A 144,179-nucleotide genomic window follows, 5' to 3' on the forward strand; every position below is an offset into this window, starting at 1 on the left:
TTCATGAAAGCCTTTACACAGTTGTATCTGCAGCCTTCAGGTGAGCTGAGCGAATTTCATGTGGGCAGTGAGGAATAAATCAAGCTCTTACATAATTTTTTCAGTCTGTATTGTTCCTGTCCCGAGCTCTACAATTTTGCAGATCATTTTGAGCCTTTCAAAATTTGAATGTTATTTTTAGCCCCCTAAGAAGTAGCTTCCACATAAATAGTTGTTGCTAATGTATTATAAACTAGGATTAGCTTAATTAGGGACTTCACAGGAAAGTAATGACTATTTAAGCCCTGAAAACAAGCTAATTATTTTGTATCACATCGTTGCTAACACTGTCCTCAGTTCTTCTTAAGGTGACTGTTCAAAAAGATGTATGGCAGACATGCTAATTAACAGATTTCTTGCCATCATGTTACAGTTTTTGTAATATATTAAAATTCCTCCTTTATGTAACACTTCAGATATATTTATATATATATATCTGTACATTGCTGTTCAGGTTATTTGACAGCCCCATTCAGTGCTTTTTTAAGGTTGCATCACCATCAAAGTTGCTGCCAGAGCTGCACAAGATCCAACAGTGATTTCTCCCACTCTGCTGTGCTGGAAAAGCCAATATTTTCAGTATTTATGCCACGAATTTTCATTTGTATTACTTGATCACAAGCCATTTGAAAATGTTAAATAAATCCAAATTAATAAGGAGAATTTGAGGATCTAAACTTCAGCACCTGAAGCCCCTCTGGATCATCCCTTCCAATTGTCCTTTTCCTGCCACTCCACCTGTTGGGGCTCATGTTAAATACCAGGAGTTAGGGATAGGAAGCCCATAAAATCCCCACATTTTACAGAATACAATGAAATTTAATTTATGGCACCTTTCTGTAACTAGTGTTTGGAATAATATGGAATATCCAGCATTTAATTCTTATTGCTATTTCCTCTTTTTTTGCAGAGGATAGTTGTCTTTTCTTTAAAATCATCTTTTCCTTTCCAATTCCTCTGTTCTCACCTTTCATATTCAATATTTTTTCGCTGTGGCAGCCTCTGCACATCCCATTCCTTCAACTTCCCATGCATTCCCACACATCATATCCATATCCCGAGATCCCACTGCTGGGTTTGCAATTAATGACTCAATTTATCCTGCCACACCACCTCCCACAAAGGGACAACAAAAGGTTCCTGCTCAGAGCCCTGATTTCCATAGAAGAGCACTGCAAATGAAGCCGATGAATTCTCAGCTCTGCTTTTAACTGGCACTGGCTCTGCCTCTTCCTGAATTTCCCATGGTGTTAGTCAGTGCAAATCCTGCCTTGGAAAGAGAGCAAAAATGGATAAATGCAGAGATAAACACAAAGGGGCATGGTTTCAGTAAATACAGTAAATACAAATATCTGTTTCAGCCTGAGGAGTGCAATCCCACAGATCCTGCTGCAGAGGAAATGATCACACTGCGATCAAGCATCCAGGCAGGGAGTGCTGCTAGGGATTAAAATCCAAATTATTGACCTTCATCAGGCAGTGGCTGCTGTTAGGGATTGTCAGATCCAAATTATTGATGCCTTTCACAGGATCCCTGGGAAGGAAGGCCCTTCACTGGGGACAGAACATTCCAGCAGTGCCCCTGCTCCGGCTTTTTCTCCCTCTGAAACTTCCCATGGTGTCATCTGATCTAATCATGGCTTGGCAAAGCTGGCTCCAGAAGAAATCTGCCATGGAAAATGAGAGTTCCTACAATTCCTGCTGGAAATGCCCGTCAATGACAGCCCCAGCCAGCACCGAGCAGCTCCAGCTCTGTGGAAAGGCTCTGACGGGAGAGAAATTCCATTTTTATTTTCATTTCTTATGAGGAGCATCCTCAGGATTGTCCTAAGCACTTGAAGGAATACGAAAAGTAGCAGGGGGTCACGAAGAAATCTTTATTTTCCTTCTCAGGGCCACCGCCGGGCAACAGTGACACTTTCTGTGGCGCAGTGGGCACAGGGACAGCCCTTCTTTGTACCCTGGGGACAATTCTTGGGGTAAATTTACCCCCGAGCTCAATTCTTGTGGTAAATTTACCCTGAGGGCAAGTCATGAGGTAAACTTACCCCTGAGCTCAATTCTTGGGGTAAACTTACCCCTGAGCTCAATTCTTGTGGTAAATTTACCCTGAGCTCAAATCTTGAGGTAAATTTACCCCTGAGGGCAATTCTTGAGGTAAATTTCCCTTAAGCTCAATTCTTGAGGTAATTTTACCCTGAGAGTAATTCTTGAGGTAAACTTACCCTTGAGCTCAATTCTTGGGGTAAATTTACCCCTGAGCTCAGTTCTTGAGGCAAATTTACCCCTGAGCTCAATTCTTGAGAAAAATTTACCTTGAGCTCAATTCCTGCAGGTGAGAGCCCCTGGGCAGCCCCTGGTGAAGCTCTGACATTCAGGACACTCCTATTTCCCACTGACATTCCCACCAGCTGAGTGTCACTGTCATTTATTGTTGTCAAAACTGGACGATTATTCATTTTATGCTCAATATTTTGATCCTAAATCAGGATCAATGTCTTATAAATATCACCCCCAGCTCTGCACCCTGGCAGAGCACCTTGGCCATGGACCCTCCTCAGGTCTTTCCATTTGATGAAACAATTAATTTTTTTTGGAGGTCTCTAATTGACATTGTGATCCCAAGAGCATAGTGGGAGTTAAATATTTCCTTTTTATAATTGCACATTTCACATGCTGGAAGCAATTTCTGGATCGTATCCCCAGGACCATATTCTGCACCAGAACTGAAACTTTGTGATGGAAATAAATTACATTTTTGGTATGTCTGAATTAGAGATGATCCAAAAAAAAAAAAAAAAATCAGTAAAATGTGGTTTTTGGAGAAAAAAAAACAAATGTGGTGCTGTGATCTCTTTTGTGAAACAACTTTTCATGTCACCATAAAAGTTTGTTCTCTCCCTGAAAGTCCTGCATGGCAAAACCATGGCTACAGAATGTGGCCTTTCAAAGAAATGTTACATGAGATGAAAAATATCACATCAGCTTTCAGAAGAGAAATCTGAAAAGAACTTGGAAAAATAAAAGCATTTCCAAGTCAAATATTTGAGATGAAGTGTTACCCATGGGAGCTTTCTTCATAAATACATAAAAGCAGCTTTTGGGGAATGCCCATAATTGCTGCATTACATATTCCTGCACTTGGCAAACTGATGCTTGAGTTTGAAAATAAATCAATTTGGGCTTTTGCAAGCGAGAGCGAGAGGCAGAAAATATGTTTGTGTTGGGCTGCAGTCGTTTTTGGAGTACATCAGCAACTTTAATAAGTTCACTGAGAAGGGGTTTTGTCCCCAGGCACACCCAAGCCCAAAAAGGGGTTTTGTCCCCCAAGTGCACCCCAAAAACAGGACAAAGGGACACGAGGAAGACAATTCCATGGGGTGGGGATGGATGTGCTGCTGAGCTCTGCCTTGCCCAGGGTATTCATAGATCTGTGGGGATGCTCTCAGGCTGAGCAGGGTGGAATTTGGGTTATATTTACAGATCTGTGGGGATGCTCTCAAGCAGAGAGGTGGAACTGGGGTTATATTCACAGATCTTTGGGGATGCTCTCAAGCAGAGAGGTGGAACTGGGGTTATATTCACAGATCTTTGGGGATGCTCTCAAGCTGAGCCAGGGTGGAACTGGGGTTATATTTATATATTTATAAGATCTGTGGGGATGCTCTCAAGCTGAGCCAAGGTGGAACTGGGGCTGGGCACAGCGCACAGAGCTGATGGGAGGGGAAGGCAAAGCAGAACAAAGGGAGCACAGAGCCAAGGTCGGGTCCTGTGGCCCTGAGGAGGAGCAGTGTGGGCTGGGCCGCGCTGAAAGAGCAGCTGGATAAAGGACAGGGAGCGCAGCACGCCCAGAGCAGGAGTTACTTCAAAGGAAAGCTTCTCCTCTCATCCTACAAAGGGCTCAGCGTGTGCAGCCCTGGAAGGGAAGGGCTGGGAGTGATGGATGGGGCCTGGAGCTGGGCAGGAGCTCCTGACCTGCCCCTGTCCTGCCCCACAGCTCCCTCTGGCATGAAGGAGTGATTTTCAGCTTGGTGTTCCTGGAGCACCCACAGCGCTGCTCCCCACCAGCTCAGCCCCCTGGGCTGCCCCAATATCCCCAATATCCCACGGGGAATTTTGGCTGCTCAGAAGGGTTGGGGTCCTGCCAAGCCCAGCACTGCTGCCCCTCAGGAGCTGCAGCTGATATCCATGGGCAGCTCTGGGGGTTGTGAGCTAATCCTGGTACCCTGGAAATATCCACTGGGTTTACAGATGGGTTCTGGCCTGTCCTGAGAAAGGCTCTTGGAGTGCTCAGTGTTTCCCCGTTAACCCTGCACGTCTGAGGCATTTAAACTGGTTTACAGACACAATTAATCGATCTTGCTGCTGTTCCTTCATTGGGTCAATCAGGCAAATTCCAAACAAAGAAAAAAATAGTTCCTTATTTTTTAATGCAAGACTTTCAAATGCACTGCAATAGGGGTTTTTTTGGTTTTTTTTTAATGATGTCCTGCCAGACTTTGCAATAATTCTGCCCTCCTCCTTCCAAATCTCCCCAGTTTTCCTAATTCCCTTCCAGGCTGCTGTGGCTCATCCTGGTGCCAGGAGTCTCTGATCATGTGCAATGTTAAGGTTTCTCATTAAATCTTCCAAAAATTAGATGCAAGGTCATACCTTAGTGAGAATTCTGGGAATCCTAAATGGAAATTTTAAAAGCTGCTGACAGCAATAACTATTGACAGCCAGCACCATTCATTGTGTATTTGTTTACAGTTTTATACATATATGTGAACTTTCCAACTCATTTATTGCCTTTAGTGACATGAATAACCGAGGGCATGATTTATAACGATTTGTCATCTGGTATTAGATTATAAAAAGTTTAATTAATTTTTCATTAGCCACAGCTAATGATGGGCTTGTTAAGCATCTCGAGGTGAAGCCAAGAGCTATTAGCTGTATTAAAGACCAGTTTCAAGAAAATTACTCCTTTTATAATCCCCAAAACGAGTTGTAATGTTATTTTCCCCTTTCAGAAAACTGGTTTAAGCTATATAGATATATTAAAATCTTTACAGAAGACAAACTTTGAGGCAAACTGATCATATAATAACAATTATTGACTAATTTTTCCACCAATTAAAATGAGATCAAATTTCTTGAGGATACTTAGAGATCAACACATTGGTTTATCATGTAGCAAAGAACTGAACCAGAATGAGTGACTATTTGCAGGAATTGGCTGCCACAAGACTTCTGCTTATTGTCTCAACTGTTTACATAATTAAAAGATAAATTAGGGTTTGAAAATTTATTTGAAAATGTAATTTGATTGAAAAATGCCTTTGTTCTGCTCTGGGGCCTGTGCTGGGTGTGCATGGCAGTGATTGTCAGGGAAGGATCCATGACTCAGAGAACTTGCAGAAGAACAAGAGATACCTGTGAATAATCAACATGGAAAAATGTGGGAGGGGAAATGGAAATTTAAATTATTTTCCTAGCAAGCTTTCTTTTGATTTCCAGAAAAAGGGAATACATTAAAACTGAAATGAAAATCTTAAAAATAAGTGTCTAAACATAGAGTGCTTCAAGGTGAATAGTCTTAGGGCTTATTTTAAACAGGTGGGAGGACCAGGCCTATGGAAATCATTGGGAAATGTGCACAGAAACCTCAATTTTAGCAACACTTGGCCATAATCCACATTTGCTAGAAATGTATTTAACTGCTGCAAACAGCTGTATGAGGGTATTAGGGTATGGCCTTTGATCTTATCAAGGTAATAAAAGCAATATATCTATGTTTGGCCAATACAAACATGTAATCAGTGTAAATTATAAGGCACAAAGCATGAGTGGAAAATACAGTTTTCTCCTCACAGCCTTTCAGCACCCAGGTACCTTGGCACAGGTGAGTGGAAGGGGCAGAAGCTGAGGTGCACAAATTGCCCTGACCCTGGCCTGTCTCACCATCTCTGTGCTCGGTGACACAGCCTCAAAAACCCTCCTTTACCTCAGGGCTTGGCAGGAGTGGAGGTGCTGCTGAAACTCTGCAGGATCAGAGGAAAGTCTTGGTGACCTGTCTCATGAAAATTACAGGGTTTGATTGCTCCTGTTAGCAGCAGTGGGTGTCTATCATTTGTTAATCAGTCTTTACTGAACACCACAGTGGAAAGGAAGAAATTGCAGATTTCACAGCTAAAAATAGGGGGAAATGTGGATGGAACCTCCTGGGTCTATACTGAGCTCTCACAGACCTGGAAAGGGGATGTAGATGACACCACCTCTGCAGAAGCAGCAGCTCTTCACCCCCCATATATCCTCTCCAAATTCCCCTGCACCTCTGCACCCCACAGCTTCCATGAGGAAGTTGTTTTTCTGGTGCAGATGAGTAAATCCCAACAGCTCTGGGGCTGCTGCAAAGAGAAATTGCTGGAGCTGTGGTGGAAACAAATTCCAGCTGGTTGTAATGAAGCGGCGCTCTGTCCAAGAAGGCTGTGCAGGAGCTGTGCCCCTGTGCCCAGGCAGGGAACAGAAGGATGCTACACGACAGCTTAGGACTTACTGCATTGCACAGATGTCAGACACAAACCAGTACAATGTCCTCAGGGAGGGGGAAATCATTTTATGACCTATAAACCACACAAGAGAGCAAAATCAGAGGCCATTGCGGATGGAGATGGAGGAAATGCTCACTGCTAAACTCCCAGCCTCATGTGCTGTCTGCTCATTCTGGGCTGGAGGACTGAATGCAGCAGCCCTGCCAAAATGACTGTGAGGAGATTGGAAGGATTGGAAGCTTGCTCCCCAGAGCTGGGGATGAGTTTGGCACTGCCCCTCTCACCCAGGGCCCTGCTGGGGACAAGCCCACAGTGTGCCATGGCCAGCACTTCCCAGAAGGTGCCAGGGCAGTGAGGGATGGAGGAAAAGCCCTGAGCTTTTCCTCAGGGAGGGGGAAATCATTTTATGACCTGTAAACCACACAAGAGAGCAAAATCAGAGGCCATTGTGGATGGAGATGGAGGAAATGCTCACTGCTAAACTCCCAGCCTCAACATTCTGGACTGGAGGACTGAATTTAGCAGCCCTGCCAAAATGACAGCGAGGAGATTGAGAGCATGTCCCCCAGCGCTGGGGATGATTTTGGCACTGACCCTCTCACCCAAACCATCAGCTGCTGTGCTCTGCTGGGGACAGGGCCATGGTGTGCCACGGCCAGCACCTGCAGAAGGTGCCAGGGCAGTGAGGGATGGAGGAAAAGCCCCGAGCAGCAGCAGTGCTGTGGGAATCTGTCACGGTGACACCGGCGGTACGCAGAGTCCTGCATGCTAATGATTGGTTTACAATAAAAATTACTTCAAATGCTGGATCAGAAAAAGGATGGTTCAGTCCATCAAATCGCTGTCAGCTGCAAATTAGGCTGCCCATCCCTAGGCAATGGAGAACATAATTGGCTTTGTCCATGGCTGGGTTTATTTTTATCTGTTCTGTTAAAGTCAGGCTCTTGCCTCACTCGCACTGGCACAAACAGAGAAAAAAAGGCTTTGGTGCAGAAAGGCTTTTTTGCTCCTTCCACGTGCAAGAAATGGAGCAAGTTACCCTTGGAATGCTAAAATTAGCCAAGGATCCTTTGAGGGACTACTCTGTGTCAGAGCCAGGTTACCTGCATGGGAGAAAGGAGGAACAAATGGTATTTTGGTGAGAACAAATGGACTTCCAGGAGCCTTAGACTGAAACCACCTTCTAAGCCAAGCAGCCAGGGCTCCAATCCAGTCCTCAGGGTTACACAAGAGAGGCTGGAGGAGGTGGGAACCAGAATCACAGTACGTCCAGAACCTGCTCTGGTTTCCTGCAGACAGGATGGAGGTGCACACACCTCCCGCCTCCCTTCCCGGACTGATCATCCCCACCCCGCCAGGCTTCCTCCCAAAAGTGCTAATGTGGGACTGAAATAACCACCAGCACCCTTCCCTGGGGCTGGGGGAGGAGCTCAAACCCCTCTCTGTTTCTCCCAAAGTGCCAAGGATTCTGGGCTTTGCTGCTGGGAGCACCTGTGCCACAGGCTGGGTGTGGAAGGAGTCTCCATCCCCAGCGCCACTGCCAGACAGTCAATGTTGGGGAAGATGAAACAGGAAAGCCTTATAAATATGATTGTCTGGCAAAAGATTTTGAGAATATGGAAACTATAAGCGAGATTGAAATGAAAGCAAGCTTTGAGAAACCTCAGTTACTGAACAACTGGAAAGCAATGGTGTGGCCACTGAAGGTGATCCCCTTTTGATGGAACAACACCCTCTGCTTGCAGACAGGCCAAGGGTCAGAGCAGACCCTACTAGCTTGGCAGAAGGGCCCAAAGAGGAGTTTACAGAGTGTAAAATGTAACACAGTGTGGTAATGTAGTGATTCTTATAGGCTGTATGTAAATGCTATAGGATTTGTATCTTGTACTAGACTGGTGAGTGAGAATCAGAATATTCAACACAGAAGATTTATTGTATTGTAACGGGAACCTCACTCTCTTACCTTTTACTCTCTCACCCTCTCATCCTCTCTGCCCCTCTCTTCTCTCAGCCTGCTCCAGCTGTGGCTGCAGCTCCCAGCAGGGCCCTGCACCCAGGCCCTTTGCAATAAACCCCAAATCCCAGCAGGGCTCTGCACCCAGGCCCTGTGCAATAAACCCCAAATCCCAGCAGGGCCCTGCACCCAGGCCCTGTGCAATGAACCCCAAGTTCCAGACCTGGCTTCAGAGATCTCTCGTCTCCGTCCATCCCGACTGTGCTACCCCTGACACTCCTACAAGTCAAGACTTTCCAGCTCTCCCTCATTTCTACCTCTGTCTATAAATTCCAAATATCCCTGTCTGCTCCCCTCCCTGTGCACAAGTTGCAGACCATGCCCTTCCCTGGGTGCCTGAGCTTTGTTAGCACATTTCCCTGGCACTGCAGGGTACAGAGAGACTCCAAAAGGGAGAAAATCCACTGAATTATAAAAAAATAAATATAGCTGGCTAAGTAGGAGGGGGAACAATGTCTGTCATCTTAACCTGTCTGTCATCCTAACCCAGAGAATTCTCTGCTCTACTTACTTGGCTCTGCCTTTATCCCCCTCCAACTTCAGCGCCTTTGAGCAGCACCTGGTTACCTGGGAAATCCTCTGCTCTGCTAAACCCTGTGAGAAATAAGGGAATGCAGACAGAGGAAGGTTTAGTTCAATTTCATGTTGCACCAAGTACAAAAGATCTGTCTGTGAGTAACTCCTAGGATTGTGCTCATCAGCAAAGGCCAATAATTCAGAGTGACAACACGCTGGAGACCTCTCTAAGGTACAAATGGCTGGAAAGAATTAATAATTATTTACTGTCCACCTACTCCTCTAGGTTTGTGTCCCAGTTTGACCACTCTTGCCTTGCTGTATGTGCAGAAATTATGGCAGTGCCAGGAGATGCTGCTACTTGAAGTACGAAGCAAAGAATAAAAAAAAATGCGTAAGAAGTTGCATTAAATAATGATCAAGGCTTATAAGGAGCTAGTGAAAGGCAACATTGTTGTTATTGTAATTATTGTTGTTGTAGTTGTTGTTCTTGGCAGTGGTGATGATGATGAGTGCTGTTGTTTGTCATTATTGTTATTAAGTAGGTGAAAATCACACAGAGCAAGAGGTTTGCATCTCATCCTGGGCTGGGAGGCAGCTCTGCCACTAACCTGGAGCCTTTATATTATTTCTAATATAAATTATTACATTTCTAATTGAAATATTTATATTTAAATATAAAATGATATTATTTTATACTTTTACCATTATAAAATTATAATTTAATATAAATTAAATCATATATATATTTTTTAATATATATTTATATTATACATTATAAAGATGTATTTATATATTATATTTATATATTATATATTATCTATATATAATATAGATAATGTATAATATATAATATATAATATATAATATATAATATATAATATATAATATATAATATATAATATATAATATATAATATATAATATATAATATATAATATATAATATATAATATATAATGTATAATATAATTACAGTTATATATTATATATTATATATCAAATTATATAATATATAATTATTAATGATATAATTATTAATAGAATAATAATTTATGTTATTCTAAAATAACAGAAATCAGTCTGGCACACCAAAAATCCAGCTGTGACCTCAGCAAATCCAGCATGCAGAGGAATCCCAGGCTCTGTGCTCAGGGCTGCTGCAGATGGGCTGGGGAGGGTTTGCCCTGATAAGGCTCTCACGTGACACTCACTGCCTTTGGGTTGTCAGAGAAAGTCCTGCAGATTAGTGTCCCCTGAAATCTCCCTAAGCAGCTCTAATGCCCTCAAATGTGCTTGCTGTGCCTCGCTGGGAAGGCTGCACGAGACCAAACATTAATTATTAGTGTAAAAATAGAATTTCTGGTAGTGATTCCCATCACCGCGCGCCGCTGAGAGCGTCGCTCCTTTCTCTGAAGTCTGGGAAGAAATTCAGGATGTGACCCTGCTCAAAACTGCAAAATGGAAAATCAGAATCAAAAGACTTTTACCTTTCTGTGTAACTGAATCCAGCTGGCCTCCTCCTACCCTGCCTTGCAGTCATTTACAGATATGCAAATGGAGGGAAAGAAGTGGTGCTGTTTGCATCTGCATTGCACACCAAAAAATCAGAAAATGCCTCTGTTCTCACTGCTTTGCAGCAGTTTTCCCGTTCTGCTGCTTTTTGTTTTGATCCAGCCCAACAGTACAATGTGGTTTAGTCATGTATTTAAAATGAAGGAATCAGTCTCTGCCTGGGCAATCCTGAAAACTTTAAATTCTACAGGGTTTTCAGGATGCAGAAGAGCAAGGAGAGGTGGGAATGGAGCCCTGGCAGGCAGTTCCAGAGGGCCTCATCTCCCTTGTGTATTTTAGCTGGAAAATTGTTCAGGTTTGAGGGACTCTTCAGTGGCCTTCATGTAAAGCTGGCCCCAAATGGCTCCATCAGGAGTGGATTCTTCCCCCAAAAAAACTACTGCTTAAATGGCAAAATAAAAGATTACAGTTTAAACAGCACAGTTTCACAACTTAACAATGCTAACTTTGAATATTAAATAAGCAAGAAAAAAGATTTTGCACTAAATCCCACCTAAAGTCCCAAAGAAGTTGGTGAAGCAAGGGGCTGGTTTAGCAGCTGGGATCTAACCCTAAAATCAGTTATGGGATTATTTGGAGCATCAAATATTGGATCTGCCTTTATGGCTTCTTCAGAAAAAGAATGAAAATGGCCTGTTAAAATTAGTAACCTCTGGGAGAGCTATACTAACAATTGAGCTGAATTTATTAGGCCCTGATAAGGAGTTGAAGGTTTGAAGAGGAACAATCACAGGTAGATTCACACACTCTGGTCACTGACTGGAAGCTTTTGTGGGTAAAGTTTTTGTTTCTCCAGTGGCCTGCATAGAGAGAATCCTTGGCACTCCTATGGTAATAATAATAATAATAATAATAATAATAATAGTCCTTATGTTAGAATATTTCCACCTTCAGAGTAACCTCAGTGGGAAAGTGCAGAAGCTTGCTGGGAGGTGAAAACAGCTGCTGTAAACCTATTTTCATTGATTTTTTTTTTTCCTAAAAGGGTTAACACAATAAAACACAATTAGCCTTGAATTATCATGGATCTGTTGGATGTTTGGCTTGAAACATTCACATCCCCTTGGCTGCAGTGGCACCATTTCCCTTCAGCCTTTCACTTCACATCCTTGGTATGGCTCAGCAAGGAGGGAAGGACAAATCAGAGAGCACCAGCTCGAAAATATGCTCAGAATTCAGCAGCCTGACTGCTGCTGACCACCCAGAGGACAGGTGTGACACAAATTTATGGGCTTGATTGTAACCAGTATCTGCTCATTTCATTTATGAGCCCCATTACATGTTTTATTTTGACAGTTCCACCGCCGCGTTCCCGCAGTCTCCTGGCCATAAACTGCTCACAGTGGGATGTGGAGTTTATTATTTGGTGTGTGGGCACTGAGCACCCCACAAGCTGATGAACTATGGACAATTTATTCATTGGATTTTAAGCCCAGTTAAATCAACAGCTAAAAGGGAGCCTCGCTCACACTCCCTGTAACTGCAAACATTTGAAACTGTGAAAGCGGGGAGGAAATTGTTATGGATTTTACATTCCAACATTACGCTCCTGCCTAAGATTTTATCTGTATTCAGGAATCAGAGCTCGCTGCAAATCTGCTTATTTGAGATATTTTTTCCCAAAGTTCTGGTTTCTGGAAGGTGACTTCCCCAGGAGCTGGGATGTCCCAGCTATGCAGCCAGCCAGGGGAGATGGATGGTGCAGAAGGAGAGAAAATGAATGGAAAATAAAAACCCTAAACACAAGGACCTTGAAAACTTGAAGATGTGCACAAATAATCCAACAATGCAGGTGTGCAGGCATGTGGGTGTTTGTGTATCCATATATCCATGTATATACTTCCAAGAAGATGATTTTAGCCAATTCCATTAATTCAGGGCCTGGATATGAAATGCCCAGAACATGAGTTAGCCATGCTGATCTAGAAACCTTCAATTCTTTCTTGTTACATTTTTGAAGTCATTGTTTCTATTAGTATCTGGTTCCAAATCTGCTTTTTACAGGATTTTCCTCCTGTGTTTATTGACAATATATTTATTTTAAGGAGTGTAGTATATGGTCACAAACAATCTGTCCCTCAACATGAACTGCCACGGGATTGTGGGGTTGTGACCTCCTCAGCCAATCTCTGCCATCCTCTCCATCAAATATATTTGATATCAATCTTTCTAGTTCCAAATTAAGACCAATTTCTTGTTCTCTCTCTGATGTTATTTGTAAAGAGCAAAATGTTCCCTTTACTTTTCAACATAATTTTGTATAATTCAAAAGTATTGTCGTTTTCCTTCCACTCTTCCATTCAGAGCCATCCTAATTTACTTTTTCCTGGATGAGTCTGACTTCCTAGACCTCTGATTCTCTTTGTGCATCCACATGCAATGACTCCCTGGATGCAGTGACCAAAAATGACAGTTCCCAAAGTTCCCGGTGAAAGAAATTTGGTCTTTTGTAAAATTGCCAAAAGCCTTGGAATTAGAAAAAGAAAACCAGCAATTTTCCTCTTCAACAAAATTAGAGAAAGAATCAGGGAACTCCTGCATGTAAAGTAGCCACAATGTTTGATTTTTGATGGCAATTTCCAGAAGGATTCCTGGCTGGTAGGAAAGAGGGAGAGAGCAGTTCTCTCCTAGAGGTCACTCAGAGTGGAGGCTGAGCAGGACACTCAGGTACCTCAGCTTGTTCAGGCTCTCACAATTTCATAATTTTAGCATAAGAAAGATTATATCCTAAGTGCCTGCTAATGAGTTAATGCACCATGCACTGGAAACCCAAGAATTGCAGCGTTTGGTGTTAGGAGAGAGCCACAAGTTCAGGCCCCACATCTCTCTGGCCATTTTTAGAGGTGCATTAGTCCACAAATTCCATTAGGGATAAGTGAAATGGGAGTGAGTCAGCTCATCTTGAACCTCCCAGCTGAGCCCATTTTGGATGGAAGGTCACCTTCTGTCATTGGGAGCAAAAACAAAATTGGGGCAAGACTTCAAGGGCAGAGCAGACATCATTGCCACCATCCCCTCCATGACTGGTGGATTCCTTTTCCTATGAAATTAAAATGACTTTATCTCACTGCCTCTGAGCAATCAGCTCTGTCTCCATGTCCTGACTGTCCTCAAAGAGAAATCCTGGAGTCACACATTGCTTTGGGTTGGAAAGGACCTCAAATCCCATCCAGTGCCACCTCTGCCATGGCAGGGACACTTCCCACTGCCCCTGGTGCTCCAAGCCCCAACGTCCAGCCTGGCCTTGGGCACTGCCAGGGATCCAGGGAGAAGCTTTGGGGTGAGCTCAGGGTGGCCTGGAGGAGCTGCAGGAAAGATGGAGAGAGACTTTGGAGAAGGGATGGAGGGACAGGACACAGGGAATGGCTCCCACTGACCCAGAGTAGGGATTAAAATGTAACAGAAAGCACAGAATTGCCACAGCTGCTCTGGGCACCCTGTGCCAGGGTCTGCCCACCCTCACAGTGAAGAATTCTTCCCAATATCTCATCAATCCCTACTCTGGGTCAGTGGAAGTCATTCTCTGTGTCCTGTCCATCCATCCCTTTTCCAAAGTCTCTCTCCATCTTTCCTGCAGCTCCTCCAGGCCACACTGTGCTCACCCCAAAGCTTCTCCTGTGCAGGTGAACATCCCACCTCTCCCAGCCTTTCCTCCCAGCAGAGCTGCTCCATCCCTCTGCTCATCCTGGAGCCTCCTCTGAACCATGCAAGGAGTGGTGCTGCCAGGCATCTTAGGAAAAGGAGAAGCAACAGCAGTAAACAGAAAATTCTGGCACCGCTGGGCTGAACGGAAGTGGCACCACTGACATCACTAAAAGTAGGCTCAAGTCTGATCTGAAAAGCAATTTAGAATATGAGCTTTTCTTTCCAAACGAGCAGTAAGTGCCTTCCTTCCCCCAGAATTCGGTGCTTTCTATTACATTTTAAATTGATTGGCTCAATGGGCCAGTCCTGGGGAATTGCCCTAGCATGATCTCGTCTGGCTCCCATTTCTAATTCTGGCCACTCTAAATCCAGCTGCCCTGAAAATCCAGGCTGTTGCTTACAGCACATACTGGAGGTTAATCTCCATTTTTGTGTACCCAGGCAAAATCCAGGAATTGGGATGTATGGAAGATTAGCCCACAAGGTGAAAAGGAAATGAAGCCAAAGGAGAAATTGCAATAGAAAATATCCACATGCAGAGTGTGGACGTGTCAAAATAAACCACAACCATTATTCCACAACAAGAATTCAAACAGGTTTTTTGCATTATCTAACATTTTTCTAATGGGAACAATGAAGTTGCCATCTGAAGGTGTGTCCTGCCACCAGGGTCTGTGGGCAGTGGATGGAGAGATTCAGAAAACACAGTTCCAGCTCCATGCTCTTCCTCTGTGGTCCATCTTCAGCCTCATTTAGGACATAAAAAGCTCCACTTGGGCTGCCAGGTGACAAGGAGCCTCTCTGCTGAATAAAAAGGGTTAAAAAGGCTGCAGGATGTTGTTGTGATGGAGGAAAGGAGGTTGTGGACTCTTGTCCAGGTGATAGAACAAGAAGAAACAGCTTTTCATTGTGCCAGGAGAGGTTTGGATTGGGTATTACAGAAACTTTCTTCACCAAAGGGGTTGTCAAGCACTGGAAGAGGATGCTCAGTTGGCATCACCATTGCTGGCACTGAATAAAAAATGTTTTGAGGTCCATTAGGGGCATGTGTTAGTCCTGGGTTAATGGCTAGACTTGATGATCTTAGAGATCTCTTCCAAGTGGCTCCATGATTCCGGGATGTGGCTGCAGAACTCTGTGCAGGATGGGCAGGGCTGGGGGAGCCCTCCCAGGGCTGGAGGTGGCTCAGAACTCTCAATTTGGGTGGGACACATCACCCTGGGGCATTATTCTGCCTTGGATCCCTGCATGGAGCTCCAGCTGCTGCCAGAGGAAGCTGTGTGTGCCCACCCAGGGCTGTGAATCATCCCAGGAAAGGCCGAGGAGATGCTCATATAAAAGTGGAGTGTGGAGGGTTTTTTTTGACACTGGCTGTAATAAATATCAGCGCATTTAGAAAAAATAATTGTGGGCTTAAAGGGAGGGAAAAAGCTACAGCTGAATGTGGTTCACTAGAAGGAAATACCCAAGGCTGTTGAAACATTAGATAAAAAACTGATCTTGAAATGTCAGGAATCAGTGAGGATAACAACTGTCAATTTTGTCCAATAAAACCTCCCTTTTATTTTGCCTACTTTTCTCTTTTATTTTTAATAGCTATCCATTAAAAATGCTGCCCTTACAATTTGCTGGTATTTGCTGCTCTGTTTTAATGCTGTCTATTAGTTCTTCCCTCCTTTCCTTTTAATATTTACACATATCATCAAATGCTGGGCAAAATTTCTCTGCTGAAAAAAAATCCCATGAGTGTAAAGCAATTACAAATAACTTGCTACTGAGGGCATGGCTGGGCTGCTCCAATGTCCCATTGAGTTTCAAGTAGCTGAGGACACTTTTATATTAGAAATAATCCATGTTAGTATCACGTGGTGCATTGTTATTTCTCAACTTCATCAGAAAATAGCACAACTGTCCTAAAAAAATAAAAAAAAAAACAAGTTATGCCTTAATAAATAACTGATAATGAAGGGGGCTGAGAAAAAATTGTGGCCAGAAACATCAGTTTGACATAAGCTACTCCAGCCTGAAGGATTCCAGCTGGAAAAGCCCAGTTTAAAATTCTGACACTTCCTCCATTTCATGTGCACTCAGCAATGCTCATGCAGCTCAGATAATCCGTGCCTGTACTTCATGTATGGCGTGGCAAATGCCAGCAGTGTGTGGAAAACGGGATCCAGGCTGCAGCAGAGCAGCCAGAACGGGATGAAGCGGGCTCAGCAGCACCTGAGCCTTGGGCTGAGCTCTCCCAGGGCAAACAGGAGCCTCCAGCAGCCAGGGGAACTCTGCAGGGGCTTGAGGGGGACAGGACAACCCCAAGCATCCAATTTGGGGACCCCTTGGAGCGAGGCTGAGCTGTTGGTACAACAGCAAGAGAGGTCGTGGCCCCTAAAACAGCCCTGGGACAATGTGACAGGGATTTAACTGAAATGGTCTCCTCCAGAGCAGGGCTAGAGGTAAATTCCAGCTGATGACTCTGTTTCTCTGTCTGTGTTTGATAAATTAATTAAGGAACAGAGAGGGAATAAGAAAAGTGAAGCCTCATAAACTGCTTCACTAACTGCTGCACAGAGAAGACTCTCAATTCTCGTTTTCCTCTATCAAAAACACTAACATTTCTTCTTCTTCTTCTTCTTCTTCTTCTTAAATAATATCTAATATAGAATCCCAAGAATATTTGAAAGGGAGGGGGGAAGTTCACTATTGAATATGAAGCCACCATGTAATATAGAAATCTCATGGGGACAAGGAGAGGGGTCGTCAGGGCAGGGAAGGAGGTTAAGCTGAGCTTTGAGCCCAGTCCAATGGCACGAGCCTCTCCTAGCCAGCCTGTGGGAGTGTTTCTGCCCAGGGCCACTCTCAGTGTGCTGCAGAGCTCAGCTCTGTGTTCTGCACAGCCCAGCACCCTGGCCTGCCCTAAATCCCAGGGTTCCCACATTCCACTGAGGCCCATGGCAGGGAGAGCCGTGGGATATTCCTTCTGAGCCCTGGGCCTGGCTCCTGGAGCACCAGGCTGGCATCTCTGCCACACAGGAGATCCCAGCAGGCACCAGTGATCCCATCAGGGATATCAGCACACCCTGCTGGGAGCACCCTGGGCTTCCCACAGCTTCTCCTGGCAGCTGGAGGCCATCCCTGCGTGCCCAGCAGGGCCTTGGGGCAGAGCTGGAGCTGTGTCCAAACCCTCCCCACACTCAGACCCAGCGCCCCCAAACTGCTCCTGACCTTACCAAGCCCAGCCAGCTGGGAAGCAGCTCCCACTTGCAATAATTACAGCAGAGCTGCCCTCCCCTTGCACTATTTATTGCTTTTGCCCTTGCCGTGGCTTGCTGGAGACACAGACACTATTAAAGCTCAGAATATTTCTTTCTGGACAGCGAGGGCGAGCTTTGGGGGGAAACTCCCTCTTTTCTCTCCAGCACTGCCCCTTCTGCTGGTTAGGGCAGGGCAGGGCAGGGGATGGTTCCCACTGCAGGCTGCCTGGAGCACTCCGTGCCTGCTGAGCAGTGCCTGCAGCAGGGGAACGCTCTCCTCTGGTGGAACAGAACCTTGTAAGGATATTTCTGCAAGGTACAATTGCCCAAGCAGCCACCTCTAAGTTGGGTCTCCCCCCTTATTCTCACAATAAGAAGGGAAAGGTGCATTTCAGTGATGACAGCTGAGGCTGGCAAGAGGCAGCCAAAGGGCACCTGCCAGCTCCCACCCTGCTGACAGCATCCCCACAGCTCCAGGATGGGCTCTGGCAAGGAGATAGCTGGCTTGCCAATAATAATAATTATCATTAATAAGAGAGTGACGTCCTAATCTTGGTTACATCAGCCGTGCCCTTCCCCGGAGCCGCTGCCAGTCACACTCACACCGAGCACAGACAAGGGCCGGGAGCTGCTGAGGCTGGAAGGGGATGCAGGGGATGGCCCGCGGTGACTTCTGCCTCCCGGCTGAGGGGACAGGGGACACGGCCTGGACAAACCCGGGAGAGCCGCCTCTCTGTGGCATTTGAGTCTCCTCAGCCCTCCGGGAAACTGCGGGCATAAAGGATGGGAAGGGAGGCGCGGGGCTGTCCCTCCCTCCTCCCCCGGGCATCCCGCGGGGCTGTCCCGTGTCACGGCCGGGCACAGGGCTGTCCGTGTGTCCTGCGGGAAGTCCGTCCGTCCCCGCAGCGCTCCCCGCTCCGCATGCAGAGCCCTCCCTGCCCTGTGCCAGCCCCTCCGCACAGCCCGACGGCAGCAGCCCTGGCGAGGAAAACGAGCGAAATTCGGGGCCGTTTGGCAAAGTTGCGAGGTCAGGGCTCACCCCGCGCCCCCGACCCTGCATCCATGGGGAAAGGGGGGCTGCCCCCAAACCCAGCGGGGTTTGATGCCTCCTTAGGTGCCTTTCCGAGTTGCTGCCGAGCCCGCCAAGGTGCGAGCTTGTTGCGAGAACAAACTGTTGTGATTCCCCCTCCGGCCCTTTTTCCCCGCCTCCCCCCGTTCCGAACGGGGGGTGTCGGTGCACGGAGCCCGCCGTACCCCATGTCGCTCCCGCGTCAGAAAATGAATGATGCAGCAATTTAATTAGGAGGGAGCGGTGCGTCCATATTGCACCGGCGGAGGAGAGCTCGGCAGCCGGGGGAAGATGCTGCTGCGCGTCCGCGGGCGCGGAGCCTGCGCCCCTGCCCGCGCAGAGCGGCCCCGGGGCGGCGGGAGCCCGCGGAGCCCCCGGCACCTCCCGCCCGCTCCCGCGGCTCTGCCCCCGAACTTTTCGCTGCCGAGCCGCGGTTCCAGTTAAGTCTCTCCCCGCCGAGGCACCGCGGGGTGCGGGAGGGGGGTGCGGGATGCCCCGGGAGTTACGCGGGGCTGTGCGCGGGTGCGGACGGCGGCGATGCGCGGAGCGGCGCGGGGCTCGCCGCCTGCCCTGCCCGCAGCAATTCCCTCCCGGCTGGCCGAGCCCCGGGGCAGGCAGAGCCCGCAGCCCCCCGCGCATCTCCCGCACCAACTTTGGCCCCCCTGCGCGGATCCGCCGCGCCCCGCGCAGCCCCGTTACCTGCGGCGGCTCCCGGGGCGGGCGGGCACCGCGGGCGCGGCCCCTCCGCCTCCGCGCGCACGGCGGGAGGGTGCGGGAGGTGCGCGGTGTCTCCCGAGGCGTTGGGCGCTGCGGGATCCCGGCGAGGCTCGGGGCGGGAGCGGCCCCGGGACGGGCGGGCAGCGCCGGGCGGAGCAGGCGGTGATGCGGGGGCAGCGGGGCGGCCGGAGCGGGACCCCCGCCGCAGCCCTCGGCTGGCACTCGCAGTCAGAGCAGCTTTGATTTCCTCCAGACTTGGGCTTTTTGTTCCCTTTTTTCCCCCTCTTTTTTTTTTTTCCTCTCTCTTTTTTTTTTTTTTTTTTTTTTTTTTTTTTTGGAAAGGGAGGTGGGTGCAAATTCTGCCCCATCCCGGCGGCTTTTTTTCCCTCTCTGATTCTTCTCAGGTTTTTACCTCCCCCATCTGCCCGTTTCCCACTTCCCTTCCTCTCCGCCAACCAGCCCCCTCCTTCCCTCTTAAAAAAAAAAAAAAAAAAGGATAAAAAAAAAAAAAAGGATAGAGGGAAAAAAAAAAGGCAAGGGGAAAAAAACTGTGTAGTCAGGGCTTCCCAAATGCGCGCCCCCGACCTGGAGCCGAGCGCGCCCCCTCCGTTTGTTCCCCTTCTTGAAGCTGATTTTCATGACGTGGAGGAGCCTGATCCAGGGCAGGAGCGGCAGCGCACACACGCACACACACACACACACACACACACACACACACACACACACACGCACACACGCACACGCACACGGCCCGCAGCGCCCCGCACCCGCGCACAGCCGCGCACCCGCGCTCGCCGCCGCGCCCGCTCCGCGCTGCCGCTGCCGCTGCCCGGAGAAGGCGGCGGCGGCGCTGGAGCCTGCAGCAGCAGCAGCAGCAGCCCCTCTGCTCCCTCCTCCATTGAGTGTGCCAAACAGCAGCTCTGCATCCTAAAAAGGATCATTGAGGGGCTCATTGCATTCCCAGCACGTTTCAGGCTTGCTTCTTTTTTTTTTTTTTTTCCTCTCTCCTTTTTTTTTTTTTTTCTCTTTTTTTTTTTTTTTCCTTTTGCCTCAGCTTCAGCAGGAGTAGAGAGACAGGGAGAGAGAGCCACAGAGAGGGAGAGGCAGAGACAAACCAGCAATCTTTAAACTCGAGCTTTCTTTTTTTTCCCCCTTCCTTTCTTTTGCCTTTTCTTTTTTTTTTTTTTTTTTTTTTTTTTTTGGTAACGATGTGCTAAAATCTCTCCTGCAAACCGGTAAGTACAACCTTTCTGGATCCTTTTGTTTCCGCCTAGGGTCAAAGACACCCCCCTCCTCCAAAAAGAAGATATAATAATCCTCTTTATTTATTTTTTTATTTTTATTACAGCCCTTGCAGAAGAGAAAGAACTTAAGTGGCTAATATTTTGCAAAGGAGACGGAGAGATTGATACTGCAATATAGCTCTCGTCTCTCTCCCTTCTCCCCAATTAGATGCTGGTTTTAATTGCAGAGGGTATTTCTCTTGTCGTGCTTTCAACCATCTCCTCTTTCCCACAGGGGAGGGTTTCATTTGCAAGTTGATCCTAAGGATTTCTGTTCCTCTGGCATTTCCCTCCCCTAAATGCATCTTTCTGCTCTTAAGTTTACGGATGGGGGGCAATTTTTTCTAGTTCTTACACGAGGAAGGCAAAAAGGACCTTTTTATTGGGAGATTGAGACTAAAAGCAATGATCGCTCCGAATCATTCTAATGGGCATTTCAGGGATTCAAGGAAGGCTGCATCACCACTGGTATTATCCCCATCCTTAGCGTTTCCCTGTGCCCATACATTTAAAATATCTGGTGAAAGGAAGGGTGAGACCATATGTTGAAGGAGCTGCATCTCATTAGGGCAGCATTATTTTCATCTGATTGGAGAAGAATGGTGTCTTCATTCGGAATCGTGTATAGTAGGATAGAGAATTTATCGGCTGGTAAGTGTCAAGGTATTTTTTTTTTTCTTCCACTTTCAGCTTTTTAACCGGGTCTCCTGCTTGGTCCTGGGGGCACAAAATGCCCTAATCCAAGGCAGGCTGAGCGTTTCAATCCTAGGTGCCTCTTCAGCTGTCACTTCCCTTTAGATCTGCTGATCGCATGGGCATGTGCTTTAGAAAGATTAATCATCTCTAAATGCTTTAATCAGCTAAAATGACTAATATGTGGTGTGTATTTATCTGATAATATACCGGTTGCATTAATTCACCGGGGCGCGTTTGCGAGGGGGAGATTTCCTTCCCCACCAGGGTCGTTAACCATTTGCTCCGGTGGAGATGCTGTGGGGGTTTCTGAGGGGAGCCGTTCTGCCAGCCACGGCTCGCACATCCCCTGGAACTCGCGTGTGGAACGCATCGAGCCGGGAGGCAGGGAGGGAAGGAGATCTCAGGGTGGAGGTCCAATAACTTTGGGAGTTTGCATGGATGAAGGATGTGGTGCGACACTGGAGAGGATGTGCCCACACTTGGTGTGTTTCCCCCCCGGGCTGTGATGGCTCCCGGGCTGAAATTCCACCCGGGGATGAGATGCGGGCAGTCCCCAAGCCTGGCAAGCGTGGAGAGACGCAACACGTTCGGTGTGCTCGTGGTGCCGTGCGGGGCTGCATGTGCTGTCCTCTTTATAGGTGGCATTTACCACGGGGAGGGGAGCCAGGCGGGCTGCTATCGCGTGATGGAGCCCTCTAACATCTCCCAAGTATAAATCAGGGTAAGGCTCGCCCAGCCGACACCCCTGGAGTTGGTTGGGAACGTCTGCCCAACAATTGCTGAACTTTCCAGGAGCCCGACATGAGTCCAGCAGGTAGGGGCTTAGGGAGAGGAGAAGGGCGGGGCAGAAATACTGAAATCTGTGTTTCTCTTTCCGTTGCAGTTTTGTAAACACCAACAAATGATGAAACCTTCCACGGCAGAGAGGCTTCATAAAGGAAGGATGTTGTGGATAATTCTTCTAAGCACAATTGCTCTAGCATGGACTACACCTATTCCCTTGATAGAGGACTCGGAGGAACTGGATGAGCCCTGCTTTGATCCATGTTACTGTGAAGTGAAGGAGAGCCTTTTCCATATACATTGTGACAACAAGGGATTTATAAATATTAGTCAGATAACAGAGTCGTGGTCGAGACCTTTTAAACTTTATCTGCAGAGGAATTCCATGAGGAAATTGTACACCAACAGTTTTCTTCACTTGAACAATGCTGTATCTATTAACCTTGGGAACAATGCACTGCAGGACATTCAGACGGGGGCTTTTAACGGGCTTCGAGTTCTGAAGAGGTTGTATTTGCACGAAAACAAATTGGACATTTTCAGGAACGACACTTTCCTGGGTTTGGAAAGTCTGGAATATCTGCAGGCAGATTACAATGTCATTAAACGGATTGAAAGCGGGGCATTTCGAAACCTAAGTAAATTGAGGGTCCTTATCCTAAATGACAATCTTATCCCCATGCTTCCCACCAATTTATTTAAGTCTGTGTCCTTAACCCACTTGGACTTGCGGGGGAACCGCCTCAAAGTCCTTTCGTACCGCGGGATGTTGGACCACATTGGCAGGAGCCTGATGGAGATCCAGCTGGAGGAGAACCCGTGGAACTGTACGTGCGAGATCGTGCAGCTCAAGAGCTGGCTGGAGCGCATCCCCTACACCGCTCTGGTGGGGGACATCACCTGCGAGACGCCCTTCCACTTCCACGGGAAGGACCTGCGGGAGATCAAGAGGAGCAAGCTCTGCCCCATGCTGTCCGACTCCGAGGTGGAAGCCAGCCTGGGCATCCCTCAGCTGTCCTCCAGCAAGGAGAACGCGTGGCCTACCAAGCCTTCCTCCATGCTGTCCTCCTTCCATTTCACCGCTTCCTCTGTTGAGTACAAAACGTCCAACAAGCAGCCCAAGCCCACCAAGCAGCCCCGGGCGCCCCGGCCTCCCCCGACCCCTCGTGGCCTGTACCCCGGGCCCAACCAACCTCCCGTGGCTGCCTACCAGACCCGGCCCCCCATCCCCATCATCTGCCCCACCGGCTGCTCTTGCAGTTTGCACATCAACGACCTGGGCCTGACGGTCAACTGCAAGGAGCGCGGATTCCACAACATCTCCGAGCTCCTGCCCAGGCCCTTGAACGCCAAGAAGCTGTACCTGAGCGGGAATTTGATCCAGAAAATCTACCGCTCCGATTTCTGGAATTTTTCCTCCTTGGATCTCTTACACCTGGGGAACAACCGGATCTCCTACGTGCAGGACGGGGCGTTCATCAACCTGCCGAACCTCAAGAGCCTGTACCTGAACGGGAACGACATCGAGCGGCTCACCCCGGGCATGTTCCGGGGCCTGCAGAGTTTGCATTACCTGTACTTCGAGTACAACCTGATCAGGGAAATCCAGCCGGCGGCCTTCAGCCTCATGCCCAACCTGAAGCTCCTCTTCCTCAACGACAACCTGCTCCGCACGCTGCCCACCGACGCCTTCGCCGGCACCTCCCTGGCGCGCCTCAACCTGCGCAACAACCACTTCTTGGCGCTGCCGGTGGCCGGGGTGCTGGAGCACCTGCACGCCATCGTGCAGATCGACCTGAAGCTCAACCCCTGGGACTGCACCTGCGACCTGGTGCCGCTCAAGCAGTGGCTGGAGGCGCTCAGCTCCGTCAGCGTGGTGGGCGAGGTGCTGTGCGCCAGCCCCGAGCCGCTGGCCCGCCGCGACCTGCGCTCGCTGGAGCTGGCCGCGCTGTGCCCCGCCGCCCTGCGCCCCGCCGCCGCCGCCGCCGCCTCGCCGCCCGCCGCCGCCCCGCCGCCGCCCGCCGCCACCGGCGCGGCCGCCTACGAGCTGCCCCCGGCCGCCGCGGCCGCGGCCGTGCCGCTCTCCGTGCTCATCCTCAGCCTCCTCGTCCTCTTCTTCTCCGCCGTGCTGGTGGCCGCCGGGCTCTTCGCCTTCGTGCTGCGCCGCCGCCGGCGGAAGCTGCCGTTCCGCGGCCCGCGGGCGGAGGCGGCGGACCTGGGCGCGGTGCCGCTGCGCTGCCCGCGCCTCTTCCCCGAGGGCGGCGGCGGCGGGGGCGGCGGCGGCGGCGGCCCCGGGGAGCGCTCCCCGGAGAAGGCGCCCCCGGCGGGCCACGTCTACGACTACATCCCGCACCCGGTGACCCAGATGTGCAACAACCCCATCTACAAGCCGCGCGAGGAGGAAGAGGCGGCGGGCGGCGGCGGCGAGGCGGCCGAGCTGCTGCGGGGCGGCGGCGAGCGCGGCTTCGCCCACCCCGCCGCCCCCGCCGCCGCGCCCGAGCCGGGCAGCAGCTACCGCACCTTGCTGGAGAAGGAGCAGGAGTGGAGCCTGGCCGTGTCCAGCTCGCAGCTCAACACCATCGTGGCCGTGCACCCCCAGCACCCCGCGGGCGGAGGGCTGGCGGCGGGCGCGCTCGGGGCGGCGGCGGCGGCGGCGGCGGGAGCCCCGCGGGACCGCGACCGCCCGCCGCCCTGCGCCGTGGGCTTCGTGGACTGCCTCTACGGCACCGTGCCCAAGCTGAAGGAACTGCACGTCCACCCCCCCGGCATGCAATACCCGGACCTGCAGCAGGACGCCCGGCTGAAGGAGACCCTGCTCTTCGCGGCCGGCAAGGGCTTCCCGGACCACCAAACCCCCACAAGCGAATACCTCGAGTTAAGGGCCAAACTCCAAACCAAGCCGGATTACCTCGAAGTCCTGGAGAAGACCACGTACCGGTTCTGACCGCCGCTCCGCCGCCCGCCCGGCCCCGCCGCCCGCGAGCAGAGGATCCAGCTGTGCCCTCTGCCCCGCCAGATGTGCGCGCTGCGGGGCAGGGCCCTTCTCAGATCAGTAATCGACGAAGTGCCTTCGCAGACTTTTGCCAGCAGATGTTAATCAATCATTATTTTTTTATACTGAAACTGAGACTTTGACTGTGCCATGTCTAAAGGTATATTATTATTATTATATTATTATTATTATTATCGGGGATCTTTGTATTGATCCTGATTGAGTAAATTCTATGTGTGTCTCTTTCTCTCTTTTTTCTTTTCCCTTTTCTTTTATTTTCTTTATTCTTGTTGTTTGTTTTGTTTTGTTCGTTGACTCTTTTTTTTTTTTTTTTTTTTTTTTTTCCTTTCTCCGTTGGCAGTAAACTTCTTGATATTTTCCCTTGGAGGGGAGGGGGAGGGAAGATGGCATTTTCTGGCCTGCTTTCTTCTTGCCCATCATGGCACAGATTCTGTACATTTATTTAAAAGAGAGGAAAAAAATAATAATAATAATGCAAAGAAGCAAACGAGCGCAGTTTGCTGCATGCCTGGAAACTGCAAGAGGGAAGGGAGGGGAGGGTCTTGCTCGAATGTCTCACTCTTGTCTCTCTCCCTCCCTCGCACGCACACTCCTCACCCTCACCCTCGCCAGCCCAGCCCCTCCCGGGGGGCTCGGGGGGAACCCCGGGGGCAGTCCCGGGGGCTGGGGGAAGCCACCCGGAGCCGAGCAGCCCAAAGGATGTCACCACGTGGCGCACACACCTAGGGGATGCTCAGCGACACTTCATCATGACGCCATGGGTTTTTTGTTGGTTTTTTTTTTTTTTTTTTTTTTTTTTTTTGGAGGACATCCGCACTTTCCTAATAAAAGCGACATGCAAATATACACAGAAAAAAAAAAAAAAAAAAAAAAGGAAAAAAAAAACCACCCAAAAGCTAATGATGGGCACCTCTCACTAACAGCTTTGTAGGAAGCACTTTTAATGTTTTCTCTCATGCACCCATACACGCACACACGCACACACACACAAAGGTACAACAATGTGCATATATTTATTCTGTAATTTCAAGTGAATATAAATTGTAAAGGTAATGTTAAATCATTGTACAGTGATGCATCTGGTATAGCTTTCCTAATAAAACGTTTTGAAAAAAATTGCAGATATATATATATATATATATATATATATATATACACACCCCCCAAATATATATATATATATAGGAATACAAAGCTTGAACCTGAAACTTCAGCTTCCTCCACAGAGATTTCCTTCCCCTCATAACCTTGAACGCTATTTTATTAATAACAGTTCGATGCACTGTGATGTTAACAGAGAAAAACAAAAACCCTGTACAGCGTCTCTTGCCAAGATACCACCCGAGACTGTCACAAATCCGATTTGCGATCTGTATCCCTGCCGCACTGTCCTGACAGTTAAAAATATCGGGCAAATTGGGAGCGCATCCCGCCGGAGCGCTGCTTCCCGGCCTGCTGGAGGCACCGGGAGGCACCGCAGGGATGCTGGCAGCGGGGTGAGCACTCGGAGAGCTCCCACCCCTCCGGATTAAACCGCAGTTCCACTTTGGAATGGGGGGATGCGATCTGGGAAAGCAAAGCATCCATCCCAGCGCTGCCCTTCTCCCGCTCCCGCTGCAACCGGAGGGAGACCAAAGAGCGTGCGATTTCCCTGCCCGGGCGGGTCCCGGTTGGTATCTTGTCCGCGTTGGTGTCTTGTCGCCGGCGGTGTCCCTGTGTCCGGCCGTGTCCCTGTGTCCGGCCGTGTCCCTCTGTCCGGCCGTGTCCCTCTGTCCGGCGCTGTCCCCGCGGTCCCGGGCCGGGCGCGGCCCCTCTTGGCCGCCAGGTGGCGCCCCAGCCCCAGCGCTGAGGGGCGGCGGCGGGGCCGGAGCTGGATTCCTGGATTGATCCCGGGATTGATCCCAGGATTGATCCCAGTCTCGATCCTGGACTCGATCCTGGATTCCATCCCGGCCTGGAGCAGCTCCCGAGGCCGTTCCCTGTCCCCGTCCGCCCCGCCGAATGAACCCGCGGGCGCCTTGTCCCGGGGTGGGAAGGGCCGCCATGGGCAGCCCCCACAGCCCGGCGCCGCCCTGAGGCCTTCAAAGAGCGGGGTCAGCCCAGAAATACCCAATGTGTCCAGAGAGCGGGGTTTTTCCAGAAATATCCAATTGTGTTCAGAGAGTGGGGTTAATCCAGAAATATCTAATTGTGTTCAGAGAGTGGGGTTAACACAGAAATACCCAATGTGTCCAGAGAGTGGGGTTGATCCAGAAATACTCAATTGTGTTCAGAGAGTGGGGTTAATCCAGAAATACTCAATTGTGTTCAGAGAGTGGGGTTACTCCAGAAATACCCAATGGGTCCAGAGAGTGGGGTTGATCCAGAAATACTCAATTGTGTTCAGAGAGTGGGGTTACTCCAGAAATACCCAATGTGTCCATCAGCACCATGTGTCTGGACAGCGGTCAATGTGGTTTGTCCAGGTGAATCGAGGTTATTACCCAAAGGTGCTGCTGGGTTCTGTCACCTCCTGGCAGAGGGTCACAGTGCCAAGGTCACCGTCCCCACCACCTGCTCTTTCCTTGGGGCACAGCTCGGTTTCACCCCGCACAACAGGGGTGTTTTAACAGAGAGAAACCTATAAATACTTGCTCTCCCCACAATGTTGCTTTTTACAGCTCTGGGCAGGATGTTCATGGTGAGATTTACTCTTGGAGAGTCATTTCCCCAGCCTTGGTAGCAGCTGTGTGTGTCTGGAGATGGAGGGACAGCTCCAAACCTCTGTAAAGCTGGCATCACCCTCCATGCCATCAGTAAAAATATTACACATTGCAATTTCCTCTCTTGAGTTGAGATTGTGTTTCCTCACTGCTGCCTTCAGCTCTGAGCCGTTGGGGTTTGCTCATTTGTTTGTTTTACTGAGTTTTTAATAGATAGTGGAAGAGCATGCACGTGCTAAGAGTATTAAACATGCAAGTGCAAAGGCCAGATCCTTCTTATCATAATTGTAATAATTACATTGATAAGCCTACATGCAAGTGATGCGTGGAGCTGTATAAATCAGGTTAAAGTACAATCCCCAGTGAGAGTGGTGCTGTATACATTTGGCAATGTCCTCAAAGCCCCAAGTGTTCATACTTGTATCCAAATAGAGTAAAGCCGGTTGCAAATAATGTTTATATTTTCATTAAACTGCAGAAAGGCAAGAGAATTTCATCCTTACTATAGGCAGTAATCTCGCCCGTGGACGGTGAGCAGATCTATTTATTCAGTGGAAATAAATTTGTTCTATGAGAATGGAATTTTGTATTAAAAAAGATAATTTTTGGCTTACGTTGAGTTATTTTTCTTTCCTTGCGTAGGAAACTTCCGTTCCCTTGTGTACTGAGATGATTTGGGGGTGATTTGCTCTGGAAGTGTTGACAGTGTCTAAGTGTGATGTTTAAAGGGTGTTTTGATGACTTTTATTTTGCTTTTTCATTATGTTGAGCTGAGGCTGAGTGGGTAGCAGCATTCCTTTTCCAGGGCAGGAAAAAAAAGTGGATCCATCAGCTCTGACCTGCAGTGGGTGACACCTTTGCATGCTCCAACCCAGGTTCCTCCTAATTAATAGGGAGTATTAATGATAATTCTGTCTTTATCAGCAGTAGCATTGGTAGCATTAATGCTACTGGGAAGGAGTCAAATAAAACCAAATGATCTGCAGTTGCATTAGAGCTGTTTGATGGGATGCTGTGTGAAATAAATAATTTTTTAGCTGATTTCATGGTTGTACAAGTACCTGGTGGCAGCCTGAGCAGCTCAGCCTGTGGTGGTAAAACTTCAACAAGTGTTTGGTTCATTCCCTCACTGACCATTGAAATTCTTCCTACAGGTGGAAAAGAACAGCAAGGCCAGGTAAGCCCCAGTCCCAGCCAACAGCTGCACACAGGGAAATGGAAAGGATGATCCTGGTGCTCAATTATTGGTGCTTTTTGTCTTTTCTGGATGTTGTCATTGATGTCACCATCACATTGTAACTTAGGTTAAAAAATTTGTTTGGAAATGGTTTCATGGGTCATTTGAGTGTATCAACGGCGATAGAAAGATGTCAAATGTTATGGTACGAGTGATAATGTGAATTTTGGAAAGCCTGTTGCCTACTGCTGTGCTTAGAGTGTTATTGGAGAGTGAGAATCTCATTTCTTAGGAGCTTCAGTGAGCATGAGTTAAGCTGTGGCAGCTCCAGATTTTGTCAGAGACCTTTCCAGACAAAACCACCTTTGAGTGTGGCAGCACAGCTGGTTTTAAGTTAGAGATATGTGCGTTTGTCCAAGTTGTTCTCTGAGAACCATGAAAGGGGGGAAAGGTCTCTCCAAAATGTGAGGCTGTTCTCCTGAAGCTCTTGGGTGTGCCAGCAGCACTTGATGATTTCTGTGCTGCCTCCACTCCCTTCAAGTACCCATTTCACGTGAAGATGTCATGGCTGGGGTTGAGGTTTAACAGAGATGTTAACAGAGATGTTCACGTGAAGAGCAGCAAGTAGAATTTGGCCCTGAGTGTGGGAGTTCCTTGCTCAGCACATTGCTTTACCACGGGCACAACTCCTGGCAGAGCTCCAGCTGCCCCAGGGTGAACTTGTTCCAGGATTGCCCTTCTTCCAAATGCACTTGCTTTTACAACGTGGATTTATGGACACTGGGAAATCAGGCTGCTCTGTGCTGCACGTTCCTATGTTTTGAGTTTTTCCAAGGCTTGGTTTTCAATCTGTAGCTGAGGTTCTCAGTGAATTTATGTATGTATGTATGTATGTATTTATGTGTACACAATTATGTATTTGTGTCTACAGAATTATGTCTTTATGTTGTACCCAGTACAACACAGTTTTTCTCCATGGAAGAAATGCAAAATGACCCAGGATGTAGCTCACAACACAGCTCTTTGTACAAAAATTCCTATTTTTTAGTTCTGGTGTGAGTGGAAATACTTTTTTTTCCCCCCAGTTCTTGAAATATTTCTGGTTTGATTGGGCAGTGGAAGAATTGGAATGTGCTTGGAACAAACCCTTGAGTGGTAATGGAGGGGAGGCCCAGTTCTGCTCCCTTGAAGCCAATGTTGAGACACCACATTATGCTCAGTTTTAGTCAACAGACTTGAATGAAGAGCAAAATCTGATCTCAGAAAATTACAACATCTATTAAGTGGATTCAAGTATTTTGAGACAAGTACTCCATGGGACTGTTTCAGAATAAAATGAGTAATGGTATAGGGAAAATGGGTTTGCCATAAATTCTGTGATTCTCTGATTGACCCCACTCACAAATTAACCAAACAGTCTTTAAGGCTTTTGATTTTAAAGACAAATTTGTTTAGCTCCAATGTCATCAGTGACCAACTAGCCAAGAAGATTACTAATGTAACAATTGCAAATTATTTGGAAATACTTTATTAGTATTATCTTTTTTCTTTGAGAGCAAGGATATGGAGGTCCCCTCCAACCAAGGGCATTCTGTGTTTCTGTGATTGACAGGCTCTGACAACTGTGTTTCCTACAATTCCTTTAAAATGTCTTTTCCTTGATCCTTAGGGTTTCCCAGTTGTAAAATTCTGTCATTATCTCATGTTTGTTCAGGTTGTTGGGGCAGTTTGGCAGATTTCTATAGACCATAGACTGTGCTCAGAGAGCAAAGCACAGAGTTCCCCGGGAGGCTGCTGGGGTGACACCTGTAGGTTATTTTTGATCCCTGTGGAAGCATTTGGAAACACCTCCCTGTTGGTGGCATTGCCTCTGCTAAATTGGTCAGTTTTGTGGTGTTATCAGGATGGTGTCAGATGGATAATTTTTGTGGGAAAATGAGAGGAAAAGGCTCAAAGAGCAGAGCTGTAGGAGGGCTCTGTCCCACATTTGTGCTGGGTGGTCTCTGGAGGGTGGGTGCTGCATCAATCCTGATATTTTTGAAGGTTAAGGATGTTGATCTGGAGTGTGGGGTTATTCTTAGGCATTATTCAGAGGAGTGGACATGCAAGACTCAGCTGTTGGGTGCCTTAAAAAGAACAGATACTAACAGAGGGCAGAGCGAATACAAAATATTCCCAACCAAGTCCTACATCCTATCCTCAATCTTTAACGTCCCTTTACTTTTCCTAATGTCTTTATTTTCCCACTAGAATTTTCTAAATCTCTCAAGAATATCCTGTATATTCTGTGAATCCTGAAGAGATATTTCAGGTTAGCCAAGGAGTGACTCTCTCTGTACTTGGGGATTCCAACCAATGCCACTGCCTGTGGAGGAATATCCTGCCCATGGCACGTGGCACAGCAATTTGGCTTGTCCTTGGAGCACGGTGCCAGGGAGGGAGGTTCTCTGCACTGATCAGGTTCTGCAGTAGGGCGTGAATGATTCCAAGCAGGAATTCCTGAATTGTGGTAAATCACTTTTGGAATGGCAAAGAGTTCATTTGTGCTGCTGCCTCTGGTGGCACTGCCATCCCTGCTGGTGGTGGTGGCACCCAGCACCATTCCTGAAGAGGGACTCCTGTGACAGTAACTCTAAAAACCAAAAAACCAAAAAAAAAGCTGAAGAAAGATTTGGGACTTTTTATCATGCAGGGACCTTATCTGAATTTAATCACATTTCCCAAATGTTACAGTGGCATTAATATACTGCTTATGGGGGTTATATGCATTTTTGTCTTGCTTTTTTTGCTTTTCCACAGACAGTAGGTGGATTACACCTTAAAGAATTACAGGAATGTATTTTTTGGTCATTTTTTCAGGCTGTACTTGTTTAAGACTAAGTCAGTCCCAACAGTAACTGTCCTAAACTGAGTTTTATAGAAAGATACATAAACCTTTGGGTTTGTACTTGGTCTCTAAATTATTTCATGTGTTTAAATACGTATATAAAATGTCTGTTATCTGAATAACCCTTGAACCAGAGTCCATCTTTGAACTTTGGAGGCTTTTGCTTTGCAAATGAAAGTTAATTAATGTTGGGTTAATTAATGTTTGGGTTTGTGCGGGTTTTTCTGTTCTGTGATTGCTCAGTTTGATTTTATCACTGGTACAACCGGAGAGAGGGAAACATTGCAGTGTGAAAATTCTCATGATAGGACTTTCATTCTTGTGCTTCTTTTCTTTGGAGAGTGAGGGAGCTGTGCTCCAAATGGAGTAGGAATTGCCACTCAGAGCTGAAATGTCTTCACTCTGCTGTGTCCTGGGAGTGCCCAGCACTGTCTGACTCAAAGGGAGGTGCCAGAAATCCCCATTACTGAGATTTCAGGGTTGGATGGGACCAGCCAAGCTGCTCCACCTGTGATAGCCAGTCCTTGAGTCCGGCACCACTGGAGCCACCATCCCCATGTGTGCCTGGGAGCGCTGAGAAAATCCATGTTGTGCTGCTTTGGTGAAAAATGAGCTTTACAAAAATTAGGCATTGGTAATGGATGCTGCTTAGTTAAGCTTTTCTGTCTTTTTTTAGGGAACACATCCAGGTTTCTCTGGTGCTGTTAAACTGCCATGCAAGGGCAGGACTGATCAGCTGTCCCCAAAGCATTCCTGGAATAAATCTCTACCTAAATGCATTCTTTATAATCAGAGAGACATTTCTTGTGGCATCACTTCTGTTATGTTTTCTTGCAGTGACCCAAAAACCTGGCTGCTTTGGAAAGTGGATAGTATTGGCAAGCAAAGAAATATGGCAAGTAAAAAGTCTTTTTTAGATCCAGTTGATGTCAGTGTTTTCTTCAACAAAAGGGCAAGTCCCAGCCCTGAGGGGTCCTGAGGAGGAGTCAAGGCACTGATTAAGGCAGAGAGTAATTGTTCAGTCCGTGCTTAATTGTCCCCTTCAGTTTTAAAGCAGTGAAGAATTGTGGATGGATGTAATTTATGTAGATAAATATACACATATGTGTATATATATATATATATATATATATGTATGTATTCCTGCTAGCAGTGGGGGCTGTGACACACTGCAGCCAGGGAGGCTGATGGAAGGAATGGCAATGGCTAAGCTGTGACAAGTGGGAATTTTGCCAAGGCTGACAGTGAGAACAGCACCTGAAAGTCAAGTGCCTCTCTCTGGCTTCCAGACAGCCAATAACTACATGTAACTCTTGCTGCAAACCCTTGTTTTAGAGCAGGTAACAAATAGCTCCCAGACCTTATTTTTCCTGCCTTTAGCCCAAGCTCTCACCAGCCTGCAGGCCGCTGGCATTCCCAGAATTGCTTTTTTTACCTGTCTGCATGCACAGATCCTCCTTGGGCTGAGGACACAGACCCTGAGCCCTCTGTTTGTGCCTGGAGTGGAGACCAAGTGAAAACACAGTTCTCTCTGTTGGGTTTTTCTGTAGAGTGGTGTTTTGCACCTCGAGACTTCCCTCTGCCCCGCCTGGAGCGCCCTCAGCTTGCTGGCAGCCTGGCCGGGTTGGCCGTGGTGGTGTCACAGGCCTTTGCCAACCAGAGCCAACCAGATCTGTGCAAGCCTTCAGAGCACAAAGCCCTGATAAGAAGGATCCCTAACAGGTATGCATCAGGGAGAAGGAGGAGATGCTCCCAAAATTGGTTGCTGTCAGCTCCAAGCAGGAGCGAGTGCCTCGTGTGTCACAGAAACGCTGAGTGTGTGCTGTATATACTGTGTGTAAATCTGAGTATGTACCTATAATTATGCTAGTGAAGTGTAAAATTCAATCTTTGCAAACTTGTGGGAGATTCAGGAATGTGGCTTGCTTTGGACTGTAATTAAAAATATGGGCATTTTGGTTAAAAATAGCTCCTTTCCGACCTACATTCCCGATGTAGGTCAGTGGAGGCATTTTTCAGACATATTAGCATTTTGGACACTTAATCTTAGCAGCATATTGCATCTCCTAGAATAGGTTAGGAGAGGCAAGGCAGGAGGAATTGCTGCATCTCGAGTCACCCAGAGAGGTTGCCAAGTTTCTCAGGCACCAGAGAGGCAGAATAATGAGGATTATATTTAATTCGGGCTGGAGAGACAACCGTGGGGTGTTGAGCAGAGGCAGCTCAGATCATCTTGGCTCTGTGGGGGAGGGAGAATTTATAACTTTAGCTGGCTCCAAAGCGAGCTGTGTGTGAATTTGCGTGTGTATATATATTTATATATATGTATATACAAATCTGGATGTGTATATAACACCCTGTGTAGATATGTATGTATGTATGTATATGCCTCCAGTGTACAAAATGTGTATCTATAGAAATGTATACATTTATATGAATTTCTATTTCTCTATATAAATAGTCATGCAACTAGGGGAAATCACATTTCCACGGCGTGTCCTTTTCTGTAACACCCCCCCCAAAAAAAGCTGCTTCCATTAATGTCACATTGGCACAAATGACTTAAATTTTCTTTTCTGTTTTGAAAGGAGTGGTGCTTAGTGGCTGAGCACAAGCCTGGAAGGTTTTTACTCTTCCAGAGGACTTCCAGTAAATCATGAGCTGCTCCAGAGCTGTTCCACATTTGTGAAATAAAGTGGCGGCCAAAATGACTCAGGGCTGGTTTTACAGGCAAAGGAAAAGGGTTGTTGAATGTGCATTGGAAACCTCTGCTATGCTCTCAGAGTTCTGATGGTGAAATATCTGCACTGCTAATTACTCTGGTTGCTGTTAATTTCCCAGCAATTGGCTTGAACGGGGGAAAAAAAAATTTCCTGCTCTGAAGTAAGTTATCTGAAGTCTGTTTATGTTGCCTCAGTGATGTATGGATTTCCATTTAGGGTCAGGATGTTGGGCTGTAAATCAGGAATCTGAGCTCAGTGAACATCTAGTTTGGGATGTGTCTTTTCTGTTCTAATTGATTTTAAATAATTTCAATTCATCATCAGAACAAGCTATACCTTAATTCATGATAAGCTCAAAGAATTTCTCATTCATATCAGGGTGAATTTTGCACTTGACTTCGGTGGGGTTGAACGAGGTCAGAGCGTTTCATTCAGCACTGGCATAAAAACAATCTTGTACTTGTGCAACTATTAATTCAAATTGTAATTTTGTAATAAAAGCAGCCTAAAAATGATTTGCTAGTTATGTATTCTATGGTTATGGCACCTTTCTGTGGATAAGATTTGCTGGTGTTGGTTTTGATTTTGTGTTGCTGATCCTTTCTCTGGGTTTGGCCCCAGAGCTAGAAGCAGCTCAGCCCTGGAATACCAGGCCATAACACACTGCATCTGAAAGGAAAAGCTGCAGAGCACTGATCCCTCAGCATTCCTTGAGCTGTGTGCCCAGAGTGCTGCCTGACTGCTGAATTGCCACATGCATTGTGCAAATATTCCAGGAAATGTAGGTCATGGGAGCGTGGATTTGTCACGGGGATTTTGGCTCCCTGTGGCAGAGCCCTTGTCCAGTCCTGCAGAAAAACCTCCTTGTGCCTCCACCCTGACCTTTCCCAGGCTGTCCTGGTCCCTGGGGCAGGGTGGAAATGTCCTGCTGCCCTTCTGCCATCCTTTGGAAGCTGGGATGTGGTTAAGAAATAAAAAAGGGAGAATGGATTATTCCTTCCTAAGCCCTGCACTTCCTTCGGGGAGAAGACAGAGAGACAAACATGAAATCATCGTGGAAATCAAAACAAACACCCAGAACATATGACATTGAGTGAAATGTTTCTCCTGAGCTTCTGGATTGTGCTTTGCCTTATTATTTCGTCTGGGGGAAATCAGCACTTTATGGGAAAGTGCTTCCCAATCTCTTTTGCATAAACGTTGCAGTGAAACTTCTGTGATGTATAGCTGCCTGTTCAAGAAAATGGGTCATTTCCATACAAATGTCATATTTCTATGCAGAAAATATGCTGAATTCATACCCTATCTCCTAGTTAAAGCAATCCCTTTGCTGGTTTTGTGATTTCAGCATATTTGCTTGACTGGAGACAACCAGAAGATGAGAAGAAAAAATTATTATTTTTTAATTAACTCATGCAGGCCTAATGTCAGACTAAGCACTTGAGTGCAGCATCTCTGGGGCACACACAGGAATATCATCCTCAGATGGCTAATTTTTTTTTTTGAGCAGGGTGAACCACAAAGCTCAGAGAGCTGCTGCTTTGCTCAGAGTCTGGAGACTTGGGGAAAGAAGTTTTTCTGATGTCAGTGCTGAGGAAGATGCCTGGATGTCCTCAGGGGAGCAGCCGCTCACACAGGAACCCACAGGCTGAAGGCAGCAGGGGAGCGATGAGCTTTGCAAATCTCCTCCTCGCAGGATGAATTTCATCTAAAATGAACCTGAGCTGCTCAAAAGGAGCAACAAACCCACCCTGCCTCTGGAAAGCTGAATTTTCCATGCCACTTCATACTTGGGAAAGGAACAGCAGATTTTAGGATGGGAGTCACAAAGCGAGTGGATACTAGAGATGGACAACCAAAGAAAAGCTGTGACCCAAAGGCTGCAGTGCCTGGTGTAAATAAATCCTCAGATTCCCACTGAGTTCCCACTGTCCCTCCCAGCACAGCAGTGCTGCTGGCCTTGCTGCTCAGGTGGCACCAGATCTTTGGTACCTGCTGCCGGAGCTTTCCAAACAGCCATTAGAATTGCTTGAAACAATTCAGATGAATCTGCCCATCTTCTCAGCTCGTGTGAGCTTCAGCCAGCAAAGTTCTTGGGCTGCTTCACTCTGCTGGAGGCATTTTCCTGCCTTTCACCCGTGGGAATGGAAAGAAGGCACTGCTGTGGGATGGCTTTTGGTGGCAGAAGTGTCCCCAGGCCCCTGGCCAGGCTGTTAATTCACAAGGGGTTTTCAGGCTCCTGTTCAACCTCTGCACGAGCTTCCACACCCACCTAAAGGCTGCTCCTGTCCTTGTGTGCTGGATAAAAAAAAATCTCGAAGGAAATCTCACTTTACCAAATCCTGCTTGAACCAAATAAAGATATTTCACAGTGTCAATAAGGATAAAGCTCTATCTAACACGTTGTATTAATAAATCAGCAGGTATTGACCACCAAGGTCTTGTCTGGAGCATAAGACACAGCTGCCAATTTTTCCTCTGACAAAATATTTTTCTCTTCCTCCCTCTGGAAATCTTTTTGGTGCAGGCTCATCCAACTTTGATGAGATACAATTTGTTCTCAAAGCAGCAAATGGGAAAGGGATCCTAAGAGATTTGTGTCTCCAGGAAAGCAAAACATTCCCGGGAAAAGGCCTCTCCCACCCACTTATCCTACCTGCAGCTTTGGGGGATTGTGTTGTACCTAAACACCAAGATATTTAAAATTAATTAGAGTTTAATTGGAATTAAACTTCTGTTCCCAATTTCCTGTCTCCATGGGGAAGACAGTGAAAATTTCTTTTCTCATAAAAATATTCTGAGTATAATGTGTGTTATCCAATGTCCAGATCCTCTATTTAATGGAACTTTGCAGATATACAAAAAAGGGGAAAAATTGTTACTGGTGTTTCTTTCTATAGGAATGGTTTTAAGAATTAAGTAAAAATTAAACAAACTAGAAACTGCATTATTAACATCAAAATAATTATTAGCATACCTAAATAGTGCACTATGGTAATAAATCACTGACAAATCTGGATAGAGATGTGTCAGGATTAAGTTCTGAACACTTAAGGCTGTGATTAAGTTCCTGAAGATTTTTCATCCTCAAAAATTCTCCATTGAAAAATGTCTGCTTTTGATTGGAAAACAAAATCCTCAGGCTGACTTTTTTTATGAATATTTGGTATCTGAAAAAAATGTGACTCTCTGAATGTAACTTCAAACAAAAACCTTTTCAATGTTGTTTTCATCTTAAGAAAAACCCACATTTTTCATCTGAAGGAAACTCACTTTTTGAAGCATAGAGAAGCTTTCTGAAAATAATACTAATTTAGAAGAAGGTATGTTTTTAACAAAACTTTCTACTCATAGAAAGAGCAATTCTTTTTTTTTTTTTTTTCCTCTTTTATTACCAAACTTCTGTGCTTTGGTTTTTGTCAGTTTTGTCTGCAGGGAAAAAATGGTACTGTGGAAAAAAAACCCTCTCAAGCATACAAAGGTTTTATTTTGGGACTCAAAAATGTTTTCTAAAAGATATTGCACATCCTAAACTTCAGAAATTGATTGTTTTGAGGGCTAAATAAATTTTGTATCCCTGGAAGTGTCCAAGGCCAGGTTGGATGGAGCTTGGAGCAGCCTGGGACAACAGGTGTCCCTGCCATGGTAGGGGTGGCACTGGATGGGCTTTATGGTCCCTTCCAACCCAAAACATCCTGACATTCCCTGCTATTAAAGATAATGTCATGAAGTATTGAACAGAAGAATAATTAAATGTTGGTGGCAAAAGGCTTAAAATTAAAAAAACAAAAAAAAAAAAACAAAAAAAAAAAAAACGAAAAAACCCCTGGGTTTCCACTGCCAGAAATGTGGGTGTAATCAACAGGGGTTTGGGAATGCCTAGTCCTTTGGAATTAATATCCAATAATTTTCTCACTTCTGGTATTACATTAATCCAAATGCAAACTATGACTGAGTCCATGATCTTTGGTGCTGCCACCTTGTCATTACTAAAAGTAATATTTGTAGCAGATGAATAACTGAGAATAGGAGAACCCAGAGAAAATTTGCAATTACTTTTTCTTTTCAGGGACAGGCAACACCTCACCCAAAAGCTGTTCTATGTATAATCAAATTAATGAAATAACTGTAAAATTTGATTATTAATTATGGAGAGAATGGGGAAAGAGGTCAAATGTGTGTCTTTAGTTGGCCCTGTAGCATTCAGCTGTGTATGGGCAGGCCCTTGACTGGTTAACACCAGAAATAAGATTTTTTTCCTGAAGTTTGACCCTTTTACACATCCTATTTTATTTCCACAGAAAAATGTCACTGCAATACGAGGAGCACGGTCTCAATGGCCTAATTTATATTTATTTTCTCTTTTGTGCTACAACACTTGTCCTGAATAACCCAGTGGTCCTTGAAGGAGGGCAAACAACCAGGTTTTCATCTGTTTATTTGTGCGTGAAACAAAAAATTGTGCAGAGAGGCTGAAGCTCTGTGTGTGCCTGGGACAGGGCTGGCAGCACGATGTTCATGGATAAAGGAATTCTCTCTGGCAATGTCAGAACACTCAAATTAGCCCCCGGGAGGACAAAGGCTGTGCTGTACACACCTGCAGCTGTGGGTAAACGAGAGAACAATGGCCATTGTTCAGTTGTTAATGCACTGCATTTCTGTCTTACCTCCATTATTGGCTGGCTTTCAGTCCCTGTAATTAATGTGCCTGCAGTGGGTGGATCTCTTTACATTCGCCTGTTTCTTTTCACAGCTTAATCAGAGCAGGAGAAAAACTTAAAATTAAGATTCTCTGTGTTTTCCAAGTTTCCCAGCACTGTGGTGAGCTGGTTGGAGACAGCCCAAACAGGGAGATGAACTTCTGGAGATGAATTGATATTTGATCCTGAAACTTTCCAGTTGCTTGTGTTTTGGACTGGTTTCCAATTCTTCTTCCAATTCTTTGCAGCACCCTGTAAGGAAGAAAGGAAATTCCAGTATTCAGGAAATCCCAAACTGTGGAGCCATAGCTCGTCCATTTCCTAGGAAATTCTGCCACCAAACTGTGGAGCCATAGCTCGTCCATTTCCTAGGAAATTCTGCCAGGGCCTCACCACCCTCTGAATATAGGATTTCTTCCTAATATCAGAATCTGCAAGATCAGCCCTTGAGTTTCTGTGGGGTCAGGTGAGTGTAATTTAAAGCAGAATTTACCTACAATGGTTTCCTGATGTTAAAAAGCAACATTTTAGTTCTGCTTGAAGAGTGAAAATTGACCACAGTCAGCAATACAAGAAGGGAAATAACAAAAGCTGTTTCTACAGTGGTTTCTCCAGTTCAGAAACCTACAGTGGCTGGTAGCCCACAGAATTCCATCCACACAAGCACCCTAACAGAGAAAATCAGGCTGTTTTTAAGTGCTCGTGTTTGGCTTTAGACAGACAGGGAGGATGCCCAGACCAGTCTCAGAATCTGGTGAAAAACTGCCTTGGATGGAGACATTGCGTTCATATTTAGCAGTGCATGAGAAACATCCACATTCCATGGGATCAATTTCCTTGGATCACCTGGAGCTGCCTTAATGGACTGAAGACCAGATATTCTTTTATCCAGGCAGAGCTCTCAGAATTTGTTGTAACAGAAGCATTAAAACACATTTCTTGTAGTGTTTTACCTCAGTAACAAGAAGGGAGGAGTCTTGAGAACCTGTGTGCCCTGTCCTTGATGCAGCTCCTTGCCTTCCTTGCAAGCAATCTCAGCATCCTCAGCAGAGGCAACCTTAGCCACTGTCATGTTTGTTATGGCTCTACATATTTCACATTAAGTGTTATTTACTGTAACTCTGCCCATAAAGGACTAACAGCATTATTGGGAGCTGTCCTTTGCATGCCTGATGTCAGCTGCAGCTGCAGATCACATTTACAACTCCAAACACATGCAATGGAGAGTCATAAATTATCCAGGAAACAACACAGAGTAATGAGAGACGTGTCAGCTCGAGTTTCTCACTGCGGAGGCAGCGCTGTGGCAGGCAAGATTTATTTACTATTCCAGCCACTGGCTTTTCTGCAGTCAATAGCTCGTCACTTTTAGTCTGCAAATAGGAATAAAGATGCTTTGCAAGAAGGAAAACAAAAGGCAGCAGAGCTGCCTGGCCTCTGGGGTGAGTTACTGGAATTTTGGAGCTCCAGGTCTCTGCACCAGCCAGTTGGGAAAACTCTGTAGTTTTTGCATGCCTCCCTCTCTTTATCTATTAGCACCAAAAAAGCACCAAATTATGTATGGAAAGCATAATGTGAAAGCTGGGAATTAGTTCCATTTTCCCTAAAGGGGACACACTGGTCCCCAAGAGCCAGATCCAGGAATCCCATGGTCCTGAGTGCTGCCAAAGAGCAGGAGCAGCAGTGGGGAGCAGAGAGGGCTGAGGTGGCTCTGCAGAAATGCAGGGAAATGTCCCCCAGTGCAGGTGGTGAGAGAGAGGATGGGGGTTTCTATTCAAACCAGCTGGACTGGGAAATAACCAGGGAAAAATGTTCTGGATCTAATTTTTTGCCTAACTTCAGGGGTTTGCATTGTGTTGGGTGCAATGCTCAGTCATGAAAAATTCCAGCCTAAAATTAAACCAAGGTGAAAATATTTTCTCCCACTTCAAGTGCAGGTTTTATTTGGGCCGTTATTTCTGCATCAGCTTTCCCACCTTTTCCCACCCTAAGGGATTTATCTGTGCAGCAGCTGGGTGGGTTTTAGTGGTTAAAAGAGAAGGGCTGGGCCAGCACAGGCATGGGGACAAAGATGGACTTGGGGATGTGCCCCAGGGTTTGGGGACAAGGATGGACACGGGAATGTGCCCCAGGGTTTGGGGAAAAGGCTGGACACAGGGATGTGCTCCATGGTTTGGGGACAAGGATGGACATGGGGATGTGCCCCAGGGTTTGGGGACAAGGATGGACACAGGGATGTGTCCCAGGGTTTGGGGACAAGGATGGACACAGGGATGTGCCCCAGGGTTTGGGGGCAAGGATGGACATGGGGATGTGCCCCAGGGTTGGGGACAAAGATGGACATGGGAATGTGCTCCGTGGCCTAGGGACAAGCATGGACATGGGGATCTGCTCCATGGCTGGACACAGGGATGTGCCCCAGGGTTTGGGGACAAGGATGGACACAGGGATGTGTCCCATGGCCTGGGGACAAAGATGGACATAGGGATCTGCTCCAAGGCTGGACACAGCGATGTGCTCAAGGATTTGGGGACAAAGATGGACATGGGAAAGTTCCCCATGGCCTGGGGACAAAGATGGACATAGGGATCTGCTCCAAGGCTGGACACAGGGATATGCCCCATGACGTGGGGACAAAGATAGACAAGGGGATGTGCCCCAGGGTTTGGGGACAAGGATGGACATGGGGATGTGCTCCAAGGCTGAGCACAGGGATGTGCCCCATGGCCTAGGGACAAGGATGGACACAAGGATGTGCCCCATGGCCTGGGGGTGCTCCACGGAGGATCTGCTGTGCCCCAGCATGGTGGAAGCTGCTGCTCCTCTGGGAGGGAGCAGATCCCCTCGCTGTGAGTCAGGGCAGATCCGTGTCTGCAGGGAACACGGCTCCAGCCGAGTGCAACATGCATGTTTGGAGACTAAACTTAGTCCTCAGTTACTGGGAATGTCAGCTTGCATCATCAGTGAACTCGGAATGGAATTAGGCCAGAAGGGATTATGGATAATGTGTTTTATTTTGAATATTTTATCCAGGCAAATCTGAACTGAAAAATCACAAGAATAGCCTTTAACAAGAGGAACAAAACCACAATGCATTGCCTCTTTTTGTGTTTCTTTGGGAAAAAAATAACCACCTAAGGTTGGGAAAGAATTCTTCTGATTGCTTTTCCAGGGCATGGTTCCTCCCATGACGTTGTGTGGGCACATCCCTGTGGACACAGAGCCCAGCAAAGCGAGCTGGCTGCTGCATAGAAATTCATGGAAACAGAAAGATCCTTTCAATGAAAGAAGTTCCTCTCCAGCCACTAAAGCAGTTTGCAACACTCAGAAAAAGACTGAAATGATTTCCTGGTGGACTCCCTCACCATTTTATCATGTTGTGTCAGATTGTGCATGTTGCTGAGGAAAAGCAGAAAAGCTCCCAAAAGTTATGTAGGCAAAAAATCCTTCAAATTCCTCGCTGGCTTTTAAATGCTAAAAGTCTGAAAAGTCAGGTTTCAGTTGGGTTTGTCTCTTTTGTAGGAGTGTTTAGTATTATTCAATAGACTTTCCCATCTGCTGGGCTGGAAAATCTCAGTAGAGGAGGTGGATTTGGGTGTGATCAGAAATTCCAATGAATTTCTGAAATTCCTTCAGAGGAAGGGCTGATGCTGCATCCATCCTGAAGGCTTTATTTTAGCAGCTAGAATAGAAAACATGCTGTGATTCAAGGCATGTTTTCAACAGAAAAATGTATAAACATATACAAAATAAGAAAAAAAAAAAGAAATTTTAGTTCATGCAAAATCCCCACATTTGTTAATATTTTTATCTGAGTTGAAACAATAAATTGAGACAACTTGATTGACTTGACCTTGACTAGACAATCCAGAATAGCAAAGCTTCCAAGAAAATAATATCAAATGTAAAATCTATGGAGTCCTTTGGAGCATTTGGATGCTCTAACTGTGTACAAGCTGTTGGATGCCACGAGTTTGTGCATTATTAATAAAAGTTGGAGCTTTGCATCTTGCCAGTTATAATTACTTCTCTAAATATCTCCAGGAAACAGAAGCATAAACTAGTGAGCATTTAAAAAGCCTGGGTAAGCATCTTCTGGAGAAAGTGCCTACAAAATGACTCATGCATCTGTTTACAGTTTGAAATTGGTTTTCAAATCATAAAATAAGTGCAAGGTTCCAAAACTGCCCAAATCAAGGCTGTGGCTGGGAGGTCACAAGTCTGAGTCGAGAGGATCTTGCTGACCTAGGGATGAGAATCTCCACCAGGATTGATGAATAACTCTTGGTTATTGATGAAGCTGGACAAAAAGATATCAAAGAATCACCTGTTTCAGGAAAAGAAACCACATAAACTCCATGGCAGCAGCAGTTTTTAAACAAATAAAAAGCCATCCCTTCAAAGTCACTCATTTTTACATGCGAACCATGTAGAAAAGCCCCAGTGATTTCATTTCTGTACGCATGGCTATGATTAGATGTAAAGCACACGCATTGCAATCATTTGTGAGATGTCCTCAGGACTTCCAGAGATCTTGAACTCTTCTCCAGAATGATCAAAATCTGTTAAAAATATCGTGTGGCTCATGGTAACCACAGAGACACAAATTGTGCTCGTTGGCCTCTGATGGGATTTGTCATTGCTACGTGAACTCCCCGGCTGAGGATTTTGTCTCCCTAAATAAAATCCTGTCCAGGGCTGATCATGTCCTCTTTTATTGCCTTCAGAACCCTGCTGTGCGCTCTGTATTTTTCCTTACAGGAAAATACTTATGGTGGTTTGACTCTTTGTTTAATATCACAATAGGAAAGTCAAACCAAGTTAATTTCTGGTTTAAATAGATTTATTTTTAATTCCTTCAACACTTCTCTCCGCTGACTTGCATCCTGTACAACAGAATGGTGATACAGTCAATAAAAAGTTGATAGCAGTAATTACTTTTTAATTTATAGAGATGTTACAGACTTTGCTGAAACACCACCCTAACGAGCTGAGTTGCTTTGATGTTCGTTTTCAGGAGATGTGACTTTGATGCAGAGCTCTGAACTGTCAGGAGAAAATTCCCAATGTGCAGGTCTGGGTTATAAACAAGAATTTGTTCCATCAGATGCTCACTCCATTTACAACCTTGTATTGTTGTTTAACATTTTTCCTGGGAAATAAACAGATGTTCAGCTGTGGTTGGCCAGAAATAGAAAAGAGTTAGGAGGAAATCTGATCCCCCACTTGAAAATTATACTGAGGAAACATCCCCAAAACTCCATCTTTTATGCAAGATAAGCATGCCTAGAACAAACCAGAAAAAAAATCCCAGATTTTTAATTAAAATTTGGTTTTAACACAGACTTAAAACGTGGCAGGGATTTAGCCTTGAATTTGGGCACATGGATTTCAGTGCACTTGGTGGAGATATCTTGGTTTAATTATATGTTTAAAAAGCATATTCTGCATTTAAGTACCAACAGTCATTTGCTTGAGAACTCTCTGAATTTTGTGTAAGTGCCACACAAGCACAAAAGTGAATGTAAATGAGGTTCTAAAGCACAAGGATCAGATATTTCACACAAAAAAACACCCCAGAGGGGCAGAATTTGTGCAAGTACAGATGGATTGAGACAGAGGTCTGAGTGGGGCTTTTCCAGCTGCAGTGATGACTTTTGGGGGACCCCAAAAACGCACAAAGGCTAAGCCTAAAAGATTTCTACCATTTTCAGTTTCAAACTGAAGATGTGGATCTGGAAGGGAAGTATAAAGTGTCAGGGCAGACAGTGAAAATCTCCCAAAGTTGAATCTCCAGTGTCTCAGTCAGGGTTGGCTGTGCAGGGAGGACACAGGGAGGACATGGAAGAATAACTGTGTGATGCTTCCATATTGCAAACATTCCTTCTTCTTCCTTTTTAATCAGAAGATGAAATGCATAAAGCTTTTGAAGAGACACCAAGAACTTAATCCTTTTGGAGCTGACAATATTTTATTTTACTCACATAAGACCCAACTATTTGCATTTTTCTCAATAATTTCATTCATTCTGACAGGGGCAAGCATCCCTAATAGACACCCAGGAGTTATGGCAATTTACAGAGTAGAACTCCAGCAATGTTCCAGCTAAACTGAAGATGATTTTCTGAACACCAACAGTGCACACCTGAAAAACTGAACTGGCTCCTCATTTAAAGCAGGAGCTGACCAAGCAGCCACTTATTAAATCAACAGAAATAACTCTCCCACCCCGGGCTACAGACTGTGCAGCTCTGTTTGCATCTGCTGCTTTCCCTTGTTTCCAAACTCCTCAAGTGCCAGCTTGATCCTGCTCCAAGCTCCAAGCAGGGCTCAGTTCCTCATCTTGCTCCCGGCAGCAATTCCTGCAGGGGAAGTGAGGAATTCACTTGAACCCCTCAGGGAAATCCCCAGGGCCTTGCCATGGAAGAATAAACCATAGAGTTTCCATCTGGGCTGGAGGAAAAGCCTTCCCCATGGAGCCTCTCAACACGGATCCACCCCAGTCTGCGTTCCTGATATGTTCCTAATTCTTGTGGTTTCTCCTTTCCCCGTTTCCCCGCTGTTTGTGGGATCCCTGGTGGCCAGCCCATCTCCCCTGTAGGGCAATGCCCTTTTCCCTGCCCTTCGTGCCACCCTGTGCCCTCAGACCATCGGCCACTGACCCCACACTTAACCTTGTGCTCACCACACGGTTTGGGCTTTTGTGCCTGATCCCCTTTGGCATGCTGGAATAAACCTTGGCTGGGATTTATCCCACCAAAGGCCCTGCTGCCTCTCTGGGCTGAGCTGGCCGTGCTGAGTGTGCTGTGTGCACCTGACTGCTTGGCCTGAGCACCTCCCCAGGTGCCTTTTCCACAGGAAATAAGGAGCTTTTCCACCACCTAAACCCCACATTGCTACAGGGAGGAGCCGGATCCTGGTGCAAACCACACACACGAGGAAACCCTTCCAGGAGCTGCTGGAGAGCTGCTCCACCTGAGCTGGGGGGCCAGGACAGGCAGCTCCTGGGTGTTGTGACAGCCACCACCCTTGGGAATATGTCGAGGTCCTGGCATATTCCTCATTAAGGAGAAAAGACACAATTTAAAGGTAAGGGATGGGCAGGTGGGGATCTGAAGGATAAAATCCCATCCCACCCTGTGTGCATGACAGCAGCTGCTTAAGGCAGGTGATGGAAACTTCAAGAGGAAGCTGAAGGAATGATTTCAGATATCTCCAAGAGTTCTCTCAGTGTTATTTGTGCTTTAAACAAAGCAGCCGTGGCCACACAGTCCTGGTTAAGTGTGGATAAAAGACAAAACCCCACCAAGAGGTTACCCCTGCTCAAACTGAAACTGTCAGAGAGTCCCAGGGTGGTTTGGGTTGGAGGGACCTCAAATCCCATCCAGTGCCACCCCTGACACCTTCCACTGTCCCAGGCTGCTCCAAGCCCTGGCCTTGGGCACTGCCAGGGGTCCCGGGGCAGCCACAGCTGCTCTGGGAATCTGTGCCAGGGCTCTCCACCCTCACAGGGAATAATTCCTGCCCAAAACTGAGTTTTGGGAATGCCAATAAAAGGGGAATTCCAATGGGAATGCCAATAAGAGAAAAGCAGCTAAAATGGAAGTAGCTGAGGAAAAGTTTTCTTGTTGTCTCCTGGATGTCACATGAGAAAAACATTTTCCCATCATCCCAGTGATTGTCCACCTCAGCTCTTGGAACGTGGAGGGTGAATGAAATTAATTTAAATGAATCAGGCACAGTCCCTCTCCTCTCTGACAGTGCATCTAACCAGCTTTGACTTTCATTCTTGGGGTAGGATTTATTTTGGAAAACTAGAAAAAAAAATTGTCTGCATTATTCTTCAGACAGGAAAAATTACATGTTAAGAACCAACAGTTCATTATCTAAAAATAATTTACAATTACATAATTGTAATTGTAAATCGCTTTCCTCTTTCAGAGCAAGACTCCTGGTAATTAGGCTTGTTAGCACTTTTTTTTTTTTTTAGTTTAAATTTAGCTTAGGATTGGTCAGAAAGTTGTTCAGGTTCTTTGTCTGTGTGATTGGAAGAGGTGGCCAGAATCAAACTCCTTCTATCCCAGTAGCTGGAATGTCATCATCCCTTGCAGGTAACTGGTGCCTCTGGGGAGGGATTGCCCAGGCTGGAGGGGGAAGCCACACCTGAACTTTCCCTGCATTCCCAACCCATCCTTCCCAAGGCAGGGGTCAGCACATGGCCCCTCTGCTGTGCTTTCTGTCTCATTCTGTTTCATTAAAGCAGTTTTGGGACAAACTACTGAATATTCAGATGCTTTAAAATGTTTGTAATTCCCCTTGGAACCGATGAGGCTGTGCAGCTCCCCCAGCAGCCAGTGTTCAGGGAGGATGTCAGGACAGGCTACAAGTCCTTCTAGTCCCAGGGCTAGACACAGCGTGGGGTTTGAGTTGAGCTAACCAGCAGGAAATTCCATGTGCTGGTTTCCCCTTACCCTGAGGAAGCCAATTTTTCACTTGTTCTCTTCACAGCGGACGGAAGAAAGGGAAAAGAAAGCAGCAAGTGCAGCAAAAGAAGAGATCCATCAATGTCACCGCGGCAGGGCCAGGTCACTGCACTCCAGAGTGTGACACTGCAAACTGGGGCTGCTCCCTGGGCAGTGAAAAGCAGCTCAGTGAAAGCTGTCAGACACTCTGAGAGATGGAAGTGTGAGAAATATCTGAGTCCTCACCTGGAGCAAATAGGAAATGTGAGCACGAGGCAGGGACAGGGACAGGCAGGAGGTCGGGGACAGCTCTCATTTAGTCTGAGGCACAGCAGGAGGTTCCTGACACTGGGCTGTTCCTGCAGAGACCCAGCAGCAGCTGAAAGGCCACAGAAAGCTGTGACAGCAGCCCTGGTGTCTCAGTTCGAAAAGCCAGGTGTCTGCTAAGGCAGGCAGGAGCCTCCCTTGAAATGGAAAATGTAAACCCCCTCCCTGTGAATTATTATAAATTTGAAATTAAGGGGCTCCAGGCAAAGACATGGGAGCAGGAATAACAGTTCTTTATTGGGGAAAAAATAAAAATAAAATAAAAATGCAGTAGTACAACACAACACTGCCAGAGTCAGAGCAGGAGCTGCCCCCTGTGTGTCAGGGCGGTGTCCCAGCCCCATCCCGTGGGGGCTCAGCCCTCCTGCAGTGCCAGCTGTGGCTCTGCTGCAGCAGGGATCCTGCACAAGGGGGGAGTTTTCCTCTGCAGCTCCAGGGCTGCTGCAGATGGGCCTGGGCTCCTCTGGGAGTGCAGGGCAGCACAAAGCTGCTCCTCTGGGAGTGCAGGGCAGCACAAAGCTGCTCCTCTGGGAGTGCAGGGCAGCACAGAGCTGCTCCTCCCAAAGCTCAGATTGTACCCAGGTAGGAATGCTTGGCTCCTCCCCTGGGCGGAGCATCTCCCCATGGGATGGTGGGATTGGATCAGCCATGCAGGGACCCTCACTGGCCATGGACAGATAATTAATAATTAATGACTCATTAACAGAAGTGATCTCCTGGAGGGAGGATTGGCTGTGGGAGAGATAAAGAAAACTGCCCAAAGAACAGCAGAGAACTGCCCCAGCTCTGACAGATGGGAATTGAATTCACACCCAGCCACAGCTTGCATTTCCAACCCAAGGCACCTGGAAATCAAGAAATCAAGAATCCATGGAGCAATGGCACTGTGGATGAGCAGCAGCACAGGTGACAGGAAGCACTTAGCTAATCATCTTCCCAGGAAGAGGGGAGATATAAGCACAGGAGCCCAAGAAATAATTCCATTTGTCATGAGATTTCCAGCCCAGGAGGCTGCAGCTCTTGTTGCTGCCTTGAATGGAGTATTTTAATTCCCAGTAATTTTTTCCAATGACAGCTCAGTAAGTAGCCAAACTAAATATTAAATATTTCCTTCTCCTTTCTCCTGTTTCTTGTTTAAGATCATAGAACAGTTTGGGTCGGAAGGGACATTAAAACTCATCTTTTTCTGCCCCATGGGTGCTCTAAGCCCCATCCAGCTTGGTCTTGGATACTTCCAAGGATGCAGGAGCAGCCACAGCTTCTCTGGGTACAGATATTTCCACACTTTCTTAGCTAAAAAGAACCAATTTCTCTGTATTTAACTCTGTTTTATGAGGTTAAATCCCTTAACCACAAGCTAAATGCAGTGGTAGCTGCCAGTGTGTATTGATCTGGCTGCTGAGATTCGTTTTAATTAGTTTTAATCAGTTTTAATCAGTTTGACTGCGGGTGCACAGTTCAGTGTTGATGGCTCTGGGTTGCTCTCTGAGCCAGCACAGCCCTCTTGGCTCAGCACTTCTTGCTCCACTCTGCCTCACTAAAGCAAAAAAAGGAATTTGGGAAAACCATGAGGTTTTCGGCAGTTTGAGGCTGGAGTCCATCTAAATGTGCTCCCATATTTGGGATTTCAGCAGCCACCAGTGGAATTGTGACAGTTCCTGCTGCTCTCACTGGTGACACTCAGGGAATGTGCACAGGATCTGTTCTCCCAGTGGGCAAACAGGAAATTCACCCTGTTACCTCTAAGCATGTTAGAGAGCTCCTTAGAGGTTGTGGTAAATTCATTTTTAACAAATCAACAACCTCAGCTGGACATTACTTCTAAAAGAGGTAAAAAAATATTTTTAAAAAAAAACCCCAACATCTTTTCCTTTTCAGGAATTTTAGTAACCTGTAGGAAACTCCATAGTTCATCTCAGGAGAAAATTGTTCTCTGTGTGTAAAGTGCTTTTCAAGGAATAAAACCCATTTCTCAGTGCTTGCCCACTGGTGTAATAATGCTGTAATCTGTGCTGGGTGAATTGTCCTGAACTGGAGATTTATTTCACAGTCCTTAAAGAGTGTTTGATTTAAACCCTGAGATTAGGGGGCACGATTTCAAACCTGAATTATTTATGAGTGTTGATAATTGAATAAGTTAGTGATGTAATTTATGGAACTTTCAAGGCTGTCATTGTGTTTTCCTTTTGCCAGTGGGGTTTTTCTGGGTCTGGATGGATAAGAGGAATTTAGAGAGTGGAGTTCACCCTGATCATCCTCTGTGCCTGGTGACAGTCACAGGATGTGTCCTCCTGGATTTTAGCATCAGCACACCCCTGCTCAAGGATCAGCAGACTGAGGGAGCAGAAAAAATGTGTGGAAAAACCCCTATAACCATAAAACCATTTACTGGTACCTGGGAAACCACTGCCTTGCAGGGCTGTGATGCAGAGCACCTGCTTTACTTCCAGTCCCATTTGTGTAATTCCATTCACACACAGGGACTGGAGCAAACAGCTTAGAGGTGGAAATGGCAGAAAAATTAAAATTATTGCTTATACAAGGCAAACACCTCGGTGTTTTAGTAAAACTGCCCGTCCAGACTAATATCTGCATATTTTTTTCCTGTTTCTGTCAAGAGCAGGAGTTTCCCTGAGCAAAAAGCACAAGTGCAGCTGATGCAAAGAGGCAAATCTGGGGGTGTGTGTCCATCTCAGCCCAGGGCACATCCCTGCACTTCACAGCTCCAGCCATAATCAGCTCCCAAACACATAAAACAACCTCCACTGCAAGTGCCTCTGTATGTATAATACTGCATGGACTTATCCATTGAAATCTTTCACCACATTTAGGGTCTAAAATTAAATGAATGGAACCAAAGCCACCAACCCAGAGGTGTCCAAGTGCCCTGAGAGCAGGGAAGTGCCAGATGAAGGTGCTCATTAAATCAGCCAGGAATGATTACCTGTCACAGGGCTGGGCCACCTGGATTAGCAAGGCTTTGAGTTTCATTAATTGAGGGTTGCTTTTTGCTCTTATTAGTATTGTTTTCTTGCCTGGAATCCTCTGTCATGATTGATTTGCAATTACAGAGGGCACAGAAGATGGACTTGGCAGTCAGCAGTGCCTGACTGATTAAACAGGTACAGGGAGGGGGATGAGACACCTGAGGGACCACACTGAAACAATTCTCTGGAATGTTGGCTCTGGAAGATTTTCCTTAGGCCTTTGTTTAGTTTCATAAAAGTACATTGTGGTCTCTAGAGAGAAAAATTACAATGGTGCACCAAACCTCTTAATTATCCAGGTAATTAGAAAGCCTTCCATCAGTATTTGTCACACTTGAGCCCCCAAAAGAGAGTCAGTGTAATTCTCTCTGTGTTTATTTGTTTAAGGACATCTTTAGGCATAAACATTTTAGTGGTGATGAGGTGATGTAGTGATTAATATTTCTATAATGAACAAATAATCATATATTACATAACTATATATTAATAACTATCTCAGGGTGATAAACACCCTTGAAATTAATGTCTGTGTAAAGTTGAGAAAAAGTTTTGCTGCTCTCTATCACGTCTGCTGAATGTCACAAATGTCACAGAAAAAGAGAGACAAACAATTCTTCTCCTAAATAAAGATTATGGGGGGTTTAAATATTTAGGGATTAATTTTTAAATATTTAAATTTTAAAATATTTAAATATTAATTTCACTATTTTTTTCCTTGGGGAAAGAGAAGCAGACTCTGGGCTGGCTTGGCCAGCAAAGTTTCAGGGGTGACTCCTCCTGTGGCCCCTGGTGGTGCCCAAAGGCTTCCCTGGGCATCTTCTCCTGATGGATGGTGGGAAACATCCTCAGGGATCTTTTCCACAGACAGGTGAGTGCCCACAGCACCACCAAAATGTGCTATTTTCTCTCATCTGTCCAAAATGATGGGATTTTCACTCTTTGTTTAGCAGTAAAGATAAATAAGAAACCAACTGCACCCGAATGGTTGCACCACTTTGTATTTCCTAAGCAACATCAAAGGGTCTCCCACAACCCTGGGAACCAATCAAAATATTAATTTCATCCCTTTTGTGGTTAATAATCTTCATTTTCCTCTTAGATTTTGAATATTTCTACTTGGAAATGCATCAGACTTGGAAATAGCTTGAGTTTCCATCAGCCATCACTTTGAAAATGAACCAATCCCAAATAGGATGCAATTGTGAGTTAAAGCAGATTTAAAGCAGGGAGCAACTGCAATGAGGCTGATCCTGAGATTTGAAGGTTATTTTCAGCTTCATTAAACCCAGAGCTTACAGGGATCTGCAGGAACCCAGCCTTGCCCTGGGAGTACAGAAAATTGCTTACTTTGAGATGCCAAAATACCTCTGTGTTTATAAACACCACCCACAGTTTCAAAGGAACAGCATTTTATCCACTCACTCCATGGAGTTTTAAGTAGAAACTCTTTTTTTTTTTTCTTTTTGGACATATTTTTGCGTGATATTTGTGACATTTAGCAGACATGATACTCAAACAGGAGAGCTGCACAACTTTTTCTCAACTTTACACAAACAGACATTAATTTTTAAGGGTGTTTATTGTTTCAGGTGCTATAACTGCAGATAGTTATTAATATATAATTATACAATATGTGATTATTTGTTCATTATGGAAATATTAATCACTACATCATCTCCATCCCTGTGGATGTTTCCCATCATCCATCAGGAGGAGATGCCCATGGAATAATTTTTGCATTTTTGGCACCACAGGAAAAGTCACACCTGAAATTTTCCTGGCCAAGCCAGTCCAGACTCTGCTTCTCTGTCACAGCTTTCCCCAGTGCTTCCCATAGAAAAAAAGGAGTGAAATTAAACTTGGCTTAAATATTTGAAATTCCCAATATTCTTTATTTGGAAGAGGAATTTTTTGTCTCTAATGAACAGGAGAGGTAAAATTTACAAAATTAAATTAACAGAAAAAAAGTTATTAATGGAATTGACTTTTGCTGTGTGTTTTGCTAACAGCTGGAAAGAGGAATATTGATCTGTTCTTGTTGATTTATCTTGTGCAGATAAATGCACTCATCTCTGAATCTGTTTTCAACTCCAGCTTCCCATTCCTTGTGAATTTAGCTGTTGCTTGATGCAGAATTTGCCCCTGGAGATGTGGCAGCCTTCAAATGGAATCTGCACCATGGTAAGGATCTCATTTACTTGAATCTGAGCTCACCCAAGCCTGGTTTACTCCAGAGCTGGCACCCAGCCGCAGTTTCTGTCCCCCTGAGCTGATGCCAGCAAAGGGCTCACACCAGGTTTTGGTTTTTTCCCCAAAATCCGATGGAACAGATTATTTCTGGATTGTCTCAGCCTGCTCAGAGCCCTGGGTGGAAGCAATAATTTGGATTTTGTGCCTCTTACATCCAGACACATTTTCTGGGATTTTTGTCTTAAGGAGAGCTTTGACCACTGGGTTGATGTTGGGTGAGGAGTTTGTCTGATGAAGCTCCCTGGCATGAACTCTGGTTATATATGGAGTGAACATCATAAGCAGCTAAATTGTTAATTAATTACGCATGAAACATGTGGGTGGACACTTCTGATGATGAGCCATAGGGATTTATGTCTCTGCAAGGTGTCCCTCTGTGCTTTGGTACCCCTTTGTCCCCCCAGAGCTGGCAAGGAGGGCTCACAGAAGAAGATCTGTGCTGGAAGAGCAGGAACAGAATAAAAATTGCTGTGCTCAGCCTCCTCCTCTGGCAAATGGATATTCCTGGCTCTGCTGGTGAACTCTCCACAAGATCTGAGCCTCCTGGTTCTTGTCTAGATCCAGCTGGAGTCAGGAAAATCATGGTTCTAAATTAGCCCTGTGTGTGACTGCACTAAACACACCCATCCCACACACCCCACTCCTGCTCCTCCTGAGCCTTCTACCTGTGCCTTGTTTTAGTTTTTATTTTCTTTGCAATTTGATGGCTGTGGGGGAATTCAGCCTGAGACACTAATTATGCACTGTCAGGATATAATTACTAAAGAAGGCAACGCAGAGCATGATTTGGCCCAGTGAAACATCATGAAGTTAATTTGGTTTGCAGGACTAAAGCCTGAATTAGCTCACATTTTCCTCACGATAAACAAGGTCTGTCATAGAAATAATCGCATTTATTTCCCGGCTTTACTAATTATTCCTCCTATAAACTGTCTCATCTCAACACTGAGGTTTGAAGGCTTTAAAAATGCAAAGTTGAGTGCACAGCTTTACTCTGCAGCATTTCTTTTCCCAGCTCCAAGGCCAACATCTTTATCTGTCCCTCTGAGTTGTCCCCAGCTTGCTTCAGATAGCACCTGATCTGATGATAACAGAGCTCTTTCATTTACACTTCAGCCACTGAGCAAGGAGCAGATTTTCTGGACAGCTCTTAACAGACCTTAAAGCCCTTGGGGACTTTGATATTCCCATAAAGAGAGGAAATATCAGGGCAGTTTGGGTTTGTGAGAGGATGCTCCAGTGGCAGCGTGCCAGGCAAGGCAGGGGTGAAATTGCTGCCAGGACAGGAGGGAATGGCTGATCCCTGTGCTGGCAGCCCAGTCTGATGGGATTTGGGCATTTCAAGTAATAATAAAAATAATAAACCACTGGGAGGGATATTACCATCTTTGCTGCATGTGAACTGAAATGCAGTGACAAACCTCCTCCTGTTTGCAGAGGTGCCCCAACAGAAATCACTGTGATAAATTACACAGATTGTGCAGATATCCTTGCACTTAAATTTTCGAGAAAAATGTGAGTTTTGAAAACTGTCTGTACATCAGCTCCCAAGTTATTCTTTGCTGCCAGCTGAAGAAGCACTTGTGGAAACAAAGACACGTTGTAATAATAATTTATTCTGGTAGTAAACCTTCCAAGCAGGAAGACCTTTTGCATGCAAAACACATAAAACCCTGTAACTGAAAAGTGAGCATCAATATTTTATGTAACCTGGTGTCACTTCGTTCCTCCATCCTTTAGGCACAGAAACTAGAGGATTTTGCCTCGATGCTCTTCTTTTGTAATGAGGTTTTTGCATAGCCAGAGCTCTGAATACAGGAGCGTTTTGGAGGTAAATTCAAGCTTTTTAACATGAATAATTGCTTTCCATGGGTATTCAGTGCTAGAGCAGAGAGCTGCCACCCCAACAGCAAAACTCTTGAGCTGTGCTCATCCCTGAGGATTCTACATGTGACATTTGCTGCCTTCACTTTTGGAATTTTAGCTGCCACTTCCAAAGCATTATTGACACAGGGAAAGCAAACAGAGGCTGGAAGTGTTGGATGGCATCAAACAAAGGAATAAAGGATTCTTGGAAAGTTTGTCTTGGAGGAAATAATTGTGGCACATTAGTCTGGTTTAATTGCTGTGGTAATTTAAGTGACTTGTGCATCTTTGCTGTAATTATGGTGTCACTAAAGCTGCAAATCCTATAGAAAAATAAGCAAATAGTGCCTTATTGAAGCAGCAGTTTGGGCAATTATGGGGCTCTCACACTGGAGAGCAGTGGGATTTAGTCAGGGCAAGTTTCTGACATGTTTTGTGTTTGGATTTTGCTGTAGTGGTTCAGGGTGCAAAGGGATTGTTCCGAGGAAGTTGAGCAGAAATGCATCCACACCAGTCAGAGAAAAAAGTTTGTGTCCCTGGTGGAGCAACTAAGAAGCATAAACTCCCATGAACTGAGTGATATATTTAATCATTTGAGAAATGTAGTAAATTGTTGAATGTGCATTATCTATGTGACCATCAGGACACAAAAGGGAGGGAAAATGTAAGGAATTCTTTTTCCTTCTAGGTGTGAGGGAGTTCAGTCTCTCTGGAATATCTCATAAGCCAATGAGTTATTACCTTCTACTGATTTACCTTGATTCTGTACATGATTTTATTCCAATCAGATAATTTTTGAACTTTCAGACATGATTTAACATCTGTGGTTTCTTCAAAGACTCAGAGCATGAGCTGTGTCTTCCTGGATGAGTTTTACCCTTATTCCAAGAATCACAACCAGAAAGGGCAAGGGTGAGTCCCAATTATGGTTTTGTGCCCACAGAGGGGCTGCTCTGGGATTTGGGCACTTGAAGGAAGCCCCTTCTAAAAACTTTGCTTTCACTGAATCTGAACTCTGCATATTTTCCCCTCTGTGCCATTTGGATTTCAATGAGCTACAGAGGAGCTAAAATGGAGATTTTATGGCAACTGACCTCGGTGCTCTCGGCCCTAATTGCCCATAATTATAGAACAAATGAGAAAATGGGGCAGTGTAATAAGATGCTGGAGTGAGACTCAGGAATTTGTGTGCTCTGCCTGTTTGCCACCATCAGATATTGTATTTCTGCTGAAAGGAAAGGGAAATAATTGCCTAAATGTAGGCTAAGGAGTGAAGTGGAGAAAGCTGTAAAACAAGATAACTGGGAGAATGAAAAAAAGGGAAACAGCACTTGTGTTGCAGGGAAAGCTTCAGGTCCAGCAGAGTGGAGCTATTTAGATGGCAAATATCTAATGGATTAAAGTCTCCTTTTCAAAGGCAGCTGCTTTATCTCACAGCACACACCTTCCACGGGCCCTGAAAGCCTCAAAATGCAGATTCAGGGTTATCGTGGTGCTTCCAGCCCTGCCCAATTTGCCAAGGTATTGCTCCTACATTTAATAAAGCCCTGAGGCTCTCCTGACACCAGTCCTTGGTGCCTCGGGCTCCTGGGTGATGTGCCCTGGGACGTGTCACACCTTGGGGACACTTTGCATTAAACATTCTTACTGTTTCCCCTGGGTTTTTATCAGCTTTCCTCTTTCTAGTTCCCTAATTACTGTTTTTAGGGTTACTTGCTCCATAATAAAAAAATAAATAGATGGAGTTGTTTAAATGATTTGTTGAAGTGACATTTTGGTAGTCTGAGTTCTAAATCTGTGTATGGATTTCCATCCTCATGGTTTGAGCCTGACCAGGGCATCTCCGTGATCAAGGACTCCTAAAGTCAGCTGAAATAAATGTATTTAAGTGTGTTTATATAAATAAATGTGTGTAAGTATTGAGGAGGCGTCACTCCTATGGAGAATCTTCCAGTTAGGAGCAGAACTGCCGAGGTGTGATGAACACCCATAGTCTCACTGGTCCCCAGACTTTGTTCAAAGTCTGTTTGATGCCTTCATTCCCACTCCCACTTGAATTACAAGAGACTGTAAAAACATCATTAAAGACCCCCAAACAAATCTATCTTCCAGTTGTTGTGTTTGGAGAGAAAACTTGGAACCATGATCAGAATCTGCAAGGATTTGTGGCATCTAGTGGCATGGTTGAACATTTTTTCATGGAGGATTGGAATCCTTAATCCCAGTGATACAAGAATTACCCTTGGGTTCAATTTAGAGGTCACTAAGTGTTGGAACCCTGGTTAATGAGAATTTAAAATTTTCTGTGCTGCCAGGCACTGACCCCCAAGAGAACACTGCATTGACCTGAGGCCGTGGAGAGCTTCCAAAATGGAATGATGGAACTGGGATTGTGAAGGTAGGGTTTGGATAGAAATGTGTGATATCACAGGGTGGGAAACTCAGAGTTTAAGGGTTTAGAATGTAGTTATGTATATAAAGCAAGACGGAAATTTTAAGGTGGAAGCTGCTCCTTCTTCTCTTCCTTCTCCTTCTTCTTCTCCTTCTTCTTCTCCTTCTTCTTCTCCTTCTTCTTCTCCTTCTTCTTTTCCTTCTTCTTTTCCTTCTTCTCCTTCTTCTCCACTGGGTTTGGGTGGTTTTGTGTATTTGGATAAAAAGTCCCCATTGCACCCATGGGTGGTTGATTATTGGGTTAAGTAAAAATAATTGAGGTGTCATTTCTCAACTGGACAGTTTATCCTTAAAAGGCCTTGTAGAGAGAGAGATGGGGCTCCATTTTTAGTTTGTCTGAGTGAAGTGCTGCAGAACTCAGGGTTTGTGAGACATAGATAAGAACTAATAAACCTCTGAATTCCAACAAGAATTATCTCACACGTTTAATCACGACCTTGGCAAAAAAGAAGTTAAGACTCAACAACCAGGAGCTGAGATTCCATGGAGGTGGCAGTGGCAATGAAGGTCAAAGCTGTGGATTTTGAGTTTTCCCACATCTTGGATGGTGCTGGGCTCTGCCTCATCAGTGTCCCTTGCCCAGCCCAGCCCTTCTGGGCAGTGCTCCCTGAATTACCACACAAAACCAGGTGTAAGGAAATCACTCTCTTGGCACTGATGTTGTGTGCATCTCTCGGTTGTTATTACAAATATCTGAATATTAAACGTGCACCCGAAGCTCCTAAGCCTTTAATCCTTTTGTTTTCCTACAATAGCCATCTATTATTATTTTTTTTTTTTTACTGGTAAGAAATGCAAAGCTGAATATTATCCAGCAGTATCATGTCTAAAATAAGCAAAAAGCTGGCGAGGAATCAAGAGATAATAACGGTGGCTTTGCTTTGTTTCCTGCTCAGGAGCAGCAAGGAACTCAGGAATTGGCTGTTGGACCATCTGCAGCAAGGACAGGGAAAGTCATGGGAGCAGCAGAAAAGCTCTGACAAAAAACCTGCAAGGGGTCAGAGCCCTGATTTCATTGAGCAGCTCCTCTCAGAATTATCTTTTCCTCTCTCCAATCTGTCATTTCAGCTTTTGTTCAGTAAAAACATGAAAAAACTCAGTGGAATAGGGTAGGAATGGTGGATAATGAAGTTGGGACTTTATAAGGTGCATTTTGAGTGTTATTTACTAACTGGAGGTTTTTATTCCTTTTAGGTTGTTGTCATTATTGCAGATCTGTAATTTCACCTTAAAATGCTTCAATTATTATTATTGTAATTATTAACCTAGATATTAACCTTCATTTTTTAAAAAAACCCTAAAATTTGTGGTCTTTCTGGTCATAAAAATACGCATATTTACAGGCAAGAAATTAAAGAGTCCCCAGTTTATTGGGTTTTTTCCCTTAACTAGCATTACAAAATCCATCCAAGGCTATTTTGGACCTGCCTGATGTATGACTCAAGGATCTTTGGAGCTGGCAGCCTCCTGGGTGTCCTGGTGCTCTGGGCATATGTGTCCCCAAACTGGCATGAAGAGCTGGTTGTGCCAATATTTATTTTATGTTAGTCAGTTTTTGGACAGCCTAAATACAGAGGGGGGATTTGGCCTCTTAAATCCAACACTCTCATTTGTCCATATTTGAATTCTTGAAGAGTGTCTGCTTCACTTAAGCACATCACATTTGAACTTTTGCATTTCTAGAAGGCACAAAATTAATGCCTTGGGAGGTTTAAGAATTTTCCCTGTTTTTAAGGAATCAAAGGAGAAGGAAGGATATTTTTTAAAGGGATTTGAGACATGATACATCCTTTCTTAACCAGTTCTTCAACTTTTCACCAATTAGGTTTCATAGGAAGCAATACCTAGATTTTTATTTGAAACTTTATTCAAATTTAACTTCAATAATAACCTTGATATGTCCCTGTGCAGAAAACATCTCTGCTGTTTCTAGGTCTGCCAGCAGGTTCCTGCTGGTACATTCCAGGTAGGAAGGAACATGGAGAAAAAAAACCCCACATGAAGCTGAAGCAGTTGAGGAAAGGATGATTTGACAGTAAAACCTGACAGTTGTTCCCATCAAAAGGACCCCAAAACCAGCACCCACAGTGGGCTTGGTCTGGAAAATCAACAAATTGTGAATTCAGATATTTGAGGAGTAAAGATAATTGCTAATTTATTAAACTTCTTTCTCCTTTCTCTCCATTTTGCCCAAAGCAGAGCTGGGGGGATGCAGCTGAGAGTCACTTTCAGCTTGGTGCATTATCTGGAGCCAGCAATTAGCTGGAAGCAAATATTAATTGTCCTTTTCCCCTTCATTTACAGGCAGCGATCTCTATCCTGGAGTGAACATTGTCAGCTACAAATGCCAGGTTCAAATCTCTTGCTTGTAGGATATTTCCATTCTGGAATATCCCTGATGTTCTCTTATTACAGCTTAAAAAAAATAAAAAAAAATCAAAAAGCAGATGATAGATTTTGATCAAGTAATAATGCCAGGCACATTTTGATATTTATGCACGAATGGCCAAAAGAAAAATATTCCCTTTTTTTCATGCAATCTTGTAATTTCTGTGTCAGTTGAGAAGGTAGATAATAAATATTGGCAATACATAAGACTTGGCTGTACTAAGAGCTACCCTTTGCTATCTTGAGCGGCAGCAGTTATTAATTTTCAGACATAATCAAGTGATTTATATTCATGATTATGGTTCAAACCATCCTGACACTTGTTCCTTCCACATCTGACGCCTTCTCGCTTCGTGCTTTCCGTGTTCAGCAGCAATTAAAATAAGAATGAGAGGGTTTGGGGGGTTTTAGGAGTATTGTTATAACATTTCTCCTCTGATTTCAGGTCTTACCCACTGAGTCATCACCTGAGCAGTGTGTTCTGCACTGACTTCCAGTAATTATTTTTGTGTTTTAGTGACTCTCAGCAAGTAATTTCCTCATTTGCACTGAGACCTGCAAAATTTATTCTTTTTCTAAGCCATAGATCCATTGGAATTCTTACTTTTGTCATCATTATTAGGGTCACTGATCTCTAATTATCACTGGCCTCTAATTTGACCTAATAAAAATTCATAAATTCCACTGGCATTAAATTTTAATGTTCCTCACCTCTGCCATACTTTGTTGGATCGAAAGTGGTATTGGAATGAGAATAAAGATCCGTTGTTTAGACATAAAGAAACATATTTATCTAGAAAAATCATTTCTAAAGCATATCTATTTGCATTTCCTTGAGAAGAACTGCACATACTTCGAAAATGAACTTCAAATATGTTCTGCCTTTCCACAGCAATGAAATGACTCAGTTGATATTATTTCTCCGTCTGTTTGGTAAACAAAATCAAAATATTTTGGTTGTCAATTACTATAAAATGAAAACTGCTTTTGTCTGAGTCGGAGCTCACAGCATCTGATCTTGAATTGTGATGTGCTTTGGGAAAATGACACAACATGGGATGCATCCAAATTCGTTCTCTCCGGAGCCTCTTTGGGGGAAAATCTGTTTTCAGCACCTTGGTGAGGCTTCACAGCTCCTTGCCTTGCTCAGCTGAATGTCTGCAGGAGACTCTGGGCCCCTGAAAACAGCTCAGCCTTTATTCTTGCTTGGACGTGGCCAGAGCCAGCCTGGAGAGCTGGAGAAGAGGGAGTGCAGGGTGGGTTCAGCCAGGCACAGCAGGAAGGTGGGATCACAGGAGTGTGTTCCTGCTGGCTCTGTGCCACACATCCTTCCAGGATAACGGTCCTGGCTGGGCTGGGAATGTGCCAACAGATCCTTGCAGGAATTAGGGGCTGTAACTCTTACTGATATCTAATGTTTGACAGCAAAACAGTGAAAAAACAAATCTTATTAAACTGGAAACAAAGCATAAACCATTTCTATTTCCTTTACTAAACTGTAGACAAAGCATAAACCATTTCTATTTCCTTTACTAAACTGTAGGCAAAGCATTAGCCATTTCTATTTCCTAGCATGGTCCTGTAGCTGAAACCCCAATTTTTAGCCCTGCTGACTGAAGGAATGTCAGGGAGCTCACTCAGCCCAGCTAACGAGCTTTGCAAGTTGCGTGTGATTTAATTAAAAATGGACCTGTTCAAAGCGAAGAGATAAATGTCTCTTTTTAAATTACTGCATTTTTAACAGTACCTCATTTCCTAGATTGCTTTCCTGTGCCGTTCTCTCCAGCCCAGCCTTTACCCCTGGGTTTCCAACAATTGTTTTTCCCAGCTTTTTGTCAGAGAGGAATCAGCTCTGAATTCCTGGAAACCAAAGCAGGAGCCAGCAGAGACCAGGCTGCTCCAGCTCTTCACTTATTGGAGTTCTCCTTGTCTTTATGGGCTCTCAGTGTCCCTTCCCCATTCCTCCCCCTTGCAGCTTTGTCTCACACCTTGCCCTGATCTCCTTTGTGGGGTAACAGAGCTGGAAAGGAAACAAAGGAAAGTGTCACCGTGATATTTTATGAAAAATCCCTTCGCCAGGATTTCTTCTCCTGGGAAGCCTCAGCTTCTCCATGTTTTGCTGCTTTGGAGTATGATTTGGAGAAATATTTACCCAGCATGTGAATTGTTTTAATTTAATGACCAATCACAGTCCAGCTGTGCCAGGACTCTGGTCAGCCACAGGTTTTTATTCTTCATTCTTGTTCTAGCCTTCGGATGTCTCCTTTATCTTTCTATGGTATAATATAGTATAGTATAGTATAGTATAATATAGCATAATATAATATAATATAATATAATATAATATAATATAATATAATATAATATAATATAATATAATATAATATAATATAATATAATATAATATAATATAATATAATATAATATAATATAATATAATATAATATAATATAATATAATATAATATAATATAATATAATGTATCAGCCTTCTGAGAACTTGGAGTCAAATTCTCATCTTACCTCGTCCTGGGGACCCCACAACAGCACAGGAAAGCTGCTGGGAAACCCTCCTGGAGAGCTGGTGTTGCTGGGTGTGTGCTCTGGAGCACAGGGAAGCGTTCCCTGGGTGATGGATAACTGAGCTTTGTGGCACTGCCAGCTCAGGGAAGCACTTAAGCAAATGGTTTTATTGAGGGCAGGGAGATTGTTAAATGGAACCCCTGGAATATGTTGTGCTGGGCTTTCCTGGAACAGTCAAATGAAATAAATAAACTTTGGAGAACAAATATCTATCAAACAAACCCCTCAGGCTTCCCCAACTGTTGTCGCCTTCATAATCTTCACTAAACCATTTTGGTTTTTTCATGGACACTCACAAAGCAGCATATCTGGCAATTTTTAGCAATGTTTCCAGCTTTTTCTTGGATTTGGGGGTTGTTCCCATGGAAAGGAGGGGTGAGGTTGGTTTGGAAACTCTGCCTCTGGTTCACTGAGTCCCTGGGAGTTGTGGCATTGATATGAGGGGATGGATGGATGGATGGTAGATGGGGAAGGAAGGAAGGAAGGAAGGAAGGAAGGAAGGAAGGAAGGAAGGAAGGAAGGAAGGAAGGAAGGAAGGAAGGAAGGAAGGAAGGAAGGAAGGAAGGAAGGAAGGAAGGAAGGAAGGAAGGAAGGAAGGAAGGAAGGAAGGAAGGAAGGAAGGAAGGAAGGAAGGAAGGAAGGAAGGAAGGAAGGAAGGAAGGAAGGAAGGAAGGAAGGAAGGAAGGAAGGAAGGAAGGAAGGAAGGAAGGAAGGAAGGAAGGAAGGAAGGAAGGAAGGAAGGAAGGAAGGAAGGAAGTTCTCAACCATTTCTTTATTATTGAAAATTCTTTATTATTGAAAATATTGTAAATATTCATGATAATATGAATTGAAAACTTTCCTTTGGAAAATGCAGATTTAATGTTAGAATCCCACCTATCATTTACAAAAAAAAGACAAAAACCAGTTAGGTGTGAAGCATTCATATTAAGGTTATGATTGAAGCCTCATGGCTATAAAATTTTAACATTTCTGTGTTAATGTTTCATCTTTTTCATCTGCTTTTGACATTTATTAGTAATATCCCCTGAAATCTGTTTATATTGATTTAAGATTTATCTTTTATAGTTAATTCCAATAAAAATTGTAATGGTCATAAATTAGATCCTCCCTTGCAACATGTTCAACAGCTCTTTCCCTCATTTGAGAATGTTTAATGACTTCTTGTGGTGATTAAGCAGAAATATTACAAGAGGAACATGATAGTTCCACGAAGGTTAAAGTAACAAAGATATGGGAGAAGAACGGATTCAAAAAACCCAGCCATGCCACTGGATGAGCTGTCTGGCATTTCATGGCTGCTCTTCACTCCTTTGCAGAACCTGATACTTCATATTGAGGTCCAAAGAGTGTTTAGTCCAAAGAGTGTCTGTAATCTGCCTGTAATTCTGGCTGTGCCTGCCATTGGCCCTGGGCTCTGCAAACACAGCTGAGAACTGATAACAGCAGCTCATAAAGCCCCAGGTCTTCACAGTCAGGAGCAGCAAATGAAGGAGCCACAGAAACGTTAAGGTAAGGCTCTCATTTTCTTATTTTTATATATATTATATTACTATTATATTATTATTTATTTCAAGGTTCTGGAGAGCTTTGCCTCACTGATGAACGCTCATCACATAGCATAACTTAGGTGTATAAATGATAAGGATTTATTTCCAGTGTTTTAGGGTTTGGAGGGAGACCAGGAGAAGAAAGAACTGAAATTCAATGAGATAGAAGGGTTTAATGACAAGAGCTTGAATAAAATCCTGCTTTTCAGAAAAATGAACGTTAGGGTTTTTAAGTTTTAGGATGGTATCAACTGGATGGGGCCACACAGCAAAAGGGGATTTTAGTTTGTGATGGAGGGAAAGGATGGGTTAAAAATGGCAGCAGGTGCACACAGTGATTTAAACTGTTATTTCACTCACAAAATAGTTCATTCTAAAGTATTCTTCCCTTCTGTGGGTCATCACTAAAACATGTGAAAGTGTTCTGATGTGCCAGTGCAATGCACACCTGCTCCCACCCTTCCTTAACTGAAAAGAACCAATTTCTCTGTATTTAACTCTGTTTTATGAGGTTAAATCCCTTAACCACAAGCTAAATGCAGTGGTAGCTGCCAGTGTGTATTGACCTGGCTGCTGAGATTTGTTTTAATTAGTTTTAATTAGTTTTAATTTGTTTTAATCAGTTTGATTGCTGGCGCACAGTTCGGTGTTGATGGCTCTGGGTTGTTCTCTGAGCCAGCAGAGCCCCCTTGGCTCAGCACTCCTTTCTCACCAAAAATATTAAAAATAAATTTGGGAAAACCTCGTGTTTTCCACAGCTTTTTAAGGCACTGACTCCATTGAGTTATTTGCCATATTTCAGTTGTGATTCCAGCAGCAACCACTGTGCCATGAGCTTGTACACACTCTGTTCTGCCACTGCCCAAAAAAGCAATTTATCTCTGCCTTGCCTTCCCCACGTGTCCTGGACACGCCCTCAGGGTTTATTCCAGCTTTTCTCAGGTATATTTCTAACCAATCAAGTTCCTCATTTTTAAACGAATAGCCTTGTGTTTGCTCTATGGGAGAAAAGAACATTTAAAAAAGGAAAAAAGGGGACAAAGATTTAATTTGTTTTCTGTTTCAGAAATTTTAGTAACCTGTGGGAAACTTCATGGTTAATTTCAGGAGTAAATTGTTCTGTGTTCAGTGATTTGCAGGGACCAAAATGCGTTTCTGAGTGTAATAATTTCATAATCTGCACTGGGCGAATTATCCTGAACTGGAGACTTATTGCACATAGCATTTAAGTAGAGTTTTATTTAAACCTCGGGATTAGGTGATGCGGCTTACAACCAGAACAATTTATTCAAAATTTTTTAATTAAAAATCATATTTTAATTAAAACATGTTAAATTATAAACGTTATTAGCAACATTTATAAATATAATATATATATAATTATATATATATTATATAATTATATATAATAATATATAATATATATTATATATAATATACATATAATAAATTATATATAATATATATAATATATAATATATATAATATATATAATATATAATATATATAAATATAAATAAATAAATAAATATATATATATATATATATATATATATATATATATATAAAATTATAATTGAGAGCTGTTGCTCGTGTTTCTCTCTGTCTGATGGGGTTTCTCTGGGTTCCTAGATGGGCAGGAAGTTCAGTGGGCTGGAGCTCACCCTCATTGCCCTCTTCACCGTGGTGACTGTCATTGCCTGTGTCCTCATTGGGCTGCTGGCCACAGGAGAACCCGGGGTCAAATCTCCAGGTGAGAGCTTCCCCTGGCTGCTGCTGCAAGGACAAAAACCCCTCTGGCATCTGCCTCGGGGCTCCTGCTCTTATCAGTACCCAAACGCTCTTATCATCACCCAAAGGTGAATCATGGCCAGTCCTGGCTGTGGGTGAGACAATCAAAGTTATCGTGAATGCAATAAATGATGTGAGTCAGGGTTTATTGTCGTGAAAAATCTCTTATCTCTCCCTGCGCTGATTGGACTTTCCTTAGGAGCATGGAGCTCAGATAATTGCAATTTTTGGAGTTTTAAAAAAAAAAAAGATAATTCTGAAAAAAAAAATCTCCGCCTGATCCCTGTGTGGGAGCGGACAAATTGTGTGGAATATTATAATAATCCTAAAATCCCTCAGTGTTTCTTGCTGAGGCGCTGATAAATCAGGAAACCCTCGTGTCCCAGGGCTGTGATGCAGAGCACCTGCTTTACTTCCAGTCCCATTCTGTGTAATTCCATTCACACACAGGGACTGAAGTAAAAACCTTGGAGGTGAAAATGGCAGAAAAATAAAAATTATTGCTTATACAAGGCAAACAACTCCGTGTTTTAGTAAAACTGCCCATCCAGACTAATATCTGCATGTTATTTTTCTTGTCTCTGTCATTAATAGGAGTTTTTTTGAGCAAAAAGTGCAGCTGGTGCAAAGAGACAAATTTGGGGCTGTGTGTCCATCTCAGCCCAGGACACTTCACAGTCCTTGCTCCAAACAGTTCCCAAATACATAAAATAACTTTCAGTGCTCCCTTTAATCAGCTAAAGCTGCCCACCTAAAATTCAGTCCCACAAACCTTTCCCTGATGCTCCAATTCCAGCTCCTCTGGAAAAATCTGGCTCAGAGGAAGGAGCACCAGGACAGCCCAATTTAAGAAGAGAAAAGTTCTTCCCTTTTTTTTTTTGTTTTTTTTTTTTTTTTTTGCACATATTTTCAATGGAGCAGAGCACATTGACAGGAGTCACTGAAAAGTGGACTAATGAAATAAAATTATCAAAATTACCTCTATGCTCAAAGATTGTGAAGTTTTCACATCTGAAATAATTGTGTGCCGTTTTTCAAAGGTAAAAATGAATCACAGAAGCCATGGTTGATAGTGATTTGGATTTCTGCTGTTGTTAGGGAAGCAGGCAGCAGAAGCAGGATCTGAGTTATTCCTGCAGTTTAGAGATGCTGGTGTTAACCCATTCCTTTATTTCCCTGGTATTAACCCATTCCTTTATTCCTGGTATTCACCCATTCCTCTATTTCCCTGGTATTAACCCGTTCCTTTATTTCCCTGGTGTTAACCCATTCCTTTATTTCCCTGGTATTAACCCATTCCTCTATTTTCCTGGTATTAACCCATTCCTTTATTTCCCTGGTATTAACCCATTCCTCTATTTTCCTGGTATTAACCCATTCCTTTATTTTCCTGGTATTAACCCATTCCTTTATTTCCCTGGTATTAACCTATTCCTTTATTCCTGGTGTTAACCCATTCCTCTATTTCCTGGTATTAACCCATTCCTCTATTTCCCTGGTATTAACCCATTCCTCTATTTCCCTGGTATTAACCCATTCCTCTATTTCCTGGTATTAACCCATTCCTTTATTTCCCTGGTATTAACCCATTCCTTTATTTCCCTGGTATTAACCCATTCCTTTATTTCCCTGGTATTAACCCATTCCTTTATTTTCTTGGTATTAACCAATTCCTTTATTTCCTGGTATTAGCCCATTCCTCTATTTCCCTGGTATTAACCCATTCCTCTATTTCCCTGGTATTAACCCATTCCTTTATTTCCTGGTATTAACCCATTCCTCTATTTCCTGGTATTAACCCATTCCTTTATTTTCCTGGTATTAACCCATTCCTTTATTTCTGGTATTAACCCATTCCTTTATTTTCCTGGTATTAACCCATTCCTTTATTTCCCTGGCAGACTTTTTCCCACAATGTCAGGATACACCAGTAGCACAGAGAATTGACTGCATCCCAGATGAACTTGCAACACAGGTTGGTAACGTTCTGGAAAATACTAGAAAAGAGATTTTTATCCCATAAAACCTCCTGCTTATTTATAGAAATGTCATTTGTCTCTACTAGCTCAGGTGTTTCCTTAACCTGTTTAAATGTGTGATTTCCCCAGTGTTTGCAGGATTTCAGCCCGTTGACAGCAGGTCTGATTTCTCTGGTTTAGGCAGAGGTGGCAAAAATATTGGTCAGAAATCAAGCAGTTAAAAGAGCCACCTTTGGTTTTTAACAACTTTTTCTGAATGGTTTCATTTGGTGTGATGGTCAAAAAGTGGCATTTACAATAATTCAGAAGTGATGGCCTTCACTGGGATGTGCCATTTTACAAGGTGTGGTCAGAGTTTCCTTTCAGACCCACTTTGGATCATTTCTTTTAATATAATATACATCATAATATAATAAATCAGCTTTCTGGGAGCGTGGAGTCCAATTCTCATCTCTCACCTTGTCCAGGTTGGGGTGTCTGAGAGAGCAGAGTATGGAAAACACCTTTTGGCTTAAGAATCTTGGAGTTCAAATTCCCATGAAAAGCATCATCTCAGGCTGGATGAGCCTTGGAGCAGCCTGGGATGGTGGAAGGTTCCCTGCCCATGGGAGGAATTGGAATGAGAGGAGCTTTGAGGTCCCTTCCAACCCAAACCATTCCATGATTTTATGATGCCCTTTATTTTTTCAGTGCTTTCACATTGAGAAGGTTTTTGTAATAGTTACTCCTGAAAGACTATAAATATTATTATTATTATTATTATTATTATTATTATTATTATTATTATTATTATTATTATTATTATTATATTATAAATGTTAATATTTATTATAATTATTATTTTCATATTTATTATGAATTTTCTTGTTTTCTGGTGGATGCCTGGTATCTATCTTTGATCTGGGGAGGGGCAGCTTAGGAGAGAAAAAAACCCCAGTGTGATGTGGGTTACTTCTGTCATTCACAGAGCTGTAATAATTGTTACCCAGCTGTTTGAACCTGGAGAAAATCCCCACCTAGTTCCAGAGCTGGCTGTTGTTAAAGCCTCTCCTGCCATGGGTTTTGTTATGATTTGTAGCTCAATGAAGTCCCGCAGGGGATGGGTTAGGAAAGGTTCAAATCCCAGCCTGTCCTTGCCTCTTCAGGCTCCTTCCCTGCCCCAGGAAGAGGCAGAGCCCTGCAGGAGAAGCCATGCAGATCATTTAAATCTGTAATTCCTGCCTCTGAGCCGGTCACCCCACGAGCAGGGAGGGCAGCAGTGCTGCTCTGCTCTGCTCTGCTTGCAGCTGCAAGGCTGGTGCTGGGAGAGAATTCAAAACCATCAAACCACAGCTCCCAGCAGAAAAGTAGACGCAGATTGCAACGCTGAGGGTGCCTGATATGGAATTTAGAGGTAAAATAAATTATTTCTGAGTATTAGTGAAGAGCAGGAAGAGCAGATTGGACAGGGTTAGAGATAAATATTACGTTTAGTCCACTGGGGAAAGTCAGTATCCCATCTCAGTGATTCCATTCACTCCTGGGCACATTTTGCCCTGGTTGTGGTTTGGTTCCTCTAATGCAGGAATCTGTGAAACTGCATCACTCTGCTGCAGTGGTTTGTGTTTGTGGTTTTCAGAGTAAACAGCAGCTGGGGAAAATGGCTTGGCTAAGCTGATCTGCAAGGGTTGGTGTCTGCCTTGAGTGCCTTGGTCACTGAGGATGTCCAGGGTGGCGCCAGAAAATGAGTGGGATTGCAGAAATGAGAAGTAAATAGGAGAAAGAAAGAAAGAAAGAAAATGAAAAGAAGGAGGAAATAGAGGAGATGGAGAGAGGAGAAAGGAAGGCAGAGAGAAGAGGAGAGAGGAGAAAGGAAGGCGAAGAGAAGAAAATGAAAAGAAGGAGGAAATAGAGGAGATGGAGAGAGGAGAAAGGAAGGCAGAGAGAAGAGGAGAGAGGAGAAAGGAAGGCGAAGAGAAGAAATGAAGAGGAAGGCAGGAAGAAAATAACAAAAGAAAAGAAATAGATTTTTTTTTTTTTATTTGATCATGTGGTTGGTGAAGATAGAGCTGCTGGAAGAAGGAAGATATTCAGGATCTATTCACAGCTGTGGAAAATTGCCTGGAGGTCTGCTCAGACAAGCAGAACACAGCAGTAAAACAAGAATCCCACTGAGCAGAGCTGGAGGAGGCCAGGCTGACACCTCTGAAAGCTCAGGGAAGGGGGAATTGTTGCTTTGGGCTTGGTTTCTGTGCTTTTCTCCCCAAAATGCCCTGCTGGAGGAGGCCTGTGTGGATGCACATTGAAGCTCAGCACGTGGCCAGGCTCTCTTGGAGCTCAGCCCATGCTGTACCCCAGTGCACACAGTGCACACAGCTTCCTTGTATCCAGGGTAATTCCTAATGAAGCTTTGGGTGCTGGTGTCTGTTGTGCTGCTTTTACAGCCCCCAGCCTGGGATCACAGCGTTATTTATGGCAGATGATTGCTTTTACAACAGGCTCCCCAGTGTCTCTGGTGAACTCTGCTCCTTCCCCTGTGCCAGGCACAGCTCCTGTGTTCGCTTCCTTGCCCAGATATAAAGCTCAACGTGCCACAGAAATAGGGATCTGCCAGGATAAGATCCAGCTGGAAAAATGTCACTGGATTGTGAAGGAACTGCTGAAAATAGTTGAGGAGAATTCAGGAGAAATAGCTGGGGAGAGAAAAAGGTGCTTAGGAAGCTGGGAATGTGGATTCTTGAAGTGCCAGGTTTTAGGGAAATCAGTTTATTCTGCTTTTCATGGGATGGTCTGAGAAGAGGATGGAGGTAGTGAATCTGTTCTTATATTTAGGATATTCCCCCATATATGAAGGAAATGAAGTGAGGGGACAAACCTGAGATCTCTGCAGTCTTGGAGAGCTGTGTGCTTCCTCTCCTTTACCCTGGTTTATAAATGGGAAATGGGGAGCTCTCAGCGGGCATCTGGGCAGGTGGGAAGTGAGCCTGGGTTTTTCACAGCCTTACAAAGGCTCTGTGTGTCAAAGGAGAAAAATGAGTCCCTACAGCTCTCCTCCAGCCCTTAATTTTGGCTTGGAACCTGATGGAAATGACAGCAAATGTTTTCTGATGGGATGATTCTATGACAGAGAGGAAAAACATTCACCTGTTTTGTGAATCTGGGGTTTATTTTGGGTGGTTTTGAGTGATTTCTGTGCTCTGTAAAACCAATATCAAATAAATGCCCTGAGGCTTCCCAAGGCAGTGGCTTTGTGAGCTCCTGCAGCACCTGCCTGATTGCTGGGCTGGAGCTGCCTTATCTTTTATCTGCCCAGAGCCTCTGAAAGTAATTTAACCTGCACTGAGCAGTCTGCGCTCTCCAACCCCAAAGCAAGGACAGCAGCAGTGCAGGTTTGGGCTCATGTCCACCTATTTCAAGCTGCAGAATATTTTATATATTTATTACAAGCACCAAAAGCATTTTTGCACATTCAGAGGAAGGCGGAAAGAGCTCCTGGTAGCGGAGAGGTGAAAGTGAGGTTTGGAAGGTACCTTTTGGAGCAGGGTACCTGAGGTCACTGATGGAATCACCCTTTGCCCTCAGTGAAAGTTGTTTTGCCACTGTTCTTTGCCCTAAGTAATGAATGGGGGTTTGAGGAGAGAAAATGGGAGGAAACTTTGTGATTCATTGCCCCAGTCTTATCTCCAAACATAAACCTCACACCCAGAGCACATGAACAAGTTCATTTCTAACAGCAGAGCAAAGGAATTCCAGCTTTCTAGTGAATGTGTGTGTAAAGCATGGTGCCACTGCACTGAGACAGTGGCTTGAAAAAATACATATCTATTTTTAATATATTTATCTCGATTTGAGGCTATGCTGAAGCAGTCTAACTATTTCTGATACTGGAAAATTACATTAAAATGTAGATATTATACACAATGTTTAATTATGCATTTTTAGATGTTTATTACATGTTAATCCCATGATAAATTTCACCCCCTCTCCAGTGTGTGACTTTTGGTCAGACTCTGCTGTATCTGTCACAGCAGAGAGATGTAGATTATTGAACATAATCAATAATTCGATATTATATTATATAATATATTATAATATATAATATATATTATAATATATTATAATAAATATATATTATAATTAATATGATTCAATAATAGAATAATATAATTCATTAAGTATTGAATAATAATTCAACAATATAACAATATATTATTGAATAATATAATAACTCAATAATTATTGAACAATAATTGAATAATTCTTTTACAATATTTAAATTATTCAATAATTCTTTTAAAATATTTATTTTACCTGCAGATCTTGTCTTGTTCTTAAGAAAGACTGCATCCCCAACAAGCCAGTTTTCTCTGAATCCATAAAAAACCTTTCTAGTGTTTTTTGTGCCACCGCTGAGTTCACTCCATGGGGTTTTTCAAAGCAGGGCTTGACCCGAGCGCAGAAATCCTGAAGGTTTCTGGTGTTTGGGGTGAAATGTGCACTGAACCGGTTTGGTGTGGGCGTGTTTGTGTGACCCCACTGATCTGTGCCCCACTGTCCTTGCTCAGAGCACCTGCTCCCGCCGCGGCTGCTGCTGGAGCCCCCAGAACGACGCCAACGTGCCCTGGTGCTACTTCTCGCCCAACCACGGCTACAAAGTGCGCGGCTCCGAGAGGTCCACGCAGGCAGGTGAGCTCTGGGCTGGGCCCCAGCTCCCCCATCTCGGCATTTCTGCTGGTCACAGCGACTCTGAGATCCCCACCAGCCTCTTTTCCCAGCCCAGCAGTCAAAGGAGGAGTCGCAATTCTTCTGTTCTGGTTCTCGAGGTGGTTTATTGTTTCATATTTATTGCGTTCTTTCCCTGACCCGCCGGGGTCTGTCTGGCAGGTGGGGTTGAGGCACACTGGGGTTATCTTTTTATGCTAAAAACTACATCTACACTATTTACAATAACTTATTTACTATACTAAAAACTACATGTACACTATTTACAATAACTTCCCAATGCCCATCACCTATGTTAGACAGTGAGCTTCTACTCTAAACCAATCCAAAAGTGCCACCATTGCCCAGAAGATGGAGGCTAGCAAGAAGAAGGAAAAAGGACAAGGCATGCCCAAATTTCTTCCTCTTGGGACCCCGAGCCCCCATTCTAAAACCCTCAAAAATCTATTTTTCACCCCGTGACAAACTATTATTCTACTTAAACTTTCTTGACTTGTAATTCTTCATATAAAGGTTGGTGGTTGTTTTTTCCAAGGGCTCAATCAAAGGCACAGGGGTCTGGGGCTCTGTGCCAAGGTCTCTGAGCCCCCCGGGCAGGGGCTGGAGCCCTCCAGGGCAGCCAGAGGAATTTCCTGGGTTCTGACATACCCCCCTGTTTGTCTCCCAAGGGTTTGAGGCCACGTTGGACAGGCTGCCATCCCCTTCCCTCTTTGGGGATGACATCCAGACCGTGCTGCTCACGGCGGAGTATCAGACAGACAACCGCTTCCACTTCAAGGTCAGCTTTGTCCTCTGCTGCCCCACGGCCTGTTTGCTCTGCCAGATGTGGGGCTGCCTGTGCAGGCAGTGTAGGATTGGTGCCTCTGGAGCACTCTCATGGTTCCCAGTGAAGTTTTTTTGCTGTCCTCCCTGCTGTTGCAATGCCTCAGGCTAACGGGGACTTGCACACTGGGAATTCTGCATGAAAAATCACCCAGCCCTCTGGAAAGCTCAGCTTTCCTATTATCCACCATTTGTCCTCATCACAGGAAGATTTAGGGGGACAAATGTATTTGCTTACTTTTTGTTGATGGCCCAATCACATCTCTCAATCATTTTGACAGACAATATTAGCTTTTCCAATGGTTTGTGTTTTCCATGAGAGCTCAAGCTCTGTGCCACGGATGTGGGGTTGAGAACCTTCTGGGGGAGACTTTGTCCTGTGGTGGGTTCCTGGTGAGCCAGGGAAACACAGAGACAAATATGCTGAAGAAAATGGCTGAAAATGAGTAATTAAACTTGGAAGTAGATAATAATGAAATCAGAGGGGGAGACCGGGATAAGGGTGGAAATACCCTGAGTCGGAACTGTGGATAATGCTGGAAAATGTCTGTATTGGGGATTAATTCTGTCAAGGCCCAACCCTTGTGTTGTGTCAATGTGTGCAGATCACTGACCCCAATGCTAAAAGGTTCGAGGTCCCTCACGAGCACGTGAAGCCCTTCCAGGGATCCAGGGCCTCCAACCCCAGCTACAACGTGGAGCTGAAGCAGAACCCCTTCGGCCTTGTGGTGACCAGAGCCAGCAATGGCAAAGTGCTGTAAGTCCTGGTGGGCCTTCCTTGGTGACACAGCTGTCACTGGGGCTCCCTGAGAGCCACACCTGTGAGGTGTCCTCGTGCACACAGACTCGACTTCTTCCCTCTTCTTGGCTGCTGGATATGCCTCAGCGACTCTTGGGATGAATTTGGGGGCAAAGTCTGAGGTGGGAAGCTCTGTCTGAAGGGTTTCAAGTGCGGCTCTCTGATCACGTTGCCCCAGTGCAGGGGAAATCTCAATATGGGGAATTTTTATTGCCTGTGGGACTCTTTGCCAGTTCTTCAAACCATGTGGGAAAATTCCTGATTTCCTTTTATCTTCTTTACCTTTTAACTATTTTTTAACCTTCCTTTACCTTTTATCTTCTTTACTACACTGGTGCTGAGGCCCTGAACCACCAAAATCAGGCTGCCCTTTACACCTGTGTTATCCAAGGACAGCTGGTTGTGTAAGGCTGTGTGTAAAATATTGAATGAACTTGAGCATTGGATTGTCTCATCCCATTCATGTTCTAAAAATAAATGAATGGAACCAAAGCCACCAACCCAGAGGTGTCCAAGTGCCCTGAGAGCAGGGAAGTGCCAGATGAAGGTGCTCATTAAATCAGCCAGGAATGATTACCTGTCACAGGGCTGGGCCACCTGGATTAGCAAGGCTTTGAGTTTCCTTAATTGAGGGTTGCTTTTTGCTCTTATTGGTATTGTTTTCTTGCCTGGAATCCTCTGTCATGATTGATTTGCAATTACAGAGGGCACAGAAGATGGACTTGGCAGTCAGCAGTGCCTGACTGATTAAACATGGAAAGGGAGGGGGATGAGACACCTGAGGGACCACACTGAAACAATTCTCTGGAATATTGTCTAAATTTCCTTAAACCTTCATTTAATTTCATCAAAGTGTTTGCATTTGGGTGTCTAAAGAAAAAATGATGTGAAAAAATATTAAAAAAAAAAAAAAGACAAATGAATGTTGGGCTCTGAGTTTGAGGCTCTCAAAGGAAGCTGTTGCTACCATAGGGTAAGGGCAGAGATAAATCCTTGATAAATTTCTTTGCATGACGTTTGCACTGATTTTCCCCAGCTCTTAAACAGAGAGGCCTTTTTGTAGAAGGAGAATATGTCATTGCCAGATTCATTGCCAAAGTCTTGATTATTTTGATAAAGTCTGTGACTGTCCACCAGCAGTTGTTCCACTTGAGGCCCCAAGAGAGAGTCCTGATTCCAGCAGCAGCTGGAAGATAAACCTGAAAGATCTGCGTGGAGACCTGACTGTGCCACCCATCTCCAGCTGAAATGACCAGAAACATTCCTTGCAACAACCCTTGGTAAAACCCTTCCTTTTTTTCCTCATTTTTTTTTTTTTTTTTTGCACTTTTCCACCAGGTTTGACACCACCATCGGGCCCCTGCAGTACGCTGACCAGTTCCTGCAGCTCTCCATCAGGCTGCCCAGCAGCAACATCTACGGCATTGGGGAGCACGTGCACAAGCAGTACCGGCACGATGTCAACTGGAGAACCTGGCCCCTCTTCAGCAGGGACACTCCCCCAGCTGCTGTGAGTCTGGGCTTCTTCCCCCTCAGCCTTTTCAGGTCTGCCACCCAAACCTGGCTGGGAGCACGTTCGTGAATCCACCCGAGTGAAATTAATTGTTGCGGATCGGAAGTTGGTTCTGTGTTTGGATGAGAATAAATTGTTATGGATTGTGAGGGTGCTCACAGGGGTTCTTGGATGAGGGAAGAGATGAGGATCTGACTCCATGTTTCAGAAGGCTTGATTTATTATTTTATGATATATATTACATTAAAACTATACTAAAAGAATAGAAGAAAAGGTTTCATCACAAGGCTAGCTAAGAATAGAATAAGAAAGAATAACAAAGGTTTGTGTCTTAGCTCTCTGTCCAAGCCAGCTGACTGTGGTTGGCCATTAATTAGAAACAACCACATGAGCCCAATCCCAGATGCACCTGTTGCATTCCACAGCAGCAGATAACCATTGCTTACATTTTGTTCCTGAGGCCTCTCAGCTTCTCAGGAGGAAAAATCCTAAGGAAAGGATTTTTCATAAAAGATGTCTGTGACAATGGATTATTATGATTTAGAAGAAAACACCTGAAGGAAAGGACAAAAAGAAGAATTCAGTTAGTCTTGGGTTTGACAGAAGTTACTGGAACAATAGAATTGGCACAAGAAATAAAACTTCCTTGTTAGTTTATCAGTATCCTTCTTTGGTGAAAATTCCAGCATTTATTATGGATTTACTAGAGGCTGCTGCCATAAAACAGAGGGGTTGCATAGCAGTGCTGTCTTGAAGGATTGAATTTGAGACAAGGTCAGGATGTTCATCCATTTAATTCAGCCCAAGATATTGTTTTTGATAGACATCATATCTGCCTAAACATTTGGCACAAATGTTTCATTTTATTAGTTTAGTGTTATTTGAAAACAGGAACAAGTTCAGGTCAAAAGAGGAGATATTTACACTTTTACAGACCTGGGTCACGAGCTTGCTCTCCTTCTGTTTCTTGTTCTAACATAATTTACATTCAAATATAACTCAGTAGTAGTAAATTCAGCCCACGGAAGCACTTCTGCCTGCGGAGTTTTCCATGAAGACTTTTCAGGCACGGTGTTGTTGCTAACAGCTCCATGGTAGTGATGGGTGTTCCCTGGTTTTTATGTTGCTGTGCAGTGGAAAACCAGTGGATAAACCTTAATAGATGAGTCTTCAGCTTCTACTGATAATCAGAATAAATAACATAGTAGTAAATAACAACAGGCTTTGCTGAGGGCAGGGTTCAGTTCCGCTGGACAGGCTGCCTCAGCAACATCCTTGGAGCTCAAATTATGGAAAAATTCTCCTTAACAGCTGCTTCTTTCCAAGGTAAAATATGTCTGTCAGCTGTTATTTGTTGTTATCATTTTCTGGCTCTCCCTTTATGAAGCAATTTTGGTGACGCCCATTTTGTGGTAATTGTAAGATTATTTTCACCATTGCCTCAGCTTCATAAAGCAACTCCCTGCTTTGAGAGAGAACTTTTGTTCTCCTGCAACGGGAGATAAATGGACTGAAACCTGAGGGTGAGAGGGCTGCATGTAGTTAATTAATAATCTGGAATTTGTACCCATTGCCTTGAGGTTCCTCCTCACTCTTTGCTCTGGATTGAAGATAGTTCTTGACTGAATGGCTCCACTGAGTGCAGACTCATTAAGCTAAAATGACACTGAACAGCACCAAGTTGGGCTAGTTTCAAATTGCTCAGGCTCTGTTTCTTGTTCATTTGAACTGAATTTGCTTTTTCAGGAGAAAATACACAACTACTGCAACAACTGTTAGCATCTCTCAGGGGTTATGTTGCTAATAATAACAGCAGAAATAAAAAAACAATTAGAAAGGAAATGAAAAAGCAGCGAGGCACGCTCCTATTTCCATAGATTAGGCATCAAAATTATTGCCTTGTAGGATGAATAGAAATATAGATTGGATGTAAAACGTAATCTGTGGTGAAAGGGAAGCACTTCTCAAGTTCTTGATGAGCACATTTATTCCCCAGAAATAGAGCTGCAATATCTGCCAGCTTTCCTGGAGATCCATCAGATCTGTTGTCTATTTATTGGGTAAATTCTTGTTTTAATGGAAAATAAAGGAGAATAACACCAGGAAAACAAGAACATATAAAACAGGAATGTTTCAGTGTTTAAATTTCTGCTGTTTGCTCCATTTTGAGACATTTTGAGTTCTACCTGTGACATATTTTGGAATATTCCGCAGCAGATCCTGTTATTAGATGTTGATCACCTTGTCTGTTCCCTCTATTTTAGACAGTGGATAACTTGTATGGAGCCCATACTTTCTTCCTGTGTTTGGAAGACAACACTGGAGCCTCCTTTGGTGTTTTCCTGATGAACAGCAATGCCATGGGTAAGAAACCTTTCTCTGGGGCTCTGAGCAGTGCAGTTGAGTTTCTTTTGAAATTATTGCAATAAAACTGAGCTGATGTAAGTGTCCCTTCTTAAAAACACCTCCAATATCTGAGGGCAGTCATTACCCTGTGTCTAATAATATTTCAAACACAAGCAGTGAGTAGCTCCCAGTTAACTGGAGGATTTTGATGGAAATCTGAGGGTCAGGAATTTATCCAAAGGCTGTACAGGTCTGCACTGGAATAAGAGACTAAATTTGGAGTGAACAACACTTGGAAGTAAATGTCCTTTAATCCCTTCAGATAAGTGTATTTGTATTTATGTGTACTGAACTCTGCACATCTTTGGGCTGGAAAGCTGTACTAAAAATTCAAGATAAAAGGTTGAACCATTGGATTTCTTCTGATGCTCTTCTCTGGAGGATGTAAAGGAATGGAAATAGGGACACATAAAGAGTTGTCTGATTTCCCCTTCTTTGCAGGTTCAATGAATGGTTTAGGGTTCTATAGGCATTCTGTGGTTTTTACTTCAGTAAATTCTCTAATCATCAATTAGAAAAGTTACTTTAGCATTTCCTGTCCTTCAGAACTGTTTTTGTGCCCTCTTGCCTGGCAGAGTTTGTGGTGCAGCCTGCTCCAGCCGTGACCTACAGAACCATTGGAGGCATCCTGGATTTCTACATCTTCGTGGGGAACACTCCAGAGCAAGTAGTCCAGGAGTACCTGCAGGTACCTTTACCTACAGATTATGCATTGGGCAGTGTTTTTCAAATTGCTTGGGATTTATTTTATCATATTCTTTTGCTCTGGGGGCTGGAGAGGACACCATGCTCAAGGCCCAAGAGCTCCAAAGTTCATAAATCTGTAATTTACACCGTGGCCTTTAGGGATGGAGATGGTCTCTAGAATAATTTATGTTTCCTTGGTCTTGTCATGAGGACAAATTCCTGTTCATATGGCAATATTATGGGATAGAGAGTGTGTTTACACAATGTCTGGATCTTATGATCACAAGATATCACTGAGTGTCTTTTGCACTTCTTGAGCTCATCCATGATTCTAGTGACACCTTAAAGAATGGGCGTTGTCCCAAAATACTGGTATTTATTAAAATAAATAAAAAATAGGGGAAAAATATTGTGTTTAGGAGTGGGCTATTGGAGTAAATTTGGGAAATGTGGTGATGCCTTACCAGGGCTCCCTAAAACCAGAGGGCAGACAGAGTGAAGGCAATAAAAAGCAGTTCTGTTGATTGAAGCCCTTCAGGTACATCCAGGGCAGCCCAAGCCCCCCAGGGCCTACACCCAAACTGCCCCACGGCTCACGGCTTTCACACTTTTATAACTTTGGGCCATTTGCACTTTGGGAGTTCATCCTCCAATTCCAGCTCCAGGTAATGAAGGCATTGAGCCCCAGTTTGCTGCCCCAGCTCACTTTTGTTTCCATCTCTGGGCCCTGAGGCAGTGAGGTGTCCTTGATTGCCAGGCCTGGAGAGGAATTGTTGTGTCTGCCCCAAATGGGACAGCAGCAGCTGGCACTGGGTGTGGAGCTCAGAGTTACACACTAAAGAGCTGCAGGGTTACAGAGAGATGGAAATAGAAAAGCTCAAATCCTGAGGCATCACTGGGAGCAGGGAAGGGGAATGGGGTGACCCGGGGTGTCCAGCAGCACGTGGGGTTTGTGTTTTCCCCTCCCAGCTTGTGGGACTGCCAGCCCTGCCTGCCTACTGGAACCTGGGATTCCAGCTCTGCCGCTATGGGTACGCGTCCCTGGACGAGGTGAAGGAGGTCGTGGAGAGGAACAGAGCTGTGGGACTGCCCCACGTGAGTATGGGGCTGGGGAGCGCTCTGGGATCCCACAGCCGGCTCGTCTTCCATGAGCTTGGCTTAGGAAACCTGTGGTGCCAAAGGTTTTTGTGCATTTTGATGTTAGACCCACTATCAGAACGCTGGATGAGGGGTGGAGCATTGAATTGTCTCATCCCATCTAACTGCAGTTAGATTTATTCAAACACTTTCTTGTAATAATTTTTCTTTTATTCTTTCCAACTCTATCCAGTTTTTTCTCTTGAAACATTTTGTATTTTCCTGTGGATAGTTATGGAACCATATATTATTCTTAATTGACAGTCAAAGGCAAAGTACAATTAACTTTTAAAATTAGACTTTAGGGGACGTGAACCTCGTGTCTTCATTAGAATAAAAATAGCCTAATATTCAGCTAATATTTGGGAAGAAAAATAATAAAAATCCTTACCTATCACCTCCCATGGAAAAGCTGAACTCCCTTCTCTTTCAGGATATCCAAATCATTGATATTGATTACATGGAGGAGAGGAAAGATTTTACTTATGACAAAGAGAAATTCAAAGACCTCCCTCAATTTGCATCTTATTTGCATGCCCATGGACAAAAATATGTCATCATATTGGTAAGCACTTATTTACTCCTTTTTTCCCTTGTGAACACTTCCATTACAGTTATTTTTATTATTATTATTATTATTCTTTACTTACTCTATGCAATTACTTCGTTTACAGCCAGTAATAATGGATGGAATATCCTGATTTCTTCTTCTCTTTGTGGTTTTCTAATTTCTTTAGGATCCTGCTATTAGCACCCAAAAAATGATTGATGGAAGTCCCTATGGAAGCTACGTCAGGGGATCGGAGAGAAATGTCTGGGTCAATCACTCAGATGGAAAAGTGCTGGTTGGGGAGGTAATTGTGCTTTTACACACTTGAATTTCAGCTGTTGTCACTGTTGTGGTTTACTTTAGCTCAGGGGATTTGTCTCTCAGTGAGAGCAAAGTTTGTAAGGTTCTCTGGTAGGCTATGATAGTTCTCAACCTTTCTTAGCTTTTTTTCCCAATTGTTTACATTTAAAAGGTATTTTTCACTGATTCTACATCAAAATTATTTTTTTAAATTTTAGTTTTTTAAAGAAAAATAGAACTAAAATAACAATTAAAATTGCTAATTTGCTCACATTAACCCTATTTTTTTTTAATTAACACTAACATTTTTTTTACATCAAAGGGTAATTTGAAGGCTCAAGGGACATTTCATCAACCAGCTCCTATTTATTTCCAGTAGCAATTGAAGAGTCAGATCCCACATTATCCTTTTAATTTATAAACTTAACTTCCATAGAGAATTTTCTCAGCTGTGTATTGTTGACTCACAAGAAAAGCAATTGACAAATTCAAAGTTAAGAAATTCATACTCTTTGTGCTCTTCAACCTCCCATCCAACCTGAGCAGGTCTGTGATCTTATGACAGGGTTTTTTAATCTCATTTGAGGTTTTATTAATTGTTTTCCTTTGACTATTCCAGGTGTGGCCAGGGGAGACTGTGTTCCCAGACTACACCAGCGCTGAGTGCACGGACTGGTGGGTGAATGAGTGCAAACTGTTCTATGACATGGTGCCCTATGACGGAATATGGATTGTGAGTAATTCAAGATTTTAATTTTTTTTTATTTTTAAAATATAGGTGATAGCAGATGTTTATTACACTGAATTTTTATTGGATTGAAAGGCATTTTTGCAGTCAGAAAGGAGACATGGAAGAATAGCCACTAGTGGTTCCTTAAAGGATGACAGAATAGAGTGGAAGACTTTTTTAGGGAAATGTACTTAAGGCAACTTTATTACATCCTGCATCTTTCCTTTCCAGGACATGAATGAAGTGTGCAGCTTTGTTGCAGGCTCAAAAACAGGTTGTGCAGACAATAAGTTAAACTACCCTCCTTACACTCCCAGTAAGTCCACCTACTTTAATCAGAATAATAAAATACGAAATAAAATGTTAATTGCCTTCAAGGTTACAACATGATTTTAGTGTAGTTCTTATGGATGGGGTTCGGACATTCCTATTGACAGAAAACAGTATTTATGTGCTTGTATTTGTATAATTCAGGTGTGGTTTATAGAGCTGCCTCTTATATCTCATCACATAAATACTGGATATTGTCATTGCCTTAATTATGTCTGATAACGCAATGATCCTTTTGCACTGTCAGTGGTTTTTCAGATATTTGCAGAACTAAAATGGAGTTCATAGTTTGCATTAATAGTAGATTTAAGTAACCTTTGCCAGTGTGCTGTCAGATGGTGATTCAGGAATTTAGAGCACAGCTCCCACTTCCCTGGATGGGTGCAAAGCTCAGGAGTGGAAATATCACAGACCAAACCAACAGCCAAGAGGAGCATTTTGGTTTTGGAGTAATTAAACTGCCTGAGTGAAAGAATAAAGGGGAAAAAGGGGGCTTGCATACCATAAACGTGCATTAAATATTGGAAATATTAATAATAAAAATGTACCTTACCAGTGCTGTTTGTATTCCTTCCTTCAAGAGATCCTCGACAGACTCATGTATGCCAAGACACTTTGCATGGATGCAGTGCAGAGCTGGGGCAAGCAATATGATGTCCACAATCTTTATGGATATTCCATGACCCTGTCCACTAGGAAGTAAGGAATGCATGCTAAAATCCTGCAGGGGGGTTTCAGAACAGTCCCTGACCTGTGTTTTCCAAAGCACCACGAGATGTGGCTGCTAAAGGAACGAGATCCCTGGAAAATTCTCTGTTACCTCCGAGCCAATTTAGCCAAGGCAAAATCCACAGCCTGGAACTGGTAGGAAAAGCCACAAATTGGCTGCCAGAGCTGTGTAAAGAGATTATTTCAGATTAATCTCTTGAACCTTGTTAAAACACACCTGCAAAGGGGCCCCCACCCTTGGGATGAACGATCAGTGCGAATCGGTGTGGATCTGCCTTGTTCAGAATTTTCGATATTTGAGCTGTGTTTCCCTCTGTGTGATTCAAGCCTCATTCCTTTCCAGGGCCCTCGACACGTTGTTCCCAGGAAACAGAAGCTTCCTCATCTCGAGGTCCACTTTTGCAGGATCAGGGAAGTTCGGGGGACACTGGCTGGGGGACAATGCAGCCACGTGGGACCAGCTGAGATGGTCGATCCCTGGAATGCTGGAGTTCAACCTCTTTGGAATTCCCTATGTAGGACACCAGTTCCTGCCATCCTTTCAAATCAGAGAACAGATTACCGAACCAAGCACTCTTGAAAAAAACCGCTTACGCTGGCACCTCAAAATCAACCCTTTTTTAGGAATCTCCTTTGAACATTTCTTTTCAATCATCGATTTTTGATTTACCCTGTTTGATTTTTGTGGCTGTAGTGACATAAAACTGGATGACAAACTTATTATCTTCTATATCCCAATCTACCTCTTATTTTAGCAATTTTTAACACCGGTGGGGGATGTGAAACAATTCCTGGTTTTCTTATAATTTCAAATTAGAGACATCCACTTAGAAGGGAAATAACCAGAATCCTTTTTGTGATTTAAATTTGGCTTTGAAGCTTTTTTTCCCATGCATATGATCACCAAACACGAAGGTAAAATTTGGAAGAAGCAGGATGATGGGCAGTGTTAGTGAGTGATAGTCAGTTTTTTTTTTTTTAATTTTTGGCATAGCTGGATTTGGGAGAGGAAGGTTACAAATACGTTGTACCTTTTGAGGTGCACTGTACATACAACACATTCTGATTTTTTAAATTTTTTTTTAAGGTTGGAGCAGATATTTGTGGTTTCTTTGAAGACACCACAGAAGAGCTTTGCAGACGATGGATGCAACTGGGAGCATTTTACCCATTTTCCAGGAACCACAATGGTGAACTCGTCATAGTAAGTTGTGCTTTCTGTTCAAAACTGCTTTGTGTTGCGCAACCACATTTCCTTTAATACCACTTCTAGTCCTCACTCTCAATGACCAGCTTGAAAACAGAACCTTAAGCTGTCTTTATGGAAATTATAGATGGGAGAGGCTGGGTTCCATAAGGGTTAATTGAGAATGCAGCTGTTTGGCAACAGTTTTATGAATATTTGTTGCTCAAACCACTAAGGAACATTGAGGTCTGTGTGAGCCACCAGGCTGAGCCCTGGGAGCTCCTTGGCATGAACATGAGTGCCAGGATGAATCCTGGAATAACCCTGATGGACGAGGAGGGACAGGACACCTGGTCACAGCACCAGTGCAGAGCTGCCCCACGGAACCCCAGTGTCGCAGACATCTTTTCCTAAAAATCCTTTCTGAGGATCTTTCCTGCTGGAGCTGAAAAGTTTCAGCAACAAATGTAAACAATGGTTATCTGCTGCTGTGGGATGCAATGGGTAGATCTGTGATTAATCTCTTGTAGATGTTTAGATTTAATGACTACTCATGGCAGAGCTGCTCTTGCTCTCTGCCGAGACACAGATCTTTGTTATCATTCTTTCTATTCTATTCTTAGCTTAGCTAGCTTCTGAAGAAGTCTTTTCTATTTCTTTTTAGTATAGTTATAAGGTAATATATATATATCATAAAATAATAAATCAAACCTTCTGATCATGAAGTCAACATTCTCTTCTCTCCTGAACACCCTTGTGACCACGGTCACGCCCCAGCCCCTCTGAAACAGCTTTTCACAACTTTGGCAAAGTGTTTCTGAAAACCTGGCAATAAAACCAGTGGATATTTGTTTGCAGCATCAAGATCCAGCTGTGTTTGGCTCCAACTCCTCGCTGGTGAGCAGCTCCAAGCACTACCTGAACATCCGCTACACTCTGCTGCCCTACCTGTACACGCTGCTCTACAAAGCTCACACCCGGGGGGACACGGTCACCAGGCCCCTGCTCCACGAGTGAGTCTGGCAGTTTATATCAGCAGGGAAATCTGACTCATTTCATACTGCTAGCGGACTTTCTAAACCTCTACCCTGTGAAAATGCACATTGGGGTATCCGTGGGTGACTTCCCAATCAGTGAAACCCCATCTTGGCCTAATCAGGAGGTGATTTTTATATGGCATCCTTTAGTCATGACTGGGAACAATCAGTACCCAGAAACCTTGGGGTTGCTGCTGATATAAATCACAAAAAAACTCAATCTCTGCTCTGTCCTTCACTTTTATTCAGGTTCTACTCTGATGAAATAACCTGGGACATCGACAGGCAGTTCCTGTGGGGCGCTGGGCTGCTGATTTCCCCTGTTCTTGAGCCGGTAGGTTTGGCTGGTTTGGGATCTGTCTGGTGGCCACGGGCCATGTTGGGTCACCAGCTCTCTCTCCTTCATTATTGCTCCCAGTGAGAGAGCCCAGAGCACATTTTTATCCCTGCTGAAACAGAAAATCCTGCAGGTAAATCCTGCTCCTGTTTTCCAGTCTTCTATGGAGCCTGGGATTTCTGGTCTGATGTTCTGCTTTACCTCATCTTCACATCATCTCTGAATTTCCTTTGGAATTCACATCTGAATTTCCTTTGGAGTCAGCTCCTCTTGCTGCATTTCAGCTTCTCTGTGGCACAACAAGAAAACAAAAAGGTTGTGGCTTATTCTGTGGCAGAATCTTGTAAATAATGATTTCTCCTGCCAGCAACACATTTGCCACGGAGAAACATGAAATATTTGTTAAAGACAGAAAGGGAAGGCGAGAATGTGGAAGGTGCCAGCCCCAAAATAAATGGAAATAAAGAAGATAGAGAGATACCTGTGGATAGGATCTGGTTCACTGGGTTTGAAGCATTGTGGCTTTGGGTGACTTTGCAGAGCAGCAGTTCAGTCACACCCCAGCAGCTTTTCAGAAATCTGCTTGGATTGCCCTTCCCCCTGTCTGGACCATCCTAAACACCAGGAAACAGCAAAGTGTAGCAATTGCAGTGATTTTGCTCTCACGCTGAACTTCGGCTTTATGGGAAAATTGAGTTTATCTGATTAAGTTGAAATATGCACCTTGTTTCTTTATTCACTTTTAGGGTGTGGAGTCCACTCGTGTGTACTTTCCTGAGGCAGAGTGGTACGACTACGACACGGTAAGGGAGTGCAGGGATATTATGGGATATTACATCATTTTCTAAATGGGATTGTGATGAAATAGGATTGTCAGCCCTGCTTTGGGGACACAGACCTGAAGGAAGGACTTTGGGGTTATCTGGAAGACAAAGGATGAAGGGCGGTGGGACAAGCACAAGAACTGACACCTCAAGAAAGGGCTTGGATTATGACATTAAATCAGAGTGATATGCAATTATATTATTTTATGTGCCCATTAGCCCATAGGTATTTACATAACTTAAGCCTTTTTTTATAAGGAACAATTTGATGAAACTCGGGATTTAAGAAAACATTCCCAGCAGTGGATAATGCAAAATTCCTGCTCTCTTCTCAATCTCTGTCCATCAGGGTGAACCACTGCAACTGAAGAAAGTGTGGCACGATTTACCAACCCCAGAAGAAAAAATGGGGCTGCACCTGAGAGGAGGATACATTTTCCCTACTCAGAAACCAAACACCACCACAGAGGCAAGGTAGGATCCCAAACAGAACACTTTTAACATTTATTTTCCCCCATAATGGGGCTGAGGGCTTCTAGGCTACAAATAACAGCAGCCCATTGTATTTAGGATTTTCACCTTGAAATGTGGGAATAGCTGTGATCCAAACCTCACTTCCACACCTTTAGTAATGAATTATTTGCATAGAAATTTTAAAATTCACCGAGTATTTTAATCCATTTGCATGAAAATGAAAGGAAACCAAGGATTAAACTTAATTAAGGCAATTCTCCAAGGATTTCTGACCTGTTGGGTGTTTCACTCTTGCATGAACATGCAGAATGCACCAAGAATGTTCAGATGTTTGTTGGACACATAAATCTCTTTCCACAGCCGCAAGAATCCAATGGGACTCATAATTGCCCTGGATATCAACAATGAAGCTTCTGGGGATTTGTTCTGGGATGATGGAGAATCCACAGGTGAGCAGCCACCAACAGTGAAATAAATACGGTTAACAAAGATCTAATGTGCTCAAATCTCAGTGTTCCTGCTGGAAGAGAAGATATTGTAACACACTGCTGCTACTTGCTCATAAATCAAATGGTTTTCATCACTTTGAAGCAGAAAACTGTGACTGTTATTAATGTAAGATTGAAGTCACGACTTAATTCTGCAGAAGTAAAGAAAAAAAAAACCAGAAATCTCTACTCTAAGGTCAAACCTCTGGTTTTCAGGAGAAATCTTTAGATTGTCAGGAGGTGACAGGATGGGGTTTTCCTATGGGATTTAGGCAAACCACTGCCTATCCAGGGAGGTGTCTGAACATCAATATTGGAAAACTTTATACATTCCACTTGCACATCTCCTCTTCCTTGTGGCCTGTGCCAACAGCATCTCCCAGGAAAGCTCCCAGGCCTCTGCTTTTTGGAATTCAGTGAAAGCTGGGGCTGCTTTTCAGAAACAGAGCAGTGATTCAGCTGATCATTGCTGCCATAAATCCAGCAGGCCTGGGGTGGCTGCTGTGCCTGGGGGCCACAGCTCCACGTGCTCCAAAGCCATCGCTGCCCTCCCTGCCGCTGCCCAGCACAGTGGCTTTGATCACATTTTGTATTTCTTTTTCCTGGTCATGTGTTATTTCCTCTCTTATGGTTCCATGGCATTTATCATTATTATCATCATCATCACCATTATCTTTGTGTGAAGAACCCTTACTTAGATCACATTAAAGGATTAGTTTTGATCAAAAATTTTGTATTTAAGACAAACTAAGAAGAAGAAATAACGGTACAATAAAAAAAAAACCACTACATTTTAGAAGAGCTGCTTTCAATGAATTTTTGTGGAAACAATTAGGCCTCCTGGGAGGCTGGCCAAAGGAAAAAGGGCCATTTCAGTTCCTCAAAGAAACATTAGCAAATATTTGAGTTGCTTAGTGCAGCTTTGAATGCAGTCCTAATAATTAAGTTTATTGGTCTCTAGCAGTGGCACAGCCCTGCTTTAATTTCATTCTTTTCTGCACTCCAACTGTAACTTATTTCTTTACCTTTTAGGCACAATTGACAATAAGGCCTACATTTACTATGAGTTTAAAGTTTCCAACGTAAGTATTTGATTTTAATTTCTGATTTTTATCCAGGATCTTTTAAGAGCATTATTTTCTCTCTTTATCCTCCTGTAAGATTTGCTGGAAAACAAAACATTTGCCAAAGCCAAGAGGAATCATGTTCAAAATACTCCCTTTTAACTGGGATGAAATCTGTGGTGTTTTTTTCTCCTATTTAATAGAAATATCTAAATAACTCCTATTTCCTTCCATGTAATAAACTCAGCAGCAATATTCACTGAACAAGAGAACTCTAAAGCACAAGAGGCATTTAAAGCAGTGTCAAAAAGGACAAGCATGGTGTGTTTGTGATCCTCAAAATAGTGGCACTGTAAAAAATATATATTTTTATTCTGTGAAAATACAGCTGAATGTCTCCAAAGAGTGAGGGAGACCCACACCTTGCCTGAACCCTCAGAAACTACATTGGGATTAAGTTTTATTGTGCTATTTTAAGCTGAAAGTGCCTTTGCAGGGTTCATGGACGTCAGGGTGGAGTCCCGATAGTGTTTCTATCTAATATTGATAGTAGCTATCACCAAACAAGGATTGCCAACAGCATATTATGTAATAATTATGTAACATATTATCTGTACAATGGTAATTATAATAATAACATTAATCTTGGCTAAAGGTATTCATTCCTTTGCCATGATGGAAGAACATAAACTACATGAGAGAATGCAGAGGAACATGAGTGAAGCACATAAATTAGCAATGTTTTAAATCATAACTAATCAAAGAATCGTTTGTAGATAAGACAAACGATTGTTGCTGTTGGAGTTTGAAACTCCAGCAGCCAATTCACGGCCTGCCTGTGATGACATTTGAATTAACAATTAACCTCAGGGTTCCCAGGGAGGGCAATGGGGAAGTTCCACACACGTGTCACAGCCATGGTGCGTTTCCTCTGCTTGCACTCTCCATCTGAAAAATAACTAATGGCACGGAATAGCAAGTGGTATTTTTTATATATTAGTGGTATTTTTTATATATTAGTGGAATTTTTAATATATTAGTGGTATTTTTATATCAAGAGAAGCGAGAACCTTTGAATGTTGGAACCCAGCGAGTCTGGAGTTCACCTGCCCTGTCACAGACCCACCCCAGCCTTTCTTTACTTCCCAAGCAAGGAAAAAAAGCTGAAACACAATTCTGAAGATTGGTTCATACACGGTATAAAAGCTTTATTGTGATAACAACAAGCAGAGCAATTATTAATATGTTTGGAAAAAGATATTGGTTTATTTATGCTACAATGTGAAAATATTCATAGAAAAAAAAAAGTTAAATCAGGAGATTTTTAAAAGAAGAATATGACCACTGTAATTACTTTTCAGAATGTTCTGCAAATGACTGCTACACACAGCAATTATGTTGATCCAAACAACCTGAAATTTGAGGAAATCAAGATATTGGGATTGTCCCAGGAAATAGCATCAGTTAATGTGACTCAGAACAATGCTGTGCAGAATTATATCCCTGATCTCTCCTATGATCCTGCAACAAAGGTAAAGCAATAACAGGGAAATGGAAAGTAAACATATTTAAACGTGCATCAACTTTATTTTATATATTGCAACGGACAGTACTCAGTGCCAATGTTGTTTCAATGAAATACAATGTGAATTTTATTACAGAATAAAAGTACAATTGCATTCAACTCTGCTGCATAAAAGTTCATCTAAGTTATGCTCACAGTGCAGCAGACAGCTTATTTCATGTATTTATTCCTGTTTGCTTCCAAGGAAGCTGTGGCATTAACTCCATATTTTTAGAGTCTTAATTATTCAGATTTTATCTGTAAAAATATCAGTTATGTGTGTTTGTAAAAGTGACACCGTATCAAATCTTACAGGATGGGGTTTTATGAATTTTCAGGTTTTAGTATATTATACTTAAGGACCAGCACCTCTCCTGACTGAAGGACAGCTGGATGGGATGTAACGTTTAATAACTGTTTATTGTTTCATATTTATAAGGTTGCTCTTATAAAAGGACTTCAGCTTGAGCTGGGAAAATCTTACACAATCCAATGGACTCTAAAGATGAATTTCAATGAAAGATTTGATTGTCATCCTGGCCCTAATGCAACATTAGAAAAATGTCAACAACTTGGCTGTTCCTGGGAAGTAAGTCATTATTTCTCCAAACTAATTAGACAAAAAAAAAGAAATAAAATCCAGAATAAAAGGATTTCCTTTGTGGTTGTTGCAGAATAAAAGGGCTCTGGGAGATTTGTCAGGTTTCAATAAAATGGGCCTCAGCTGGACTGTACTGATGGAATTTATTTACCTCAGTAGCTGACAACCATTTAAATTCTACCACATTGTATCAGGAGTTGAGGAAAAATGAATATTTTTTTGAAAGATGAACAGAAATAATATTAGAGTTAATTAAAAACCAGAAGAGCATCTTCAGCTGCCCCTTCTGCCTCGGTGGCACCATGGCCTGCAAGGCTCACCCCCTTTGTGTCACTTTTGTGTCACCCAGGGACATTTTAAGTCAAATTAATTCCTCTGGATCTCAGTTTGACAGGGAACCCTTGAATTCCACAAAAAAATCTTGATTCATTTGTAAACTTGTTTATATCTGCATCAAGGAGCTACTTCTAAACCTTCATCTCCAACATGAAGTTCTTAACCACGTGGTTTTATGTATTAATATTATCAATTATTAATAAACATGTGGGAGCAACATGGCCTGGTGGTGCTGAACTTCAGAGAGTGCCTCCAGCTAAATTATTCTCAGCTCTTCTAAATCTAAAATGCCCCTTTTGGGCCATTTGTATAGGAATGAAATCCAAAATTCAGTGCTGGCTGCTCCAGCACCAGCACCTGCTGAAGCAGTTGATGAGCTGCTCTGGTTTTGTTGCACTACTAAAAGGATTTTTTGTAATTTTGGACATTTGCAAATGTCAGGAGATCTCAGATGAGTAGGATGTAATTTTCACTGGATATATTAAGGATAATTTGTGTGAATAAAGCCAGTGAAAGATCTGCTCTGATGCTGCCTGAGTATGAAATGGGTTTTGGGTACATCTCCTTGAAGGCGGCCAGAGAGAAATGGGATTAAAAGGGACGAAGTTTGGGAATTCCCACAAGCCAAGATTAAACCATGCTGAGGGATTGATCTGAAGATCACAGAGATGGGGAAATTAAATCCTTCTTAATTGCACGAGGATTCAGTTTCCTGACTGAACTATTTGTGCACCCTTCACTGGATGGCTTCATTACACCTGAGTCAGCATAGAGACTATTCTCTATTATTTCTTTATTCAGGATTCCATTAATTTCCCCCCCAATTCCACACTTGACACAGATCTGATTAAAAAAAGGATTCCATGCTAACACCTAATAAAAAAATCCAGCAGATTTGCTAACCTGAAACTCCTTTCTGTTTGCATCAGGAGACATCAAATCCAGATATTCCTTCCTGCTACTACAGCTCCAGCAATCCTTATCTGGTAGAGAAACTTGAGTATTCCCCCACTGGAATTGTGGCCACCCTCAGCCTGGATGACTCCAAGGTCAGGGCTAACGAGGCTCACACTGCCCCAATCAGCACCCTGCGCCTGGAGGTGAAATATCATCTCAACAACATGCTGCAGTTTAAGGTAAAGCCAGCCCAGAATCCCTCAAATGTTTTATTTATGGAAATTCAAAGGGCTTTTTATGGCCAAATTTATATTTCACAGACAGAAGCAGCCTTGTGTAAATATGCCTCTCCTTCTAAGAAATTATTATTGCTCTTAGCTTGAATTTTTTTTTTTGTCCTAACATCCTAGCACTCAATTTTACAAAGAAATTACATGAATCAAAGGTGTAATAGCAGTGTATGTGTGCAATGTCAACCAGGAACTTTGAAACTGAAAGTGTTTTGTTAATATGCAGGTAAATTTATCTGTAAGTGCTCTCATGACTCTACAGTTTATTTTTACATCCACCATTGCACTTCTGCTCTAAAATTGTCCATGCACTGTTGTGTGACTGCAATTTATTGCCATGTGTTTAACAATATTGAGCTAAGTGGTCAGACATCAAAAACTACCTTATATCAGCTTTCAAAATACAGAAAACCTGAAAAAGAATCCTAAAAGTTGAGTGAAAGAAGAACTAGAAAATTATTTATCACGCTTGCAAAGTATATACACCTACGTACAAAGTATATACAATGACGTATGTACACCTATATTCTGAATAGAAGTATATACTTTAAATTCATGTAGATAATTAGATGAGCCATGCATGATCCAAAACAAATCTTTAAGGTTGGTTGGTTGGGATTCTTTTGCCTCCCAACAAAATCCTGTGAAAGGCCAAGACCATGCATTTGAAAGAAAATACCACAGCCGGTGTTGGAAATCTGAATCTGATACAGATTTTGAAACAACTGGCTTGCTTAAATAAACTGATTTTTCTTCCCAGATCTATGATTACCAAAACTCACGGTACGAGGTCCCTGTGCCCCTGAACCTGCCCAGCTCCCCCTCGAGCTCGAGCCAGGAGCGGCTCTACGACGTCTCGGTGCAGATCAAACCCTTCGGGATCCAAGTGCGCCGCAAGAGCACGGGGACGGTCATGTGAGCCACTGCCACCCTTTCTTGGGATCTTTTGCCACACGGTTTTGGTGGCTTTTTTTTTCATGCCAAACCCTCTCTCTCTGTGCACGTGCTGGAGTGAAGAACACGCTGAAATGCGGCTCTGAAGGCTGCTCCTTGTGCACTCCCCGAGTTTTCTGGGAGGCAAAAGGATTTTATGCAGTTCCTAAAATATTCCTTAGGTGACCACAGCACTGCTCATTAAGGATTGGCCTGACCACAGTTCATTAAGGATTGGCTGTTTGGGTCAGTTTGGGGAATAGTTAAGGAAAAAAATAGAAGGAAGTGGTGTCCCAACTAACTCGAGATGGGTTTTGGTAACAACACAACAGATGAGTCTGGCAGGAGCCTCATTTTTCCTTGATTGAGTCAGAGCTAGAACACAGAGAACAGTTGAGTGTGTTAGGTTTTTTTATTCAAAAAGCTAGTTTTATTTAATTTTTTTAAGTACTCAAAACTTAATTGTGAATTGGGTTTCCTTTGCCAACCAGAATAATAATTCAACCTGCAATTGAAGCTCCTGGAATGACGAAATTCTCTGGCAGAGCCCACCAGGCTGCACTTTGATTTCTAACTGGAAAGATGCTGATTTATAATAAATGTGACCTGTGAATGCAGTTCCAGTGTGATCTGCACAGAAAGCTCAGTGAACTGTAAAAAGCACTTTGTTTACTATATTCCGTGTGGCTCCAGTGCTTGGTCTGGGAGAAAAATAGAATTGCAGTGTACTGCAATGCATTTTCTCTCTAAATTGTCAAAATACGATACAACTTGCTGGGCACGATGCCTGTGTGCTATTCCTTTTTGAAAGATAGAGGGTTTGGTGTCCCTAAACTCTTCAGCAATTCTTGCACACCCCCATTTCATCTCCTTTAAGTTTTTTTTGATAACCCCAACAGTTTTAGCCCGCTTTTACTGAAGAGTGAGATCTCCAGAGAAAAAGAGCGGCTCAAAAGGAATTGTCTGCCAGAAACACGGCCCTGAGGTTGCTCTATTCTAATTTTCCCTTTCCTCTTCCCACTTCAGCTGGAACTCAGCCCTGCCCACCTTCACCTTCAGCGACATGTTCATCCAGATTTCCACCCGCTTGGCATCCCAGTACGTCTACGGCTTTGGGGAGCACGAGCACCGCAACTTCCGTCACAACATGAGCTGGAACACCTGGGGAATGTTCACCAGGGACCAGCCTCCAACTGTGAGTGGGCAAAAAAGAAGAAAATGTGATTTCTGAACCGTTCGGCCCGACTTTAAAATCCAGTGGATGTCTTCTGGTGTTGAGCATTGGTTCTGAGTATATTTATCAGTTTACAACTTCGGATGGTGGCTCCATGGCAAATGTCTTCTGTAAACCCATTATTTGTGACCTGCAAGTACAATGTGAGGAGCTCAGGCCCTCAGACAGATGTTGGAAGGTGACAGATGGCTTAGGAGTAGCAGCACGTTCCTCCTTTTTTTATTCTCCTCTCCTCATTGTTCTGAAAATTAGACATGAGTCAGAACAATTCCTGTTGCTTGGGGATTAATTTAGTACTTGCACAGGTAAAGCAGAAATCTTATCTCTGTTTATTTGTCTTATTTCCTACAAGATAGCAAATTTCCAATTATCAGGGAATGGCCAATGAAATAGCAGCAGCTAATTGTATCTCTAACTTCCAGTTCAGGCTGGAACACATTTTGAGAAAATTAAATATAATGTCACCAGCACCTCCTGAGCATGCAGACACCTGGTTCTGTTTGCAAAGAAGGGAAAGGTTTGTCCTGAGGAAGCACCTTCTCATTAGTGAAATTTAATTGCAGCAATACCTTTGTTTTCCTTCCTGCCTGAGCAGCCTAGACAAGCTTGACAAATTGTGAAGCTCCAGGTGACCTTCTGCAGGTCTGTTTTGTGGTTAGGGAGCATTTAGGTGCATAAATTTAAGGTTTATTTGCTATGTTTGGCAATTGTCCCATCTTTTATGAAATTTATTACCAAATGTTAATAAGCAAATGTTTGCAATGTTTTTCCAGTAAAATATATTTTATTTTATTTGCAGTACAAGTTGAATTCCTATGGTTTCCATCCATTTTATATGGCTCTTGAAGAAGATGGCAATGCCCACGGAGTTCTCTTGCTTAACAGCAATGCAATGGGTAAGAAAACCTTCATTTTATCTCATAAAATCATGGAATGATCTGGTTGGAAGGGACATTAAAGCTCATCCTGTTCCACCCGCCTGCAGGGACACCGCCCACTGTCCCAGGCTGCTCCAAGCCCTGTCCAAGCTGGCCTTGGGCACTTTTAGGGATCAAGGGACAGCCAGAGCTGCTCTGGGCAACCTCAGGGCCTCACCCCCCCTCACATGGAACAATTTCTTCCCAATATCCCACCTAAGCCTCCTCTCTGTCAGTCTGAAGCCATCCCCCTTGTCTGGTCCCTCCAGACCTGTGTAAACTATCTCTTCCCCATCCTCCTCCGCGTGCTCCATTTTTACAGCGAGTGTTTTGCACCGGCGGCAAATCCAGGCCTCCTTTTCTCCCTTCCCTCCCTCCACCTGCAGATGTGACCTTCCAGCCCACGCCCGCCCTGACCTACCGCACCATCGGGGGGATCCTCGACTTCTACATGGTGCTGGGCCCGACGCCCGAGCTCGTGGTTCAGGAGTACACCCAGGTGGGAGCCTGGCTGCTGCTGGGCCTTGGCGGCTGGGCTGGGCTTGGCTTCTCTTCCCCTCCTCACCACGAGCACCCTTTCCCCTCTGCAGCTGATCGGGCGCCCCGTCATGCCACCCTACTGGTCCCTGGGATTCCAGCTGTGCCGCTACGGCTACGCCAACGACTCCGAGGTCGCCCAGGTCGTGCAGGAGATGAAGGCGGCTCAGATTCCCCATGTACGTTGGCAGCAAATAACTCTGGGAGCAAATAACAAATAATTTGAGCTTTTGGCTTCGTAGCCAAAAGCTACGACTAAACTATGACTAAATCCATTTAAACACTAAAGCAGTAACCCACCCAAAAACACCCCCGATGCGCTAGAGAAGAGCAGGTTTTGTGCCACAGACTCTGGGCTGTGTTAAAAGCTGCTTAACTTTTTTAATTATTCACACCAAAAAAATGACAGAAAGGAGCAGTGATTAAGAAAAACCAACAGGGAGGAAAATGAAGAGCATAATTTCATTGCCATAATGCTCTGTGTCAAGTCAGCTGTGATTTGGCCCAGGTTGTTGTCGGCGTAGTAGGAATAGCACCTAGTCCTAACAAAATTAGGCTATAAATTGAACGTGGATTCATTTTAAATATAATAATATCAATTATTCAATAGAGAACAGGTATTCCCATAGTTTCCTTAGAGCTATGGAAATATAGGTTACGCAGTTTCTGTGTACATATGTATAGACAAATCAATTTTTTTCTCTATTTTGTTATCAATTTCTCCCTTCAGTTTAGATGTAGCAGTGAAAAGTTTATTTTGGTTTGGACTTGCTCACAGATTGTGTAATATTCATTTAACAACTTCAGCCTGAAGTTACCACTGCTTCCAATTTTACACATTGAAAGTTCCATATTTTACTTATTTTGGCCAATTTTCAGTATTTGGCAAAAAAGAGGAAAAATAATTTAAAATTAATTGTTGGGTTTTTTTTAACTGCAGGATGTCCAATATGTAGATATTGACTACATGGAAAGGAACCTGGACTTCACCCTTTCCCCACGTTTTGCTCGATTACCGGCTCTGGTCAACGAAATCAAAGCAGATGGAATGAGATTTATCATTATCCTGGTCAGTTTGGAATATAATTTTTAAATTCAAATGCAGCATCCCAAAATGGAGAATATATTCAATGTGAGTTTTGAGCCTAAGGGTAAAAGTGTTTCTATTTGTAGGATCCAGCTATTTCTGCGAATGAAACCAATTATCCTGCCTTCACCAGAGGTGTGGAGCAAGATATCTTTGTACAATGGCCTAATAGCAAAGAAATTTTATATTCCAAGGTACTGTCCAGGGATGAGTATTTAACTGTGTGTTGTTTGTGCTCAGCTTGTATTTAGTGTGGCTTGATTATTTTAAATATTCTTTGTCCCATTAGGTCTGGTCGTTTCTTCCCAATGTCCAAATCAATGAGTCACTGCCTCATGAAGACCAAGTAGAGGTAAATACTGACATGGTTTGGTTCTGGACTCAAATATAGACATTAATCAATTAAAATAGCAGCAACTGATAAATCTCATGGCAGGAATAAAGTGCAGAAACTGGTTTAGCCTTCCTAAAAGCCAAAAAAATTATAGAACAAGCAATTATTTTTTGTTGTGTTTTAATTGTTTTTTTTTTTAATTCCAGAGTTTTAACTATGGAATACCTTCAGTCCTCTTACCTGTCTTGTTTTCCTTCTGTTTTTACAGAACTACGTATCCCATTGTGCTTTCCCAGACTTCTTCCGCAATGCCACAACGGAGTGGTACAAGAGGGAAATCCTGGAGGTTTACAACAATCCCGACCCCTCAAAAAGCCTCAAGTTTGATGGGCTGTGGACTGTAAGTGTGGAGATGCATCTGATTTCAGGATTGCTTTTCTCTGCCCGACACTGGTGGAGAGGGCCCCAGTTCCTGATTCCCAGTATCTGCGCTGCTCTGGCAGAAGTATCCTGTGCTAAATTCCCCTTAGGGAAATGTTGGACTTGATGATCCTGGAGGCTGTTCCCTTGAAACAAAGAATTGCTGAGTCACAGAATGATCTGGGTTGGAAGAGATCTTGAAAATCTTCTATTCCCACTCCCTGCCATGGCAGGGACACCTCCCACTGTCCCAGGTTGCTCCAAGCCCCAATGTCCAGCCTGGCCTTGGGCCAGGGGCAGCCCCCGCTGCTCTGGGCACCCTGTGCCAGGGCCTGCCCACCCTCACAGAGAACAATTCCTGCCCAAAACCCCATCTAATCTTGCCCTCCTTCAGCTCAAAACCATCCCCCTTTTTCTATCACTCCATGCCCTCAAGGAAAGTCCTTTTCCTGCCTTTTTATGCAAGCTCCTTTATGGAACATGGGATTTCCAGCTAAGGCTCCTGAGGAACCCTGCAATGCTGCTTGTGTGTAATTCAGAATTTATGGAGTTCTGTAGCAAACTAAGAGTTTTACTCTGTTTTTAGGACATGAATGAACCAGCAGCTTTTATGAATGGCGCCATGGGTGGCTGTAGGGACGACCTCCTGAATTATCCCCCCTACATGCCTCGTAAGTCTGATTCCTCCTTACAAGAGTTTTAGGTTTTTCTGGTTCCCAAATAAATTCTTATCTGGTATATGGGGCATAAAAGCTGAAATAAAGATGGATTTATAAACCCACAGATCCTCACTGACGTGGCCCTTTATTCCTGAGATTATGGGCACACTGCAAGCCCAGGCATTTCAGCAGGAGCTGTGCAGCACTTTGTAAAAAAAAGTTCTTTCCAGCTCCTCACTGCATATGGATTTTGGTCCCTATTTTGTGTCTAAGTGCTTTGCTTGAGGCATGCCAGAGAATTGAGCTCTCTGTTTTTGCCCTTTTCTCAGATGAATAATGCAATTAATTAAATATTTAGAAAATATCCATGTGTCTCCTCTCATTACCATTTGTGTGAGCAGTCAAATGCTTGAAATGCTTCGCTTTCTTAGCTCGGCTTTCCTGAAGTACTGTGTAAAGTAGTACTAATTAGGATTATTTATTAATGGTTTATTAGCATACTCTTGCTGCTTACTGTTGTATTCAGGTTTCATGAGTGGTTTCTCATGAATTTCCAGGAAATAAATATTCACACAGAGAGATCATATCCCCATCACATCCATTTTTCTGTTTATGTGATTAGTGTGACAGCGTTCAAAAAGACTTGAAATATTTTCTGATCTACTCTGTTTATTCTTTGAGCCTCTGTAGTAAGAGCATCTGTAACTGAACTATTAAAACATTCACAGGCTCAGATACCTGCATAGGAATACTGGAAATATTTCATTTTGGAAATGCTGTTTTTATAATTATAAATAAGTGACAGGCTCAGCAACCTGCATAGGAATATTGTAAATATTCCATTTTTGAAAATGCTATTTTTATAATTATTAATAAATGACAGTATAAAGAGACTGAATGCCTAACAGATTATGAAAATGAAGAAAAAGTAATTCAAATGATTACAACATGATTATTAATAATAATAATAAATACATTTCTTCCCTCTCCACAAGATTTGGGATATAGGGATGTAGGATTAATCCACAAAACTCCATGCATGGAAGGTCAGCACTACCTCCCAGATGGGACCGCAGCCAGACACTACGACGTCCACAGCCTTTATGGATGGTCCCAAGCCAGACCCAGCCTGGAGTAAGTGCTTTGCGTGTTCCATGCTGCCTCCAGGACATGTTTGATGCCTCAAGGAGTGGGAACAGAGGCTAGATGGAGTTAGGAGTAATAAAAGTGGATATTTATTGAAATGCCTTCAGAGGCCACAGCCATGGCTCTGCTGGATGGCTCCAAGATGGGAGCAAAAGAGGGTTTGGTCACAAGATCTCACATTTTCATAAATTTTAGTCCATTTGCATACAGGAGTTAACTGTCCAATTAATAGCTTCAAATTATGAAGTTTCATCCTCCTTGCTTGCTTGCCTGCCCTCCTCTTCTCACGTTGTTCATGTTTTGGGCCTGCAGTTTGACAACAAAGCTCAGTTGCTGTTGGGAGCTGAATTTCCCTTTCTTATTCCTGTTATCCCAAAGTCACTCAGTGATGGGCTCAGCCTGGGGCAGGTCCCTCTTGGCTCTGTCAGAAAAGAGGAAACTCCAGAAGTTCCTCACCAGAGCCACCCCTGCCAAGACCTTGTTGTGCACACCCAGTGGAGCAGACAAGGATTTGATAGGAAAAGGAATATCACCATCGTTCCTGTGTTTTAAATATGAACTGTTTTCCTCTGTTTTGTGAGGCACTGCAACAGAAATCACTCCAGTAAATCTCACAGCTCACACAGATACTCTCACACTGGAAATTTATAGCAAATGTTATCTACAATATATATATATACATGTGTTTCAGTCCCAAATTTATGTTTTGGCAGTAACCGAAGGGGTACTTGTGAAACTGAAGAAATGCGATAATTTATTTTGATACTAAACCACCCAAACAGAAAGATTATTTGCACACAAAACTCACAAAAGACTCTAACTGAGAAGTGAACATCAGTATTTTATGTAACCTGGTGTCATTTCAGTCCTCCATCCGTTAGACACAGGAACTTTGGGATATTGCCTCAATGCTGTTCTTTTGTAATGAGGTTTTTGCATAGCCAGAGTCCCTATTAGCGAATACAGGAACTGTTTGGAGGTAAATGCAGCCTTTGTGACCTGAATAATTATTTTTCATGGATAGAGCTACAGAGCTGCAGGGCTGAGGCTCCAGGCACTGAACACTCAGGTCCTGCTGATCCCTGAGCAGTTCTACACGTGACATTTGCTGTCTTCACTTTTGGAATTTTGGCTGCCACTTCCAAAGCATTATTGACAAAGGGAAAGCAAGCAGAGAATTAAAGTGTTGGACAATATGTTATAAAGGAATAAAGGATCCCAGGAAAGTTACTGTTTTCTTGGAGGAAATAATTGTGGCACATTAGTCTGGTTTAATTGCTGTGGTAATTTAAGTGACTTGTGCATCTTTGCTGTAATTATGGTGTCACTAAAGCTGCAAATCCTATAGAAAAATAAGCAAATAGTGCTTTATTGAAGCAGCAGTTTGGGCAATTATGGGGCTCTTACACTGGAGAGCAGTGGGACTTAATCAGGATGATTTTCTGACTAATGTTCATATTGATATCCTGTCACTTTGGTCTTTCAGAAGGGACTAAAAGTCCCTGACCCTTTTTTTTTTAAATTTCAGCAGCTTTTAATCAACTAAACTTATCCTGAGAGGTCCAATATTCCTGCTACCTCTATTTTCACTCTTGTGAGCCTTTTGGTTTGATATCTGCTAAATTATTTCCGAATGTTGCTTCAACTTTTTGGGTACTTTAAGAAAGGATTGACGTACCCTCGCGCATGTTGTGGAGCGCTTAGAAAAGTTTTGCCACATTCAAATTTTCCCAAAGAGGACTTAGCCTGAGCTGGAAAACTCCTTTTTAATCCCTCACGTTTTCCAGTTCTCTTTGCTGCTGAGGTTAGCCAGCTTTGCTGGGATTGTGTCTGGATCGTGCAGAATTGCCACAAAAAGCACGAAAGGGTGGATGTTTATGATGCAGCCCTTCGCTGGGATAACACAAACCCAGACATTTCCTCCCAGGGGCTCTCCTGCAGTAAGCTCTGGTGCAGTGTTTCTCCTGTAAGCCGTTTCTGTGCCGTTCCCAACGCAGGGCTCTGCGAGCTGCCACGCAGGAGCGCGGCATCGTCATCAGCCGCTCCACGTACCCCAGCAGCGGCAGATGGGTGGGACACTGGCTGGGGGACAACACGGCAGCCTGGGACCAGCTGCACAAATCCATTATTGGTACGTGCCAGGGAAAGGGGCTGCATGCCTGGGAGCACCCAGTCACGGAATGGTTTGGGTTGGGAGGGACCGTAGAGCCCTAAATCCAGTTCTGGCAGGGACACCGTGCACACGTCAGGCTCCTCCCAGCATTATCCAACCTGGCTTTGCTTCTCCTTCACCTCCTTGCTTGTTGTATTCCTGGGATTTTTACCTGCAAAAATTTGTTCAACAAGCAGAATTTGTGGTCAATTCCTTTTTCCTTCTTTCTTCTTACTTCCTTCTGTACCAGGTGCTGGGAACTCCTTGAATTCCCTTGGGATCAGGTCCTTCCATGCCCTGTGTCTTGCCACTCATTTTTTGTTCTTTGCTCCTGTTCACCCACATTCCATCTCCTTCTGTAGCAGGAAAACACAACACATTAGAGAAATTGTGGGGCTTGGATTTGTTTTTTTTCTCTTCTGAATCAGTAGTGTAATAAACACTTGCATTTTTGTTGCATTTTTTTCTATGCAACAAAAATGTAAAAAAAACCCGGCAAGTAACTCCAATTTATTTCTCTTTTCAGGCATGATGGAGTTCAGTCTCTTTGGAATATCTTATGTAAGCTAATGAGTTATTAACTTCTATTTAATTACCGTGATGCTGTACATGATAATACAGTTTTCCATTTGGGTTAATCTGAATATTTCAGACAGGAGCTGATATCTGTGGCTTCTTCAAAGACTCACAGTATGAGTTGTGTGTCCGCTGGATGCAGCTGGGTGCCTTTTACCCATTTTCCAGGAATCACAATGAGAAAGGAACACGGGTGAGTTTCAATTTTTTAATAGTTATTAGCAGCTGGGCCTTTGCAACACACAGGCAAAATCAGACAGAAAATTGCACAACTGCCCTGGCTCAAAAAAAAAAAAAAAAATACATTCCAAGTCAAATGGAGAAAAACACAACACTTTTGGCGCTTTATCAACTGAAAATTGTCATCATTTCTATGCTGGCTCTGCTGTGAGCCTCCCCATCACCTGGGAGGTTTTGTGCCCACAGAGGGGCTGCTCTGGGATTTGGGCACTTGAAGGAAGCCCCTTCTAAAACTTTGCTTTCACTGAATCTGAACTCTGCATATTTTCCCCTCTGTGCCATTTGGATTTCAATGAGCTACAGAGGAGCTAAAATGGAGATTTTATGGCAACTGACCTCGGTGCTCTCAGCCCTAATTGCCCATAATTATAGGACAAATGAGAAAATGGGGCAGTGTAATAAGATGCTGGAGTGAGACTCAGGAATTTGTGTGCTCTGCCTGTTTGCCACCATCAGATATTGTATTTCTGCTGAAAGGAAAGGGAAATAATTGCCTAAATGTAGGCTAAGGAGTGGAGTGGAGAAAGCTGTAAAACAAGATAACTGGGAGAATGAAAAAAAGGGAAACAGCACTTGTGTTGCAGGGAAAGCTTCAGGTCCAGCAGAGTGGAGCTATTTAGATGGCAAATATCTAATGGATTAAAGTCTCCTTTTCAAAGGCAGCTGCTTTATCTCACAGCACACACCTTCCACAGGCCCTGAAAGCCTCAAAATGCAGATTCAGGGTTATCGTGGTGCTTCCAGCCCTGCCCAATTTGCCAAGGTATTGTTCCTACATTTAATAAAGACTTGAGGCTCTCCTGACACCAGTCCTTGGTGCCTCGGGCTCCTGGGTGATGTGCCCTGGGACGTGTCACACCCTGGGGACACTTTGCATTAAACATTTTTACTGTTTCCCCTGGGTTTTTATCAGCTTTCCTCTTTCTAGTTCCCCTCCTGGGGCTGACAATGACAGCCACAGTTTTCACGTGCTCCTGAGGTGAAGAATAAACAAATGAAGATGCTCTGCTTCAGAGAGGAAATTCCCTCGGTTTGTTTGGCTGTGTGGATTTGCTTTTTTTAACTTTCTCACGCAGTCCAACCCAGCTTCTCTAACAACACTCCCTTTCAGAGGCAAGATCCTGCTTCCTGGGATGAAGCTTTTGAAGACATGTCCAGGAATGTGCTGAACATAAGATACACCCTGTTACCTTACCTCTACACCTTGCTGCACGACGCCCACGCCGATGGCAGCACCGTGGTCCGCCCCGTTCTCCACGAGTAAGTGCAATTCCCCTGCTCTCCTCACCAAGAATTCCCATTAAAACTCCTCCAGTTGTGACCCCCTAACAACAGAGGTGTCTCTTTGTTACAGCATTCACCCTTCAATCAAAAAATACCAAGTCTTGGCTGGGAAAAATGGAGATTTTGCATGCAGTGACTTACTTTTTACAAAGCTCAGAAAGCAGTGGCTGAAATTAAAAAGTCTGTCCCAGTCTGTCCAAGATTTTATTACTGTAAATAATAAGTGCAAGACTTTTAGAGTTTTGTTGTCCCAATGTACTGAAAAGCAAAAGCAGAGAAATGGACCAAAACCCCTAAAGCTAAGCACTAAGTTTCATTTCTCTGAGTGTCACATCAGGGTCTTTGTGCAGCCATTAACTGATCTCTGAATTATTAACAGCAATAATGAGGAAACAGATCCTAGAAAAGAGAGTAGGTGAAATTAGTGCCAGAGAAGGGGGTTCAAGGAGGAGCTCTCTGGGAAAGCTCAGCTCTGGCTTCTCCTCCTGGCAGGTTTGTGGGAGACAGGAACACGTGGGACATCGACGAGCAGTTCCTCTGGGGTCCTGCCCTGCTCATCAGCCCTGTGATGAGAGAGGTGAGCTCTTAAACTTATTTATTACTGAAAGGCAGTTTAACTAAGCTTCACTTTTTGATCTGAGGTGCCTAAAATTTGTGTGTTTACTTGCAGAATGATCGGAGTGTGGTGGCTTACTTCCCCGATGCCCGCTGGTATGATTACCACACAGTAAGTCATCTTAAAAAAATTGTATTTTAAAACTTGGGTTTTCTGTCTTTTCACAGTGCTGAGCGTGGCAGGGAGGTGGGAACATTCTCTTGCCTAATTTGCATTTAATAGAAGTTCTTAGAAACATAAAAAGAAATAATAAAAATCCTCGATTCCTTTATAATAATGTATAATAACATGACCAGAGTTATGAGAAATGAAAAGGCAAAGTTAATACCTTTAATTTAGAATTCTTTTCACTTTTTGTAACCTTCAAATGATACACAGAAGGTTTTTGTAATGGAATGCTCTAACGAAGAAAGAGAAAACCAGATTTAGCTGTGTAATTTTTCCTGGAAAATAATAAAAGATTTGGAGATAGGAAGAGCAGGATCAAAACTCCCTTCATTAATCACAGGTTTGCGTTTCACCTGCTTGCCCCTTTGGTTCAGCTGCCATCACCCATGGTCAGGCCTGGCGTTTTTACACCCAAAATTTCAGGGTTTCTCTTATTAACAGTTACTCCTGTAGTAACAACTCCTAATTAACCTGTCTAGAGAAATATTACATTTTATTCTGAAGGAAAACTCTGTAAAAACTCCTATTTTTTTTGTCCACAGAACTCAGATACTGGCTTTAGGAAACAATTCCAAAATCTATCGGCTCCTTTGGATCACATCAACCTGCACATCCGAGGTGGATACATCCTGCCTTGGCAAACACCTGCTAGAACAACTGCTTTCAGGTAGGAACAAGTGAAAATTTTGAATTTTATTTGTCTTTTTGCTGGTTTTTGGTTTTGTTTGCTGGTTTTGTTTTGTTTTGTTTTGTTTTTTTTCCATATGGTCTTTAGTAGTATGGGATGGGAAGATGGCTGTGGGAGGCCAGTTGGGTGGTACATGACTTTTCTGGAAAGGAATTACCATTTGGGGAATACGGAATGTGAGCAGCTGAGGGAACTGAGAGGAAATTGTGTTTGCACAGCCGGAAGAACCCGATGGGACTCACGGTGGCCCTGGATGATGCTCAGTCTGCAGCAGGACACCTCTACTGGGACGATGGGGTTCGCATTGGTATGGCCAGCCCTTCTTCCCTCCCTAAACCCCTTTTTATTGCTGGATACTGCCAAGGGAGGCTCCATCCCTGGGGACATTCAAAGCCCCAGTTCAAGCAGACAAAACCAAACCCAAGGATGTGAACTGGGGAGAGAGGGAGCAAACTCTGGGGTGGAAGGGATGGACTTGGCCAAGACCATTTCTGGGGCACAGATCTGAACTCACCTTCAGAGGCAAAACTGAAATGAAACCTGCAGACCAACTTCACAGAAACATGATCCTTCCTGACTGAAGCCACACCACGCTGTGATTTATTCATTAATGTGCTGTATAAATGAGCTGGTGCCCTGGGCCTGAGGAAAGGCAGGTAACAAAGGTTCCTCCTCAAACCTGTGGGAACCATAAGCACAGATCGTGTGAGAGGCTCTCATTCATTTCCTCAACATGGCTAAATTTAAGTTGTCTTCAGGTGAGAGACACTGAGCTGGCATTTCTCCTCCCCACCCAGAGAGCACTACCCTTGTAATAACAATTCCCACCAGGAATGCAGGAAATGTGCCCTGCATGGGGACCTGGAGGTGGTCCTTCACACGCTCGGCCAGCACTGGAATCCAGAAAGGATGGCCACATTTAGGGAAAGCTGGTGATAAATGGAATTTGGGTAGAGCATCTCCCAGGGTGACACTGCCAGGAGTGTGGGAAGGCAGGACAGGAGCCCCAGAGGGCAGTGACAGCTGAACCACAGCACTGGGGAAACACCAGCAGGGACTCAGAGAGGCAGTACCTCCATCAGGTGTCACCCGGAATTGTCACCTGGCCATGGAGGGGGATGTGGAAATGACTCTTCATTCCTTCAGTGTTTCAAACAAACATTTTTCTCCTCATCTAAACTCCCCTGATCTCCCTAGTGCTGTTTCTTTGCCTGCTTTTATATCTCACCCCTAAAATTTTCTCCTTTTATCCTCACTTCAGCTTTACATACACTGCAAGTATTTTATGCCTAATGGCATTCATCTCCTGGAAATGCACAACTTCTCTCTATTTACATATAAATACATCCCTTGTATTTGTAAGCTGTCAGTGGACAGAAATTTTGATAATGTGTTAAATGAGGTGGCCAGCAAAAGACATTTTATTCAATTTCTTTCATTCTTTCTTTTTCACAGATGCATATGAAGATGGTGTTTACCTGCTGACATCATTTACTGCTAAGCAGGTAATCACATTAGCTCATATTTATTTAATAGTCACTTCAGGTGATTTTTTTATATTTTTAACTATGGGTATTTCAGTTTGAGTATTCCTAATGTCTGTGTATCCCAACCTTATACTAAATTGTGCTAGGCTACAAGAAATGTGATTAAATTGTGTTAAGAATGAATTTATGAGTGAATCTGAAGAGTATTGTTAAGCGCAATTGTCAGATTTCATTTCCATAACCAGTGGAATATCTGGAAATAAATTAGGCTCTAATTACAGGGACTTTTGGCTTAAAAGAAAAGCTCTTTCTATTGCAGGAGAAAACACACTTTCTTATTTCATTATTTTCCAGTGTGCCACAATGTCTTCTAATTTTATCCACACTGTTCTTTCTTCTCATCTAATTCTGTCTTTGTCAAATAAAAGGGTGTTAATTGCTGAGGAAAGGGGTTTGTTTTGCTAACACTCAATATTTGCAGTTGTAAGGAGATTATAAAATAAAAGCACCTTTCCCTGCTCTTACAAAAACCTCCTAAGGAAAAGCCTAATTAAAGAGGTCTTGAATCAACCAACAGTGAGAAACACTCACCCTCTGAGCACCAAATACATGGGATTACGTCACAGCACTTTTGGGCGCATCCTAAAGAAATCCAAAATCTACTTAAAATCCCAGCAACTGAATGAGGGGGGGCTGTGAGTGCTGAGGGAGGGGATGGGGAGGCAGGAGCTGTTCTGGGAGGGAAAAAGCAGGAGGAGAAGAGGCTGGAGCAGCTCTCAGAGCACCTGGGAGGTGACACAGGGCAGGGAAGGAGGGCTTTGCCCTGCAGCTCTTGCTGCCCTGCCAGGGATTGAGAATTTCTTGTTCTTCACTCCTCAAATCAATCAGCTGAGTGGCAATTAAAGCACAGCAGAGCCCAGGTTAACAAAGTGGAGAAAAGCCTTCAGCATCTGAAAAATAAATAACACCACACAGGTATTTGGGAATAAAAATTGAGAAAAAACCAAACCTGGGGTGAGGACATCAAATGGAAAGCTGAAGTGGACTTCCCAGAATTAGAGAACGGTTTGGGTTGGGAGGGACACAAAAATCCTCTCATTCCATGGCAGGGACACCTTCCACTGTCCCAGCTGCTCTGGATTTGTACCAGCCTTATCCCAATCTCTGATATATTTGCCTTTCCCTCTTCCTTCCAGAACGCTCTGGAGATCACAGTTACACACCAGAATTACACGGACCCCAACAACCTGATGTTCACTGAGGTCAGGGTCCTGGGGGTGCCCAGGAACGTCACTCAGGTGACAGTGACACAGAACGGGGCAGCAGTCCCATCCAAGCACCAGCACGGCTATAGCAGCAACAAGGTGAGATGCTGCTGCAAGGGTTAAAAACCTGCATTTGTGCTCTTAAACCTCTGCAGGTTTAAAATTTAAAATATTTAAAGTATTTTTACTTACCATATTTAAGAAATATATATATATTTTTACCATATTAAAATTTTTATTAGCATTTTAAAAATATTTATATATTTACCAATGCTGCTGGAAGGGTTAAAAACCTGCATTTGTGCTCTTAAACCTCTGCAGATTTAAAATATTTAAAGTATTTTTACTTACCATATTTAAGAAATATATATATATATATTTACCATATTAAAATTTTTATTAGCATTTTAAAAATATTTATATATTTACCAATGCTGCTGGAAGGGTTAAAAACCTGCATTTGTGCTCTTAAACCTCTGCAGGTTTAAAATATTTAAAGTATTTTTACTTACCATATTTAAGAAATATATATATATATATATTTACCATATTAAAATTTTTATTAGCATTTTAAAAATATTTATATATTTACCAATGCTGCTGGAAGGGTTAAAAACCTGCATTTGTGATCTTAAACCTCTGCAGGTTTAAAATTTAAAATATTTAAAGTATTTTTACTTACCATATTTAAGAAATATATATATATATATATTTTTAGCATATTAAATTTTTTATTAGCATTTTAAAAATATTTATATATTTACCAATGCTGCTGGAAGGGTTAAAAACCTGCATTTGTGCTCTTAAACCTCTGCAGGTTTAAAATATTTAAAGTATTTTTACTTACCATATTTAAGAAATATATATATATATATATTTTTACCATATTAAAATTTTTATTAGCATTTAAAAAATATTTATATATTTACCAATGCTGCTGGAAGGGTTAAAAACCTGCATTTGTGCTCTTAAACCTCTGCAGATTTAAAATATTTAAAGTATTTTTACTTACCATATTTAAGAAATATATATATGTATTTAGCATATTAAAATTTTTATTAGCATTTAAAAAATATTTATATATTTACCAAATTTTAAAATATTTTACTTACCATATTTTAAATATATATATTTAGCATATTTAAATTTTTTATAATAGCCAATTTAAAATATTTACTATATTAAAAATATTTTTATTTAACATATTTACATATCTGTATATTTAGCATATTTAAAATATTTATATATTTAACATATTTAAAATATTTATATATTTGCCATATTTAAAATATTTTGCTTACCATATTTAAAATATTTATATATTTATCATATTTAAAATATTTATATATTTACCAAATTTAAAATATTTTACTTACTATATTTTATATATATTTAGCATATTTAAAAATTTTATACTGGCCTATTTAAAATATTTATATATTTACCATATTTTAAAAAAATTACTTACCATATTTAAAATATCTATATATTTACCATATTTAAAATATTTATATATTTACTAAATTAAAAATATTTTTACTTACCATATTTTAAAAATATATATTTAGCGTATTTAAAATGCTTATATTAGCCTATTTAAAATATTTATATATTTACCATTTAAAAAGTTTTATTTACCATATTTAAATATATGTATTTATCATATTAAAATTTTTGCATTTGCCTATTTAAAATATTTATATTTACCATATTTAATATATCTTACTTGCCATATTTGTATATTTACCATATCTAAAATATTTACCATATTTAAATATTTGTATGTTTACCATATTTTAAATATCTATCTATTTAGCATATTTGGAATTTTTTATATTAGCATATTTAAAATATTTACCATATTTAAAAATGCAAGTATTTACCACATTTAAAATACACATCTATTTACCATATTTTCTGAAATATGGTTTATTTTAAGAGGCACAAGCTGCCATCAGGTAATGGTATTTTAATATCATTTAATGCCATTTTTGGCAATGGATTTTGTTCCCCAACTGCTCCTTTCAACCTGGGAGATGTGACAGGAGAAAAACCTGCTCTGAGATTCTGCTGTTGACCTTTTGATGGAAAAAAATTTCATATGCACTGTTGAATTGCAATGTATTCCAAGTTTTTCTACTTCAAAAAATTCCGTTTTTAAAAAACAAAAGGAACCTCAGCTCTAAAAGAGCCCGTGGGTGAAGGAAGGGATCAGAAAGTCATGGTCAGACTCCCAAATCTGTGCTGGTTAAACTGTGTGTGTAGTGATATATAAACAAATCTAAATAAAAAAAGGGAAATAAATTCTTGCAGTTTAAAATGAGAATCCAGTTTCTCCCTGGAACACAGAAAACACCGTGGATCTTCAGGGCTCAGTTACTAAATGTGCATTTTGTGTGTTTTACCCCCAGGTCCTGAAAATCACCAATCTCCAGCTGACACTGGGCCAGAACTACACCCTGCAGTGGAGCTTGGAAGGACAATAAAATCGGCCACACCTCTGCATTTTCCCATACTTTTAAAACCACTTTTCAATTTCCAAAGTGCTTTTTTGTCACCCTGGAATGCTTTTTCCCTTCCCAACGCAGCAGGACAGTTCACAGCCAGGTGTTCTGTGTACAAAGCAGCCACGAGCTAGCAGAGCCAGCTGAGGATAAAGTTCATCTTTCAGAGTGAGAACTGAAGGGGAAAACTCTGTTTTTTAGAGTAGAATTCCTGTCTGACTTCATATCTGATTAATTTTGTAAAAAAGATGCAGTTGATGTTACCAAGGTGGATTTGAAGCTGTAATTTTGCCTATATTTAACTTCCATCCTAATTTTAATTATACCCATGCAGGTCATTATTATGGAGAATTTAAGGCCAGATAAAGTAGAAGCAAATGTTTTGAGATGACAGATTTAGCATGAAATAATGTTTCAAGATGTTGGTCCATAAAATATTCAGATACTTGAAAGAATAATTTGAAGTTGATGGGTTGTATGACTTCAGATTTGTGCTCCCTGTGTTTTAACTTGAAGTTGTAGAATAAAACCTGAAATTTTAAGGTTAATTAATGAATGTTGGTCTCTGTTTATTTCACTGAAGGAAATGTTGTTGTTACTGTGTGTTTACCATAATAATAATTCACATTAAAGCCTCCTTTTATCCCAAGAGAGCAGCATATGAACTGAAGAGACTGGGAAAACATATTTACAATTAAATTTGATGGGAACAAATGCTGCAGGAGGTAGTGGCAATCTCCAGTGACTGAGCTTTACATTCATTTCAAGGATTGTTCTTTGCTTTGAAATTCTGGGGTAAAAAACTCAATAACCAACATCTCATAGGTGGATTAATGCAATTATAGGGGATGAATTTATTGAAATTTCACTAGGATAGTGATATTGGCAAAGAAAATGCTCATTTAGGAGTAATTTTATCCTTTGTATTTTGACAAATAGAACTTCCCTGTTTCTCACAGAATGGATGCAGATGTGTCCCTTTGCTGCAGAGAGGGGTGAGGGGGTGCAGAATCTTCAGCCCACTCCCTCTCACTTTGTCCCACAATTTTGCACCCTCTCATCTGACAATGGAAACATCAGGGACAGCCAAAGGCTTCCAAAACACCAGTTTTTTCCTATTTATTTGGGGAACCTTGTTACTCTACTTTCTTTCAGCTTTGAGACCCTTCCAAACAAAAAAGACATTTTCCTTATTTGTTTAGGGAACCTCATTCTTGTCAGTTTTCCAGCATTCAGAGTCCCAGCACATCAACTGAATCCTGTGTTTCAGCCCCAGGGAAGGTTTTATTGAGTCCCCAGGTAATAATTCCTGAGGAACTCACCCAGGCTGAGAAATCCCAGCTTCAAACTCTCTTGGCCACCCCTGGGAGTCTGTCCCACCCCACAGAGACCCTGGATCCAGCCCCAACGTGTCCCATTGCAGAAAATCCCATGAAAATCCTTCATCCTGAGTAAGGGGGAGTTTCCAACAGAATTCCACAATTCCCTGCTTCTTCTGGGCTGGGATTTTTTAACTCTCCCTCTCCTCATACTTTGACTTTCCAGCACCTGTAAAATAACAACACCCAGAGTGACACAATCCTGCTGTACATCCCACCAGAAAATCCTCACTCAAGGCAAAAAGTCTTCCCTGAGACAAAGTTCTGCATTCTAAATATTTTTTTTTCTGAGCTTCATCTTCTGGAACTCTTGGAATTTTGTTGGAATTCCTGAGGTTTGAGAGCAGCTGAAGAGAAAATCTCACTTGGGACAGCTTAGAGGGAAGCCACACTAATTGGTGTGGGCAGGAAATTATGGGAAATTATGGAAAATCAAAGGGTTCCCAAACGATCCCTGCACTGAAAAGGCTCCTCCTGGACCCGAATTTTGGGAGAGACTGGATGGGGTAGAACAGGGACAGATATTGCTGCACTGAAGGATTGCCCCTGGAATTACAATTCCACTCATGGAAAAGGTAAAACCATGTCATACTTGGCTGTGCCTGTTCTGACGAAGCTGCCAGAAATGCACAGGTAATTGGATTTTTCCTTGGAGCTGGAAGGAGCAGCTGGATGGCAACATCTGGCAGCACAGCTGGAGCGTGGTGGGCTGGGGAAAAAAGAGGGTTTGGCAACTTTGGGGATTTTCCTTTCCCATTTCCCAGTTCCTTTCCCATTCCTCTTTCCCCCTCCCCCAAAAAAATCACTTTTGTGATTTTTGTCCTCTCAGCTGAGGAACTTCTGGGTTTTTCCAGCTAAACCAGGAAATCTTTGCTAAATGATGCAGAGTGGGAAGTTCCTCTTTACATTTCCTGGAAATACCAATCTCCTGTGATTGCAAGGATTCAGTCAAGCTTGGTGGTGTTTTCAATAACCAACACAAATATATTGCAATACGAACTTTTGAGTTATGATTATTTGCAAGTAAAATGTTAAGAATTATTCCAATGCAGTGAACTTGAAATTAGCCCATGTGGAAAGTTTAAGTGTTTAAATACACATTTGTGTGTGCTGTATTTACCTATATAATTCATAACTGCATGGTTAAGTGTACACACTTAAACTTACCCTATGTATATTAGTTACATTATTAATATTTTATATTCTATTATGTAAAATAAGGGGTTTTTCCCATTATTATATGGTTGCTCTCACATTCAGAGTCATTTCAGCTGAATGTTTAATGCATATGAGGCATTATGCACATTATAATAATTATGGAATAGGAGATTCAGAAATGCTCCCTGACCAGTGGGTCCCTTTTAATCATCTCAGGAGACCTTTCAGGTGGATGTAGAGCCCCATTTCCTCCCCTTGACACAAACCCCACACTCAGGGTCAGCCCAGAAAGCAGCAGATACTGAAATATCCCAGCTCTTTTTAAAAATTGATAAAATTTGCATCGAGTACCCAGTACAGGAAAGGCAAATAAAAGGACATTTAAGCAGAATGTCCAAAACTACCTCTTAGAAACGTTATTAACTGAGTCTTGAAAGTACCACAGGCTTGGAGGAGAGCAAAGAATCTGCTCAAGAGGATCCCTCCAGATCTGTGGGTTTCTTTGCCTGCATGGGAACAACTGGAAGAATCTTCTGTGTAAAAGAGAAAATATTAAAAAATCCAAACCACCTCATCAGGACACAGCCACAGCAGCTGGCATTAAATCAGGTGAGCCCAGGAACTGACATAACAGCTTCCAATGCCCTGTAAGCATGGAGAAAAATATCCTCACAGCTGGTTTCCAAACCATCATGGAATGGTTTGGGCTGGGAAGGAACTTAAAGCTCATTTTGTTTCATTTCCACTGTCCCAGGGTGCTCCAAGCCCCGTCCAACATGGCCTTGGCATCTTGGTTTTGATAACTGGATAAAAGTTTAGGACTGAGGAGTTTTGGATTTGGGTGGAATGCAAAAGAGCTGCTGCCTAAAAATGACAGAACTCGGCAGGTTTGTGTTATTTTCTCCTGAATTTGAATGTACTGGTGAGTTACAAACTGGATGTGTTTGAATTAAGTTAGCAAAGGGAAACCTGCAAAGAATTGGGCTCTGCTTCAAGTCCAACCTCTTGTTATTGCTTTCACTAATACATTTAATTATATTGGTTATTATTTTTAACAGATGACAAATTAAAAGCAATTTTTATCAGTGTTTACACTGTCAGATAAATATTTAATAATGTTCTCTGTATTAACACTTCTCCTCAGAACAGCACAACTCTGGACATCCCCTGAAGAAAACAGCCACAAAATCTCCTCTCCTTTCCTCTCTGTTTTGACCCACACAATTCCTCCCACATTTCTCTCATGTTCAATGATGAAAGAAAACAGAATTTCCTGCTCTGCATACACAGCCTCTCCAATTACTCTGTGCTACCCAATACTCCCAGCCATGCTCCAGTGCAGAGATGTTGGGAAGGGCATTTTGTTTTCCATCCAGGCAATTCCTGCTTCCTCCACAATATTCCAACTCCTTTCACCAAATCCCTCCCCCAAGGCACTCCTGTTCCCCTCAGCTCTCCCTTTCCCATTTTTCCTGCCACCTCTGGCTCTGTTCAGTGCTCTGAGCTGTGCCAGGCTGGATAAAATCCTTTTCCAAGCTCTGCTATTCCATCTCTCTACATTATATCTCAGGTTCAGCAGGGTGTGTGTTCAATTCCCATCTGTCAGAGCTGGGGCAGTTCTCTGCTGTTCTTTGGGCAGTTTTCTTCATCTCTCCCACAGCCAATCCTCCCTCCAGGACATCTCTGTTGTTCGTGGGCCATTAATTATTAATTATCTTCTGTCCATGGCTAGCAAGTGTCCCTGCATGGCTGATCCAATCCCACCGTCCCATGGGGAGATGCTCCGCCCAGGGGAGGAGCCAAGCATTCCTGCCTGGGTACAATCTGAGCTTTGGGAACAGCACAGCAGCCTTTGCCCCCTGCATTGCCAGAGGAGCAGCTTTGTGCTGCCCTGCACTCCCAGAGGAGCAGCTTTGTGCTGCCCTGCATTCCCAGAGGAGCAGCTTTGTGCTGCCCTGCATTCCCAGAGGAGCCCAGGCCCATCTCCAGCAGCCCTGGAGCTTTAGAGTGACTCTGGCAGCGTTTGTGTTTGGTTTTGTTTGTTTGCTTGTTTGTTTTTTTAACTACTGCATTTGTATTTTTAATTTTCCTAGTAAAGAACTGTTATTCCTATTCCCATATATTTGCCTGAGAACTCCTTAATTTCAAAAGTTTTATAATATTTCAGAGGGAGAGGGTTTACATTCTCCATTTCAAGAGAGGTTCCTGCCTTCCTAGCAGACACCTGGCTTTTCAAACCAAAACACATTAGAACAGGAAATATTTCCTTGCCACCTCTGCACGCTGCAATCCCAGATGGGTCCCATCAGTTCTGCCCTTTATAACCAGAACCACTTTGGAGGGAAAATGGAGACATCCCATCTTTTGGAGAGCCTAATCCCTTCCCACACATCTTTCCAAGCAAGAAAAACAAAGTTTGCCTGACTTTGAGAACTTCCCCTCAACACAAAAGGGTTTTAATTGAAGCCAAGCACCTATTTGGGTTACGATGTCCTATATTTAACTTGAATGGAATAATTTCTTTTCTTGTATTTAACCTTTGATCAGCTGCCTACCTTTGAACTCTGGATATCGATCCCCCTCCTTGTTATCCTTGTCCCACTTCTCCTGGAGCTCTTGCATAACCTCAGAAATCAAAATAAAATTCTCTCTTTGCTGAAATAACTTTTTTTTTCCTTTTTTTTTTTTTTTTTGTTCACAGGGATGGCTTCACTTTGTTCTTTTGTTTTTTAATGTAAGCACCACAGAGATCTGGAATACAATAATGAAGATGTTTGTACAGTTTTAAATCCAATTCAGCACTGGGGGAATGTGTGGTTGCACAAACAATAAAAATTAAAGAAAAACTCAAAATCGGGATAAATTTAAAAACTAACATTAAAAATCTTGTCATGGTCTGAATGTTCCTTTTTTAGTATGACTTAAAATGTTCTAAATCATGTAATTACCTAGTTTCAAGAGCTTGCATTAAATGATTGTTGCTTCAGAGTGATGCAGGTAAAAATCTTCCTTAGTGATATTTGTTCCTAAATTAATTCCAAAGAGAGAAGTGAATTTCTGCACTCAGGTGCACAGATAAACAAAATCTCACCCCTGTCCCCAAATAATTTCAAAGTACCCAGATCTAAGTGATTTATAAATCCTGTGCTACTCTCAGGATGAGAATGAGAGCATCTTGAGGTAGCACTGAGTATCTGCAGAACTGCAAACCCAATTGTGCTGCAGCAAATCCACAGAATTTCCCAACCAAACAGCAGCAATAAATGTTTTACAGGGAGAGAAAAAGCAACGTGAGTCCCTCAGTGCCTCTCCTGCAAGATCACACTTCTGTTCTTGTTTACTTAACTTTTATAATATTTATACCTAATAAATATTTAATTTGAGCAGGGCCTGTGGAACAAAACGAGCTCAGAGCACAAGGTGACCCAGGGGTTTCACCTGCAGGGACAATCAGAGGTTTATTGCCACCCTACTGGAAGAGCAGGGGCAGGAAATTTGGAATTCTAGACTTGGTAATGCTGGAAAAGACTTTTAAAATCATCAGGTCCAACCACAACACGGCACCACCAGCACACTCCCACTGAATCCTGACACTGAGTGCCACATCCAGAGAACAGCTCCAGGGATGGGGACTGGACAATTCCAGGGACGGCATGTCCACCACTGCCCTTCCAATGCTTTACAACCCTTCCCATGAAGGAATTCTCCCAAATATCCAATCTAAACCTGCCCTGGCCCAGCCTGAGGCCGTTCCCTCTCCTCCTGTCCCTGTTCCCTGGGATAAGATCCCAAATCCCCTCCTGTCAGGAGCTGTGCAGAGCCACAGGGGCCCCCCTGATCCCCCTTTTCTCCAGGCTGAGCCCCTTCCCAGCTCCCTCAGCCCCTCCTGGTGCCCCAAACCCTTCCCAGCTCCCTCAGCCCCTCCTGGTGCCCCAAACCCTTCCCAGCTCCCTCAGCCTCTCCTGGTGCCCCAAACCCTTCCCAGCTCCCTCAGCCCCTCCTGGTGCTCCAGCCCCTTCCCAGCTCCCTCAGCCCCTCCTGGTGCTCCAAACCCTTCCCAGCTCCCTCAGCCCCTCCTGGTGCCCCAAACCCTTCCCAGCTCCCTCAGCCCCTCCTGGTGCCCCAAACCCTTCCCAGCTCCCTCAGCCCCTCCTGGTGCCCCAGGCCCTTCCCAGCTCCCTCAGCCCCTCCTGGTGCTCCAGCCCCTTCCCAGCTCCCTCAGCCCCTCCTGGTGCTCCAAACCCTTCCCAGCTCCCTCAGCCCCTCCTGGTGCCCCAAACCCTTCCCAGCTCCCTCAGCCTCTCCTGGTGCCCCAAACCCTTCCCAGCTCCCTCAGCCCCTCCTGGTGCTCCAGGCCCTTCCCAGCTCCCTCAGCCCCTCCTGGTGCTCCAGGCCCTTCCCAGCTCCATTCCCTTCCCTGGATATCCTCCAGCATGAGAACAGAGATAAGGAGGGACAGCTCAGGTCCTCCCAAAATCCCAACTCTACATCCCTGAATGCCAAGGGCTCCCCACATCCCTAAATCCCTGCAGCTCCTCAGCAGGATGGCAGGGATGAGGCCACGAGCAGGGGAGCAGCACCAAGAGCTGCAGACAAAGGAGAAAAAAGTTTGCTTGTAGTATGTGAAAAATATAAAAAGTGGGAAAACTTCTCCTGTCTTTTCTTTTCTTCTGTTTTAAATGCTAAGTCACAGATTTTAACAATGAGGGGGGGGGGAAAGAACATTGTTGTTGAAACCAAAGAATTTCAACTTCCCAGCCTTCTTTATTGTTGTCAACTTCAGAAATTTCCAAAGCCTAACAACATCACTTCAAAAGCACTTGGTCTAAACGAACACCAGATAATGAAAGAACATCTTTTAAGCATATTTCCAGAGACATAAAAACCCCCAGCAAGCTCCACCAGCGACACTTTGACAAACGACGCTTCCAAAATAAAAACCAACAAACCCAAAAAATGTGGGCACAGAACTGAAGGTGCTGGTGAGAGTGACACTTTCCCTCCTGCTAATTGACAACTTGGGGAAACAAAGCCACAAAAAGAGAGACAGTTCTGCTGCTCCTCTGGTGCCTGGAGCCTGTCAGGAGCTGCAATCAGCTCGGGTTTGATCTCGGAGCCGAGAGGGGGAGCAGAAGGATCTGGCTGCCAGAGCACAAAGAGATGCAAGAGGCAACCCAGGTGCGTTTGAAGGCCCACAAGGAGCAGACAGGGAGGCTGAAAAAGCAGAATTTTCAATGTTTTTAGTGCTCTGTGGTTTCTTATTTAACAGCTTAGTGATGGTGCATTATTACAGCCAAGTGGGGAATCTCTACAAGGTGGAAGTTTGGAGGGTGAGATGTTGGAGGCAGCACTCAGCCACTCTGGATTCAGGACAGTGAAACACACCCAGGAGTCCTGTTTGGAGACCAATCCAGAAATTTTGGCTAAAAAAGTGTTCAAGGCCAGGCTGGCTGGAGCTCTGAGCAACCTGGGCTATGGAGAGTGTCCCTGTCCATGGCAGGGGTGGAACCAGAGGAGCTTCAAGCTCCCTTCCCAGCCCAAACCATCCCATGATCCTGTGATTCTGCTGACTCACTGGTTTTAAATAAATCCTAAACTGTTTTTAATAATAACTGCTAAATTTAATCCTAAAAATGGGGATTTTCTTTTTTTTTTTTGCAGTATTTTGAGATCAGTAATTACTTTATATCTTTGCTATAGAGCTCTCTATGCATTATACAGATTTACAGATATAAATCCCACTATTATAGCAGCCAACAGCTTTTGTCTTGTGCAAAATATCTGAAAAATGTTGAGCAATTTATTAACCCTTTTTAAATTCATTCTCTCTGCAACCGTGAACCAGCCTCGGGTTTTACACTAGAAATTTCAGCTGAAATGATTACAAATCACATGAGAAGAGATTCAAGATTTAACAGTCTCTTATCAGATATTTTTATTATAATCAGAGAGCCTATGGCATCCAGATTAGATGCTCTGCTGCTTTTTTCCCTTTAACTTAGCAATAATCCTGTGTCTATCTGTACCAAGAGGGCTCTTAAAATTCTACCTTTACATGCAAGAACACTGCTCCAGTGGCTTTTTCCCCCCAATTTTTATTTCTGTCTCACATAAAAACCAATCCTCCATGAACTTACCACCAGTGAGGCCAATAATAGAAAACAAAATGCACTGATGGAGATTTTAGTGCCCGGTTTCATGCCACAACCCACTCTCATGGCCTGGTTAGAGGGGCAATAAAATCTGCCTTGTTTAGGGGAAAGCTGACACTTTCTTTTTATTTCTGAATCTCCAAAGGCTGGGCTGAGGAGTTTGGATGATTTTGCCATGGGAATAATGGAAAATTTTATGAAAAAAGGCCAACAGACATCATATTTTGCATCAAAAAATAATGTATGGAGCATTCAGGATTGTTATTCGGAATAGTGATCATGCAATTTAGCAAATTATTAAAAATAATGACAATTGCACACCAAATTCTGGGCATTTCCTCTGCAGGCTCAGCTGTGCTGTATTTTATTCCACTTTGCAGAGAATTGTGTTTGGTCTCCTGCAGAAAGATTAGCATCAAATATTAATAGTTTTTCCCTATGCAGAGTCAGAAAACGGGAAGTGTTTGACTGTTTTCCATCATTCTAATAAACTGTTCTGAAAAGGAAGAATTATGGAGTGTCTGAGGCGTGGAAAACATTGCACTGGCAGGTAAAAAATGAGTCCCACTTCTGAAAATCACAACAGAGAGCAAGTCCAGAGGAATGATGGGAGAATGTTGGGGCTCTCCAGGTACAAATGCACCTTGTCAATCTTTGTATTTCCCTCAATACCAGAGCACTTCAGACATTTTTCACCCATTTCTGAAGTTCTGTGGGAGGCAATGAACAGGAATGAAAGCTGCCTTGATGTTTGAGTGCATTGTTTTGAAATGCCACCCACAGAAGTTCCTGTAGATCTTCAATAAATGAGGTGAATAAAATCCTGTCTTTTAAAAAGGAGATGGGCAGAGCCTATCATTCACCAGGAAACTTGTTTGCCTTCACTGCAAATTCAAAGTTTTGCTCTTTTAGCAGGAATTATTGACTTTGAGAAGGTGAACACATCAGGTACAGACTCAATTCTCATGCATAATATGGGCAGGAAGGAACTCAGCCTCCAGATCCACCTGCAACTCTGTGTCACCTCTGGATCTCGTCACCTCTTTCCTTGTTTGGATGCATCTAGAGGCAAGCAGAACAAAGCTCAACCAGCTCCAATCCCTCAGAAATGTGCACTTCCTTCCCGAGAGGCTTTTAAACAAGAGCTGACTGCAGGAGAAAACAGACAACGGCTCCGTTAAAAACGAAGCCATTCCTTCCATAACATTTTAGATCAAATTAATGATTTAGTGAGTACAAGTATTGCTGCTACCAGGCTTCCATGGCACTTCCAAAAAAACAAGTAGATGTCTGGAAAAATCCTGTGGAGAATTATTGCTCCCACAGATGTGGCAGAACGGAGCTACAGCTCTCGCCAGCGACGAGAGCAATAAAGTCTGACGAAGATAATGCAACAAACAATAATGGTTTTCTTTGCATCTTAAATAGATAATGAAGCAGCCAGAGGCAATAGATCCAGCAGTTCCTGTGCTCAGGGCTCCATAAATAAGAGCTCAGAGCAGCAGGATTTACTGTGCCAATGAAGTTACAGACAGACGGATCCCAGCGCTTTTACTCACCCCACTGGTGAAGTTCTCCCCGGGAATGGGGGGATCACTCACTCCCAAGAGGAAGGCAGCAGCAAAGTCTGGAACACTGGAGGCAAATATGAGTTAAAATGATGTTGTGTGGATTGGGAGAGGTCATCTTCAGGGATTGTGAATCAAAGTTCCCAGAGCAGGTCCCTTGGGCGCGTTCCTTCTCCCTCCGCAGCTCCAACCCCCAGGAGAAGGCTCCAGACTCTTCTCCCTGTCCTGATCCACACCAGCCTCAGTGATTCAGTGATTCCATTCTGTGTTCCTGCTGAAGGAAGCCATTCTGGGGTTCTCCTCACCTCCTTTCAGCTGCTCACACAGCTTCAAGCTGAACAAAGCTCCCCAGCTTCTCCAGCTGCAAGGAATCAGCCATAATTAGAGCATTTAGAGCATTAGAGCAAAAATCATTTCTCCTGATTTAGCAAAGTGTCTCAGGAGGAGAAGGGGAGCAGAAGGGTTGCCCAGAAGTTGCAGATTCATTATTCCAAGTGTCCCAGGCCAGGTTGGATGGCGCTTGGACAAACCTGGGCTGGTGGAAAGTGTCTCTGCCCATGGCACTGGAGGATCCTTGAGATCCCTTCCAACCCAAACCATTCTGGGATTCAGTCCGGAGAAGGATGAGCTCTGCCAACAACGAGGTGGAGATAAACAATCACCCACAGCAGCTGAAATTCAGGCTGAAATGAAACAATCTTGTACCTAAACATTCCCTTTCTACTCCCACCAAGAAAATCCTCTTGACATAATTTAATTACACCTAAGAGGACATTACACCTCAGCAGAGGCAGAGAATGCTGTGTCAGAGCTGAAGACGTTATCTGAGCCACTTTTGATGAGATTAATGTTGTTTAAGGGGAGCTGAGGAGAATTTTGCTGCACGAGATAGAAAAGCAACAGAACAACAGGTCCAGAGGGTGAACACGGCTCTTCCAGGCAGCGGTGGATAATTATGAAATGTAATTATCCTTGGAGTTTCTCAGGGAAAAGAGCAAGGCTTGATAAACATTTTAGCACATTCTTGCTGTTAGCAGGGAAAGAAAAGGAAAAAAAAAAGGACATTTCAAGGAAATTAAAAACCTAAGGCAGCAGGTTTGAAATACTGAATGCTGGGATTTGACAGGTCATTTAAATACGTGAAAATGTTATTTAATTCATGTAACCTAAAACTGTACAAAGAAAAGTAAATAAGAGGGAAGAGGACTATCTTACAGATGTGTGGGTGTGCATGCAGGATGGGAATTTTAAAATCTAGAACTAATCAGTGCCTAAACCCGACACAGAGCCCCCTCTCCTTGCTGGTGGCTTCTCTTCTCCCCATTCCTCAGTTCCATCCCATTCCAGCAGCTCCACTGTGGAGTGGATCCAACCCAGGTGCAGTTTGCTAAACTTTTCATAATATTCTGAACAAAATTATATAAAAATCCCCACATGGGAAAGGAATAAGATAAAGAATCCTATCTATTACCTTCCCCTTTACTTTTGCATTGAATTGTATCTCACATTGATATTGCCCAAATGGATTTTGAAATTCCTTTTCTATTATTAATTGGGAAAAAGAATCAAATAAAAGAAGACAGCGGCAATGACTGCCAAAATCACCAAAGTGGATAAAGCAGCAAAATGTTTGTCCACCCCTTATGATTTATGTTGAAATAATTTTTTTGCAAATTGCAAAGAATAAATATTATGAGCAATGTGCTCCCTCTCTGTCCTCTCCATTTCTACATTTAGAAAAAATGGGATGGGTTTTGCTGAGGACCCAGAAAATACAAAGAAAGCTGTAAAGGAAAATATTTTAAGGAAAATATTTTTAAAACAACTCTATTTTAAAATATTTTTCAGTATTATTTTAAAATAACTACCATTTGTATACAGTTCAATTTCAGAAAAAGTGACTCCTCAAAAATTGCAAGATCTCAAATCCCAAAACTCTGCTCCTGGGCACCATCCCAGCCCTGGGACTCCACCTTACCCTGCTCCAGTTCAGGGCAGGTGTTGTGGGGCCAGGGAGGTGTGATGCTGCACAAACAGATGTGCTATAAAATGTGCAAATCTGGAGCTGCTTGGGCTGGCATCCCTTGCCTTTTGTCACTTCAAATCAACATTTCCACGTGTGCTTCTGCAAGGCTGGGGCCATGCTGATGAATCTCCTTCTGACAGGGTTTTGCATATGTGCAAAGGAATTGATGGAATTTTGATTTCGGCAGATTGAAATCTCACAATGCAATCAAGGACAGATTAAAAATCCTCTTTGTGAGGTTCATCAGGAGTGATTGGGGGACACATCCAAGTGGGCATTTTTGCCATTTGGTGTCCCCCTGAACAATAAAACCCTGCCAGTTGTCAACGTGTCAAGGTGAGTTGGCTTCACAAGGGAAGGCAAAACCTTCTGGAGGAGCACAAGAATAGAAATGCTGCAAGAGAAATCCTTGGCTCAGCAGACATTCCTCAACATTTACTCAGATCAGGTCTCTAAAAATAAAGATGTCTGCCTTTCCCACTAAATTAGCCTCAGCCAGGGATTCTTGTCAGATACATACATTACATAAAGCCAAAAAGAGTCTTAAAAATAGAAGAAAAATAAATAAACCAAAAAATAGAAAGCCAGCAAATCTCTTGCTTTGAAAGGAGAGATTTGCTTTCATATACATAAATACAAATGAGTCTTTTATCCTGGCATGTGTAGCCTTAATTAGAGCTGCAGGTACAGGAACTTCCAGGCACTACAGAGGAGGTGTCAATACAGATCACAAAGTACATCTGAATGGGTGCACAAAACCCTGGGTGCAGCAATTCCTGCTGCAGAACAAACATTTGTTCCTTATTTCTACTTGTTCTTCTTCAAAACAAATTTAAAAAATGAAAAATCAACCACTCCTGCACTGAGTATTTAATGGAGAGATCAAAATATCTTCTCTATATGGTGGTTTTTTTTCCTATAAATTTATTTATTCTATTAAAAATAATTCTGCATTTTGTTTGTCCTATAAATTTATTTATTCTACTAAAAACAATTCTGCATTTTGTTCTTCCTATAAATTTAATAATTTTACTAAAAACAATTCTGTTTGACTTAGTGCAGCACCAAAGGGGAATAATTTTTGCCAGGTAGATTTTTACCTCCTGGTACATTCCTACCCTCATTATCCATGGAGTTGGTTGGTTCTTTTGTCCTGGGAAAAATCAGGCAAAAATTGAATATCCTGGACTGATCTCCATGGGAATGGCAGAAGGGAAAGGGAGAAAAAGGAAGGACAGACAGACACAGTAATTCATATATGAATTAATTTTACAACTGCAACCTTTCAGGAAGGAAACCCCCAGCAAAGGAAAAATTTGGGCACAAAATATCCTGGAAAATTACTAGAAATATCCTGGAAAATTATTAGAAATTTCTGGAAATCCAAGAGGGTTTTTTCATTAGTAAAAAATATTGTGAAAACAAAATTACCTCCCACACTGGCGATGGGAATAAAGAGCATTTTTGGAATGTTCAAGAATTTTCAGAGATCTCCCCCAAAAAACTTCAAATTTAAAGCTTAAACAAATCTAAACCCAAAAGGAAACCCAATTCAGGAGCAGTGAGCAGGAAGATTCAGTGTTTTAGATATATTTAGCTAGTACAAACAGGTATTTAAAGACCTGGTCCATTAACAGCAATATTTGTAATCTCATGAATTCTGTGCCCTTCCCTCTGGGTGGGAAGGGATTTTTAACCCTGCTGAGCACAGACAAAATGCAGCTGTAAGAACACATTTGTACAAAAATGCAGATTCAGGTCACCAGAACTATTTATATCTAATTCACAAGATTGCCTCATCTGAGGGGGAAAAAGTTTTGAGCAAAAACATCAAAAGGCTTTTTTTCCTTGTTTCAACATTTCAAAGCAAAATTGTTGCTATTTTTTACTTCCCATGTTTCATTTCAAAGTGCTCCTTTCTTAAAGAGTAAAACACGAAGACATTTTGAAGATTTTTGTTTTGTTACAGGAGCTAATGAAAATAGTTTAGACTGACAGAGAACAAGCCAGGAGCTGTCTCAGGCATTTTGGGCTCACCTGGAAAAGAAAGCAGCATTTACTGATTTATTTCAGAACTTCCCAAGTCAACTGAAATTATTAAAATTGAGAAATACAGCACATCACTTGTTAACAATGTAAAATAAGTAACATACACTCAAATGGTTATAAATTATTGTAATGTGTGTGACCCCTGTCCTCAAACTATATTTTAATTAAATTTTGTTTTCATTTTCTTAGTTTTTATGGAGTTAAATAACAGGAATCCATGCAAACACCTGCTATGCTGATATTCAGGTTCTCATATTAGGCATGAATATTAAAATTATATATAGATATTAGTTAAATATTTATTATGCACTTTTTAGTTTATATACTCATATTAAACATTGTAATACAAATTTGTTATGCATATTTATTTGTGTACAACTACAGACACACTTCATTAGGAATGAATAAAAAAATTATATATATATATGTTAAATATTTATTATGCACCTTTTAGTTTATATACTCATGTTAAACATTGTAATACAAATTTGCTATGCATATTTCTTTGTGTATAACTACAGACACTTCACACCAGCATCTTTACAGAACACCACTGAAGTGTGGAGAGTAAATCTGAATTTTTCAAGTTCCTACTCACTGCTCTGCCTGGGCCACAGAGGTGGACACGGCACAGAACAGAAAAACACACAAAACAGAAAAATGTTTTGTTTTTTTCTTTCCATTCCCTTTCCTTTCCAGATCTTTTTTCCTTTTCAGATGACCTATTTGCTCAGGGGTTTGCAGTTTTTTGGGAAGGAGCTGCCTGCCTGTCTGGCTCCAACAAAGGCAGCTTGATCACAGCTGCTGCTCTCAGCCAAAAAACTCACCAAAAACCTCATTTCTCAGCACCTTCCTTGGAAGCACAAACCCCAGCAATTCTGCTTTTAAAACCACACACCACAAAACCAGGAATATTTGGGAATTCTGCCCCTGGGGTCCAGCATGGGAAGGACCTGGAACAAATCCAGAGGAGGCACCAAGATGATCAGAGGGATGGAGCAAACCCCAGGGTTTGAAAAACCTAAAATGAAATAAAAATCAAGCTTACACTTGCTCCAGGAGCACTCCAGGAGCAAAGTGAAGGAACAGACTCAAAATCTGTGAGTCGGTCTAACATGGGAACTAGACCCTGAATTTTTACAGCAGGACAAAGATTCAAACTGAACTTCAGGGATGGGGAGCTCCTTAAAGCTCACTGGGAGAAGCAGCACCCCAAACCCAAGAGAAAGGAAATAAAACTGAATTTCTCAACTGTATTTCCACTGAGAAGATAAAACAGGCCAGCAGGAGACCTCTCCTTCAGGGTGAGTTTCCAGAGAGCACAAATCCTGCAACAATTCACAATCTCCATTCCAAACCAGGATCTCTGCATTTTGATGCTGCTCTGACTCAGCATCTCAACTCACTGGGACAGATTTCTTTGAGGATCTCACAAAGATCATTCTGTAAATTGCTGTGGGACCATTTTATGCAGATGACAGAGCTGAAAGCCAAAAAATAAAGAATTAAAGAGGCTGGATTGTCCAGAGTACAGCATGCACATGTGTGTACACAGAAATATCACACTTCAGCTCTCTCCCAAATGCTCTGGGAACCAAAATAATTACAGTTCACAACTTTAATTAAAAAATCTGGGCTTGCTACTTTTCAACCTTTTTCTTTTTTAAATGTTGAGGGAAAAGTGGAGCAAGTGATGTAGTGAACTCTTCCAACTTAGGCAGTTCTGGAAAGCTCAAGAATTAATTTGAATTTGTGCTTTTTATGTTTTCTGTGGCTTTCTTCAAGGCTGGCAATGAAAATCTGGCCCATGGATTGCACAGAAACCATTTCCCAAGGCTCCTGCTCTGCTGGCCTGGCACTAAATCTCACTCCTGCAGAAATAGAAGGAATTTCTCCTTCTTCAATACCCACCAGCAAAGCCAGCTGAATTTTTTCTACTTCAAAAACTCCAAAAAATTTGAAACTTCTCTCAGAAATGCAGGGTGATACCACAACTCATCCAGAAGCCTATTTGGATTTAGGAAATGAATTTTCTTGGGCTGGCCTCAAATCCAAGCCATCCATATTAGGCTTATGGGGAAAGCACAGAAATGTATTTAGCACACAGGTTATTCCTCTTGTGGGAAATGGATTTGTAAGGAATTTTTAAAATTTAATAGAAAGTTTATATAGCTTTGTATATTTGTATGTAAATATTGAGATAAGGTGTGTTGATTTAAGAAAGTTATAAAATAGAGATGATATTGTTGAGAGAGAGATTGAATTAGAAATAAGTTTTAATAAGTTTTAAAATATGGTTTATAAAGAGATTAGCTATTTTAGAGAATTAGAATTGTGAAAGATGCACTGTAGTAAGATTTGGAGAGAAAAAATAGAACTGATTAGTGTTAGAAGTAATAGTATTATTGTGTAATAAAAATCAATAAGTTGAAAAATAAAGTATTGTAATTAAGAAATGATTTTTGATAGAATGGTGTTGAGTTTTGTCTTTTTTGTGTTTTATTATTTATTAAGATTAATAATAAAATAAATTTTTTTAAAATATTTTTAAAAATATTTTATTACTTCTCAGTTACCCCATCTCTATAAAAGCTAAGGAAACAAACACCTCTTGCAAAGCAAAAGGAGAGAGAAACAGACAGAAATTGTGTGAAGGAAATGTCTTTATAGCCACAGGCACACACAACATATTAAACACATTCCTACAATTAAAAAGTAAAAAAAAGGGATTGGGAAAGTTCTCATCAGGATCCATCTCATGCCAGGGACTGTCAGCCAATAAAATAATAGACAGGAATGAAAATCCTGGATTTTATTTACTTTTAACAAACCAAGCCTTGCAACATCACAAATACACTAATATCATCAGAGAAATGTGGGGACTGAGGCTTGGGACCAAAACCAGAGAGTGAAGCTTTTGACAGCACAGATTTATTTGCAAATTCAAACAACTCTATTGTGGTTTTTTTCCCTTTTAAATTTGTTGTTTCCCTCTTGGTTCCAACCAGAGGCATCTCCTCTTAAAGAAAAAAGGAAAATATGCATAAATACCACATTTGGAAAATATAATAAAAATCCATTTGCCACTTTCCCCCCCAAAAGCAGCAAAGCATTTGCATAGCAACGCCCAGGCCGTGCTTCTCCTCCCCACAGGCTCTGACACCACAGAAACACAAAGAACGGAATGAAAACCAGCCCTTACTTCCACGACATCCCCTGATTTCAGCTGAGGGCCATTTCCCCAAGATGGATTTCTCCAGCTGGGAACACTCAGCACCAGTTCTCCTCCTCATCCAGGACATTTCCCCCGCCAAACCATCCCTCTCCTCTGAGGACAGGAGGAATCACAGTTTGTTCTCACAGGGCACTGCCTGCTCCTGAAATGTGAAGAAGCTCGTGGCAAATGGGCAGAACGTTAAGAATAAATAAGAAAAAATGGGGCAGCGGGAATAAATCTCCCACGATGACTTTTCTCATTCATTTCAAATGGGAAACAGCCTTCGCTGGGCTCCCAGGAATCCAGACACAGCACATTTGCAAGTTGCAGGGGAAAAAAATGGGTTATCTGCTGTTTGAAATATCAGCTGGGAAGCAAAATGTAAAGACAGAGGCTCCCACAAACAGCCAGCAATTTGAGGGAATTATATCAGCCAGGGGACAGGAGATGTTTGCTGCAGCCACTTAAACAATAAATTGCTTTAAATTTGTAAGTGAGCCGGTGAAACACTAAATTTCACCCTGTTTTACAGGAAGCTGCTGCTGCTGCACCCCAGCAGGGATTAAATAACACACGTTGTGCCTGATCTTACAAACAAGTTTAATCTCAGTGCCACTCTGTGAGCGCCTGAAACTCCATCTGCCCAGAGATTCACCTTTCCAGGTGTGATCTGGTGCTCTCCCCTTGCCTGCAGCTGAGTTTTCCCTCTGCAGCTCCGTCTGAGGCTCCTCAGGGGAGTTAAATAATGGAAGTGACAATTCCTGACCTGGGGCCAAGCCTCTCTTGCTGCTCGTCAAGCACCAGGAAGGTTCAGTGCTGGGGCAGGTGACAAAGCTGCCCCAGCCACGTTTCAGTGGGAACTTCCCAAGTTCTGACCAAAAGCAGAAGAGATCTCACCTGCCTGAATTCTCTGTGGATTTTCAGATCACAGAATGATCTACACAGCTCCTCCCAGAAGAATTTCACCCTTGCTGGGACAACACAGAGGAGTTTCCACCACCACTGCAACAACCAGAGAAAAAGATTAATTAAATAAACACAACTTGCATTGGGAGCACTTTCTGAGATATTTTCACATTTTCACCTTTAATAGATGGCAACACTGACCTGAGTGAATGTCTTATCCAAAAAGGTCTTTTAATTCTGTTTTTTCCCAGTTTTTCAGGCCAGAGAGGAACTCCAAGAAACTGTCACAACCAAATGCGTCCAAATAAGGTCCCTCAGAACTGTTTGATTTCAGTAACAAAAGTCCAGGAGTTTGTTGAATAATTTCTTATTTGTTCTCCTCAGCATTTCACCTCCTAATCAGCATTTTCATTCCCAGCCTGACAAGCTGATTGATTATTTTTGTTATCTGTCTCAGAGCTTCATCACTGCATTTTGAAAAAAGTTATAGGGCAAATAATGCAAAAGATGAAGTAGTTTAAATTAGAAATGTCCAGATTCAAGACCAAATGACAAAACTTCAGCTGTTTCGGTAACTTTAAACCATTACACAGGAGCTGAAGTGCCAGGACTTGTATTTTGTAGAGCACAGCAAGGCTCAGTGACATTAAAAAGAAACTATTTCAATTTCCAAAGCATTTCACACCCACATTAAATGCCTGAGTAACACTGCCCCTCCCTTTTATCTCCAAGAAGAGTTAAATCGAGATTATTTTGGCTCAAGAGGGCAAACAGGTGACTGGGAATGTGGTTCTGTGTTGGTGAGGAGTCCCCATCTCTCTGGAGAGGGAATGTGACATGGCAGGAGTCAGGAACTGCTTCTGCCTGGATCCCCCTGAGCACAGACACATTTAGGAATTCTCTCCATGAATTTCACCCATTGTCCAGTTAATTTCTCTGGTCAAGCCTGTGCCTGGCACCAGCTCCAGTAAATCTTTGTCACAGGAACAGAAATGTCCCATCACCACTGCTCTGGAATGGAGCCTTGTCACTGACAGAGCTTTGCAAACCCCCAGCATGGCAACACCCAAGATTTTCCTGTCTCTGCATATGGAAAATTTGCTTTTCTAGAATTTTACAGAGAATAAAATTCTGGGACCAGCAGTGGTCCCCAAGCACAGGAGGTCTGTGCACTGGGGAAGGCACAGAGCCATGAACAGGTTGGTCACTCACAGTCAGAACCATGGACAGCAGCACCTCAAGGAACCCCCTGGAGAAAGCTGGGAGGAGATGGAGCAGGAATGATGGAGAACATTGGTTCCCTCAATGAGAATAAATTCACTTTCCACATACTGCAGGCAGAGCGTGACAGGATCCAATCAGCCTAAAACAAAACCTCATCTACCTCTGTGCCAAGGCTTAAAACTGGTAAGAAGAGCAAGAGCAGCTCCGTGAAGGGATCCTGGCAGATGTGGGGTACGAGGCTGGAAGAGGTTGAAGCTTGGATAAACAATTTCCACCAAAAATCCCAGTGAGGCAGAGTTTAACGGTGCTTCAGATTGGGTGGGTCTAGGAAGCCACTCAGATAAGGCTTCAAAATCTAATTTAACCAACCCACCTGCCCAAAATTTCCCAAAAAACTGCCAGGAAAGGCTGGTCTCACACTCAGCCTTGGGGCTGGACTGGGATCTCTCCTTTCTCCAAAGCCAGAAGTGCTCCTCCTCTGGTAACACTAATTCCTGCTATTCCCATAGAGATGTTAGCACTAAAATGTTATCAGAATCATTGTTTCATAAAGCTAAAATATATTTAAAAAAATATATATATAAAATAAAACCTAAAACAATATAATATATAAATTAATATAGATAAAATTATATGTAATAAAATATATATTAATATAATAATAATATATTAATATAATGTATAAAGTATATCAATATAATATATAAATTAATATGGATAAAATTATATATAATAAAATATATATTATAATATAATAATAATACATTAATATAATGTATAAAGTATATAATTATATATAATATATTTATATAAACATAAATATAAAATATAAAAATAAAGCTAAAATTTCATCAAGCTAAACAAAACAGCTAAAATGCCTTTGGCCAGAAAAAGAGGAAATCAGGTTGTTCAAACAAGGCAGAACCCCTTTGATATGAGAGCGCTTTCCTACCAAACCAAAAGCACTGAACAGAGGATGCATCAGACAAATGCAAGATGAACTAAACTTCACAACAGATTTTTCCCTGCATGAATAAAATCTCTGTCCACAGAGTGTTTGCAGTGTTTCACATTAACTCAGAGCACTCAGATCTAACAAACGTGGTAAGCTCAAAAATAGGTGCCTGTAAACTTTAATCTCCTCTCTGGAGTTATGTTTTTATTAGCAGTGGTTTCCGAAGCTGTGCAGCCAAACAGGAATGGATTTGAGGCAGGACTGTTCCTCAGGAATGCATGCTGCAAATGGTTTAATTTGAATGTCAGGGAGGGAGAGGATTTCACCTGAGCAATATTCAAAGGTTAGGACAATATGTCAGTGGAGATATTTCCTTAATGCCACTACAATGCCTGTGGAACCACCCACAGCTGAGAATCACCAAAAGCAGCTTTAATCAATTGAAAACTCTGTTAGAAGATGTTCATAAAATGCATTAAATTTCTCTGTGAGTTACTCAGCAGAGTGAGGGAATCTGCTGTTGGTGTTGTTGCAAACAGCTCTTTTGAAATCCCAGCCAACACTCAGGCTCCATGCAAAGCCTCTGCCACAGAAAATTTCTGTCTCCAGCATTAATTTTCATGCCTGAATAGTAGCCTTGCATATTTTCTCCTCATTTAGCACACCTGAGAACAATGAACAGCACAAAAAGGAAGGGAAGCTTTGCAAGTTCAGCCGAGGTGATGAATGCCTCAACTTCACCACAACAATAGGACACGTCTGACCTGCAGCACTGGAACGGATGATGAGCACACATGCAAATCTCCCTTAATTACCTCTCTTGGTAAAAAAAAAACGGGCAAAAAATGGGTGGCAACTTGAGGGAGAAGCAATCAGTCAGTCAAACCACAGAGCAGTGGAAAGGTCAGGTTCTTACAGCCCAAACGTGGCGGATTACAAGAAATATTCAGCATTAAAATTCCAAATGGCTGCTTTTTGACAGAGGCTTTAATGAGAATGCAAAACGAGACAGCAATCTGTCCTCACGACAAAAATTGTAATGAGAATGTTGTCCTCTAAGTCTCTTCAGCAGGGAAAAGCTCTTTCTGTGCCAGGACCATGAAGGACTCAGCTCCTGCCTGCACATTACACAGTTCAGGAAACTCACGTGACCCATTGATTTGTCCTTCCCCCATTCCAGAAAAAACTGCTGAGAGGTCTGGCCTGGCTTCCAGCCACCCTCAGCCACGACTCCTGACTCCCACCGGGTCTGCAGAACATCCCAGCTCTCCAGTGGGCAATCAGGAAAGATGCAGGAAAAATGACAATGAAGAGCTGAACAAGCCTGGTTCGGTGATGAGACTTTAACCCCCTGTTAAATCATGGCTGCTAGCAAGACCAGAAGATGGCCAAGGTGTTATTTTTGCTCTGGAACACTCCAAAACCCCTTGAAAAAGCTCCCAGAGCTCAGCCCCATCCCCAGGCAGCACAGATGGGCTGAGCAGGGCTCTGTCCTGCTCCAATGTCACTGAATGGCCACTCCCTGCCCACTGCCCGCCCAAAAGGGACCCCTGCAGCTCCCTGCTCCTTCCCTGAGCTCCTTCCAGAGCCCCAGCTGCCATTTCTGGACTCAACACCCCTTCTTTGGAACACTCCTGATGGTTTTTATCCCGTGTGGAAAGCAGCCTTTTTACCCTTCCAGCTGATGTGCCTCCAACACGCTCAGGAGAGGAGAACAGCAGCTCCCGAGTGTGGAATGTCTGACTCTGCTCCTGGCTCCTCTCCTGCGCCTTTCATCAGGGATTTCAGAGCCAGCCTGGCTTTTTCTAGGAAAAGAAAATTAGATTTTTTCAGGAGGATTTGGTTTGCATTTTTTTTACAGTTCTGTTTGGTTTTTTTGGGACTTTTTTGTCTGTTTTCCTTTAAATTTCTTCGTATTTTTAAAATCTATCACAAACTACTACCACTTTTTGGCAAGAGGCAAATAAATAACATGCCTTGCTCCGAAGTGATTACACCTTTAATGACCCCATCACCACCACCACAAGCAGATATAACAAGTGCTCCTTTCCATCTTTAAAAATAATCAGGATTTCATGGTGTTTTACCATGGCATTCCCTCTTTTTCCCCTCCTCTTCAGCCCCACAGGAAGCAATCATTTCTATGCAAATGCTGGGTAATAGAAATATAACTTCTCCATCCCCTGCCTTTCCTTGGGGAAACCAATCTGCTGGCTCTGTTTGGAGAGGCACAGAGAGCACTGAGCTGCAGAATTTATCTGATTTTAACAATTTCTGCATCATTTACATATTCATGGCACTCCTCATTCTGCAGGAGCAGGACCCACCTCGTTTCCCCTGGCCAGGAATAATGGGAGGTGAGTGGTGCAAACCCAGCTCAGGTCAGAAACCACTCAGGAAACCTCTTGGAAAGCTTGGAAGGGAGGAACATTTAATGGGAAATTGCTCCAAATTCCCTGCTCTCCATGGGCTGAAGCGCTCAGTGACCATTTTGGGCTGAAACAGCAGGAACTGGGCAGCTCACAGGCAGGCAGGAGGTCACTTGGCTTGTCCCCTCCTGCTCAGGAGGGCACGTGTGGCAGATCTGGGTAATTATGAACAGGAATTATCAGCAGAGAGGGTTTCTGTCATCTTCATCACTCATTTCTGTCATCTTCATCACCTGCTGGTCCCTGAGAAGGGCAAATCCTGCTGCTGCAGCAAATATCCCACATTCTGGACAGCAGGACAGGCTGCCAGCTTCAGGCTCCAAACTCTTTTTTTTTTTTTTTTTTTTCCTGATTTGTCCCCTTTTTTCTGTGATCCAAAATGTCCCCCTGGGGTTCTTGCAGTGGGAAGGAAGGAGAGGCCCTGCCCAGCATCCCACAAACCCTTCAGTGCTCCTCCTGAATGCACGAGCCAGGCTGGGCTCATTTCAGCCCAGCTGTCAAAAATCTGCCTTTCTAAGACACATTTTAATTCTAGAATAATTCTAAGATAATTCTAAAATAATTCAACTTCCTGGGAAAATTATAAACATAAAGGGAGGAAATTTATTTGTAAACCTCTGGATTAACACACAGGGTGCTGACCTCAGCTCACACTCCAGAGTGTCAGACATTAAAACTTGAGCTGCACTTTGCAGTTTCTTCATATTTCTGCTCAAATATTGAACGCAAAATAAATAAACAAACAACCTGAGCCCTGTGTGGAAGAACAAATGTCTCAACCACTGTTTCCAGAGAGTCTCAATTGTGATTTGCACATCCCACAGTCACACAGGTGCCTCCATCTCCTCTCATTTTCAAAGCTCAGCAAGAAGCAGCTCCAGGAGTTTTGTCTCTCTAAACACCACTGGCATTGCAAATCCTCTCAGTGAAAAATTCTCTACTGGGAGGGTGGTGATGGAATAGAATTCCCAGAGCAGCTGTGGCTGCCCCTGGATCCCTGGATGTGCCCAAGGCCAGGTTGGACGTGGTTTGGAGCCTGGGACAGTGGAAAGTGTCCGTGCCATGGCAGGTGAATTGTTAAGTCAATTTAAGTCAAGTTAAGAAATTAAAGAGTAAAATCCTTCATCTTTTAAGGTAATGAATACAGGCAGAAAACAAAATAATTTAATTTTTCTCTGTCGTAAAAATTAAATTTTCTTCAAGCAAGAAGTCCCCACAGCTATTTACACAGGAATTCCTACTTCCTATAGTTTCTACATGAAAACTGGTAACTGCATGCAAGTGAATAAGTTAACAGATGTCTCCTAAAATAACTGCTAAAGATCTAAAAAAAACCAAAAAACCTTTGCATTAAATTTAGCTCATTTGTTTTTCTTTCTTTTCATCAAAGCCCTAATGAATACAGGTAGAAAAACAAAATCTGTCTGAAAAATAGAATTTTTCTGCCCACAGTTATTTACACAGGAATTCCTACTTCCTATAGTTTCTACATGAAAACTGGTAACTGCATGCAAGTGAGTAAGTTAACAGATGTCTCCAAAAATAACTCCTAAAGATCAAAAAAAATCTTTGTATTAAATTTAGCTGATTTTTTTTTCTTTCTTTTCATCAAAGCCCTTGGTTGTACTTCACCTGAACTTGCTCATCTCTCTCATCTACTCTGTGGGGAGTGAAATGAAACCCAACTCATTGTTTGGGGTTGATGAAGCACCTCAGCCTCCCTCACATTTCCATTAATAACTCAGCCCTACCTCTAACAAAAGATCACTTTTTCAAAAGAGAAAACAAAGAAGGGGGGGGGGGGGGGGAAATCAATGCACAGGTGTCATTATCTGAGGAAATAAATAGGAGAAGAATTCCCTTCTTTTGCAAATCAAGAAGAAATAAAGAGAAGCAATGCCTGAGTCAGCAGTTTGGAGCCAACCTCCCTCCTCCCTCTCTGCCTCCACAGGTGTCCCTTGGTTTTTATTTTATTCTTCACTGCTTTGGGTTCATTTTGGTGTCAGATGTGCTCAGTCAGCAATATTTTCCACCAACCTGGAAATTCCACTTTTCCTGCAGCTGGAGAAGCACAACCCCTTTTTTTATTTTTGGGAATAGTGTGATCCCTGCCTGGTGCTGGGATCCAACCCCTCCTTCCAGCTGGGAATATCTGGAATGGCTGCCAGTGCTCCTTGCTGCCCTTGTGGGGATTCAGGAGCATCAGCCTAATTAAAATTGTTGTTGTATTTGTTTTGCCAGGCTCTCCCTTTTATCTGCACCCATAATGATTTTGCCTCATCACTTCAAGAAGCGTCTGTGGGTGGGAACAGTGAGGGATAGATTCAAATAATGAGGCTCTAAACGACTACAAAAGACTTTACACTGCTGTGAATCATCCATCTCCAGTGCTGCATTATTCAGAAATTAATGCAACCCTATAAATGAATAATGATTTAAATGTACTTTTTAAAATTGTTAATGCTCCAGCACTTTTTCCTTCTCCACATAATCAGAAAATTGATTATGACTACGACTAGACCTATGTTCTTAATTTAACTTATGTAATGGGGACGTAGAAAAAGCTTTGCAACAACAGTGGGAATGGGAAGATTTCCAGGAGACTGGAAATGGGTTTCTAACCTTGAGAATTCCCTAGCCAAATTCAGAGGGAATTAACACCAAAAAAAAACCCTGCTGGAAGGCTGTAGGGTCTAGAGAAAGCTGAATTACTGCCAGAGCTGAGGAAAAAGATCCTAAATAGACCAGAATATGTGTCAAATAGTGAGGATAAAGGATCGTAAGGATAATATGAGTACAGAGGATTTTCTGCTCGTTTTCCCACTTTACTCTTTTTGTAAAAACCAAAGGAGAATCCCAAAGCCAGGAGCTGTGTGAACAGCAGAAACAACAAAAACTGATTTCCAAGTGTTTGTCTGAGGATGATTCCCATCTGGATTACCTGATGAACAACGCAGGGAGAACACAACACAGTGGGATTTATAAAAGGATCTGTTCTCCAGAAAAGCTGTGGCTGCCCCTGGATCCCTGAAGTGTCCAGGGCCAGGCTGGATGAAGCTTTGAGCACCCTGGGATAACTGAAGGTGTTCCTGCTCATGGAAGAGGGTGCCACTTCGAGATTTTAAGGTCTTTCCCAACCCAAACCCTCCTGGGATTTTAACATTTCACTCCTCTCTCTGAGTTTTCATTTTTAGCAATAATGATCCCCTCATCCCTCTTTGAGACCACCTTGACAAAGAGATTCCAAACTGGTGAGGGCAAGGAGCTCACAAAAGCCACAGAGAATGGTTATTGATCCTCCAGGAATCAAGGGCGGTGTGACAGCTTTGGGCCTGCCCAGTTAATCCTATTAAAATCAGAATTATTCTGCTTTGAGGAGGGAGGAGGATGGGAGTGAAACTGGAACTGGGTCTGTGCATTTTTACTGAACACTATCTGAGCAACGCATCAGCTCTTCTGTAGGCACACGTTTTAAAATAGATATTATGTAAATTATTAAATGCTTTTCTGTTCAATTCACACTGGGAATTTTTTCAGGAGCAGGCCAGAGATGAGAAATCGTTGTCTTCACACAAAAGCAAGTGAAATGTGACAACTCCCTCCACCAAAAGACTGTTGAACAAGGTTTTCTTCTGTGCAGCAATAAAAGTATAATGGATCTGTTATTTAGAGTTCCACTCTAAGCAGACACTTCAAAGCCTCTTCAGCCCCAGAAGATGCTTTCAATAAAGTCATCTTCCACCAGGGCTGGTTGATACCTGCAGGTCCCCACTAAATAATCATAAATTATTGATGCCATAAAGGACATGAACTCTGCTGAGGCTACAGCCACAGATGTGCCCTCATCAAAACCCTGTAAAAATAAAAATCACTGCCACTGGAGCTGCAGGACTGTCCCACAGCCTCAGGGAAATACTGCCACCAACCCAGCAACGCCCTGCTCCTTCCAATCACCTGAACTGGATAAACTCCCCATTTTCACTCCTTTTAATGAAGGTATTTTCAATTTTCAAGCTATTTTCAAGCTAAGAATGAGCTCAGATAAACATCACTCTCAGAGGCCCTGAGATTTTTGAGGAGCAGTCAGTTGGCCATAGCTCAAGAGCAGTCACAGTTTCTGTGTTACAAGACAATACAGAACTTTTAAACCCAATATACAGTTGCCACAGGGTTTATTTTGCTTTTCAAACCTATCACCTTTACTCACTTCTACTGCCCTGCAGATATTTTTATCTAATGGGCTTCTACACACATTGCCTTCTCCTGCTCCTGCTTTAATACTGCAAGTGAGGTTTTGACAATATCCAGGCAAACAAATAATGACCAAAGCTGCTCCTTTCTCTGTTGAACGCCAAGAAATATTTCCAAGTCTTAAACCTGACTGCTTGTATTGAGTCAGACACCTCTTAAGTTTAAATTAATCATGCCCAGATTAAATTTTTTCAAAGGTGGTGAAGAAGAGAGGGTAAATTTTTAATTTTTTGTAGCTTGAAAGGCAGAAAAATCTGTGAGTCTTAAGAGCTTACCCCCTTCCAAGTTGAAAAATCTTGATCTGAAGATTTTTCCCACTTACAAGAAGAAAAATTTTTATCTCAATGATAAATATTGGCCATCTAATAAAAAACAAGTGTCTCATCTCAATATTAGAGAGCATCTTTGGTGTCTCCTCCCACAGCTGAGATAGATAAACAATACCAAATTCATGGTGCCTGCAATTTTCTAATTGACTCAAACTCAAATTTTCTGTGCCTTTTTACCACCCCACAATGTTTCTTTGTCTATTTTTTCAATTATCTGCAGTAATTTCTGACTCTCCTGAACGAGCTAATTGATTGGGAAAACATCAAATTCCTACCAATGTGTAGGAATTGTTTGGGCTTTGCTCCAAAATCGAAATGGAAACTGATTCTTGTGGCATACAGCATGAAGGAATTCAGGAAAAAATTCCTGAAGAACCTCTTATCTCCCAAATCCATGTGCATTATCCTAAATAAAGCCAGTCCACGAAGGAAACTAGGGGATGTTCAATTTACACAATTAACTTTAAAGATTCAAATCTCAAACATACAAAATCTTGCCCTCCTAAATTTACAGGGTATATGGGAATGTGGTTATTATTTTATAAATTCACACAGGAAGAACTGAGCAATAAACAACAAATCCAACTCATTGATGCCTCCTGGACAGCCACACCAATGGAATGAACTGTCCTGATCATCCTCCCTGGAAATTGCCATCCTTAAAATAACTTTGTGCTCCTGGTTTTTATCAATTCCAGGTCTTAGTTCTGAAGATCTGATCTCAAATTGTGCAGGGAATGCTTCAGCTGAGCCTTGTACCGTTAAACAGGGATTTCCAGAGTCATAAATTATTCTCTTTTCAACGCTCAGGACTGACAAAGGTGCCAACTTTTCAATTTAATTAGGGAAGTTCTCTGTAAGAGATGTGTTTTAGTCAGGTTCTGTTCTCAGGTTTCATCCTTTCCATCAGCCAAACAAACGCTCTCAAGGTGCTCTCTCAGAAATCATCTCATGTAGATAAAACAAATGATTCCATTTTGCATACTTACATTTATCTTGAGAGATGCCTTCAAATCCTTCTCTGCCTGGCTGGGACACCCATTGTTTTTGCTGAGATTCCTAAAGGAAAAGTTTCCCAAAGCAGAGGAATTAAAGGACATCAACCCCCATCCCCAACCACTTCATCTTCACCCCAATTCCCCAAATTCTGCCACTTCAGAAGGAAAAGCTGCTCAAAACAGGAGCAGAGAATTCCATCAGGGAGGAAAAAATAAATTCATGACATTGAGGGCTTAAAGTAAAAAAAAATCCATGGATAATTTCTGTATTAATCACAGGTTTTGACAAGAAACAGGAATTGTCCTCTCATTGGAAGGATTCAGACATTAAACTTTGATTATTCCTTCTCTGCATTTTTCTCCACCACTGGAGAAGTCACTGAAACCTTGTGCAAGTTACACTCTTGACTATGGATTTGCTGCCATTGATTTGTAGGAGTGTAACTGAGGAGAAATACATCAACTTGATTAAAATGACCCATTTTTATTGACTTTGTAATGAATTTTCCTGCAGCTGAACAAAAAGCACATTTGTACAACCTGAACTCCTCCCATAGTGCAGAATCAGAAGCAGCAAAATGCACAAATAACTTTGAATTTAACAAGCTCTGTTCTAATCTCAGCCCCAGCTGCAAAAATGATGTTTTTCCTAAATTATTTTTCCCTACTTTCGATGTAGGTATTGCTGTTACAGCAAAATCCACGCCGTGCACAATAAAGTAAATCAGAGTATTATTTAAAATTATGAACCTTGCAGTTGTGGTTACACCTGGAGAGTGATTTTAGTGAGTTACGAAATAGGCAGGGCCTGGGATTCTGAGATTTGAAAAGTGGTGCTTAAAATTAGTTCAAGAATTGAAAAAAAATCAGGACCTCCACAAGTTATTAACACAGGAAAACTTCATAATATAGAATTCATAATATAGAACTCAAAACACAGAATTCTATGAAAGGCTGTAAAGACTTTAAGAACAAACACACACAAATGCTATTGCTTTTCTTTTCTGTGTGAAATCAGACATATTCATTTCATTCTCAGGAACTGGACTATCCCAGAATTCCCCATTTCTTGTTTTCCATAATTATTTTTTTTAACTATTTGAGCAGTTTGAGTTTTCTAAAGCTTAATGAGTGGATATTACATTTAAATTATGATTTATTATATTATATTCCCAAATGACACACACATTACTTTCCCAAAGTTTTTGCCATGGGTTTGTGTTAAGCCAGGTTATCAGTGCTTTTCTAGGACCTATAAATTTTGGTGAAATTCTTTTGTGACAAATACAGAATTCTGCACACTTTAAACACTATTAGCTGACTGATTATGCACACAGGAGAAATCAATCAAAACCAGAGCTTCCAAAAACCTTTCTGTTGAAGAAATGAACGTAATTACTCAAAAATTACTCAAAAGAAAACATCTCCAGCATGACCTGGAGGCACAAAGTGATGGGATGGTTTGGGTTGGAAGAGCTCCATAAAATCCAGGAACTCTCCATAAAATCCAGGAACTTTTGTCCTGTGAATGTTGGGCAGCTCAGATAAAAGAGAGGCCACCTAAACTCATCCCCTATTCCTGAGCCAGGTGACCTCAAATCCTCCTCTGCCACTTAAGCACAACAATTTCCCAGAGGTTTAGAAAATAACAGGTTTTGCAAAATAAAACTGTGGTTCTCAGGCCCAAATCCTTGATCTGACTCCCACCAATTTTATCTCAGGCATAAACATTTTCCTCCTAATGCTGTTATCCTTCCAGCAGTTTGTGAGATTGCTCTGTGATTGTTTCTTTTTATTCTCACAGGCCTGGGAATTATACTGAAGAGCCTCCTCTTTATTTCACTTTTTTTTTTGGATCTTATTTTACAGAATCAGGGTTTATCAAGCTCATAACCACATGCCTGTGCTATTCCCTATCGAAAGGCAGCAGTAAAAGATGCAAAGAGAAACCTGAACTGTTTCAATTTGCCAAAGCCAGAGGGTGAGGTAAAAGAGAAAGCAGGTTTTGCACAATTTTGTCCTGATAACTATTGATCCTACTGGGGGATTTCTGCAGCAAGCAGCACGGAACTGCCAGAATATGCAGCAGGAAGGGATTATAGGTATCCAAAGAGATAACATAATCTCCACATAAATCAGTTTAATAGTCAATCAAGCACAAGACACAAATCCAGAGGAATCCTGGCTTCAGCAGCTCACACAACTCCCTGGATTTTTTTAATGGTGCTTTAATCCTGTTAGCATCTCAGAGGCTGAGCTTGGATCTCTCCCTGCCTCTGCATCATTAAGCAGGTCCAGAGTGAATTAATTACCCTGAGCACCCACCCAAGGCAGTGAGGCCACACAGGGTGTGAGAACATTGATTACAGGTGACAGGGCACCAGAAGCACAACTCTGAATTCCACACCCAGGTGTCAGCCACAGCTCTGAGGCTGAGCTGGCACAGCTGCCTTGACCGAAATAACTCTAGGGCCTGCACATCTGCTCTGCCCCATGCAGCAGAGGAATCCTTCACCTCTTTTTCCCAGGAATTCACCTCTTTTCCCCAGGAATTCTTCTCCTTTTCAGGAATTCATCATCTCCTTTCCCCAGGAATTCTTCATCTCCTTTCCCCAGGAATCCCTCACCTCCTTTCCCAGGAATTCTCCAGCTCCTTTCCCCAGGAATCCTTCACCTCCTTCATCAGGCATTCTCCATCTCCTTTCCAGGAATTCCTCAGCTCCTTTCTCAGGAATCCTTCACCTCCTTCCCCAAGCATTTTTCTCCTTTCCAGGAATTCTTCAGCTCCTTTCCCCAGGAACTCTTCAGCTCCTTTCCCCAGGAATTCTTCAGCTCCTTTCCCCAGGAATTCTTCATCTCCTTTCCCCAGGAATTCTTCTCCTTTCCAGGAATTCTTCACCTCCTTTCTCCAGGAATTCTTCAATTCTTTTCCCCAGGAATTCTCCAGTTCATTTCCCAGGAATTCTTCACCTCCTTTCTTAGGAACTCTTCACCTCCTTTCCTCAGGAATTCTTCAGCCCCTTTCCCAGGCATTCTTCATCTCCTTTCTCAGGAATCCTTCAGCTCTTTCCCCAGGAATCCCTCAATCTGCTGCACTGCCAGTCCCAGGAGGACAGGATTAGTCACAGGTATCCCAGTGCCATCTGTTCCCAGGCTGGGAGTGAGCAGCCAGCACAGAACTCCCTTCCCTGGGTGCAGTTTGCCTTCTGGAGGAGGCTGCACAGAGGGGAAAGCTGAGCTGGAGGAACTGGGGAAGGTTCTGCCACCCTCAGTGGCAAACTCTGCTTACTCTGCATTTAACAGAAACCCTCACTCACGGTTTTTTGTTGTTTGATTCTGTTTTGCCTGAAAAAAATTGCAAACTCAAAGCCAAAAAGGAAGAATTGTTTGGCATCTCCTTTCTTTCTGCTCAGGTCCCATCAGTTCAGGTTTATCTCAGGTCTGAAAAATTTGGCTTCTACCCAAAAAAAACTCATCCTGACCACAGTGAATTCAAATGTGGCAAAAAAACAAACTTACTTTTTACTGCCTGGTATCTTCCAGCTGCCCCCAATCACCACTGATTATCCACCAGCAACCAATGCAAGCACACATTTGACACTTCTTAATTCTAGTCCTTGCTTCCACTCTTGTCCTTTTGCAATTTAAGTGGTAAAATCTCACCTTCAGGTAAAGTTATTAATACATAATTCAAGAAATAATCCTACAGCACCCATAAAAGCAATTTTTTTTTTCATTTCTAGGCAAAGTTATGCAACAGCAGCAGAACAATAAGGCCAAATTCTAATATTATTGCCAGCAGATAACTGAAAGTAAACAAATAAATCCATAAACATTAACATTTTCATTACTTACATCCTAAACGCTGTGATAACAACCAGATAAAATGCACAGCAGAGATTTCTCCAGCCTTGGCATTATGAGCTGCAAAAATTGCCACAGTAAGTCAACAGGCAAAGTTTTTATGGCTTAAATATGTAATTAAAAAAGAAAACATCCTTTTCACCCTGGAAAACCTGAGCTGATTTGAAACTGAACATCCTGGTTTGAATCAGCACTCTGGAACCCAAGAGGGAGCTCACATCACTGAAAAATAAAAATTTGAAATTGTCTATTTTTTATTATTCCATAGTCCTTCCACAGTGGAAAATTAGATTAATTTGAGCCAAAAGAGAGCAGAATTATTTGTGTAATAGAAGCCTAAAAATAATCCCAAACACTTTAGGACTATCAGGTGTAGGATGAAACAGAAACTTGAAGTAACACAATTTTTTTGGCAGTTTTACAACGTTTTGTGACTAAAATACCGCCCTACTTTCCAGCATTTTTGCAAAGCTGGTGTAACTTCACCTAGTAATCCCTACACCAGAATTTCCAAAAACTCATGGCTTAAATGAATAATTCTTTTTAGAGGATTCTCAAATACCAAGGAAGCCTTTGTGACACTTTGTGTTTTACCTAACTGGGACATCACTGGAATTTAATCCAGTGCTATAAACACAGTGAGGGGCACTCATTACTAAGAAGATACTTTAAGTCTGTTTTTTCTCATTTCATGGCATCTTTTACTCTCTCTTTTAGTAGATCCCTCAGAATTAAAACCATCAAATCTCCTTTAAGGTACTGAAGGGAGTGCTTCACTTGGAAAAACAAGGTAGGACACGAAAATTAGAGAGAAAAAATAAAGTTTTATGAAGTTTCCCTAATTAGCTGATCTTTATAAATGGTTCCACCATTGCAGCTGATTTTATCATGTCCTGAAAACACCAATTTAGCCATAATTGCATTATGCTACCATGACAGAATTGCATTGATCGCACATCAGGGATGGAATTCAGGCCCACATCAGGGGGTGAGATCAAAAGATAAATTGCTTTGCTTATTGAATGTTTAGTGCAATAATTAGTATGAAAAAGATCCCACAGAAAGCTGTGTCAGCAAGCATCTATCACCTCTCCAGAACCAGGCCTGAATTTTGGGATGATTTGGATTTTAACCTGTACCTGCACCACTGCAGAAATTCATCTTTCCCCTGGAAATCAGCAGCTGAGTGCCCAGTTCTAAAATGTTGCTTTCCTTATATTAAAAATATCACTGCAAACATTATTTTTGTACCAGCTCCTTGCCAGCCTGGGCTGGGATCCTTCCCCACCATCCCTGCTGGGTAATTTTTTGCTGGATCTCTCCCTGCTGTGAAATTTGGTGGTTATTGCTCACTTTGTGTCAGATTCTGCTCCTTCCCTTCTCGTTTTGAGCTGTTTCTGGCTCTGCTCTGCCCTGCTGAGGCACACCTGGAACATCACTTTGAATTCCAGACTTCAGGAAGGACCAGGAGCTGCTGGAGAGGCTCCAGTGGAGGCCACAGAGATGATTTGGGGTCTGGAGCATCTCCGATGAGGAGAGGCTGCAGGAGCTGGGCCTGGTTATCCTGGAGAAGGGAAGGCTGAGAGGGAATCCCAGCAATCCATGGGAACATCTCCAAGGAATGGCAAGAGGATGGGGCCAGGCTCTTTTCAGTGGTGTCCAGAAACA

The 144,179-nt window shown here is 43.0% G+C and overlaps 2 protein-coding genes across 9 annotated transcripts; both read left to right on the forward strand.

Annotated features, from left to right (window-relative positions):
* Positions 1 to 20,172: 20,172 nt before the first annotated feature.
* Positions 20,173 to 38,334, forward strand: SLITRK3 (SLIT and NTRK like family member 3). Of its 6 annotated transcripts, none has more exons than XM_063167383.1 (3): positions 20,173 to 20,595; positions 20,709 to 25,274; positions 28,992 to 35,139. In XM_063167383.1, exon 2 carries the CDS (start codon positions 22,241 to 22,243, stop codon positions 25,064 to 25,066), a length of 2,826 nt encoding a protein of 941 aa, XP_063023453.1. In that variant the 5' UTR covers positions 20,173 to 20,595; positions 20,709 to 22,240; the 3' UTR covers positions 25,067 to 25,274; positions 28,992 to 35,139. The 6 variants fall into 6 exon arrangements, with proteins under 6 accessions (XP_063023453.1, XP_063023457.1, XP_063023458.1 ...); XM_063167387.1 differs by having other exon boundaries at positions 22,223 to 25,274; XM_063167388.1 differs by lacking the exon at positions 20,173 to 20,595 and adding an exon at positions 36,135 to 38,334 and having other exon boundaries at positions 20,602 to 25,274; positions 28,992 to 33,623.
* Positions 38,335 to 55,111: 16,777 nt separating this feature from the next.
* SI (sucrase-isomaltase) lies at positions 55,112 to 110,619 on the forward strand. 3 transcript variants are annotated; one of them, XM_063167391.1, is made up of 49 exons: positions 55,112 to 55,181; positions 63,957 to 64,149; positions 65,820 to 65,940; positions 67,880 to 67,953; positions 72,502 to 72,622; positions 73,327 to 73,436; positions 74,086 to 74,237; positions 75,618 to 75,793; positions 78,061 to 78,156; positions 78,774 to 78,886; positions 79,855 to 79,980; positions 80,456 to 80,587; positions 80,760 to 80,876; positions 81,492 to 81,605; positions 81,834 to 81,918; positions 82,514 to 82,631; positions 83,005 to 83,176; positions 83,749 to 83,865; positions 84,706 to 84,860; positions 85,134 to 85,218; positions 85,968 to 86,024; positions 86,395 to 86,519; positions 86,880 to 86,968; positions 88,040 to 88,089; positions 89,433 to 89,603; positions 90,075 to 90,224; positions 91,502 to 91,708; positions 92,520 to 92,674; positions 93,719 to 93,887; positions 94,726 to 94,822; positions 95,230 to 95,342; positions 95,434 to 95,559; positions 96,321 to 96,449; positions 96,554 to 96,661; positions 96,757 to 96,819; positions 97,070 to 97,201; positions 97,808 to 97,892; positions 98,876 to 99,014; positions 101,024 to 101,157; positions 101,705 to 101,739; positions 101,831 to 101,947; positions 103,106 to 103,254; positions 103,771 to 103,855; positions 103,949 to 104,005; positions 104,605 to 104,729; positions 104,969 to 105,057; positions 106,206 to 106,255; positions 107,434 to 107,601; positions 109,914 to 110,619. In XM_063167391.1, exons 3-49 carry the CDS (start codon positions 65,820 to 65,822, stop codon positions 109,986 to 109,988), a joined length of 5,433 nt encoding a protein of 1,810 aa, XP_063023461.1. In that variant the 5' UTR covers positions 55,112 to 55,181; positions 63,957 to 64,149; the 3' UTR covers positions 109,989 to 110,619. The 3 variants fall into 3 exon arrangements, with proteins under 3 accessions (XP_063023461.1, XP_063023459.1, XP_063023460.1); XM_063167389.1 differs by lacking the exons at positions 55,112 to 55,181; positions 63,957 to 64,149; positions 65,820 to 65,940; ... (3 more) ...; positions 74,086 to 74,237; positions 75,618 to 75,793 and adding an exon at positions 77,036 to 77,118 and having other exon boundaries at positions 78,057 to 78,156; positions 109,914 to 110,617; XM_063167390.1 differs by lacking the exons at positions 55,112 to 55,181; positions 63,957 to 64,149; positions 65,820 to 65,940; ... (3 more) ...; positions 74,086 to 74,237; positions 75,618 to 75,793 and adding an exon at positions 77,727 to 77,852 and having other exon boundaries at positions 78,057 to 78,156; positions 109,914 to 110,617.
* The last annotated feature ends 33,560 nt before the right edge of the window (positions 110,620 to 144,179 follow it).

Source organism: Melospiza melodia, chromosome 12 (assembly GCF_035770615.1).
Source record: "Melospiza melodia melodia isolate bMelMel2 chromosome 12, bMelMel2.pri, whole genome shotgun sequence".
Classification (NCBI taxonomy): Eukaryota; Metazoa; Chordata; class Aves; order Passeriformes; family Passerellidae; genus Melospiza; species Melospiza melodia.

Coding starts and splice junctions, on each gene's coding strand:
- SLITRK3 (XM_063167383.1), top strand. CDS start 22,241: ATGATGAAACCTTCCACGGCAGAGAGGCTTCATAAAGGAAGGATGTTG.
- SI (XM_063167391.1), top strand. CDS start 65,820: ATGGGCAGGAAGTTCAGTGGGCTGGAGCTCACCCTCATTGCCCTCTTC. Junction 86,520..86,879: donor AACACCACCACAGAGGCAAG/GTAGGATCCCAA, acceptor CTCTTTCCACAG/CCGCAAGAATCCAATGGGAC. Junction 95,343..95,433: donor TGGTTCAGGAGTACACCCAG/GTGGGAGCCTGG, acceptor TCCCCTCTGCAG/CTGATCGGGCGCCCCGTCAT.